We start from the raw sequence: 144,179 nt of genomic DNA, 5'->3' as shown, positions 1-144,179 counted from the left end.
GGGTCACATATTCAAACCACCTTTAAAAATGAGAAAACTCTTTTCAGAGAGTTTTTGAGGCTTTTAAATGAGAATACTGTTCAGTGCTTTAGAAAAGCTTAGAGGAGCGCAGAAACGCTTTTAATGTGCCTAGAAGCACCAAAGCAACACATCCACTAATAACTAAATCCTCTTGGAAAGTAGGTGGATGAAATATAATGTATACTGAGTTTATTTGTTTAAAACACATTTTGAAAGAAGATAAATCATTTCCTGCAGTGATGGACCCTATTACCTTACAAAACAATTACATGCAGGAATATTAAGCAGTAAAGGAGTTGGTTCACGTTACCGTGTAACGAAACACGATGTACGGGAAGCTTAACTCGCTAAGAAAACAAATGATTAGTATACTTCACATATTTCATCCTAATTAAAATAGTAATTTCTGAGAGTAGATGAGGTTTTCATCCTACAATACGATTCAATGCAGGACAACGGTGTAGTAAGACGAGAACTTGAGTAGAAACGCTGTTTTTGTTTGCAAGAAGCACAAAAACTCATACCTAATCCATTCTGGACAAAATGTATATAAAGAAACATTTTAGTGTGGGTCACATATTCAAACCACCTTTAAAAATGAGAAAACTCTTCTCAGAGAGTTTTTGAGGCCTTTAAATAAGAATACTGTTCAGTGCTTTAGAAAAGCTTAGAGGAGCGCAGAAACGCTTTTAATGTGCCTAGAAGCACCAAAGCAACACATCCACTAATAACTAAATCCTCTTGGAAAGTAGGTGGATGAAATATAATGTATACTGAGTTTATTTGTTTAAAACACATTTTGAAAGAAGATAAATCATTTCCTGCAGTGATGGATCCTATTGCCTTACAAAACAATTACAAGCAGGAATATTTAGCAGTAAAGGAGTTGGTTCACGTTACCGTGTAACGAAACACGATGTACGGGAAGCTTAACTCGCTAAGAAAACAAATGATTTGTATACTTCACATATTTCATCCTAATTAAAATAGTTATTCCTGAGAGTAGATGAGGTTTTCATCCTACAATACGATTCAATGCAGGACAACGGTGTAGTAAGACGAGAACTTGAGTAGAAACGCTGTTTTTGTTTGCAAGAAGCACAAAAACTAATACCTAATCCATTCTGGACAAAATGTATATAAAGAAACATTTTAGTGTGGGTCACATATTCAAACCACCTTTAAAAATGAGAAAACTCTTTTCAGAGAGTTTTTGAGGCTTTTAAATGAGAATACTGTTCAGTGCTTTAGAAAAGCTTAGAGGAGCGCAGAAACGCTTTTAATGTGCCTAGAAGCACCAAAGCAACACATCCACTAATAACTAAATCCTCTTGGAAAGTAGGTGGATGAAATATAATGTATACTGAGTTTATTTGTTTAAAACACATTTTGAAAGAAGATAAATCATTTCCTGCAGTGATGGACCCTATTTCCTTACAAAACAATTACATGCAGGAATATTAAGCAGTAAAGGAATTGGTTCACGTTACCGTGTAAAGAAACACGATGTAGGGGAAGCTTAACTCGCTAAGAAAACAAATGATTTGTATACTTCACATATTTCATCCTAATTAAAATAGTTATTTCTGAGAGTAGATGAGGTTTTCATCCTACAATACGATTCAATGCAGGACAACGGTGTAGTAAGACGAGAACTTGAGTAGAAACGCTGTTTTTGTTTGCAAGAAGCACAAAATCTAATACCTAATCCATTCTGGACAAAATGTATATAAAGAAACATTTTAGTGTGGGTCACATATTCAAACCACCTTTAAAAATGAGAAAACTCTTTTCAGAGAGTTTTTGAGGCCTTTAAATGAGAATACTGTTCAGTGCTTTAGAAAAGCTTAGAGGCGCTCAGAAACGCTTACAATGTGCCTAGAAGCAACAAAAAAACACATCCACTAATAACTAAATCCTCTTGGAAAGTAGGTGGATGAAATATAATGTATACTGAGTTTATTTGTTTAAAACACATTTTGAAAGAAGATAAATCATTTCCTGCAGTGATGGACCCTATTGCCTTACAAAACAATTACATGCAAGAATATTTAGCAGTAAAGGAGTTGGTTCACGTTACCGTGTAACGAAACACGATGTACGGGAAGTTTAACTCGCTAAGAAAACAAATGATTTGTATACTTCACATATTTCATCCTAATTAAAATAGTTATTTCTGAGAGTAGATGAGGTTTTCATCCTACAATACGATTCAATGCAGGACAACGGTGTAGTAAGACGAGAACTTGAGTAGAAACGCTGTTTTTGTTTGCAAGAAGCACAAAAACTAATACCTAATCCATTCTGGACAAAATGCATATAAAGAAACATTTTAGTGTGGGTCACATATTCAAACCACCTTTAAAAATGAGAAAACTCTTTTCAGAGAATTTTTGAGGCCTTTAAATGAGAATACTGTTCAGTGCTTTAGAAAAGCTTAGAGGCGCGCAGAAACGCTTATAATGTGCCTAGAAGCACCAAAGCAACACATCCACTAATAACTAAATCCTCTTGGAAAGATGGTGGATGAAATATAATGTATACTGAGTTTATTTGTTTAAAACACATTTTGAAAGAAGATAAATCATTTCCCGCAGTGATGGACCCTATTGCCTTACAAAACAATTACATGCAGGAATATTTAGCAGTAAAGGAGTTGGTTCACGTTACTGTGTAACGAAACACGATGTACGGGAAGCTTAACTCGCTAAGAAAACAAATGATTTGTATACTTCACATATTTCATCCTAATTAAAATAGTTATTTCTGAGAGTAGATGAGGTTTTCATCCTACAATACGATTCAATGCAGAACAACGGTGTAGTAAGACGAGATCTTGAGTAGAAACGCTGTTTTTGTTTGTAAGAAGCACAAAAACTAATACCTAACCCATTCTGGACAAAATGTATATAAAGAAACATTTTAGTGTGTGTCACATATTCAAACCACCTTTAAAAATGAAAAAAAATCTTTTCAGAGAGTTTTGAGGCCTTTAAATGAGAATACTGTTCAGTGCTTTAGAAAAGCTTAGAGGCGCGCAGAAACGTTTATAATGTGCCTAGAAGCACCAAAGCAACACATCCACTAATAACTAAATCCTCTTGGAAAGTAGGTGGAAGAAATATAATGTATACTGAGTTTATTTGTTTAAAACACATTTTGAAAGAAGATAAATCATTTCCTGCAGTGATGGAGCCTATTTCCTTACAAAACAATTACATGCAGGAATATTAAGCAGTAAAGGAGTTGGTTCACGTTACCGTGTAACGAAACACGATGTACGGGAAGCTTAACTCGCTAAGAAAACAAATGATTTGTATACTTCACATATTTCATCCTAATTAAAATAGTTATTTCTGAGAGTAGATGAGGTTTTCATCCTACAATACGATTCAAAGCAGGACAAAGGTGTAGTAAGACGAGAACTTGAGTAGAAACGCTGTTTTTGTTTGTAAGAAGCACAAAAACTAATACCTAATCCATTCTGAACAAAATGTATATAAAGAAACATTTTAGTGTGGGTCACATATTCAAACCACCTTTAAAAATGAAAAAAAAATCTTTTCAGAGAGTTTTGAGGCCTTTAAATGAGAATACTGTTCAGTGCTTTAGAAAAGCTTAGCGGCGCGCAGAAACGTTTATAATGTGCCTAGAAGCACCAAAGCAACACATCCACTAATAACTAAATCCTCTTGGAAAGTAGGTGGAAGAAATATAATGTATACTGAGTTTATTTGTTTAAAACACATTTTGAAAGAAGATAAATCATTTCCTGCAGTGATGGAGCCTATTTCCTTACAAAACAATTACATGCAGGAATATTAAGCAGTAAAGGAGTTGTTTCACGTTACCGTGTAAGGAAACACGATGTACGGGAAGTTTAACTCGCTAAGAAAACAAATGATTTGTATACTTCACATATTTCATCCTAATTAAAATAGTTATTTCTGAGAGTAGATGAGGTTTTCATCCTACAATACGATTCAATGCAGGACAACGGTGTAGTAAGACGAGAACTTGAGTAGAAACGCTATTTTGTTTGCAAGAAGCACAAAAACTAATACCTAATCCATTCTGGACAAAATGTATATAAAGAAACATTTTAGTGTGGGTCACATATTCAAACCACCTTTAAAAATGAGAAAACTCTTTTTAGAGAGTTTTGAGGCCTTTAAATGAGAATACTGTTCAGTGCTTTAGAAAAGCTTAGAGGCGCGCAGAAACACTTATAATGTGCCTAGAAGCACCAAAGCAACACATCCACTAATAACTAAATCCTCTTGGAAAGATGGTTGATGAAATATAATGTATACTGAGTTTATTTGTTTAAAACACATTTTGAAAGAAGATAAATCATTTCCTGCAGTGATGGACCCTATTTCCTTACAAAACAATTACATGCAGGAATATTAAGCAGTAAAGGAGTTGGTTCACGTTACCGTGTAACGAAACACGATGTACGGGAAGCTTAACTCGCTAAGAAAACAAATGATTTGTATACTTCACATATTTCATCCTAATTAAAATAGTTATTTCTGAGAGTAGATGAGGTTTTCATCCTACAATACGATTCAATGCAGGACAACGGTGTAGTAAGACGAGAACTTGAGTAGAAACGCTGTTTTTGTTTGCAAGAAGCACAAAAACTAATACCTAATCCATTCTGGACAAAATGTATATAAAGAAACATTTTAGTGTGGGTCACATATTCAAACCACCTTTAAAAATGAGAAAACTCTTTTCAGAGAGTTTTTGAGGCTTTTAAATGAGAATACTGTTCAGTGCTTTAGAAAAGCTTAGAGGAGCGCAGAAACGCTTTTAATGTGCCTAGAAGCACCAAAGCAACACATCCACTAATAACTAAATCCTCTTGGAAAGTAGGTGGATGAAATATAATGTATACTGAGTTTATTTGTTTAAAACACATTTTGAAAGAAGATAAATCATTTCCTGCAGTGATGGACCCTATTTCCTTACAAAACAATTACATGCAGGAATATTAAGCAGTAAAGAAGTTGGTTCACGTTACCGTGTAACGAAACACGATGTACGGGAAGCTTAACTCGCTAAGAAAACAAATGATTTGTATACTTCACATATTTCATCCTAATTAAAATAGTTATTTCTGAGAGTAGATGAGGTTTTCATCCTACAATACGATTCAATGCAGGACAACGGTGTAGTAAGACGAGAACTTGAGTAGAAACGCTGTTTTTGTTTGCAAGAAGCACAAAAACTAATACCTAATCCATTCTGGACAAAATGTATATAAAGAAACATTTTAGTGTGGGTCACATATTCAAACCACCTTTAAAAATGAGAAAACTCTTTTCAGATTTTTTTTGAGGCTTTTAAATGAGAATACTGTTCAGTGCTTTAGAAAAGCTTAGAGGAGCGCAGAAACGCTTTTAATGTGCCTAGAAGCACCAAAGCAACACATCCACTAATAACTAAATCCTCTTGGAAAGTAGGTGGATGAAATATAATGTATACTGAGTTTATTTGTTTAAAACACATTTTGAAAGAAGATAAATCATTTCCTGCAGTGATGGACCCTATTACCTTACAAAACAATTACATGCAGGAATATTAAGCAGTAAAGGAGTTGGTTCACGTTACCGTGTAACGAAACACGATGTACGGGAAGCTTAACTCGCTAAGAAAACAAATGATTTGTATACTTCACATATTTCATCCTAATTAAAATAGTTATTTCTGAGAGTAGATGAGGTTTTCATCCTACAATACGATTCAATGCAGGACAACGGTGTAGTAAGACGAGAACTTGAGTAGAAACGCTGTTTTTGTCTGCAAGAAGCACAAAAACTAATACCTAATCCATTCTGGACAAAATGTATATAAAGAAACATTTTAGAGTGGGTCACATATTCAAACCACCTTTAAAAATGAGAAAACTATTTTCAGAGAGTTTTTGAGGCCTTTAAATGAGAATACTGTTCAGTGCTTTAGAAAAGCTTAGAGGCGCTCAGAAACGCTTATAATGTGCCTAGAAGCACCAACGCAACACATCCACTAATAACTAAATCCTCTTGGAAAGTAGGTGGATGAAATATAATGTATACTGAGTTTATTTGTTTAAAACACATTTTGGAAGAAGATAAATCATTTCCTGCAGTGATGGACCCTATTGCCTTACAAAACAATTACATGCAGGAATATTTAGCAGTAAAGGAGTTGGTTCACGTTACCGTGTAACGAAACACGATGTACGGGAAGCTTAACTCGCTAAGAAAACAAATGATTTGTATACTTCACATATTTCATCCTAATTAAAATAGTTATTTCTGAGAGTAGATGAGGTTTTCATCCTACAATACGATTCAAAGCAGGACAAAGGTGTAGTAAGACGAGAACTTGAGTAGAAACGCTGTTTTTGTTTGTAAGAAGCACAAAAACTAATACCTAATCCATTCTGGACAAAATGTATATAAAGAAACATTTTAGTGTGGGTCACATATTCAAACCACCTTTAAAAATGAAAAAAAATCTTTTCAGAGAGTTTTGAGGCCTTTAAATGAGAATACTGTTCAGTGCTTTAGAAAAGCTTAGAGGCGCGCAGAAACGTTTATAATGTGCCTAGAAGCACCAAAGCAACACATCCACTAATAACTAAATCCTCTTGGAAAGTAGGTGGAAGAAATATAATGTATACTGAGTTTATTTGTTTAAAACACATTTTGAAAGAAGATAAATCATTTCCTGCAGTGATGGAGCCTATTTCCTTACAAAACAATTACATGCAGGAATATTAAGCAGTAAAGGAGTTGTTTCACGTTACCGTGTAACGAAACACGATGTACGGGAAGTTTAACTCGCTAAGAAAACAAATGATTTGTATACTTCACATATTTCATCCTAATTAAAATAGTTATTTCTGAGAGTAGATGAGGTTTTCATCCTACAATACGATTCAATGCAGGACAACGGTGTAGTAAGACGAGAACTTGAGTAGAAACGCTGTTTTTGTTTGCAAGAAGCACAAAAACTAATACCTAATCCATTCTGGACAAAATGCATATAAAGAAACATTTTAGTGTGGGTCACATATTCAAACCACCTTTAAAAATGAGAAACCTCTTTTCAGAGAATTTTTGAGGCCTTTAAATGAGAATACTGTTCAGTGCTTTAGAAAAGCTTAGAGGCGCGCAGAAACACTTATAATGTGCCTAGAAGCACCAAAGCAACACATCCACTAATAACTAAATCCTCTTGGAAAGATGGTTGATGAAATATAATGTATACTGAGTTTATTTGTTTAAAACACATTTTGAAAGAAGATAAATCATTTCCTGCAGTGATGGACCCTATTTCCTTACAAAACAATTACATGCAGGAATATTAAGCAGTAAAGGAGTTGGTTCACGTTACCGTGTAACGAAACACGATGTACGGGAAGCTTAACTCGCTAAGAAAACAAATGATTTGTATACTTCACATATTTCATCCTAATTAAAATAGTTATTTCTGAGAGTAGATGAGGTTTTCATCCTACAATACGATTCAATGCAGGACAACGGTGTAGTAAGACGAGAACTTGAGTAGAAACGCTGTTTTTGTTTGCAAGAAGCACAAAAACTAATACCTAATCCATTCTGGACAAAATGTATATAAAGAAACATTTTAGTGTGGGTCACATATTCAAACCACCTTTAAAAATGAGAAAACTCTTTTCAGAGAGTTTTTGAGGCTTTTAAATGAGAATACTGTTCAGTGCTTTAGAAAAGCTTAGAGGAGCGCAGAAACGCTTTTAATGTGCCTGGAAGCACCAAAGCAACACATCCGCTAATAACTAAATCCTCTTGGAAAGTAGATGGATGAAATATAATGTATACTGAGTTTATTTGTTTAAAACTCATTTTGAAAGAAGATAAATCATTTCCTGCAGTGATGGACCCTATTGCCTTACAAAACAATTACATGCAGGAATATTAAGCAGTAAAGGAGTTGTTTCACGTTACCGTGTAACGAAACACGATGTACGGGAAGTTTAACTCGCTAAGAAAACAAATGATTTGTATACTTCACATATTTCATCCTAATTAAAATAGTTATTTCTGAGAGTAGATGAGGTTTTCATCCTACAATACGATTCAATGCAGGACAACGGTGTAGTAAGACGAGAACTTGAGTAGAAACGCTGTTTTTGTTTGCAAGAAGCACAAAAACTAATACCTAATCCATTCTGGACAAAATGCATATAAAGAAACATTTTAGTGTGGGTCACATATTCAAACCACCTTTAAAAATGAGAAAACTCTTTTCAGAGAATTTTTGAGGCCTTTAAATGAGAATACTGTTCAGTGCTTTAGAAAAGCTTAGAGGCGCGCAGAAACGCTTATAATGTGCCTAGAAGCACCAAAGCAACACATCCACTAATAACTAAATCCTCTTGGAAAGATGGTGGATGAAATATAATGTATACTGAGTTTATTTGTTTAAAACACATTTTGAAAGAAGATAAATCATTTCCTGCAGTGATGGACCCTATTGCCTTACAAAACAATTACATGCAGTAATATTTAGCAGTAAAGTAGTTGGTTCACGTTACCGTGTAAGGAAACACGATGTACGGGAAGCTTAACTCGCTAAGAAAACAAATGATTTGTATACTTCACATATTTCATCCTAATTAAAATACTTATTTCAGAGAGTAGATGAGGTTTTCATCCTACAATACGATTCAATGTAGGACAACGGTGTAGTAAGACGAGAACTTGAGTAGAAACGCTGTTTTTGTTTGCAAGAAGCACAAAAACTAATACCTAATCCATTCTGGACAAAATGTATATAAAGAAACATTTTAGTGTTGGTCACATATTCAAACCACCTTTAAAAATGAGAAAACTCTTTTCAGAGAGTTTTTGAGGCCCTTAAATAAGAATACTGTTCAGTGCTTTAGAAAAGCTTAGAGGAGCGCAGAAACGCTTTTAATGTGCCTTGAAGCACCAAAGCAACACATCCACTAATAACTAAAATCCTCTTGAAAAGTAGGTGGATGAAATATAATGTTTACTGAGTTTATTTGTTTAAAACACATTGTGAAAGAAGATAAATCATTTCCTGCAGTGATGGATCCTATTGCCTTACAAAACAATTACATGCAGGAATATTAAGCAGTAAAGGAGTTGGTTCACGTTACCGTGTAACGAAACACGATGTACGGGAAGCTTAACTCGCTAAGAAAACAAATGATTTGTATACTTCACATATTTCATCCTAATTAAAATAGTTATTCCTGAGAGTAGATGAGGTTTTCATCCTACAATACGATTCAATGCAGGACAACGGTGTAGTAAGACGAGAACTTGAGTAGAAACGCTGTTTTTGTTTGCAAGAAGCACAAAAACTAATACCTAATCCATTCTGGACAAAATGTATATAAAGAAACATTTTAGTGTGGGCCACATATTCAAACCACCTTTAAAAATGAGAAACCTCTTTTCAGAGAGTTTTTGAGGCCTTTAAATGAGAATACTGTTCAGTGCTTTAGAAAAGCTTAGAGGCGCGCAGAAACACTTATAATGTGCCTAGAAGCACCAAAGCAACACATCCACTAATAACTATATCCTCTTGGAAAGATGGTTGATGAAATATAATGTATACTGAGTTTATTTGTTTAAAACACATTTTGAAAGAAGATAAATCATTTCCTGCAGTGATGGACCCTATTTCCTTACAAAACAATTACATGCAGGAATATTAAGCAGTAAAGGAGTTGGTTCACGTTACCGTGTAACGAAACACGATGTACGGGAAGCTTAACTCGCTAAGAAAACAAATGATTTGTATACTTCACATATTTCATCCTAATTAAAATAGTTATTTCTGAGAGTAGATGAGGTTTTCATCCTACAATACGATTCAATGCAGGACAACGGTGTAGTAAGACGAGAACTTGAGTAGAAACGCTGTTTTTGTTTGCAAGAAGCACAAAAACTAATACCTAATCCATTCTGGACAAAATGTATATAAAGAAACATTTTAGTGTGGGTCACATATTCAAACCACCTTTAAAAATGAGAAAACTCTTTTCAGAGAGTTTTTGAGGCTTTTAAATGAGAATACTGTTCAGTGCTTTAGAAAAGCTTAGAGGAGCGCAGAAACGCTTTTAATGTGCCTGGAAGCACCAAAGCAACACATCCGCTAATAACTAAATCCTCTTGGAAAGTAGGTGGATGAAATATAATGTATACTGAGTTTATTTGTTTAAAACACATTTTGAAAGAAGATAAATCATTTCCTGCAGTGATGGACCCTATTGCCTTACAAAACAATTACATGCAGGAATATTTAGCAGTAAAGGAGTTGGTTCACGTTACCGTGTAACGAAACACGATGTACGGGAAGCTTAACTCGCTAAGAAAACAAATGATTAGTATACTTCACATATTTCATCCTAATTAAAATAGTAATTTCTGAGAGTAGATGAGGTTTTCATCCTACAATACGATTCAATGCAGGACAACGGTGTAGTAAGACGAGAACTTGAGTAGAAACGCTGTTTTTGTTTGCAAGAAGCACAAAAACTCATACCTAATCCATTCTGGACAAAATGTATATAAAGAAACATTTTAGTGTGGGTCACATATTCAAACCACCTTTAAAAATGAGAAAACTCTTCTCAGAGAGTTTTTGAGGCCTTTAAATAAGAATACTGTTCAGTGCTTTAGAAAAGCTTAGAGGAGCGCAGAAACGCTTTTAATGTGCCTAGAAGCACCAAAGCAACACATCCACTAATAACTAAATCCTCTTGGAAAGTAGGTGGATGAAATATAATGTATACTGAGTTTATTTGTTTAAAACACATTTTGAAAGAAGATAAATCATTTCCTGCAGTGATGGATCCTATTGCCTTACAAAACAATTACAAGCAGGAATATTTAGCAGTAAAGGAGTTGGTTCACGTTACCGTGTAACGAAACACGATGTACGGGAAGCTTAATTCGCTAAGAAAACAAATGATTTGTATACTTCACATATTTCATCCTAATTAAAATAGTTATTTCTGAGAGTAGATGAGGTTTTCATCCTACAATACGATTCAATGCAGGACAACGGTGTAGTAAGACGAGAACTTGAGTAGAAACGCTGATTTTGTTTGCAAGAAGCACAAAAACTAATACCTAATCCATTCTGGACAAAATGCATATAAAGAAACATTTTAGTGTGGGTCACATATTCAAACCACCTTTAAAAATGAGAAAACTCTTTTCAGAGAATTTTTGAGGCCTTTAAATGAGAATACTGTTCAGTGCTTTAGAAAAGCTTAGAGGCGCGCAGAAATGCTTATAATGTGCCTAGAAGCACCAAAGCAACACATCCACTAATAACTAAATCCTCTTGGAAAGTAGGTGGATGAAATATAATGTATACTGAGTTTATTTGTTTAAAACACATTTTGAAAGAAGATAAATCATTTCCTGCAGTGATGGACCCTATTTCCTTACAAAACAATTACATGCAGGAATATTAAGCAGTAAAGGAATTGGTTCACGTTACCGTGTAAAGAAACACGATGTAGGGGAAGCTTAACTCGCTAAGAAAACAAATGATTTGTATACTTCACATATTTCATCCTAATTAAAATAGTTATTTCTGAGAGTAGATGAGGTTTTCATCCTACAATACGATTCAATGCAGGACAACGGTGTAGTAAGACGAGAACTTGAGTAGAAACGCTGTTTTTGTTTGCAAGAAGCACAAAATCTAATACCTAATCCATTCTTGACAAAATGTATATAAAGAAACATTTTAGTGTGGGTCACATATTCAAACCACCTTTAAAAATGAGAAAACTCTTTTCAGAGAGTTTTTGAGGCTTTTAAATGAGAATACTGTTCAGTGCTTTAGAAAAGCTTAGAGGAGCGCAGAAACGCTTTTAATGTGCCTAGAAGCACCAAAGCAACACATCCACTAATAACTAAATCCTCTTGGAAAGTAGGTGGATGAAATATAATGTATACTGAGTTTATTTGTTTAAAACACATTTTGAAAGAAGATAAATCATTTCCTGCAGTGATGGATCCTATTGCCTTACAAAACAATTACAAGCAGGAATATTTAGCAGTAAAGGAGTTGGTTCACGTTACCGTGTAACGAAACACGATGTACGGGAAGCTTAACTCGCTAAGAAAACAAATGATTAGTATACTTCACATATTTCATCCTAATTAAAATAGTTATTTCTGAGAGTAGATGAGGTTTTCATCCTACAATACGATTCAATGCAGGACAACGGTGTAGTAAGACGAGAACTTGAGTAGAAACGCTGTTTTTGTTTGCAAGAAGCACAAAAACTCATACCTAATCAATTCTGGACAAAATGTATATAAAGAAACATTTTAGTGTGGGTCACATATTCAAACCACCTTTAAAAATGAGAAAACTCTTTTCAGAGAGTTTTTGAGGCCTTTAAATAAGAATACTGTTCAGTGCTTTAGAAAAGCTTAGAGGAGCGCAGAAACGCTTTTAATGTGCCTAGAAGCACCAAAGCAACACATCCACTAATAACTAAATCCTCTTGGAAAGTAGGTGGATGAAATATAATGTATACTGAGTTTATTTGTTTAAAACACATTTTGAAAGAAGATAAATCATTTCCTGCAGTGATGGATCCTATTGCCTTACAAAACAATTACAAGCAGGAATATTTAGCAGTAAAGGAGTTGGTTCACGTTACCGTGTAACGAAACACGATGTACGGGAAGCTTAACTCGCTAAGAAAACAAATGATTTGTATACTTCACATATTTCATCCTAAATAAAATAGTTATTTCTGAGAGTAGATGAGGTTTTCATCCTACAATATGATTCAATGCAGGACAACGGTGTAGTAAGAGGAGAACTTGAGTAGAAACGCTGTTTTTGTTTACAAGAAGCACAAAAACTAATACCTAATCCATTCTGGACAAAATGTATATAAAGAAACATTTTAGTGTGGGTCACATATTCAAACCACCTTTAAAAATGAGAAAACTCTTTTCAGAGAGTTTTTGAGGCTTTTAAATGAGAATACTGTTCAGTGCTTTAGAAAAGCTTAGAGGAGCGCAGAAACGCTTTTAATGTGCCTAGAAGCACCAAAGCAACACATCCACTAATAACTAAATCCTCTTGGAAAGTAGGTGGATGAAATATAATGTATACTGAGTTTATTTGTTTAAAACACATTTTGAAAGAAGATAAATCATTTCCTGCAGTGATGGACCCTATTACCTTACAAAACAATTACATGCAGGAATATTAAGCAGTAAAGGAGTTGGTTCACGTTACCGTGTAACGAAACACGATGTACGGGAAGCTTAACTCGCTAAGAAAACAAATGATTAGTATACTTCACATATTTCATCCTAATTAAAATAGTAATTTCTGAGAGTAGATGAGGTTTTCATCCTACAATACGATTCAATGCAGGACAACGGTGTAGTAAGACGAGAACTTGAGTAGAAACGCTGTTTTTGTTTGCAAGAAGCACAAAAACTCATACCTAATCCATTCTGGACAAAATGTATATAAAGAAACATTTTAGTGTGGGTCACATATTCAAACCACCTTTAAAAATGAGAAAACTCTTCTCAGAGAGTTTTTGAGGCCTTTAAATAAGAATACTGTTCAGTGCTTTAGAAAAGCTTAGAGGAGCGCAGAAACGCTTTTAATGTGCCTAGAAGCACCAAAGCAACACATCCACTAATAACTAAATCCTCTTGGAAAGTAGGTGGATGAAATATAATGTATACTGAGTTTATTTGTTTAAAACACATTTTGAAAGAAGATAAATCATTTCCTGCAGTGATGGATCCTATTGCCTTACAAAACAATTACAAGCAGGAATATTTAGCAGTAAAGGAGTTGGTTCACGTTACCGTGTAACGAAACACGATGTACGGGAAGCTTAATTCGCTAAGAAAACAAATGATTTGTATACTTCACATATTTCATCCTAATTAAAATAGTTATTTCTGAGAGTAGATGAGGTTTTCATCCTACAATACGATTCAATGCAGGACAACGGTGTAGTAAGACGAGAACTTGAGTAGAAACGCTGTTTTTGTTTGCAAGAAGCACAAAAACTAATACCTAATCCATTCTGGACAAAATGCATATAAAGAAACATTTTAGTGTGGGTCACATATTCAAACCACCTTTAAAAATGAGAAAACTCTTTTCAGAGAATTTTTGAGGCCTTTAAATGAGAATACTGTTCAGTGCTTTAGAAAAGCTTAGAGGCGCGCAGAAACGCTTATAATGTGCCTAGAAGCACCAAAGCAACACATCCACTAATAACTAAATCCTCTTGGAAAGTAGGTGGATGAAATATAATGTATACTGAGTTTATTTGTTTAAAACACATTTTGAAAGAAGATAAATCATTTCCTGCAGTGATGGACCCTATTACCTTACAAAACAATGACATGCATGAATATTTAGCAGTAAAGGGGTTGGTTCACGTTACCGTGTAAGGAAACACGATGTACGGGAAGCTTAACTCGCTAAGAAAACAAATGATTTGTATACTTCACATATTTCATCGTAATTAAAATAGTTATTTCTGAGAGTAGATGAGGTTTTCATCCTACAATACGATTCAATGCAGGACAACGGTGTATTAAGACGAGAACTTGAGTAGAAACGCTGTTTTTGTCTGCAAGAAGCACAAAAACTAATACCTAATCCATTCTGGACAAAATGTATATAAAGAAACATTTTAGTGTGGGTCACATATTCAAACCACCTTTTAAAATGAGAAAACTCTTTTCAGAGAGTTTTTGAGGCCTTTAAATGAGAATACTGTTCAGTGCTTTAGAAAAGCTTAAAGGCGCTCAGAAACGCTTATAATGTGCCTAGAAGCACCAAAGCAACACATCCACTAATAACTAAATCCTCTTGGAAAGTAGGTGGATGAAATATAATGTATACTGAGTTTATTTGTTTAAAACACATTTTGGAAGAAGATAAATCATTTCCTGCAGTGATGGACCCTATTGCCTTACAAAACAATTACATGCAGGAATATTTAGCAGTAAAGGAGTTGGTTCACGTTACCGTGTAACGAAACACGATGTACGGGAAGCTTAACTCGCTAAGAAAACAAATGATTAGTATACTTCACATATTTCATCCTAATTAAAATAGTTATTTCTGAGAGTAGATGAGGTTTTCATCCTACAATACGATTCAATGCAGGACAACGGTGTAGTAAGACGAGAACTTGAGTAGAAACGCTGTTTTTGTTTGCAAGAAGCACAAAAACTCATACCTAATCCATTCTGGACAAAATGTATATAAAGAAACATTTTAGTGTGGGTCACATATTCAAACCACCTTTAAAAATGAGAAAACTCTTCTCAGAGAGTTTTTGAGGCCTTTAAATAAGAATACTGTTCAGTGCTTTAGAAAAGCTTAGAGGAGCGCAGAAACGCTTTTAATGTGCCTAGAAGCACCAAAGCAACACATCCACTAATAACTAAATCCTCTTGGAAAGGAGGTGGATGAAATATAATGTATACTGAGTTTATTTGTTTAAAACACATTTTGAAAGAAGATAAATCATTTCCTGCAGTGATGGATCCTATTGCCTTACAAAACAATTACAAGCAGGAATATTTAGCAGTAAAGGAGTTGGTTCACGTTACCGTGTAACGAAACACGATGTACGGGAAGCTTAACTCGCTAAGAAAACAAATGATTTGTATACTTCACATATTTCATCCTAATTAAAATAGTTATTTCTGAGAGTAGATGAGGTTTTCATCCTACAATACGATTCAATGCAGGACAACGGTGTAGTAAGACGAGAACTTGAGTAGAAACGCTGTTTTTGTTTGCAAGAAGCACAAAAACTAATACCTAATCCATTCTGGACAAAATGCATATAAAGAAACATTTTAGTGTGGGTCACATATTCAAACCACCTTTAAAAATGAGAAAACTCTTTTCAGAGAATTTTTGAGGCCTTTAAATGAGAATACTGTTCAGTGCTTTAGAAAAGCTTAGAGGCGCGCAGAAACGCTTATAATGTGCCTAGAAGCACCAAAGCAACACATCCACTAATAACTAAATCCTCTTGGAAAGTAGGTGGATGAAATATAATGTATACTGAGTTTATTTGTTTAAAACACATTTTGAAAGAAGATAAATCATTTCCTGCAGTGATGGACCCTATTTCCTTACAAAACAATTACATGCAGGAATATTAAGCAGTAAAGGAATTGGTTCACGTTACCGTGTAAAGAAACACGATGTAGGGGAAGCTTAACTCGCTAAGAAAACAAATGATTTGTATACTTCACATATTTCATCCTAATTAAAATAGTTATTTCTGAGAGTAGATGAGGTTTTCATCCTACAATACGATTCAATGCAGGACAACGGTGTAGTAAGACGAGAACTTGAGTAGAAACGCTGTTTTTGTTTGCAAGAAGCACAAAATCTAATACCTAATCCATTCTGGACAAAATGTATATAAAGAAACATTTTAGTGTGGGTCACATATTCAAACCACCTTTAAAAATGAGAAAACTCTTTTCAGAGAGTTTTTGAGGCCTTTAAATGAGAATACTGTTCAGTGCTTTAGAAAAGCTTAGAGGCGCGCAGAAACGCTTATAATGTGCCTAGAAGCACCAAAGCAACACATCCACTAATAACTAAATCCTCTTGGAAAGTAGGTGGATGAAATATAATGTATACTGAGTTTATTTGTTTAAAACACATTTTGAAAGAAGATAAATCATTTCCTGCAGTGATGGACCCTATTACCTTACAAAACAATTACATGCATGAATATTTAGCAGTAAAGGGGTTGGTTCACGTTACCGTGTAAGGAAACACGATGTACGGGAAGCTTAACTCGCTAAGAAAACAAATGATTTGTATACTTCACATATTTCATCCTAATTAAAATAGTTATTTCTAAGAGTAGATGAGGTTTTCATCCTACAATACGATTCAATGCAGGACAACGGTGTAGTAAGACGAGAACTTGAGTAGAAACGCTGTTTTTGTTTGCAAGAAGCACAAAAACTAATACCTAATCCATTCTGGACAAAATGCATATAAAGAAACATTTTAGTGTGGGTCACATATTCAAACCACCTTTAAAAATGAGAAAACTCTTTTCAGATAATTTTTGAGGCCTTTAAATGAGAATACTGTTCAGTGCTTTAGGAAAGCTTAGAGGCGCGCAGAAACGCTTATAATGTGCCTAGAAGCACCAAAGCAACACATCCACTAATAACTAAATCCTCTTGGAAAGTAGGTGGATGAAATATAATGTATACTGAGTTTATTTGTTTAAAACACATTTTGAAAGAAGATAAATCATTTCCTGCAGTGATGGACCCTATTACCTTACAAAACAATTACATGCATGAATATTTAGCAGTAAAGGGGTTGGTTCACGTTACCGTGTAAGGAAACACGATGTACGGGAAGCTTAACTCGCTAAGAAAACAAATGATTTGTATACTTCACATATTTCATCCTAATTAAAATAGTTATTTCTGAGAGTAGATGAGGTTTTCATCCTACAATACGATTCAATGCAGGACAACGGTGTAGTAAGACGAGAACTTGAGTAGAAACGCTGTTTTTGTTTGCAAGAAGCACAAAAACTAATACCTAATCCATTCTGGACAAAATGCATATAAAGAAACATTTTAGTGTGGGTCACATATTCAAACCACCTTTAAAAATGAGAAAACTCTTTTCAGATAATTTTTGAGGCCTTTAAATGAGAATACTGTTCAGTGCTTTAGAAAAGCTTAGAGGCGCGTAGAAACGCTTATAATGTGCCTAGAAGCACCAAAGCAACACATCCACTAATAACTAAATCCTCTTGGAAAGTAGGTGGATGAAATATAATGTATACTGAGTTTATTTGTTTAAAACACATTTTGAAAGAAGATAAATCATTTCCTGCAGTGATGGACCCTATTGCCTTACAAAACAATTACATGCAGGAATATTTAGCAGTAAAGGAGTTGGTTCACGTTACCGTGTAACGAAACACGATGTACGGGAAGCTTAACTCGCTAAGAAAACAATTGATTTGTATACTTCACATATTTCATCCTAATTAAAATAGTTATTTCTGAGAGTAGATGAGGTTTTCATCCTACAATACGATTCAATGCAGGACAACGGTGTAGTAAGAGGAGAACTTGAGTAGAAACGCTGTTTTTGTTTGCAAGAAACACAAAAACTAATACCTAATCCATTCTGGACAAAATGTATATAAAGAAACATTTTAGTGTGGGTCACATATTCAAACCACCTTTAAAAATGAGAAAACTCTTTTCAGAGAGTTTTTGAGGCTTTTAAATGAGAATACTGTTCAGTGCTTTAGAAAAGCTTAGAGGAGCGCAGAAACGCTTTTAATGTGCCTAGAAGCACCAAAGCAACACATCCACTAATAACTAAATCCTCTTGGAAAGTAGGTGGATGAAATATAATGTATACTGAGTTTATTTGTTTAAAACACATTTTGAAAGAAGATAAATCATTTCCTGCAGTGATGGACCCTATTTCCTTACAAAACAATTACATGCAGGAATATTAAGCAGTAAAGGAATTGGTTCACGTTACCGTGTAAAGAAACACGATGTAGGGGAAGCTTAACTCGCTAAGAAAACAAATGATTTGTATACTTCACATATTTCATCCTAATTAAAATAGTTATTTCTGAGAGTAGATGAGGTTTTCATCCTACAATACGATTCAATGCAGGACAACGGTGTAGTAAGACGAGAACTTGAGTAGAAACGCTGTTTTTGTTTGCAAGAAGCACAAAATCTAATACCTAATCCATTCTGGACAAAATGTATATAAAGAAACATTTTAGTGTGGGTCACATATTCAAACCACCTTTAAAAATGAGAAAACTCTTTTCAGAGAGTTTTTGAGGCCTTTAAATGAGAATACTGTTCAGTGCTTTAGAAAAGCTTAGAGGCGCGCAGAAACGCTTATAATGTGCCTAGAAGCACCAAAGCAACACATCCACTAATAACTAAATCCTCTTGGAAAGTAGGTGGATGAAATATAATGTATACTGAGTTTATTTGTTTAAAACACATTTTGAAAGAAGATAAATCATTTCCTGCAGTGATGGACCCTATTACCTTACAAAACAATTACATGCATGAATATTTAGCAGTAAAGGGGTTGGTTCACGTTACCGTGTAAGGAAACACGATGTACGGGAAGCTTAACTCGCTAAGAAAACAAATGATTTGTATACTTCACATATTTCATCCTAATTAAAATAGTTATTTCTAAGAGTAGATGAGGTTTTCATCCTACAATACGATTCAATGCAGGACAACGGTGTAGTAAGACGAGAACTTGAGTAGAAACGCTGTTTTTGTTTGCAAGAAGCACAAAAACTAATACCTAATCCATTCTGGACAAAATGCATATAAAGAAACATTTTAGTGTGGGTCACATATTCAAACCACCTTTAAAAATGAGAAAACTCTTTTCAGATAATTTTTGAGGCCTTTAAATGAGAATACTGTTCAGTGCTTTAGGAAAGCTTAGAGGCGCGCAGAAACGCTTATAATGTGCCTAGAAGCACCAAAGCAACACATCCACTAATAACTAAATCCTCTTGGAAAGTAGGTGGATGAAATATAATGTATACTGAGTTTATTTGTTTAAAACACATTTTGAAAGAAGATAAATCATTTCCTGCAGTGATGGACCCTATTACCTTACAAAACAATTACATGCATGAATATTTAGCAGTAAAGGGGTTGGTTCACGTTACCGTGTAAGGAAACACGATGTACGGGAAGCTTAACTCGCTAAGAAAACAAATGATTTGTATACTTCACATATTTCATCCTAATTAAAATAGTTATTTCTGAGAGTAGATGAGGTTTTCATCCTACAATACGATTCAATGCAGGACAACGGTGTAGTAAGACGAGAACTTGAGTAGAAACGCTGTTTTTGTTTGCAAGAAGCACAAAAACTAATACCTAATCCATTCTGGACAAAATGCATATAAAGAAACATTTTAGTGTGGGTCACATATTCAAACCACCTTTAAAAATGAGAAAACTCTTTTCAGATAATTTTTGAGGCCTTTAAATGAGAATACTGTTCAGTGCTTTAGAAAAGCTTAGAGGCGCGTAGAAACGCTTATAATGTGCCTAGAAGCACCAAAGCAACACATCCACTAATAACTAAATCCTCTTGGAAAGTAGGTGGATGAAATATAATGTATACTGAGTTTATTTGTTTAAAACACATTTTGAAAGAAGATAAATCATTTCCTGCAGTGATGGACCCTATTGCCTTACAAAACAATTACATGCAGGAATATTTAGCAGTAAAGGAGTTGGTTCACGTTACCGTGTAACGAAACACGATGTACGGGAAGCTTAACTCGCTAAGAAAACAATTGATTTGTATACTTCACATATTTCATCCTAATTAAAATAGTTATTTCTGAGAGTAGATGAGGTTTTCATCCTACAATACGATTCAATGCAGGACAACGGTGTAGTAAGAGGAGAACTTGAGTAGAAACGCTGTTTTTGTTTGCAAGAAGCACAAAAACTAATACCTAATCCATTCTGGACAAAATGTATATAAAGAAACATTTTAGTGTGGGTCACATATTCAAACCACCTTTAAAAATGAGAAAACTCTTTTCAGAGAGTTTTTGAGGCTTTTAAATGAGAATACTGTTCAGTGCTTTAGAAAAGCTTAGAGGAGCGCAGAAACGCTTTTAATGTGCCTAGAAGCACCAAAGCAACACATCCACTAATAACTAAATCCTCTTGGAAAGTAGGTGGATGAAATATAATGTATACTGAGTTTATTTGTTTAAAACACATTTTGAAAGAAGATAAATCATTTCCTGCAGTGATGGACCCTATTACCTTACAAAACAATTACATGCAGGAATATTAAGCAGTAAAGGAGTTGGTTCACGTTACCGTGTAACGAAACACGATGTACGGGAAGCTTAACTCGCTAAGAAAACAAATGATTTGTATACTTCACATATTTCATCCTAATTAAAATAGTTATTTCTGAGAGTAGATGAGGTTTTCATCCTACAATACGATTCAATGCAGGACAACGGTGTATTAAGACGAGAACTTGAGTAGAAACGCTGTTTTTGTCTGCAAGAAGCACAAAAACTAATACCTAATCCATTCTGGACAAAATGTATATAAAGAAACATTTTAGTGTGGGTCACATATTCAAACCACCTTTTAAAATGAGAAAACTCTTTTCAGAGAGTTTTTGAGGCCTTTAAATGAGAATACTGTTCAGTGCTTTAGAAAAGCTTAAAGGCGCTCAGAAACGCTTATAATGTGCCTAGAAGCACCAAAGCAACACATCCACTAATAACTAAATCCTCTTGGAAAGTAGGTGGATGAAATATAATGTATACTGAGTTTATTTGTTTAAAACACATTTTGGAAGAAGATAAATCATTTCCTGCAGTGATGGACCCTATTGCCTTACAAAACAATTACATGCAGGAATATTTAGCAGTAAAGGAGTTGGTTCACGTTACCGTGTAACGAAACACGATGTACGGGAAGCTTAACTCGCTAAGAAAACAAATGATTAGTATACTTCACATATTTCATCCTAATTAAAATAGTTATTTCTGAGAGTAGATGAGGTTTTCATCCTACAATACGATTCAATGCAGGACAACGGTGTAGTAAGACGAGAACTTGAGTAGAAACGCTGTTTTTGTTTGCAAGAAGCACAAAAACTCATACCTAATCCATTCTGGACAAAATGTATATAAAGAAACATTTTAGTGTGGGTCACATATTCAAACCACCTTTAAAAATGAGAAAACTCTTCTCAGAGAGTTTTTGAGGCCTTTAAATAAGAATACTGTTCAGTGCTTTAGAAAAGCTTAGAGGAGCGCAGAAACGCTTATAATGTGCCTAGAAGCACCAAAGCAACACATCCACTAATAACTAAATCCTCTTGGAAAGTAGGTGGATGAAATATAATGTATACTGAGTTTATTTGTTTAAAACACATTTTGAAAGAAGATAAATCATTTCCTGCAGTGATGGATCCTATTGCCTTACAAAACAATTACAAGCAGGAATATTTAGCAGTAAAGGAGTTGGTTCACGTTACCGTGTAACGAAACACGATGTACGGGAAGCTTAACTCGCTAAGAAAACAAATGATTAGTATACTTCACATATTTCATCCTAATTAAAATAGTTATTTCTGAGAGTAGATGAGGTTTTCATCCTACAATACGATTCAATGCAGGACAACGGTGTAGTAAGACGAGAACTTGAGTAGAAACGCTGTTTTTGTTTGCAAGAAGCACAAAAACTCATACCTAATCAATTCTGCACAAAATGTATATAAAGAAACATTTTAGTGTGGGTCACATATTCAAACCACCTTTAAAAATGAGAAAACTCTTTTCAGAGAGTTTTTGAGGCCTTTAAATAAGAATACTGTTCAGTGCTTTAGAAAAGCTTAGAGGAGCGCAGAAACGCTTTTAATGTGCCTAGAAGCACCAAAGCAACACATCCACTAATAACTAAATCCTCTTGGAAAGTAGGTGGATGAAATATAATGTATACTGAGTTTATTTGTTTAAAACACATTTTGGAAGAAGATAAATCATTTCCTGCAGTGATGGACCCTATTGCCTTACAAAACAATTACATGCAGGAATATTTAGCAGTAAAGGAGTTGGTTCACGTTACCGTGTAACGAAACACGATGTACGGGAAGCTTAACTCGCTAAGAAAACAAATGATTAGTATACTTCACATATTTCATCCTAATTAAAATAGTTATTTCTGAGAGTAGATGAGGTTTTCATCCTACAATACGATTCAATGCAGGACAACGGTGTAGTAAGACGAGAACTTGAGTAGAAACGCTGTTTTTGTTTGCAAGAAGCACAAAAACTCATACCTAATCCATTCTGCACAAAATGTATATAAAGAAACATTTTAGTGTGGGTCACATATTCAAACCACCTTTAAAAATGAGAAAACTCTTCTCAGAGAGTTTTTGAGGCCTTTAAATAAGAATACTGTTCAGTGCTATAGAAAAGCTTAGAGGAGCGCAGAAACGCTTTTAATGTGCCTAGAAGCACCAAAGCAACACATCCACTAATAACTAAATCCTCTTGGAAAGTAGGTGGATGAAATATAATGTATACTGAGTTTATTTGTTTAAAACACATTTTGAAAGAAGATAAATCATTTCCTGCAGTGATGGATCCTATTGCCTTACAAAACAATTACAAGCAGGAATATTTAGCAGTAAAGGAGTTGGTTCACGTTACCGTGTAACGAAACACGATGTACGGGAAGCTTAACTCGCTAAGAAAACAAATGATTTGTATACTTCACATATTTCATCCTAATTAAAATAGTTATTTCTGAGAGTAGATGAGGTTTTCATCCTACAATACGATTCAATGCAGGACAACGGTGTAGTAAGACGAGAACTTGAGTAGAAACGCTGTTTTTGTTTGCAAGAAGCACAAAAATTAATACCTAATCCATTCTGGACAAAATGTATATAAAGAAACATTTTAGTGTGGGTCACATATTCAAACCACCTTTAAAAATGAGAAAACTCTTTTCAGAGAGTTTTTGAGGCCTTTAAATGAGAATACTGTTCAGTGCTTTAGAAAAGCATAGAGGCGCGCAGAAACGCTTATAATGTGCCTAGAAGCACCAAAGCAACACATCCACTAATAACTAAATCCTCTTGGAAAGTAGGTGGATGAAATATAATGTATACTGAGTTTTTTTGTTTAAAACACATTTTGAAAGAAGATAAATCATTTCCTGCAGTGATGGACCCTATTGCCTTACAAAACAATTACATGCAGTAATATTTAGCAGTAAAGGAGTTGGTTCACGTTACCGTGTAACGAAACACGATGTACGGGAAGCTTAACTCGCTAAGAAAACAAATGATTTGTATACTTCACATATTTCATCCTAATTAAAATAGTTATTTCAGAGAGTAGATGAGGTTTTCATCCTACAATACGATTCAATGTAGGACAACGGTGTAGTAAGACGAGAACTTGAGTAGAAACGCTGTTTTTGTTTGCAAGAAGCACAAAAACTAATACCTAATCCATTCTGGACAAAATGTATATAAAGAAACATTTTAGTGTGGGTCACATATTCAAACCACCTTTAAAAATGAGAAAACTCTTTTCAGAGAGTTTTTGAGGCCTTTAAATGAGAATACTGTTCAGTGCTTTAGAAAAGCTTAGAGGCGCTCAGAAACGCTTATAATGTGCCTAGAAGCACCAAAGCAACACATCCACTAATAACTAAATCCTCTTGGAAAGTAGATGGATGAAATATAATGTATACTGAGTTTATTTGTTTAAAATTCATTTTGAAAGAAGATAAATCATTTCCTGCAGTGATGGACCCTATTGCCTTACAAAACAATTACATGCAGGAATATTTAGCAGTAAAGGAGTTGGTTCACGTTACCGTGTAACGAAACACGATGTACGGGAAGCTTAACTCGCTAAGAAAACAAATGATTTGTATACTTCACATATTTCATCCTAATTAAAATAGTTATTTCTGAGAGTAGATGAGGTTTTCATCCTACAATACGATTCAAAGCAGGACAAAGGTGTAGTAAGACGAGAACTTGAGTAGAAACGCTGTTTTTGTTTGTAAGAAGCACAAAAACTAATACCTAACCCATTCTGGACAAAATGTATATAAAGAAACATTTTAGTGTGGGTCACATATTCAAACCACCTTTAAAAATGAGAAAACTCTTTTCAGAGAGTTTTTGAGGCCTTTAAATGAGAATACTGTTCAGTGCTTTAGAAAAGCTTAGAGGCGCTCAGAAACGCTTATAATGTGCCTAGAAGCACCAAAGCAACACATCCACTAATAACTAAATCCTCTTGGAAAGTAGATGGATGAAATATAATGTATACTGAGTTTATTTGTTTAAAACTCATTTTGAAAGAAGATAAATCATTTCCTGCAGTGATGGACCCTATTGCCTTACAAAACAATTACATGCAGGAATATTTAGCAGTAAAGGAGTTGGTTCACGTTACCGTGTAACGAAACACGATGTAGGGGAAGCTTAACTCGCTAAGAAAACAAATGATTTGTATACTTCACATATTTCATCCTAATTAAAATAGTTATTTCTGAGAGTAGATGAGGTTTTCATCCTACAATACGATTCAAAGCAGGACAAAGGTGTAGTAAGACGAGAACTTGAGTAGAAACGCTGTTTTTGTTTGTAAGAAGCACAAAAACTAATACCTAATCCATTCTGAACAAAATGTATATAAATAAAACATTTTAGTGTGGGTCACATATTCAAACCACCTTTAAAAATGAAAAAAAATCTTTTCAGAGAGTTTTGAGGCCTTTAAATGAGAATACTGTTCAGTGCTTTAGAAAAGCTTAGAGGCGCGCAGAAACGTTTATAATGTGCCTAGAAGCACTAAAGCAACACATCCACTAATAACTAAATCCTCTTGGAAAGTAGGTGGAAGAAATATAATGTATACTGAGTTTATTTGTTTAAAACACATTTTGAAAGAAGATAAATCATTTCCTGCAGTGATGGAGCCTATTTCCTTACAAAACAATTACATGCAGGAATATTAAGCAGTAAAGGAGTTGTTTCACGTTACCGTGTAACGAAACACGATGTACGGGAAGTTTAACTCGCTAAGAAAACAAATGATTTGTATACTTCACATATTTCATCCTAATTAAAATAGTTATTTCTGAGAGTAGATGAGGTTTTCATCCTACAATACGATTCAATGCAGGACAACGGTGTAGTAAGACGAGAACTTGAGTAGAAACGCTGTTTTTGTTTGCAAGAAGCACAAAAACTAATACCTAATCCATTCTGGACAAAATGCATATAAAGAAACATTTTAGTGTGGGTCACATATTCAAACCACCTTTAAAAATGAGAAAACTCTTTTCAGAGAATTTTTGAGGCCTTTAAATGAGAATACTGTTCAGTGCTTTAGAAAAGCTTAGAGGCGCGCAGAAACGCTTATAATGTGCCTAGAAGCACCAAAGCAACACATCCACTAATAACTAAATCCTCTTGGAAAGATGGTGGATGAAATATAATGTATACTGAGTTTATTTGTTTAAAACACATTTTGAAAGAAGATAAATCATTTCCTGCAGTGATGGACCCTATTGCCTTACAAAACAATTACATGCAGGAATATTAAGCAGTAAAGGAGTTGGTTCACGTTACCGTGTAACGAAACACAATTTACGGGAAGCTTAACTCGCTAAGAAAACAAATGATTTGTATACTTCATATATTTCATCCTAATTACAATAGTTATTTCTGAGAGTAGATGAGGTTTTCATCCTACAATACGATTCAATGCAGGACAACGGTGTAGTAAGACGAGAACTTGAGTAGAAACGCTGTTTTTGTTTGCAAGAAGCACAAAAATTAATACCTAATCCATTCTGGACAAAATGTATATAAAGAAACATTTTAGTGTGGGTCACATATTCAAACCACCTTTAAAAATGAGAAAACTCTTTTCAGAGAGTTTTTGAGGCCTTTAAATGAGAATACTGTTCAGTGCTTTAGAAAAGCATAGAGGCGCGCAGAAACGCTTATAATGTGCCTAGAAGCACCAAAGCAACACATCCACTAATAACTAAATCCTCTTGGAAAGTAGGTGGATGAAATATAATGTATACTGAGTTTTTTTGTTTAAAACACATTTTGAAAGAAGATAAATCATTTCCTGCAGTGATGGACCCTATTGCCTTACAAAACAATTACATGCAGTAATATTTAGCAGTAAAGGAGTTGGTTCACGTTACCGTGTAACGAAACACGATGTACGGGAAGCTTAACTCGCTAAGAAAACAAATGATTTGTATACTTCACATATTTCATCCTAATTAAAATAGTTATTTCAGAGAGTAGATGAGGTTTTCATCCTACAATACGATTCAATGTAGGACAACGGTGTAGTAAGACGAGAACTTGAGTAGAAACGCTGTTTTTGTTTGCAAGAAGCACAAAAACTAATACCTAATCCATTCTGGACAAAATGTATATAAAGAAACATTTTAGTGTGGGTCACATATTCAAACCACCTTTAAAAATGAGAAAACTCTTTTCAGAGAGTTTTTGAGGCCTTTAAATGAGAATACTGTTCAGTGCTTTAGAAAAGCTTAGAGGCGCTCAGAAACGCTTATAATGTGCCTAGAAGCACCAAAGCAACACATCCACTAATAACTAAATCCTCTTGGAAAGTAGATGGATGAAATATAATGTATACTGAGTTTATTTGTTTAAAACTCATTTTGAAAGAAGATAAATCATTTCCTGCAGTGATGGACCCTATTGCCTTACAAAACAATTACATGCAGGAATATTTAGCAGTAAAGGAGTTGGTTCACGTTACCGTGTAACGAAACACGATGTACGGGAAGCTTAACTCGCTAAGAAAACAAATGATTTGTATACTTCACATATTTCATCCTAATTAAAATAGTTATTTCTGAGAGTAGATGAGGTTTTCATCCTACAATACGATTCAAAGCAGGACAAAGGTGTAGTAAGACGAGAACTTGAGTAGAAACGCTGTTTTTGTTTGTAAGAAGCACAAAAACTAATACCTAATCCATTCTGGACAAAATGCATATAAAGAAACATTTTAGTGTGGGTCACATATTCAAACCACCTTTAAAAATGAGAAAACTCTTTTCAGAGAATTTTTGAGGCCTTTAAATGAGAATACTGTTCAGTGTTTTAGAAAAGCTTAGAGGCGCTCAGAAACGCTTATAATGTGCCTAGAAGCACCAAAGCAACACATCCACTAATAACTAAATCCTCTTGGAAAGATGGTGGATGAAATATAATGTATACTGAGTTTATTTGTTTAAAACACATTTTGAAAGAAGATAAATCATTTCCTGCAGTGATGGACCCTATTTCCTTACAAAACAATTACATGCAGGAATACTAAGCAGTAAAGGAGTTGGTTCACGTTACCGTGTAACGAAACACGATGTACGGGAAGCTTAACTCGCTAAGAAAACAAATGATTTGTATACTTCACATATTTCATCCTAATTAAAATAGTTATTTCTGAGAGTAGATGAGGTTTTCATCCTACAATACGATTCAATGCAGGACAACGGTGTAGTAAGACGAGAACTTGAGTAGAAACGCTGTTTTTGTTTGCAAGAAGCACAAAAACTAATACCTAATCCATTCTGGACAAAATGTATATAAAGAAACATTTTAGTGTGGGTCACATATTCAAACCACCTTTAAAAATGAGAAAACTCTTTTCAGAGAGTTTTTGAGGCCTTTAAATAAGAATACTGTTCAGTGCTTTAGAAAAGCTTAGAGGAGCGCAGAAACGCTTTTAATGTGCCTAGAAGCACCAAAGCAACACATCCACTAATAACTAAATCCTCTTGGAAAGTAGGTGGATGAAATATAATGTAAACTGAGTTTATTTGTTTAAAACACATTGTGAAAGAAGATAAATCATTTCCTGCAGTGATGGATCCTATTGCCTTACAAAACAATTACATGCAGGAATATTAAGCAGTAAAGGAGTTGGTTCACGTTACCGTGTAACGAAACACGATGTACGGGAAGCTTAACTCGCTAAGAAAACAAATGATTTGTATACTTCACATATTTCATCCTAATTAAAATAGTTATTCCTGAGAGTAGATGAGGTTTTCATCCTACAATACGATTCAATGCAGGACAACGGTGTAGTAAGACGAGAACTTGAGTAGAAACGCTGTTTTTGTTTGCAAGAAGCACAAAAACTAATACCTAATCCATTCTGGACAAAATGTATATAAAGAAACATTTTAGTGTGGGTCACATATTCAAACCACCTTTAAAAATGAGAAAACTCTTTTCAGAGAGTTTTTGAGGCCTTTAAATGAGAATACTGTTCAGTGCTTTAGAAAAGCATAGAGGTGCGCAGAAACGCTTATAATGTGCCTAGAAGCACCAAAGCAACACATCCACTAATGACTAAATCCTCTTGGAAAGTAGGTGGATGAAATATAATGTATACTGAGTTTATTTGTTTAAAACACATTTTGAAAGAAGATAAATCATTTCCTGCAGTGTTGGACCCTATTACCTTACAAAACAATTACATGCATGAATATTTAGCAGTAAAGGAGATGGTTCACCTTACCGTGTAAGGAAACACGATGTACGGGAAGCTTAACTCGCTAAGAAAACAAATGATTTGTATACTTCACATATTTCATCCTAATTACAATAGTTATTTCTGAGAGTAGATGAGGTTTTCATCCTACAATACGATTCAATGCAGGACAACGGTGTAGTAAGACGAGAACTTGAGTAGAAACGCTATTTTGTTTGCAAGAAGCACAAAAACTAATACCTAATCCATTCTGGACAAAATGTATATAAAGAAACATTTTAGTGTGGGTCACATATTCAAACCACCTTTAAAAATGAGAAAACTCTTTTCAGAGAGTTTTTGAGGCCTTTAAATGAGAATACTGTTCAGTGCTTTAGAAAAGCATAGAGGCGCGCAGAAACGCTTATAATGTGCCTAGAAGCACCAAAGCAACACATCCACTAATAACTAAATCCTCTTGGAAAGTAGGTGGATGAAATATAATGTATACTGAGTTTTTTTGTTTAAAACACATTTTGAAAGAAGATAAATCATTTCCTGCAGTGATGGACCCTATTGCCTTACAAAACAATTACATGCAGTAATATTTAGCAGTAAAGGAGTTGGTTCACGTTACCGTGTAACGAAACACGATGTACGGGAAGCTTAACTCGCTAAGAAAACAAATGATTTGTATACTTCACATATTTCATCCTAATTAAAATAGTTATTTCAGAGAGTAGATGAGGTTTTCATCCTACAATACGATTCAATGTAGGACAACGGTGTAGTAAGACGAGAACTTGAGTAGAAACGCTGTTTTTGTTTGCAAGAAGCACAAAAACTAATACCTAATCCATTCTGGACAAAATGTATATAAAGAAACATTTTAGTGTGGGTCACATATTCAAACCACCTTTAAAAATGAGAAAACTCTTTTCAGAGAGTTTTTGAGGCCTTTAAATGAGAATACTGTTCAGTGCTTTAGAAAAGCTTAGAGGCGCTCAGAAACGCTTATAATGTGCCTAGAAGCACCAAAGCAACACAGCCACTAATAACTAAATCCTCTTGGAAAGTAGATGGATGAAATATAATGTATACTGAGTTTATTTGTTTAAAACTCATTTTGAAAGAAGATAAATCATTTCCTGCAGTGATGGACCCTATTGCCTTACAAAACAATTACATGCAGGAATATTTAGCAGTAAAGGAGTTGGTTCACGTTACCGTGTAACGAAACACGATGTACGGGAAGCTTAACTCGCTAAGAAAACAAATGATTTGTATACTTCACATATTTCATCCTAATTAAAATAGTTATTTCTGAGAGTAGATGAGGTTTTCATCCTACAATACGATTCAAAGCAGGACAAAGGTGTAGTAAGACGAGAACTTGAGTAGAAACGCTGTTTTTGTTTGTAAGAAGCACAAAAACTAATACCTAATCCATTCTGAACAAAATGTATATAAAGAAACATTTTAGTGTGGGTCACATATTCAAACCACCTTTAAAAATGAAAAAAAATCTTTTCAGAGAGTTTTGAGGCCTTTAAATGAGAATACTGTTCAGTGCTTTAGAAAAGCTTAGAGGCGCGCAGAAACGTTTATAATGTGCCTAGAAGCACCAAAGCAACACATCCACTAATAACTAAATCCTCTTGGAAAGTAGGTGGAAGAAATATAATGTATACTGAGTTTATTTGTTTAAAACACATTTTGAAAGAAGATAAATCATTTCCTGCAGTGATGGAGCCTATTGCCTTACAAAACAATTACATGCAGGAATATTAAGCAGTAAAGGAGTTGTTTCACGTTACCGTGTAACGAAACACAATTTACGGGAAGCTTAACTCGCTAAGAAAACAAATGATTTGTATACTTCACATATTTCATCCTAATTACAATAGTTATTTCTGAGAGTAGATGAGGTTTTCATCCTACAATACGATTCAATGCAGGACAACGGTGTAGTAAGACGAGAACTTGAGTAGAAACGCTGTTTTTGTTTGCAAGAAGCACAAAAATTAATACCTAATCCATTCTGGACAAAATGTATATAAAGAAACATTTTAGTGTGGGTCACATATTCAAACCACCTTTAAAAATGAGAAAACTCTTTTCAGAGAGTTTTTGAGGCCTTTAAATGAGAATACTGTTCAGTGCTTTAGAAAAGCATAGAGGTGCGCAGAAACGCTTATGATGTGCCTAGAAGCACCAAAGCAACACATCCACTAATAACTAAATCCTCTTGGAAAGTAGGTGGATGAAATATAATGTATACTGAGTTTACTTGTTTAAAACACATTTTGAAAGAAGATAAATCATTTCCTGCAGTGATGGACCCTATTTCCTTACAAAACAATTACATGCAGGAATACTAAGCAGTAAAGGAGTTGGTTCACGTTACCATGTAACGAAACACGATGTACGGGAAGCTTAACTCGCTAAGAAAACAAATGATTTGTATACTTCACATATTTCATCCTAATTAAAATAGTTATTTCTGAGAGTAGATGAGGTTTTCATCCTACAATACGATTCAATGCAGGACAACGGTGTAGTAAGACGAGAACTTGAGTAGAAACGCTGTTTTTGTTTGCAAGAAGCACAAAAACTAATACCTAATCCATTCTGGACAAAATGTATATAAAGAAACATTTTAGTGTGGGTCACATATTCAAACCACCTTTAAAAATGAGAAAACTCTTTTCAGAGAGTTTTTGAGGCCGTTAAATGAGAATACTGTTCAGTGCTTTAGAAAAGCATAGAGGAGCGCAGAAACGCTTATAATGTGCCTAGAAGCACCAAAGCAACACATCCACTAATAACTAAATCCTCTTGGAAAGTAGGTGGATGAAATATAATGTATACTGAGTTTTTTTGTTTAAAACACATTTTGAAAGAAGATAAATCATTTCCTGCAGTGATGGATCCTATTGCCTTACAAAACAATTACAAGCAGGAATATTTAGCAGTAAAGGAGTTGGTTCACGTTACCGTGTAACGAAACACGATGTACGGGAAGCTTAACTCGCTAAGAAAACAAATGATTAGTATACTTCACATATTTCATCCTAATTAAAATAGTTATTTCTGAGAGTAGATGAGGTTTTCATCCTACAATACGATTCAATGCAGGACAACGGTGTAGTAAGACGAGAACTTGAGTAGAAACGCTGTTTTTGTTTGCAAGAAGCACAAAAACTCATACCTAATCAATTCTGAACAAAATGTATATAAAGAAACATTTTAGTGTGGGTCACATATTCAAACCACCTTTAAAAATGAGAAAACTCTTTTCAGAGAGTTTTTGAGGCCTTTAAATAAGAATACTGTTCAGTGCTTTAGAAAAGCTTAGAGGAGCGCAGAAACGCTTTTAATGTGCCTAGAAGCACCAAAGCAACACATCCACTAATAACTAAATCCTCTTGGAAAGTAGGTGGATGAAATATAATGTATACTGAGTTTTTTTGTTTAAAACACATTTTGAAAGAAGATAAATCATTTCCTGCAGTGATGGATCCTATTGCCTTACAAAACAATTACAAGCAGGAATATTTAGCAGTAAAGGAGTTGGTTCACGTTACCGTGTAACGAAACACGATGTACGGGAAGCTTAACTCGCTAAGAAAACAAATGATTAGTATACTTCACATATTTCATCCTAATTAAAATAGTTATTTCTGAGAGTAGATGAGGTTTTCATCCTACAATACGATTCAATGCAGGACAACGGTGTAGTAAGACGAGAACTTGAGTAGAAACGCTGTTTTTGTTTGCAAGAAGCACAAAAACTCATACCTAATCAATTCTGAACAAAATGTATATAAAGAAACATTTTAGTGTGGGTCACATATTCAAACCACCTTTAAAAATGAGAAAACTCTTTTCAGAGAGTTTTTGAGGCCTTTAAATAAGAATACTGTTCAGTGCTTTAGAAAAGCTTAGAGGAGCGCAGAAACGCTTTTAATGTGCCTAGAAGCACCAAAGCAACACATCCACTAATAACTAAATCCTCTTGGAAAGTAGGTGGATGAAATATAATGTATACTGAGTTTATTTGTTTAAAACACATTTTGGAAGAAGATAAATCATTTCCTGCAGTGATGGACCCTATTGCCTTACAAAACAATTACATGCAGGAATATTTAGCAGTAAAGGAGTTGGTTCACGTTACCGTGTAACGAAACACGATGTACGGGAAGCTTAACTCGCTAAGAAAACAAATGATTAGTATACTTCACATATTTCATCCTAATTAAAATAGTTATTTCTGAGAGTAGATGAGGTTTTCATCCTACAATACGATTCAATGCAGGACAACGGTGTAGTAAGACGAGAACTTGAGTAGAAACGCTGTTTTTGTTTGCAAGAAGCACAAAAACTCATACCTAATCCATTCTGGACAAAATGTATATAAAGAAACATTTTAGTGTGGGTCACATATTCAAACCACCTTTAAAAATGAGAAAACTCTTCTCAGAGAGTTTTTGAGGCCTTTAAATAAGAATACTGTTCAGTGCTTTAGAAAAGCTTAGAGGAGCGCAGAAACGCTTTTAATGTGCCTAGAAGCACCAAAGCAACACATCCACTAATAACTAAATCCTCTTGGAAAGTAGGTGGATGAAATATAATGTATACTGAGTTTATTTGTTTAAAACACATTTTGAAAGAAGATAAATCATTTCCTGCAGTGATGGATCCTATTGCCTTACAAAACAATTACAAGCAGGAATATTTAGCAGTAAAGGAGTTGGTTCACGTTACCGTGTAACGAAACACGATGTACGGGAAGCTTAACTCGCTAAGAAAACAAATGATTTGTATACTTCACATATTTCATCCTAATTAAAATAGTTATTTCTGAGAGTAGATGAGGTTTTCATCCTACAATACGATTCAATGCAGGACAACGGTGTAGTAAGACGAGAACTTGAGTAGAAACGCTGTTTTTGTTTGCAAGAAGCACAAAAACTAATACCTAATCCATTCTGGACAAAATGCATATAAAGAAACATTTTAGTGTGGGTCACATATTCAAACCACCTTTAAAAATGAGAAAACTCTTTTCAGATAATTTTTGAGGCCTTTAAATGAGAATACTGTTCAGTGCTTTAGAAAAGCTTAGAGGCGCGTAGAAACGCTTATAATGTGCCTAGAAGCACCAAAGCAACACATCCACTAATAACTAAATCCTCTTGGAAAGTAGGTGGATGAAATATAATGTATACTGAGTTTATTTGTTTAAAACACATTTTGAAAGAAGATAAATCATTTCCTGCAGTGATGGACCCTATTGCCTTACAAAACAATTACATGCAGGAATATTTAGCAGTAAAGGAGTTGGTTCACGTTACCGTGTAACGAAACACGATGTACGGGAAGCTTAACTCGCTAAGAAAACAATTGATTTGTATACTTCACATATTTCATCCTAATTAAAATAGTTATTTCTGAGAGTAGATGAGGTTTTCATCCTACAATACGATTCAATGCAGGACAACGGTGTAGTAAGAGGAGAACTTGAGTAGAAACGCTGTTTTTGTTTGCAAGAAGCACAAAAACTAATACCTAATCCATTCTGGACAAAATGTATATAAAGAAACATTTTAGTGTGGGTCACATATTCAAACCACCTTTAAAAATGAGAAAACTCTTTTCAGAGAGTTTTTGAGGCTTTTAAATGAGAATACTGTTCAGTGCTTTAGAAAAGCTTAGAGGAGCGCAGAAACGCTTTTAATGTGCCTAGAAGCACCAAAGCAACACATCCACTAATAACTAAATCCTCTTGGAAAGTAGGTGGATGAAATATAATGTATACTGAGTTTATTTGTTTAAAACACATTTTGAAAGAAGATAAATCATTTCCTGCAGTGATGGACCCTATTACCTTACAAAACAATTACATGCAGGAATATTAAGCAGTAAAGGAGTTGGTTCACGTTACCGTGTAACGAAACACGATGTACGGGAAGCTTAACTCGCTAAGAAAACAAATGATTTGTATACTTCACATATTTCATCCTAATTAAAATAGTTATTTCTGAGAGTAGATGAGGTTTTCATCCTACAATACGATTCAATGCAGGACAACGGTGTATTAAGACGAGAACTTGAGTAGAAACGCTGTTTTTGTCTGCAAGAAGCACAAAAACTAATACCTAATCCATTCTGGACAAAATGTATATAAAGAAACATTTTAGTGTGGGTCACATATTCAAACCACCTTTTAAAATGAGAAAACTCTTTTCAGAGAGTTTTTGAGGCCTTTAAATGAGAATACTGTTCAGTGCTTTAGAAAAGCTTAAAGGCGCTCAGAAACGCTTATAATGTGCCTAGAAGCACCAAAGCAACACATCCACTAATAACTAAATCCTCTTGGAAAGTAGGTGGATGAAATATAATGTATACTGAGTTTATTTGTTTAAAACACATTTTGGAAGAAGATAAATCATTTCCTGCAGTGATGGACCCTATTGCCTTACAAAACAATTACATGCAGGAATATTTAGCAGTAAAGGAGTTGGTTCACGTTACCGTGTAACGAAACACGATGTACGGGAAGCTTAACTCGCTAAGAAAACAAATGATTAGTATACTTCACATATTTCATCCTAATTAAAATAGTTATTTCTGAGAGTAGATGAGGTTTTCATCCTACAATACGATTCAATGCAGGACAACGGTGTAGTAAGACGAGAACTTGAGTAGAAACGCTGTTTTTGTTTGCAAGAAGCACAAAAACTCATACCTAATCCATTCTGGACAAAATGTATATAAAGAAACATTTTAGTGTGGGTCACATATTCAAACCACCTTTAAAAATGAGAAAACTCTTCTCAGAGAGTTTTTGAGGCCTTTAAATAAGAATACTGTTCAGTGCTTTAGAAAAGCTTAGAGGAGCGCAGAAACGCTTATAATGTGCCTAGAAGCACCAAAGCAACACATCCACTAATAACTAAATCCTCTTGGAAAGTAGGTGGATGAAATATAATGTATACTGAGTTTATTTGTTTAAAACACATTTTGAAAGAAGATAAATCATTTCCTGCAGTGATGGATCCTATTGCCTTACAAAACAATTACAAGCAGGAATATTTAGCAGTAAAGGAGTTGGTTCACGTTACCGTGTAACGAAACACGATGTACGGGAAGCTTAACTCGCTAAGAAAACAAATGATTAGTATACTTCACATATTTCATCCTAATTAAAATAGTTATTTCTGAGAGTAGATGAGGTTTTCATCCTACAATACGATTCAATGCAGGACAACGGTGTAGTAAGACGAGAACTTGAGTAGAAACGCTGTTTTTGTTTGCAAGAAGCACAAAAACTCATACCTAATCAATTCTGAACAAAATGTATATAAAGAAACATTTTAGTGTGGGTCACATATTCAAACCACCTTTAAAAATGAGAAAACTCTTTTCAGAGAGTTTTTGAGGCCTTTAAATAAGAATACTGTTCAGTGCTTTAGAAAAGCTTAGAGGAGCGCAGAAACGCTTTTAATGTGCCTAGAAGCACCAAAGCAACACATCCACTAATAACTAAATCCTCTTGGAAAGTAGGTGGATGAAATATAATGTATACTGAGTTTATTTGTTTAAAACACATTTTGGAAGAAGATAAATCATTTCCTGCAGTGATGGACCCTATTGCCTTACAAAACAATTACATGCAGGAATATTTAGCAGTAAAGGAGTTGGTTCACGTTACCGTGTAACGAAACACGATGTACGGGAAGCTTAACTCGCTAAGAAAACAAATGATTAGTATACTTCACATATTTCATCCTAATTAAAATAGTTATTTCTGAGAGTAGATGAGGTTTTCATCCTACAATACGATTCAATGCAGGACAACGGTGTAGTAAGACGAGAACTTGAGTAGAAACGCTGTTTTTGTTTGCAAGAAGCACAAAAACTCATACCTAATCCATTCTGGACAAAATGTATATAAAGAAACATTTTAGTGTGGGTCACATATTCAAACCACCTTTAAAAATGAGAAAACTCTTCTCAGAGAGTTTTTGAGGCCTTTAAATAAGAATACTGTTCAGTGCTTTAGAAAAGCTTAGAGGAGCGCAGAAACGCTTTTAATGTGCCTAGAAGCACCAAAGCAACACATCCACTAATAACTAAATCCTCTTGGAAAGTAGGTGGATGAAATATAATGTATACTGAGTTTATTTGTTTAAAACACATTTTGAAAGAAGATAAATCATTTCCTGCAGTGATGGATCCTATTGCCTTACAAAACAATTACAAGCAGGAATATTTAGCAGTAAAGGAGTTGGTTCACGTTACCGTGTAACGAAACACGATGTACGGGAAGCTTAACTCGCTAAGAAAACAAATGATTTGTATACTTCACATATTTCATCCTAATTAAAATAGTTATTTCTGAGAGTAGATGAGGTTTTCATCCTACAATACGATTCAATGCAGGACAACGGTGTAGTAAGACGAGAACTTGAGTAGAAACGCTGTTTTTGTTTGTAAGAAGCACAAAAACTAATACCTAATCCATTCTGAACAAAATGTATATAAATAAAACATTTTAGTGTGGGTCACATATTCAAACCACCTTTAAAAATGAAAAAAAATCTTTTCAGAGAGTTTTGAGGCCTTTAAATGAGAATACTGTTCAGTGCTTTAGAAAAGCTTAGAGGCGCGCAGAAACGTTTATAATGTGCCTAGAAGCACTAAAGCAACACATCCACTAATAACTAAATCCTCTTGGAAAGTAGGTGGAAGAAATATAATGTATACTGAGTTTATTTGTTTAAAACACATTTTGAAAGAAGATAAATCATTTCCTGCAGTGATGGAGCCTATTTCCTTACAAAACAATTACATGCAGGAATATTAAGCAGTAAAGGAGTTGTTTCACGTTACCGTGTAACGAAACACGATGTACGGGAAGTTTAACTCGCTAAGAAAACAAATGATTTGTATACTTCACATATTTCATCCTAATTAAAATAGTTATTTCTGAGAGTAGATGAGGTTTTCATCCTACAATACGATTCAATGCAGGACAACGGTGTAGTAAGACGAGAACTTGAGTAGAAACGCTGTTTTTGTTTGCAAGAAGCACAAAAACTAATACCTAATCCATTCTGGACAAAATGCATATAAAGAAACATTTTAGTGTGGGTCACATATTCAAACCACCTTTAAAAATGAGAAAACTCTTTTCAGAGAATTTTTGAGGCCTTTAAATGAGAATACTGTTCAGTGCTTTAGAAAAGCTTAGAGGCGCGCAGAAACGCTTATAATGTGCCTAGAAGCACCAAAGCAACACATCCACTAATAACTAAATCCTCTTGGAAAGATGGTGGATGAAATATAATGTATACTGAGTTTATTTGTTTAAAACACATTTTGAAAGAAGATAAATCATTTCCTGCAGTGATGGACCCTATTGCCTTACAAAACAATTACATGCAGGAATATTAAGCAGTAAAGGAGTTGGTTCACGTTACCGTGTAACGAAACACAATTTACGGGAAGCTTAACTCGCTAAGAAAACAAATGATTTGTATACTTCATATATTTCATCCTAATTACAATAGTTATTTCTGAGAGTAGATGAGGTTTTCATCCTACAATACGATTCAATGCAGGACAACGGTGTAGTAAGACGAGAACTTGAGTAGAAACGCTGTTTTTGTTTGCAAGAAGCACAAAAATTAATACCTAATCCATTCTGGACAAAATGTATATAAAGAAACATTTTAGTGTGGGTCACATATTCAAACCACCTTTAAAAATGAGAAAACTCTTTTCAGAGAGTTTTTGAGGCCTTTAAATGAGAATACTGTTCAGTGCTTTAGAAAAGCATAGAGGCGCGCAGAAACGCTTATAATGTGCCTAGAAGCACCAAAGCAACACATCCACTAATAACTAAATCCTCTTGGAAAGTAGGTGGATGAAATATAATGTATACTGAGTTTTTTTGTTTAAAACACATTTTGAAAGAAGATAAATCATTTCCTGCAGTGATGGACCCTATTGCCTTACAAAACAATTACATGCAGTAATATTTAGCAGTAAAGGAGTTGGTTCACGTTACCGTGTAACGAAACACGATGTACGGGAAGCTTAACTCGCTAAGAAAACAAATGATTTGTATACTTCACATATTTCATCCTAATTAAAATAGTTATTTCAGAGAGTAGATGAGGTTTTCATCCTACAATACGATTCAATGTAGGACAACGGTGTAGTAAGACGAGAACTTGAGTAGAAACGCTGTTTTTGTTTGCAAGAAGCACAAAAACTAATACCTAATCCATTCTGGACAAAATGTATATAAAGAAACATTTTAGTGTGGGTCACATATTCAAACCACCTTTAAAAATGAGAAAACTCTTTTCAGAGAGTTTTTGAGGCCTTTAAATGAGAATACTGTTCAGTGCTTTAGAAAAGCTTAGAGGCGCTCAGAAACGCTTATAATGTGCCTAGAAGCACCAAAGCAACACATCCACTAATAACTAAATCCTCTTGGAAAGTAGATGGATGAAATATAATGTATACTGAGTTTATTTGTTTAAAACTCATTTTGAAAGAAGATAAATCATTTCCTGCAGTGATGGACCCTATTGCCTTACAAAACAATTACATGCAGGAATATTTAGCAGTAAAGGAGTTGGTTCACGTTACCGTGTAACGAAACACGATGTACGGGAAGCTTAACTCGCTAAGAAAACAAATGATTTGTATACTTCACATATTTCATCCTAATTAAAATAGTTATTTCTGAGAGTAGATGAGGTTTTCATCCTACAATACGATTCAAAGCAGGACAAAGGTGTAGTAAGACGAGAACTTGAGTAGAAACGCTGTTTTTGTTTGTAAGAAGCACAAAAACTAATACCTAATCCATTCTGGACAAAATGCATATAAAGAAACATTTTAGTGTGGGTCACATATTCAAACCACCTTTAAAAATGAGAAAACTCTTTTCAGAGAATTTTTGAGGCCTTTAAATGAGAATACTGTTCAGTGCTTTAGAAAAGCTTAGAGGCGCTCAGAAACGCTTATAATGTGCCTAGAAGCACCAAAGCAACACATCCACTAATAACTAAATCCTCTTGGAAAGATGGTGGATGAAATATAATGTATACTGAGTTTATTTGTTTAAAACACATTTTGAAAGAAGATAAATCATTTCCTGCAGTGATGGACCCTATTTCCTTACAAAACAATTACATGCAGGAATACTAAGCAGTAAAGGAGTTGGTTCACGTTACCGTGTAACGAAACACGATGTACGGGAAGCTTAACTCGCTAAGAAAACAAATGATTTGTATACTTCACATATTTCATCCTAATTAAAATAGTTATTTCTGAGAGTAGATGAGGTTTTCATCCTACAATACGATTCAATGCAGGACAACGGTGTAGTAAGACGAGAACTTGAGTAGAAACGCTGTTTTTGTTTGCAAGAAGCACAAAAACTAATACCTAATCCATTCTGGACAAAATGTATATAAAGAAACATTTTAGTGTGGGTCACATATTCAAACCACCTTTAAAAATGAGAAAACTCTTTTCAGAGAGTTTTTGAGGCCTTTAAATAAGAATACTGTTCAGTGCTTTAGAAAAGCTTAGAGGAGCGCAGAAACGCTTATAATGTGCCTAGAAGCACCAAAGCAACACATCCACTAATAACTAAATCCTCTTGGAAAGTAGGTGGATGAAATATAATGTAAACTGAGTTTATTTGTTTAAAACACATTGTGAAAGAAGATAAATCATTTCCTGCAGTGATGGATCCTATTGCCTTACAAAACAATTACATGCAGGAATATTAAGCAGTAAAGGAGTTGGTTCACGTTACCGTGTAACGAAACACGATGTACGGGAAGCTTAACTCGCTAAGAAAACAAATGATTTGTATACTTCACATATTTCATCCTAATTAAAATAGTTATTCCTGAGAGTAGATGAGGTTTTCATCCTACAATACGATTCAATGCAGGACAACGGTGTAGTAAGACGAGAACTTGAGTAGAAACGCTGTTTTTGTTTGCAAGAAGCACAAAAACTAATACCTAATCCATTCTGGACAAAATGTATATAAAGAAACATTTTAGTGTGGGTCACATATTCAAACCACCTTTAAAAATGAGAAAACTCTTTTCAGAGAGTTTTTGAGGCCTTTAAATGAGAATACTGTTCAGTGCTTTAGAAAAGCATAGAGGTGCGCAGAAACGCTTATAATGTGCCTAGAAGCACCAAAGCAACACATCCACTAATGACTAAATCCTCTTGGAAAGTAGGTGGATGAAATATAATGTATACTGAGTTTATTTGTTTAAAACACATTTTGAAAGAAGATAAATCATTTCCTGCAGTGTTGGACCCTATTACCTTACAAAACAATTACATGCATGAATATTTAGCAGTAAAGGAGATGGTTCACCTTACCGTGTAAGGAAACACGATGTACGGGAAGCTTAACTCGCTAAGAAAACAAATGATTTGTATACTTCACATATTTCATCCTAATTACAATAGTTATTTCTGAGAGTAGATGAGGTTTTCATCCTACAATACGATTCAATGCAGGACAACGGTGTAGTAAGACGAGAACTTGAGTAGAAACGCTATTTTGTTTGCAAGAAGCACAAAAACTAATACCTAATCCATTCTGGACAAAATGTATATAAAGAAACATTTTAGTGTGGGTCACATATTCAAACCACCTTTAAAAATGAGAAAACTCTTTTCAGAGAGTTTTTGAGGCCTTTAAATGAGAATACTGTTCAGTGCTTTAGAAAAGCATAGAGGCGCGCAGAAACGCTTATAATGTGCCTAGAAGCACCAAAGCAACACATCCACTAATAACTAAATCCTCTTGGAAACTAGGTGGATGAAATATAATGTATACTGAGTTTTTTTGTTTAAAACACATTTTGAAAGAAGATAAATCATTTCCTGCAGTGATGGACCCTATTGCCTTACAAAACAATTACATGCAGTAATATTTAGCAGTAAAGGAGTTGGTTCACGTTACCGTGTAACGAAACACGATGTACGGGAAGCTTAACTCGCTAAGAAAACAAATGATTTGTATACTTCACATATTTCATCCTAATTAAAATAGTTATTTCAGAGAGTAGATGAGGTTTTCATCCTACAATACGATTCAATGTAGGACAACGGTGTAGTAAGACGAGAACTTGAGTAGAAACGCTGTTTTTGTTTGCAAGAAGCACAAAAACTAATACCTAATCCATTCTGGACAAAATGTATATAAAGAAACATTTTAGTGTGGGTCACATATTCAAACCACCTTTAAAAATGAGAAAACTCTTTTCAGAGAGTTTTTGAGGCCTTTAAATGAGAATACTGTTCAGTGCTTTAGAAAAGCTTAGAGGCGCTCAGAAACGCTTATAATGTGCCTAGAAGCACCAAAGCAACACAGCCACTAATAACTAAATCCTCTTGGAAAGTAGATGGATGAAATATAATGTATACTGAGTTTATTTGTTTAAAACTCATTTTGAAAGAAGATAAATCATTTCCTGCAGTGATGGACCCTATTGCCTTACAAAACAATTACATGCAGGAATACTAAGCAGTAAAGGAGTTGGTTCACGTTACCGTGTAACGAAACACGATGTACGGGAAGCTTAACTCGCTAAGAAAACAAATGATTTGTATACTTCACATATTTCATCCTAATTAAAATAGTTATTTCTGAGAGTAGATGAGGTTTTCATCCTACAATACGATTCAATGCAGGACAACGGTGTAGTAAGACGAGAACTTGAGTAGAAACGCTGTTTTTGTTTGCAAGAAGCACAAAAACTAATACCTAATCCATTCTGGACAAAATGTATATAAAGAAACATTTTAGTGTGGGTCACATATTCAAACCACCTTTAAAAATGAGAAAACTCTTTTCAGAGAGTTTTTGAGGCCTTTAAATAAGAATACTGTTCAGTGCTTTAGAAAAGCTTAGAGGAGCGCAGAAACGCTTATAATGTGCCTAGAAGCACCAAAGCAACACATCCACTAATAACTAAATCCTCTTGGAAAGTAGGTGGATGAAATATAATGTAAACTGAGTTTATTTGTTTAAAACACATTGTGAAAGAAGATAAATCATTTCCTGCAGTGATGGATCCTATTGCCTTACAAAACAATTACATGCAGGAATATTAAGCAGTAAAGGAGTTGGTTCACGTTACCGTGTAACGAAACACGATGTACGGGAAGCTTAACTCGCTAAGAAAACAAATGATTTGTATACTTCACATATTTCATCCTAATTAAAATAGTTATTCCTGAGAGTAGATGAGGTTTTCATCCTACAATACGATTCAATGCAGGACAACGGTGTAGTAAGACGAGAACTTGAGTAGAAACGCTGTTTTTGTTTGCAAGAAGCACAAAAACTCATACCTAATCCATTCTGGACAAAATGTATATAAAGAAACATTTTAGTGTGGGTCACATATTCAAACCACCTTTAAAAATGAGAAAACTCTTCTCAGAGAGTTTTTGAGGCCTTTAAATAAGAATACTGTTCAGTGCTTTAGAAAAGCTTAGAGGAGCGCAGAAACGCTTTTAATGTGCCTAGAAGCACCAAAGCAACACATCCACTAATAACTAAATCCTCTTGGAAAGTAGGTGGATGAAATATAATGTATACTGAGTTTATTTGTTTAAAACACATTTTGAAAGAAGATAAATCATTTCCTGCAGTGATGGATCCTATTGCCTTACAAAACAATTACAAGCAGGAATATTTAGCAGTAAAGGAGTTGGTTCACGTTACCGTGTAACGAAACACGATGTACGGGAAGCTTAACTCGCTAAGAAAACAAATGATTTGTATACTTCACATATTTCATCCTAATTAAAATAGTTATTTCTGAGAGTAGATGAGGTTTTCATCCTACAATACGATTCAATGCAGGACAACGGTGTAGTAAGACGAGAACTTGAGTAGAAACGCTGTTTTTGTTTGTAAGAAGCACAAAAACTAATACCTAATCCATTCTGAACAAAATGTATATAAATAAAACATTTTAGTGTGGGTCACATATTCAAACCACCTTTAAAAATGAAAAAAAATCTTTTCAGAGAGTTTTGAGGCCTTTAAATGAGAATACTGTTCAGTGCTTTAGAAAAGCTTAGAGGCGCGCAGAAACGTTTATAATGTGCCTAGAAGCACTAAAGCAACACATCCACTAATAACTAAATCCTCTTGGAAAGTAGGTGGAAGAAATATAATGTATACTGAGTTTATTTGTTTAAAACACATTTTGAAAGAAGATAAATCATTTCCTGCAGTGATGGAGCCTATTTCCTTACAAAACAATTACATGCAGGAATATTAAGCAGTAAAGGAGTTGTTTCACGTTACCGTGTAACGAAACACGATGTACGGGAAGTTTAACTCGCTAAGAAAACAAATGATTTGTATACTTCACATATTTCATCCTAATTAAAATAGTTATTTCTGAGAGTAGATGAGGTTTTCATCCTACAATACGATTCAATGCAGGACAACGGTGTAGTAAGACGAGAACTTGAGTAGAAACGCTGTTTTTGTTTGCAAGAAGCACAAAAACTAATACCTAATCCATTCTGGACAAAATGCATATAAAGAAACATTTTAGTGTGGGTCACATATTCAAACCACCTTTAAAAATGAGAAAACTCTTTTCAGAGAATTTTTGAGGCCTTTAAATGAGAATACTGTTCAGTGCTTTAGAAAAGCTTAGAGGCGCGCAGAAACGCTTATAATGTGCCTAGAAGCACCAAAGCAACACATCCACTAATAACTAAATCCTCTTGGAAAGATGGTGGATGAAATATAATGTATACTGAGTTTATTTGTTTAAAACACATTTTGAAAGAAGATAAATCATTTCCTGCAGTGATGGACCCTATTGCCTTACAAAACAATTACATGCAGGAATATTAAGCAGTAAAGGAGTTGGTTCACGTTACCGTGTAACGAAACACAATTTACGGGAAGCTTAACTCGCTAAGAAAACAAATGATTTGTATACTTCATATATTTCATCCTAATTACAATAGTTATTTCTGAGAGTAGATGAGGTTTTCATCCTACAATACGATTCAATGCAGGACAACGGTGTAGTAAGACGAGAACTTGAGTAGAAACGCTGTTTTTGTTTGCAAGAAGCACAAAAACTAATACCTAATCCATTCTGGACAAAATGCATATAAAGAAACATTTTAGTGTGGGTCACATATTCAAACCACCTTTAAAAATGAGAAAACTCTTTTCAGAGAATTTTTGAGGCCTTTAAATGAGAATACTGTTCAGTGCTTTAGAAAAGCTTAGAGGCGCGCAGAAACGCTTATAATGTGCCTAGAAGCACCAAAGCAACACATCCACTAATAACTAAATCCTCTTGGAAAGATGGTGGATGAAATATAATGTATACTGAGTTTATTTGTTTAAAACACATTTTGAAAGAAGATAAATCATTTCCTGCAGTGATGGACCCTATTGCCTTACAAAACAATTACATGCAGGAATATTAAGCAGTAAAGGAGTTGGTTCACGTTACCGTGTAACGAAACACAATTTACGGGAAGCTTAACTCGCTAAGAAAACAAATGATTTGTATACTTCATATATTTCATCCTAATTACAATAGTTATTTCTGAGAGTAGATGAGGTTTTCATCCTACAATACGATTCAATGCAGGACAACGGTGTAGTAAGACGAGAACTTGAGTAGAAACGCTGTTTTTGTTTGCAAGAAGCACAAAAATTAATACCTAATCCATTCTGGACAAAATGTATATAAAGAAACATTTTAGTGTGGGTCACATATTCAAACCACCTTTAAAAATGAGAAAACTCTTTTCAGAGAGTTTTTGAGGCCTTTAAATGAGAATACTGTTCAGTGCTTTAGAAAAGCATAGAGGCGCGCAGAAACGCTTATAATGTGCCTAGAAGCACCAAAGCAACACATCCACTAATAACTAAATCCTCTTGGAAAGTAGGTGGATGAAATATAATGTATACTGAGTTTTTTTGTTTAAAACACATTTTGAAAGAAGATAAATCATTTCCTGCAGTGATGGACCCTATTGCCTTACAAAACAATTACATGCAGTAATATTTAGCAGTAAAGGAGTTGGTTCACGTTACCGTGTAACGAAACACGATGTACGGGAAGCTTAACTCGCTAAGAAAACAAATGATTTGTATACTTCACATATTTCATCCTAATTAAAATAGTTATTTCAGAGAGTAGATGAGGTTTTCATCCTACAATACGATTCAATGTAGGACAACGGTGTAGTAAGACGAGAACTTGAGTAGAAACGCTGTTTTTGTTTGCAAGAAGCACAAAAACTAATACCTAATCCATTCTGGACAAAATGTATATAAAGAAACATTTTAGTGTGGGTCACATATTCAAACCACCTTTAAAAATGAGAAAACTCTTTTCAGAGAGTTTTTGAGGCCTTTAAATGAGAATACTGTTCAGTGCTTTAGAAAAGCTTAGAGGCGCTCAGAAACGCTTATAATGTGCCTAGAAGCACCAAAGCAACACATCCACTAATAACTAAATCCTCTTGGAAAGTAGATGGATGAAATATAATGTATACTGAGTTTATTTGTTTAAAACTCATTTTGAAAGAAGATAAATCATTTCCTGCAGTGATGGACCCTATTGCCTTACAAAACAATTACATGCAGGAATATTTAGCAGTAAAGGAGTTGGTTCACGTTACCGTGTAACGAAACACGATGTACGGGAAGCTTAACTCGCTAAGAAAACAAATGATTTGTATACTTCACATATTTCATCCTAATTAAAATAGTTATTTCTGAGAGTAGATGAGGTTTTCATCCTACAATACGATTCAAAGCAGGACAAAGGTGTAGTAAGACGAGAACTTGAGTAGAAACGCTGTTTTTGTTTGTAAGAAGCACAAAAACTAATACCTAATCCATTCTGGACAAAATGCATATAAAGAAACATTTTAGTGTGGGTCACATATTCAAACCACCTTTAAAAATGAGAAAACTCTTTTCAGAGAATTTTTGAGGCCTTTAAATGAGAATACTGTTCAGTGCTTTAGAAAAGCTTAGAGGCGCTCAGAAACGCTTATAATGTGCCTAGAAGCACCAAAGCAACACATCCACTAATAACTAAATCCTCTTGGAAAGATGGTGGATGAAATATAATGTATACTGAGTTTATTTGTTTAAAACACATTTTGAAAGAAGATAAATCATTTCCTGCAGTGATGGACCCTATTTCCTTACAAAACAATTACATGCAGGAATACTAAGCAGTAAAGGAGTTGGTTCACGTTACCGTGTAACGAAACACGATGTACGGGAAGCTTAACTCGCTAAGAAAACAAATGATTTGTATACTTCACATATTTCATCCTAATTAAAATAGTTATTTCTGAGAGTAGATGAGGTTTTCATCCTACAATACGATTCAATGCAGGACAACGGTGTAGTAAGACGAGAACTTGAGTAGAAACGCTGTTTTTGTTTGCAAGAAGCACAAAAACTAATACCTAATCCATTCTGGACAAAATGTATATAAAGAAACATTTTAGTGTGGGTCACATATTCAAACCACCTTTAAAAATGAGAAAACTCTTTTCAGAGAGTTTTTGAGGCCTTTAAATAAGAATACTGTTCAGTGCTTTAGAAAAGCTTAGAGGAGCGCAGAAACGCTTATAATGTGCCTAGAAGCACCAAAGCAACACATCCACTAATAACTAAATCCTCTTGGAAAGTAGGTGGATGAAATATAATGTAAACTGAGTTTATTTGTTTAAAACACATTGTGAAAGAAGATAAATCATTTCCTGCAGTGATGGATCCTATTGCCTTACAAAACAATTACATGCAGGAATATTAAGCAGTAAAGGAGTTGGTTCACGTTACCGTGTAACGAAACACGATGTACGGGAAGCTTAACTCGCTAAGAAAACAAATGATTTGTATACTTCACATATTTCATCCTAATTAAAATAGTTATTCCTGAGAGTAGATGAGGTTTTCATCCTACAATACGATTCAATGCAGGACAACGGTGTAGTAAGACGAGAACTTGAGTAGAAACGCTGTTTTTGTTTGCAAGAAGCACAAAAACTAATACCTAATCCATTCTGGACAAAATGTATATAAAGAAACATTTTAGTGTGGGTCACATATTCAAACCACCTTTAAAAATGAGAAAACTCTTTTCAGAGAGTTTTTGAGGCCTTTAAATGAGAATACTGTTCAGTGCTTTAGAAAAGCATAGAGGTGCGCAGAAACGCTTATAATGTGCCTAGAAGCACCAAAGCAACACATCCACTAATGACTAAATCCTCTTGGAAAGTAGGTGGATGAAATATAATGTATACTGAGTTTATTTGTTTAAAACACATTTTGAAAGAAGATAAATCATTTCCTGCAGTGTTGGACCCTATTACCTTACAAAACAATTACATGCATGAATATTTAGCAGTAAAGGAGATGGTTCACCTTACCGTGTAAGGAAACACGATGTACGGGAAGCTTAACTCGCTAAGAAAACAAATGATTTGTATACTTCACATATTTCATCCTAATTACAATAGTTATTTCTGAGAGTAGATGAGGTTTTCATCCTACAATACGATTCAATGCAGGACAACGGTGTAGTAAGACGAGAACTTGAGTAGAAACGCTATTTTGTTTGCAAGAAGCACAAAAACTAATACCTAATCCATTCTGGACAAAATGTATATAAAGAAACATTTTAGTGTGGGTCACATATTCAAACCACCTTTAAAAATGAGAAAACTCTTTTCAGAGAGTTTTTGAGGCCTTTAAATGAGAATACTGTTCAGTGCTTTAGAAAAGCATAGAGGCGCGCAGAAACGCTTATAATGTGCCTAGAAGCACCAAAGCAACACATCCACTAATAACTAAATCCTCTTGGAAACTAGGTGGATGAAATATAATGTATACTGAGTTTTTTTGTTTAAAACACATTTTGAAAGAAGATAAATCATTTCCTGCAGTGATGGACCCTATTGCCTTACAAAACAATTACATGCAGTAATATTTAGCAGTAAAGGAGTTGGTTCACGTTACCGTGTAACGAAACACGATGTACGGGAAGCTTAACTCGCTAAGAAAACAAATGATTTGTATACTTCACATATTTCATCCTAATTAAAATAGTTATTTCAGAGAGTAGATGAGGTTTTCATCCTACAATACGATTCAATGTAGGACAACGGTGTAGTAAGACGAGAACTTGAGTAGAAACGCTGTTTTTGTTTGCAAGAAGCACAAAAACTAATACCTAATCCATTCTGGACAAAATGTATATAAAGAAACATTTTAGTGTGGGTCACATATTCAAACCACCTTTAAAAATGAGAAAACTCTTTTCAGAGAGTTTTTGAGGCCTTTAAATGAGAATACTGTTCAGTGCTTTAGAAAAGCTTAGAGGCGCTCAGAAACGCTTATAATGTGCCTAGAAGCACCAAAGCAACACAGCCACTAATAACTAAATCCTCTTGGAAAGTAGATGGATGAAATATAATGTATACTGAGTTTATTTGTTTAAAACTCATTTTGAAAGAAGATAAATCATTTCCTGCAGTGATGGACCCTATTGCCTTACAAAACAATTACATGCAGGAATACTAAGCAGTAAAGGAGTTGGTTCACGTTACCGTGTAACGAAACACGATGTACGGGAAGCTTAACTCGCTAAGAAAACAAATGATTTGTATACTTCACATATTTCATCCTAATTAAAATAGTTATTTCTGAGAGTAGATGAGGTTTTCATCCTACAATACGATTCAATGCAGGACAACGGTGTAGTAAGACGAGAACTTGAGTAGAAACGCTGTTTTTGTTTGCAAGAAGCACAAAAACTAATACCTAATCCATTCTGGACAAAATGTATATAAAGAAACATTTTAGTGTGGGTCACATATTCAAACCACCTTTAAAAATGAGAAAACTCTTTTCAGAGAGTTTTTGAGGCCTTTAAATAAGAATACTGTTCAGTGCTTTAGAAAAGCTTAGAGGAGCGCAGAAACGCTTATAATGTGCCTAGAAGCACCAAAGCAACACATCCACTAATAACTAAATCCTCTTGGAAAGTAGGTGGATGAAATATAATGTAAACTGAGTTTATTTGTTTAAAACACATTGTGAAAGAAGATAAATCATTTCCTGCAGTGATGGATCCTATTGCCTTACAAAACAATTACATGCAGGAATATTAAGCAGTAAAGGAGTTGGTTCACGTTACCGTGTAACGAAACACGATGTACGGGAAGCTTAACTCGCTAAGAAAACAAATGATTTGTATACTTCACATATTTCATCCTAATTAAAATAGTTATTCCTGAGAGTAGATGAGGTTTTCATCCTACAATACGATTCAATGCAGGACAACGGTGTAGTAAGACGAGAACTTGAGTAGAAACGCTGTTTTTGTTTGCAAGAAGCACAAAAACTAATACCTAATCCATTCTGGACAAAATGTATATAAAGAAACATTTTAGTGTGGGTCACATATTCAAACCACCTTTAAAAATGAGAAAACTCTTTTCAGAGAGTTTTTGAGGCCTTTAAATGAGAATACTGTTCAGTGCTTTAGAAAAGCATAGAGGTGCGCAGAAACGCTTATAATGTGCCTAGAAGCACCAAAGCAACACATCCACTAATGACTAAATCCTCTTGGAAAGTAGGTGGATGAAATATAATGTATACTGAGTTTATTTGTTTAAAACACATTTTGAAAGAAGATAAATCATTTCCTGCAGTGTTGGACCCTATTACCTTACAAAACAATTACATGCATGAATATTTAGCAGTAAAGGAGATGGTTCACCTTACCGTGTAAGGAAACACGATGTACGGGAAGCTTAACTCGCTAAGAAAACAAATGATTTGTATACTTCACATATTTCATCCTAATTACAATAGTTATTTCTGAGAGTAGATGAGGTTTTCATCCTACAATACGATTCAATGCAGGACAACGGTGTAGTAAGACGAGAACTTGAGTAGAAACGCTATTTTGTTTGCAAGAAGCACAAAAACTAATACCTAATCCATTCTGGACAAAATGTATATAAAGAAACATTTTAGTGTGGGTCACATATTCAAACCACCTTTAAAAATGAGAAAACTCTTTTCAGAGAGTTTTTGAGGCCTTTAAATGAGAATACTGTTCAGTGCTTTAGAAAAGCATAGAGGCGCGCAGAAACGCTTATAATGTGCCTAGAAGCACCAAAGCAACACATCCACTAATAACTAAATCCTCTTGGAAACTAGGTGGATGAAATATAATGTATACTGAGTTTTTTTGTTTAAAACACATTTTGAAAGAAGATAAATCATTTCCTGCAGTGATGGACCCTATTGCCTTACAAAACAATTACATGCAGTAATATTTAGCAGTAAAGGAGTTGGTTCACGTTACCGTGTAACGAAACACGATGTACGGGAAGCTTAACTCGCTAAGAAAACAAATGATTTGTATACTTCACATATTTCATCCTAATTAAAATAGTTATTTCAGAGAGTAGATGAGGTTTTCATCCTACAATACGATTCAATGTAGGACAACGGTGTAGTAAGACGAGAACTTGAGTAGAAACGCTGTTTTTGTTTGCAAGAAGCACAAAAACTAATACCTAATCCATTCTGGACAAAATGTATATAAAGAAACATTTTAGTGTGGGTCACATATTCAAACCACCTTTAAAAATGAGAAAACTCTTTTCAGAGAGTTTTTGAGGCCTTTAAATGAGAATACTGTTCAGTGCTTTAGAAAAGCTTAGAGGCGCTCAGAAACGCTTATAATGTGCCTAGAAGCACCAAAGCAACACAGCCACTAATAACTAAATCCTCTTGGAAAGTAGATGGATGAAATATAATGTATACTGAGTTTATTTGTTTAAAACTCATTTTGAAAGAAGATAAATCATTTCCTGCAGTGATGGACCCTATTGCCTTACAAAACAATTACATGCAGGAATATTTAGCAGTAAAGGAGTTGGTTCACGTTACCGTGTAACGAAACACGATGTACGGGAAGCTTAACTCGCTAAGAAAACAAATGATTTGTATACTTCACATATTTCATCCTAATTAAAATAGTTATTTCTGAGAGTAGATGAGGTTTTCATCCTACAATACGATTCAAAGCAGGACAAAGGTGTAGTAAGACGAGAACTTGAGTAGAAACGCTGTTTTTGTTTGTAAGAAGCACAAAAACTAATACCTAATCCATTCTGAACAAAATGTATATAAAGAAACATTTTAGTGTGGGTCACATATTCAAACCACCTTTAAAAATGAAAAAAAATCTTTTCAGAGAGTTTTGAGGCCTTTAAATGAGAATACTGTTCAGTGCTTTAGAAAAGCTTAGAGGCGCGCAGAAACGTTTATAATGTGCCTAGAAGCACTAAAGCAACACATCCACTAATAACTAAATCCTCTTGGAAAGTAGGTGGAAGAAATATAATGTATACTGAGTTTATTTGTTTAAAACACATTTTGAAAGAAGATAAATCATTTCCTGCAGTGATGGAGCCTATTTCCTTACAAAACAATTACATGCAGGAATATTAAGCAGTAAAGGAGTTGTTTCACGTTACCGTGTAACGAAACACGATGTACGGGAAGTTTAACTCGCTAAGAAAACAAATGATTTGTATACTTCACATATTTCATCCTAATTAAAATAGTTATTTCTGAGAGTAGATGAGGTTTTCATCCTACAATACGATTCAATGCAGGACAACGGTGTAGTAAGACGAGAACTTGAGTAGAAACGCTGTTTTTGTTTGCAAGAAGCACAAAAACTAATACCTAATCCATTCTGGACAAAATGCATATAAAGAAACATTTTAGTGTGGGTCACATATTCAAACCACCTTTAAAAATGAGAAAACTCTTTTCAGAGAATTTTTGAGGCCTTTAAATGAGAATACTGTTCAGTGCTTTAGAAAAGCTTAGAGGCGCGCAGAAACGCTTATAATGTGCCTAGAAGCACCAAAGCAACACATCCACTAATAACTAAATCCTCTTGGAAAGATGGTGGATGAAATATAATGTATACTGAGTTTATTTGTTTAAAACACATTTTGAAAGAAGATAAATCATTTCCTGCAGTGATGGACCCTATTGCCTTACAAAACAATTACATGCAGGAATATTAAGCAGTAAAGGAGTTGGTTCACGTTACCGTGTAACGAAACACAATTTACGGGAAGCTTAACTCGCTAAGAAAACAAATGATTTGTATACTTCATATATTTCATCCTAATTACAATAGTTATTTCTGAGAGTAGATGAGGTTTTCATCCTACAATACGATTCAATGCAGGACAACGGTGTAGTAAGACGAGAACTTGAGTAGAAACGCTGTTTTTGTTTGCAAGAAGCACAAAAATTAATACCTAATCCATTCTGGACAAAATGTATATAAAGAAACATTTTAGTGTGGGTCACATATTCAAACCACCTTTAAAAATGAGAAAACTCTTTTCAGAGAGTTTTTGAGGCCTTTAAATGAGAATACTGTTCAGTGCTTTAGAAAAGCATAGAGGCGCGCAGAAACGCTTATAATGTGCCTAGAAGCACCAAAGCAACACATCCACTAATAACTAAATCCTCTTGGAAAGTAGGTGGATGAAATATAATGTATACTGAGTTTTTTTGTTTAAAACACATTTTGAAAGAAGATAAATCATTTCCTGCAGTGATGGACCCTATTGCCTTACAAAACAATTACATGCAGTAATATTTAGCAGTAAAGGAGTTGGTTCACGTTACCGTGTAACGAAACACGATGTACGGGAAGCTTAACTCGCTAAGAAAACAAATGATTTGTATACTTCACATATTTCATCCTAATTAAAATAGTTATTTCAGAGAGTAGATGAGGTTTTCATCCTACAATACGATTCAATGTAGGACAACGGTGTAGTAAGACGAGAACTTGAGTAGAAACGCTGTTTTTGTTTGCAAGAAGCACAAAAACTAATACCTAATCCATTCTGGACAAAATGTATATAAAGAAACATTTTAGTGTGGGTCACATATTCAAACCACCTTTAAAAATGAGAAAACTCTTTTCAGAGAGTTTTTGAGGCCTTTAAATGAGAATACTGTTCAGTGCTTTAGAAAAGCTTAGAGGCGCTCAGAAACGCTTATAATGTGCCTAGAAGCACCAAAGCAACACATCCACTAATAACTAAATCCTCTTGGAAAGTAGATGGATGAAATATAATGTATACTGAGTTTATTTGTTTAAAACTCATTTTGAAAGAAGATAAATCATTTCCTGCAGTGATGGACCCTATTGCCTTACAAAACAATTACATGCAGGAATATTTAGCAGTAAAGGAGTTGGTTCACGTTACCGTGTAACGAAACACGATGTACGGGAAGCTTAACTCGCTAAGAAAACAAATGATTTGTATACTTCACATATTTCATCCTAATTAAAATAGTTATTTCTGAGAGTAGATGAGGTTTTCATCCTACAATACGATTCAAAGCAGGACAAAGGTGTAGTAAGACGAGAACTTGAGTAGAAACGCTGTTTTTGTTTGTAAGAAGCACAAAAACTAATACCTAATCCATTCTGGACAAAATGCATATAAAGAAACATTTTAGTGTGGGTCACATATTCAAACCACCTTTAAAAATGAGAAAACTCTTTTCAGAGAATTTTTGAGGCCTTTAAATGAGAATACTGTTCAGTGCTTTAGAAAAGCTTAGAGGCGCTCAGAAACGCTTATAATGTGCCTAGAAGCACCAAAGCAACACATCCACTAATAACTAAATCCTCTTGGAAAGATGGTGGATGAAATATAATGTATACTGAGTTTATTTGTTTAAAACACATTTTGAAAGAAGATAAATCATTTCCTGCAGTGATGGACCCTATTTCCTTACAAAACAATTACATGCAGGAATACTAAGCAGTAAAGGAGTTGGTTCACGTTACCGTGTAACGAAACACGATGTACGGGAAGCTTAACTCGCTAAGAAAACAAATGATTTGTATACTTCACATATTTCATCCTAATTAAAATAGTTATTTCTGAGAGTAGATGAGGTTTTCATCCTACAATACGATTCAATGCAGGACAACGGTGTAGTAAGACGAGAACTTGAGTAGAAACGCTGTTTTTGTTTGCAAGAAGCACAAAAACTAATACCTAATCCATTCTGGACAAAATGTATATAAAGAAACATTTTAGTGTGGGTCACATATTCAAACCACCTTTAAAAATGAGAAAACTCTTTTCAGAGAGTTTTTGAGGCCTTTAAATAAGAATACTGTTCAGTGCTTTAGAAAAGCTTAGAGGAGCGCAGAAACGCTTATAATGTGCCTAGAAGCACCAAAGCAACACATCCACTAATAACTAAATCCTCTTGGAAAGTAGGTGGATGAAATATAATGTAAACTGAGTTTATTTGTTTAAAACACATTGTGAAAGAAGATAAATCATTTCCTGCAGTGATGGATCCTATTGCCTTACAAAACAATTACATGCAGGAATATTAAGCAGTAAAGGAGTTGGTTCACGTTACCGTGTAACGAAACACGATGTACGGGAAGCTTAACTCGCTAAGAAAACAAATGATTTGTATACTTCACATATTTCATCCTAATTAAAATAGTTATTCCTGAGAGTAGATGAGGTTTTCATCCTACAATACGATTCAATGCAGGACAACGGTGTAGTAAGACGAGAACTTGAGTAGAAACGCTGTTTTTGTTTGCAAGAAGCACAAAAACTAATACCTAATCCATTCTGGACAAAATGTATATAAAGAAACATTTTAGTGTGGGTCACATATTCAAACCACCTTTAAAAATGAGAAAACTCTTTTCAGAGAGTTTTTGAGGCCTTTAAATGAGAATACTGTTCAGTGCTTTAGAAAAGCATAGAGGTGCGCAGAAACGCTTATAATGTGCCTAGAAGCACCAAAGCAACACATCCACTAATGACTAAATCCTCTTGGAAAGTAGGTGGATGAAATATAATGTATACTGAGTTTATTTGTTTAAAACACATTTTGAAAGAAGATAAATCATTTCCTGCAGTGTTGGACCCTATTACCTTACAAAACAATTACATGCATGAATATTTAGCAGTAAAGGAGATGGTTCACCTTACCGTGTAAGGAAACACGATGTACGGGAAGCTTAACTCGCTAAGAAAACAAATGATTTGTATACTTCACATATTTCATCCTAATTACAATAGTTATTTCTGAGAGTAGATGAGGTTTTCATCCTACAATACGATTCAATGCAGGACAACGGTGTAGTAAGACGAGAACTTGAGTAGAAACGCTATTTTGTTTGCAAGAAGCACAAAAACTAATACCTAATCCATTCTGGACAAAATGTATATAAAGAAACATTTTAGTGTGGGTCACATATTCAAACCACCTTTAAAAATGAGAAAACTCTTTTCAGAGAGTTTTTGAGGCCTTTAAATGAGAATACTGTTCAGTGCTTTAGAAAAGCATAGAGGCGCGCAGAAACGCTTATAATGTGCCTAGAAGCACCAAAGCAACACATCCACTAATAACTAAATCCTCTTGGAAACTAGGTGGATGAAATATAATGTATACTGAGTTTTTTTGTTTAAAACACATTTTGAAAGAAGATAAATCATTTCCTGCAGTGATGGACCCTATTGCCTTACAAAACAATTACATGCAGTAATATTTAGCAGTAAAGGAGTTGGTTCACGTTACCGTGTAACGAAACACGATGTACGGGAAGCTTAACTCGCTAAGAAAACAAATGATTTGTATACTTCACATATTTCATCCTAATTAAAATAGTTATTTCAGAGAGTAGATGAGGTTTTCATCCTACAATACGATTCAATGTAGGACAACGGTGTAGTAAGACGAGAACTTGAGTAGAAACGCTGTTTTTGTTTGCAAGAAGCACAAAAACTAATACCTAATCCATTCTGGACAAAATGTATATAAAGAAACATTTTAGTGTGGGTCACATATTCAAACCACCTTTAAAAATGAGAAAACTCTTTTCAGAGAGTTTTTGAGGCCTTTAAATGAGAATACTGTTCAGTGCTTTAGAAAAGCTTAGAGGCGCTCAGAAACGCTTATAATGTGCCTAGAAGCACCAAAGCAACACAGCCACTAATAACTAAATCCTCTTGGAAAGTAGATGGATGAAATATAATGTATACTGAGTTTATTTGTTTAAAACTCATTTTGAAAGAAGATAAATCATTTCCTGCAGTGATGGACCCTATTGCCTTACAAAACAATTACATGCAGGAATACTAAGCAGTAAAGGAGTTGGTTCACGTTACCGTGTAACGAAACACGATGTACGGGAAGCTTAACTCGCTAAGAAAACAAATGATTTGTATACTTCACATATTTCATCCTAATTAAAATAGTTATTTCTGAGAGTAGATGAGGTTTTCATCCTACAATACGATTCAATGCAGGACAACGGTGTAGTAAGACGAGAACTTGAGTAGAAACGCTGTTTTTGTTTGCAAGAAGCACAAAAACTAATACCTAATCCATTCTGGACAAAATGTATATAAAGAAACATTTTAGTGTGGGTCACATATTCAAACCACCTTTAAAAATGAGAAAACTCTTTTCAGAGAGTTTTTGAGGCCTTTAAATAAGAATACTGTTCAGTGCTTTAGAAAAGCTTAGAGGAGCGCAGAAACGCTTATAATGTGCCTAGAAGCACCAAAGCAACACATCCACTAATAACTAAATCCTCTTGGAAAGTAGGTGGATGAAATATAATGTAAACTGAGTTTATTTGTTTAAAACACATTGTGAAAGAAGATAAATCATTTCCTGCAGTGATGGATCCTATTGCCTTACAAAACAATTACATGCAGGAATATTAAGCAGTAAAGGAGTTGGTTCACGTTACCGTGTAACGAAACACGATGTACGGGAAGCTTAACTCGCTAAGAAAACAAATGATTTGTATACTTCACATATTTCATCCTAATTAAAATAGTTATTCCTGAGAGTAGATGAGGTTTTCATCCTACAATACGATTCAATGCAGGACAACGGTGTAGTAAGACGAGAACTTGAGTAGAAACGCTGTTTTTGTTTGCAAGAAGCACAAAAACTAATACCTAATCCATTCTGGACAAAATGTATATAAAGAAACATTTTAGTGTGGGTCACATATTCAAACCACCTTTAAAAATGAGAAAACTCTTTTCAGAGAGTTTTTGAGGCCTTTAAATGAGAATACTGTTCAGTGCTTTAGAAAAGCATAGAGGTGCGCAGAAACGCTTATAATGTGCCTAGAAGCACCAAAGCAACACATCCACTAATGACTAAATCCTCTTGGAAAGTAGGTGGATGAAATATAATGTATACTGAGTTTATTTGTTTAAAACACATTTTGAAAGAAGATAAATCATTTCCTGCAGTGTTGGACCCTATTACCTTACAAAACAATTACATGCATGAATATTTAGCAGTAAAGGAGATGGTTCACCTTACCGTGTAAGGAAACACGATGTACGGGAAGCTTAACTCGCTAAGAAAACAAATGATTTGTATACTTCACATATTTCATCCTAATTACAATAGTTATTTCTGAGAGTAGATGAGGTTTTCATCCTACAATACGATTCAATGCAGGACAACGGTGTAGTAAGACGAGAACTTGAGTAGAAACGCTATTTTGTTTGCAAGAAGCACAAAAACTAATACCTAATCCATTCTGGACAAAATGTATATAAAGAAACATTTTAGTGTGGGTCACATATTCAAACCACCTTTAAAAATGAGAAAACTCTTTTCAGAGAGTTTTTGAGGCCTTTAAATGAGAATACTGTTCAGTGCTTTAGAAAAGCATAGAGGCGCGCAGAAACGCTTATAATGTGCCTAGAAGCACCAAAGCAACACATCCACTAATAACTAAATCCTCTTGGAAACTAGGTGGATGAAATATAATGTATACTGAGTTTTTTTGTTTAAAACACATTTTGAAAGAAGATAAATCATTTCCTGCAGTGATGGACCCTATTGCCTTACAAAACAATTACATGCAGTAATATTTAGCAGTAAAGGAGTTGGTTCACGTTACCGTGTAACGAAACACGATGTACGGGAAGCTTAACTCGCTAAGAAAACAAATGATTTGTATACTTCACATATTTCATCCTAATTAAAATAGTTATTTCAGAGAGTAGATGAGGTTTTCATCCTACAATACGATTCAATGTAGGACAACGGTGTAGTAAGACGAGAACTTGAGTAGAAACGCTGTTTTTGTTTGCAAGAAGCACAAAAACTAATACCTAATCCATTCTGGACAAAATGTATATAAAGAAACATTTTAGTGTGGGTCACATATTCAAACCACCTTTAAAAATGAGAAAACTCTTTTCAGAGAGTTTTTGAGGCCTTTAAATGAGAATACTGTTCAGTGCTTTAGAAAAGCTTAGAGGCGCTCAGAAACGCTTATAATGTGCCTAGAAGCACCAAAGCAACACAGCCACTAATAACTAAATCCTCTTGGAAAGTAGATGGATGAAATATAATGTATACTGAGTTTATTTGTTTAAAACTCATTTTGAAAGAAGATAAATCATTTCCTGCAGTGATGGACCCTATTGCCTTACAAAACAATTACATGCAGGAATATTTAGCAGTAAAGGAGTTGGTTCACGTTACCGTGTAACGAAACACGATGTACGGGAAGCTTAACTCGCTAAGAAAACAAATGATTTGTATACTTCACATATTTCATCCTAATTAAAATAGTTATTTCTGAGAGTAGATGAGGTTTTCATCCTACAATACGATTCAAAGCAGGACAAAGGTGTAGTAAGACGAGAACTTGAGTAGAAACGCTGTTTTTGTTTGTAAGAAGCACAAAAACTAATACCTAATCCATTCTGAACAAAATGTATATAAAGAAACATTTTAGTGTGGGTCACATATTCAAACCACCTTTAAAAATGAAAAAAAATCTTTTCAGAGAGTTTTGAGGCCTTTAAATGAGAATACTGTTCAGTGCTTTAGAAAAGCTTAGAGGCGCGCAGAAACGTTTATAATGTGCCTAGAAGCACCAAAGCAACACATCCACTAATAACTAAATCCTCTTGGAAAGTAGGTGGAAGAAATATAATGTATACTGAGTTTATTTGTTTAAAACACATTTTGAAAGAAGATAAATCATTTCCTGCAGTGATGGAGCCTATTGCCTTACAAAACAATTACATGCAGGAATATTAAGCAGTAAAGGAGTTGTTTCACGTTACCGTGTAACGAAACACAATTTACGGGAAGCTTAACTCGCTAAGAAAACAAATGATTTGTATACTTCACATATTTCATCCTAATTACAATAGTTATTTCTGAGAGTAGATGAGGTTTTCATCCTACAATACGATTCAATGCAGGACAACGGTGTAGTAAGACGAGAACTTGAGTAGAAACGCTGTTTTTGTTTGCAAGAAGCACAAAAATTAATACCTAATCCATTCTGGACAAAATGTATATAAAGAAACATTTTAGTGTGGGTCACATATTCAAACCACCTTTAAAAATGAGAAAACTCTTTTCAGAGAGTTTTTGAGGCCTTTAAATGAGAATACTGTTCAGTGCTTTAGAAAAGCATAGAGGTGCGCAGAAACGCTTATGATGTGCCTAGAAGCACCAAAGCAACACATCCACTAATAACTAAATCCTCTTGGAAAGTAGGTGGATGAAATATAATGTATACTGAGTTTACTTGTTTAAAACACATTTTGAAAGAAGATAAATCATTTCCTGCAGTGATGGACCCTATTTCCTTACAAAACAATTACATGCAGGAATACTAAGCAGTAAAGGAGTTGGTTCACGTTACCATGTAACGAAACACGATGTACGGGAAGCTTAACTCGCTAAGAAAACAAATGATTTGTATACTTCACATATTTCATCCTAATTAAAATAGTTATTTCTGAGAGTAGATGAGGTTTTCATCCTACAATACGATTCAATGCAGGACAACGGTGTAGTAAGACGAGAACTTGAGTAGAAACGCTGTTTTTGTTTGCAAGAAGCACAAAAACTAATACCTAATCCATTCTGGACAAAATGTATATAAAGAAACATTTTAGTGTGGGTCACATATTCAAACCACCTTTAAAAATGAGAAAACTCTTTTCAGAGAGTTTTTGAGGCCGTTAAATGAGAATACTGTTCAGTGCTTTAGAAAAGCATAGAGGCGCGCAGAAACGCTTATAATGTGCCTAGAAGCACCAAAGCAACACATCCACTAATAACTAAATCCTCTTGGAAAGTAGGTGGATGAAATATAATGTATACTGAGTTTTTTTGTTTAAAACACATTTTGAAAGAAGATAAATCATTTCCTGCAGTGATGGATCCTATTGCCTTACAAAACAATTACAAGCAGGAATATTTAGCAGTAAAGGAGTTGGTTCACGTTACCGTGTAACGAAACACGATGTACGGGAAGCTTAACTCGCTAAGAAAACAAATGATTAGTATACTTCACATATTTCATCCTAATTAAAATAGTTATTTCTGAGAGTAGATGAGGTTTTCATCCTACAATACGATTCAATGCAGGACAACGGTGTAGTAAGACGAGAACTTGAGTAGAAACGCTGTTTTTGTTTGCAAGAAGCACAAAAACTCATACCTAATCAATTCTGAACAAAATGTATATAAAGAAACATTTTAGTGTGGGTCACATATTCAAACCACCTTTAAAAATGAGAAAACTCTTTTCAGAGAGTTTTTGAGGCCTTTAAATAAGAATACTGTTCAGTGCTTTAGAAAAGCTTAGAGGAGCGCAGAAACGCTTTTAATGTGCCTAGAAGCACCAAAGCAACACATCCACTAATAACTAAATCCTCTTGGAAAGTAGGTGGATGAAATATAATGTATACTGAGTTTTTTTGTTTAAAACACATTTTGAAAGAAGATAAATCATTTCCTGCAGTGATGGATCCTATTGCCTTACAAAACAATTACAAGCAGGAATATTTAGCAGTAAAGGAGTTGGTTCACGTTACCGTGTAACGAAACACGATGTACGGGAAGCTTAACTCGCTAAGAAAACAAATGATTAGTATACTTCACATATTTCATCCTAATTAAAATAGTTATTTCTGAGAGTAGATGAGGTTTTCATCCTACAATACGATTCAATGCAGGACAACGGTGTAGTAAGACGAGAACTTGAGTAGAAACGCTGTTTTTGTTTGCAAGAAGCACAAAAACTCATACCTAATCAATTCTGAACAAAATGTATATAAAGAAACATTTTAGTGTGGGTCACATATTCAAACCACCTTTAAAAATGAGAAAACTCTTTTCAGAGAGTTTTTGAGGCCTTTAAATAAGAATACTGTTCAGTGCTTTAGAAAAGCTTAGAGGAGCGCAGAAACGCTTTTAATGTGCCTAGAAGCACCAAAGCAACACATCCACTAATAACTAAATCCTCTTGGAAAGTAGGTGGATGAAATATAATGTATACTGAGTTTATTTGTTTAAAACACATTTTGGAAGAAGATAAATCATTTCCTGCAGTGATGGACCCTATTGCCTTACAAAACAATTACATGCAGGAATATTTAGCAGTAAAGGAGTTGGTTCACGTTACCGTGTAACGAAACACGATGTACGGGAAGCTTAACTCGCTAAGAAAACAAATGATTAGTATACTTCACATATTTCATCCTAATTAAAATAGTTATTTCTGAGAGTAGATGAGGTTTTCATCCTACAATACGATTCAATGCAGGACAACGGTGTAGTAAGACGAGAACTTGAGTAGAAACGCTGTTTTTGTTTGCAAGAAGCACAAAAACTCATACCTAATCCATTCTGGACAAAATGTATATAAAGAAACATTTTAGTGTGGGTCACATATTCAAACCACCTTTAAAAATGAGAAAACTCTTCTCAGAGAGTTTTTGAGGCCTTTAAATAAGAATACTGTTCAGTGCTTTAGAAAAGCTTAGAGGAGCGCAGAAACGCTTTTAATGTGCCTAGAAGCACCAAAGCAACACATCCACTAATAACTAAATCCTCTTGGAAAGTAGGTGGATGAAATATAATGTATACTGAGTTTATTTGTTTAAAACACATTTTGAAAGAAGATAAATCATTTCCTGCAGTGATGGATCCTATTGCCTTACAAAACAATTACAAGCAGGAATATTTAGCAGTAAAGGAGTTGGTTCACGTTACCGTGTAACGAAACACGATGTACGGGAAGCTTAACTCGCTAAGAAAACAAATGATTTGTATACTTCACATATTTCATCCTAATTAAAATAGTTATTTCTGAGAGTAGATGAGGTTTTCATCCTACAATACGATTCAATGCAGGACAACGGTGTAGTAAGACGAGAACTTGAGTAGAAACGCTGTTTTTGTTTGCAAGAAGCACAAAAATTAATACCTAATCCATTCTGGACAAAATGTATATAAAGAAACATTTTAGTGTGGGTCACATATTCAAACCACCTTTAAAAATGAGAAAACTCTTTTCAGAGAGTTTTTGAGGCCTTTAAATGAGAATACTGTTCAGTGCTTTAGAAAAGCATAGAGGCGCGCAGAAACGCTTATAATGTGCCTAGAAGCACCAAAGCAACACATCCACTAATAACTAAATCCTCTTGGAAAGTAGGTGGATGAAATATAATGTATACTGAGTTTTTTTGTTTAAAACACATTTTGAAAGAAGATAAATCATTTCCTGCAGTGATGGACCCTATTGCCTTACAAAACAATTACATGCAGTAATATTTAGCAGTAAAGGAGTTGGTTCACGTTACCGTGTAACGAAACACGATGTACGGGAAGCTTAACTCGCTAAGAAAACAAATGATTTGTATACTTCACATATTTCATCCTAATTAAAATAGTTATTTCAGAGAGTAGATGAGGTTTTCATCCTACAATACGATTCAATGTAGGACAACGGTGTAGTAAGACGAGAACTTGAGTAGAAACGCTGTTTTTGTTTGCAAGAAGCACAAAAACTAATACCTAATCCATTCTGGACAAAATGTATATAAAGAAACATTTTAGTGTGGGTCACATATTCAAACCACCTTTAAAAATGAGAAAACTCTTTTCAGAGAGTTTTTGAGGCCTTTAAATGAGAATACTGTTCAGTGCTTTAGAAAAGCTTAGAGGCGCTCAGAAACGCTTATAATGTGCCTAGAAGCACCAAAGCAACACATCCACTAATAACTAAATCCTCTTGGAAAGTAGATGGATGAAATATAATGTATACTGAGTTTATTTGTTTAAAATTCATTTTGAAAGAAGATAAATCATTTCCTGCAGTGATGGACCCTATTGCCTTACAAAACAATTACATGCAGGAATATTTAGCAGTAAAGGAGTTGGTTCACGTTACCGTGTAACGAAACACGATGTACGGGAAGCTTAACTCGCTAAGAAAACAAATGATTTGTATACTTCACATATTTCATCCTAATTAAAATAGTTATTTCTGAGAGTAGATGAGGTTTTCATCCTACAATACGATTCAAAGCAGGACAAAGGTGTAGTAAGACGAGAACTTGAGTAGAAACGCTGTTTTTGTTTGTAAGAAGCACAAAAACTAATACCTAACCCATTCTGGACAAAATGTATATAAAGAAACATTTTAGTGTGGGTCACATATTCAAACCACCTTTAAAAATGAGAAAACTCTTTTCAGAGAGTTTTTGAGGCCTTTAAATGAGAATACTGTTCAGTGCTTTAGAAAAGCTTAGAGGCGCTCAGAAACGCTTATAATGTGCCTAGAAGCACCAAAGCAACACATCCACTAATAACTAAATCCTCTTGGAAAGTAGATGGATGAAATATAATGTATACTGAGTTTATTTGTTTAAAACTCATTTTGAAAGAAGATAAATCATTTCCTGCAGTGATGGACCCTATTGCCTTACAAAACAATTACATGCAGGAATATTTAGCAGTAAAGGAGTTGGTTCACGTTACCGTGTAACGAAACACGATGTACGGGAAGCTTAACTCGCTAAGAAAACAAATGATTTGTATACTTCACATATTTCATCCTAATTAAAATAGTTATTTCTGAGAGTAGATGAGGTTTTCATCCTACAATACGATTCAAAGCAGGACAAAGGTGTAGTAAGACGAGAACTTGAGTAGAAACGCTGTTTTTGTTTGTAAGAAGCACAAAAACTAATACCTAATCCATTCTGAACAAAATGTATATAAATAAAACATTTTAGTGTGGGTCACATATTCAAACCACCTTTAAAAATGAAAAAAAATCTTTTCAGAGAGTTTTGAGGCCTTTAAATGAGAATACTGTTCAGTGCTTTAGAAAAGCTTAGAGGCGCGCAGAAACGTTTATAATGTGCCTAGAAGCACTAAAGCAACACATCCACTAATAACTAAATCCTCTTGGAAAGTAGGTGGAAGAAATATAATGTATACTGAGTTTATTTGTTTAAAACACATTTTGAAAGAAGATAAATCATTTCCTGCAGTGATGGAGCCTATTTCCTTACAAAACAATTACATGCAGGAATATTAAGCAGTAAAGGAGTTGTTTCACGTTACCGTGTAACGAAACACGATGTACGGGAAGTTTAACTCGCTAAGAAAACAAATGATTTGTATACTTCACATATTTTATCCTAATTAAAATAGTTATTTCTGAGAGTAGATGAGGTTTTCATCCTACAATACGATTCAATGCAGGACAACGGTGTAGTAAGACGAGAACTTGAGTAGAAACGCTGTTTTTGTTTGCAAGAAGCACAAAAACTAATACCTAATCCATTCTGGACAAAATGCATATAAAGAAACATTTTAGTGTGGGTCACATATTCAAACCACCTTTAAAAATGAGAAAACTCTTTTCAGAGAATTTTTGAGGCCTTTAAATGAGAATACTGTTCAGTGCTTTAGAAAAGCTTAGAGGCGCGCAGAAACGCTTATAATGTGCCTAGAAGCACCAAAGCAACACATCCACTAATAACTAAATCCTCTTGGAAAGATGGTGGATGAAATATAATGTATACTGAGTTTATTTGTTTAAAACACATTTTGAAAGAAGATAAATCATTTCCTGCAGTGATGGACCCTATTGCCTTACAAAACAATTACATGCAGGAATATTAAGCAGTAAAGGAGTTGGTTCACGTTACCGTGTAACGAAACACAATTTACGGGAAGCTTAACTCGCTAAGAAAACAAATGATTTGTATACTTCATATATTTCATCCTAATTACAATAGTTATTTCTGAGAGTAGATGAGGTTTTCATCCTACAATACGATTCAATGCAGGACAACGGTGTAGTAAGACGAGAACTTGAGTAGAAACGCTGTTTTTGTTTGCAAGAAGCACAAAAATTAATACCTAATCCATTCTGGACAAAATGTATATAAAGAAACATTTTAGTGTGGGTCACATATTCAAACCACCTTTAAAAATGAGAAAACTCTTTTCAGAGAGTTTTTGAGGCCTTTAAATGAGAATACTGTTCAGTGCTTTAGAAAAGCATAGAGGCGCGCAGAAACGCTTATAATGTGCCTAGAAGCACCAAAGCAACACATCCACTAATAACTAAATCCTCTTGGAAAGTAGGTGGATGAAATATAATGTATACTGAGTTTTTTTGTTTAAAACACATTTTGAAAGAAGATAAATCATTTCCTGCAGTGATGGACCCTATTGCCTTACAAAACAATTACATGCAGTAATATTTAGCAGTAAAGGAGTTGGTTCACGTTACCGTGTAACGAAACACGATGTACGGGAAGCTTAACTCGCTAAGAAAACAAATGATTTGTATACTTCACATATTTCATCCTAATTAAAATAGTTATTTCAGAGAGTAGATGAGGTTTTCATCCTACAATACGATTCAATGTAGGACAACGGTGTAGTAAGACGAGAACTTGAGTAGAAACGCTGTTTTTGTTTGCAAGAAGCACAAAAATTAATACCTAATCCATTCTGGACAAAATGTATATAAAGAAACATTTTAGTGTGGGTCACATATTCAAACCACCTTTAAAAATGAGAAAACTCTTTTCAGAGAGTTTTTGAGGCCTTTAAATGAGAATACTGTTCAGTGCTTTAGAAAAGCTTAGAGGCGCTCAGAAACGCTTATAATGTGCCTAGAAGCACCAAAGCAACACATCCACTAATAACTAAATCCTCTTGGAAAGTAGATGGATGAAATATAATGTATACTGAGTTTATTTGTTTAAAACTCATTTTGAAAGAAGATAAATCATTTCCTGCAGTGATGGACCCTATTGCCTTACAAAACAATTACATGCAGGAATATTTAGCAGTAAAGGAGTTGGTTCACGTTACCGTGTAACGAAACACGATGTACGGGAAGCTTAACTCGCTAAGAAAACAAATGATTTGTATACTTCACATATTTCATCCTAATTAAAATAGTTATTTCTGAGAGTAGATGAGGTTTTCATCCTACAATACGATTCAAAGCAGGACAAAGGTGTAGTAAGACGAGAACTTGAGTAGAAACGCTGTTTTTGTTTGTAAGAAGCACAAAAACTAATACCTAATCCATTCTGGACAAAATGCATATAAAGAAACATTTTAGTGTGGGTCACATATTCAAACCACCTTTAAAAATGAGAAAACTCTTTTCAGAGAATTTTTGAGGCCTTTAAATGAGAATACTGTTCAGTGCTTTAGAAAAGCTTAGAGGCGCGCAGAAACGCTTATAATGTGCCTAGAAGCACCAAAGCAACACATCCACTAATAACTAAATCCTCTTGGAAAGATGGTGGATGAAATATAATGTATACTGAGTTTATTTGTTTAAAACACATTTTGAAAGAAGATAAATCATTTCCTGCAGTGATGGACCCTATTGCCTTACAAAACAATTACATGCAGGAATATTAAGCAGTAAAGGAGTTGGTTCACGTTACCGTGTAACGAAACACAATTTACGGGAAGCTTAACTCGCTAAGAAAACAAATGATTTGTATACTTCACATATTTCATCCTAATTAAAATAGTTATTTCAGAGAGTAGATGAGGTTTTCATCCTACAATACGATTCAATGTAGGACAACGGTGTAGTAAGACGAGAACTTGAGTAGAAACGCTGTTTTTGTTTGCAAGAAGCACAAAAACTAATACCTAATCCATTCTGGACAAAATGTATATAAAGAAACATTTTAGTGTGGGTCACATATTCAAACCACCTTTAAAAATGAGAAAACTCTTTTCAGAGAGTTTTTGAGGCCTTTAAATGAGAATACTGTTCAGTGCTTTAGAAAAGCTTAGAGGCGCTCAGAAACGCTTATAATGTGCCTAGAAGCACCAAAGCAACACATCCACTAATAACTAAATCCTCTTGGAAAGTAGATGGATGAAATATAATGTATACTGAGTTTATTTGTTTAAAACTCATTTTGAAAGAAGATAAATCATTTCCTGCAGTGATGGACCCTATTGCCTTACAAAACAATTACATGCAGGAATATTTAGCAGTAAAGGAGTTGGTTCACGTTACCGTGTAACGAAACACGATGTACGGGAAGCTTAACTCGCTAAGAAAACAAATGATTTGTATACTTCACATATTTCATCCTAATTAAAATAGTTATTTCTGAGAGTAGATGAGGTTTTCATCCTACAATACGATTCAAAGCAGGACAAAGGTGTAGTAAGACGAGAACTTGAGTAGAAACGCTGTTTTTGTTTGTAAGAAGCACAAAAACTAATACCTAATCCATTCTGGACAAAATGCATATAAAGAAACATTTTAGTGTGGGTCACATATTCAAACCACCTTTAAAAATGAGAAAACTCTTTTCAGAGAATTTTTGAGGCCTTTAAATGAGAATACTGTTCAGTGCTTTAGAAAAGCTTAGAGGCGCTCAGAAACGCTTATAATGTGCCTAGAAGCACCAAAGCAACACATCCACTAATAACTAAATCCTCTTGGAAAGATGGTGGATGAAATATAATGTATACTGAGTTTATTTGTTTAAAACACATTTTGAAAGAAGATAAATCATTTCCTGCAGTGATGGACCCTATTTCCTTACAAAACAATTACATGCAGGAATACTAAGCAGTAAAGGAGTTGGTTCACGTTACCGTGTAACGAAACACGATGTACGGGAAGCTTAACTCGCTAAGAAAACAAATGATTTGTATACTTCACATATTTCATCCTAATTAAAATAGTTATTTCTGAGAGTAGATGAGGTTTTCATCCTACAATACGATTCAATGCAGGACAACGGTGTAGTAAGACGAGAACTTGAGTAGAAACGCTGTTTTTGTTTGCAAGAAGCACAAAAACTAATACCTAATCCATTCTGGACAAAATGTATATAAAGAAACATTTTAGTGTGGGTCACATATTCAAACCACCTTTAAAAATGAGAAAACTCTTTTCAGAGAGTTTTTGAGGCCTTTAAATAAGAATACTGTTCAGTGCTTTAGAAAAGCTTAGAGGAGCGCAGAAACGCTTTTAATGTGCCTAGAAGCACCAAAGCAACACATCCACTAATAACTAAATCCTCTTGGAAAGTAGGTGGATGAAATATAATGTAAACTGAGTTTATTTGTTTAAAACACATTGTGAAAGAAGATAAATCATTTCCTGCAGTGATGGATCCTATTGCCTTACAAAACAATTACATGCAGGAATATTAAGCAGTAAAGGAGTTGGTTCACGTTACCGTGTAACGAAACACGATGTACGGGAAGCTTAACTCGCTAAGAAAACAAATGATTTGTATACTTCACATATTTCATCCTAATTAAAATAGTTATTCCTGAGAGTAGATGAGGTTTTCATCCTACAATACGATTCAATGCAGGACAACGGTGTAGTAAGACGAGAACTTGAGTAGAAACGCTGTTTTTGTTTGCAAGAAGCACAAAAACTAATACCTAATCCATTCTGGACAAAATGTATATAAAGAAACATTTTAGTGTGGGTCACATATTCAAACCACCTTTAAAAATGAGAAAACTCTTTTCAGAGAGTTTTTGAGGCCTTTAAATGAGAATACTGTTCAGTGCTTTAGAAAAGCATAGAGGTGCGCAGAAACGCTTATAATGTGCCTAGAAGCACCAAAGCAACACATCCACTAATGACTAAATCCTCTTGGAAAGTAGGTGGATGAAATATAATGTATACTGAGTTTATTTGTTTAAAACACATTTTGAAAGAAGATAAATCATTTCCTGCAGTGTTGGACCCTATTACCTTACAAAACAATTACATGCATGAATATTTAGCAGTAAAGGAGATGGTTCACCTTACCGTGTAAGGAAACACGATGTACGGGAAGCTTAACTCGCTAAGAAAACAAATGATTTGTATACTTCACATATTTCATCCTAATTACAATAGTTATTTCTGAGAGTAGATGAGGTTTTCATCCTACAATACGATTCAATGCAGGACAACGGTGTAGTAAGACGAGAACTTGAGTAGAAACGCTATTTTGTTTGCAAGAAGCACAAAAACTAATACCTAATCCATTCTGGACAAAATGTATATAAAGAAACATTTTAGTGTGGGTCACATATTCAAACCACCTTTAAAAATGAGAAAACTCTTTTCAGAGAGTTTTTGAGGCCTTTAAATGAGAATACTGTTCAGTGCTTTAGAAAAGCATAGAGGCGCGCAGAAACGCTTATAATGTGCCTAGAAGCACCAAAGCAACACATCCACTAATAACTAAATCCTCTTGGAAAGTAGGTGGATGAAATATAATGTATACTGAGTTTATTTGTTTAAAATTCATTTTGAAAGAAGATAAATCATTTCCTGCAGTGATGGACCCTATTGCCTTACAAAACAATTACATGCAGGAATATTTAGCAGTAAAGGAGTTGGTTCACGTTACCGTGTAACGAAACACGATGTACGGGAAGCTTAACTCGCTAAGAAAACAAATGATTTGTATACTTCACATATTTCATCCTAATTAAAATAGTTATTTCTGAGAGTAGATGAGGTTTTCATCCTACAATACGATTCAAAGCAGGACAAAGGTGTAGTAAGACGAGAACTTGAGTAGAAACGCTGTTTTTGTTTGTAAGAAGCACAAAAACTAATACCTAATCCATTCTGGACAAAATGCATATAAAGAAACATTTTAGTGTGGGTCACATATTCAAACCACCTTTAAAAATGAGAAAACTCTTTTCAGAGAATTTTTGAGGCCTTTAAATGAGAATACTGTTCAGTGCTTTAGAAAAGCTTAGAGGCGCGCAGAAACGCTTATAATGTGCCTAGAAGCACCAAAGCAACACATCCACTAATAACTAAATCCTCTTGGAAAGTAGATGGATGAAATATAATGTATACTGAGTTTATTTGTTTAAAACTCATTTTGAAAGAAGATAAATCATTTCCTGCAGTGATGGACCCTATTGCCTTACAAAACAATTACATGCAGGAATATTTAGCAGTAAAGGAGTTGGTTCACGTTACCGTGTAACGAAACACGATGTACGGGAAGCTTAACTCGCTAAGAAAACAAATGATTTGTATACTTCACATATTTCATCCTAATTAAAATAGTTATTTCTGAGAGTAGATGAGGTTTTCATCCTACAATACGATTCAAAGCAGGACAAAGGTGTAGTAAGACGAGAACTTGAGTAGAAACGCTGTTTTTGTTTGTAAGAAGCACAAAAACTAATACCTAATCCATTCTGGACAAAATGCATATAAAGAAACATTTTAGTGTGGGTCACATATTCAAACCACCTTTAAAAATGAGAAAACTCTTTTCAGAGAGTTTTTGAGGCCTTTAAATGAGAATACTGTTCAGTGCTTTAGAAAAGCTTAGAGGCGCTCAGAAACGCTTATAATGTGCCTAGAAGCACCAAAGCAACACATCCACTAATAACTAAATCCTCTTGGAAAGTAGATGGATGAAATATAATGTATACTGAGTTTATTTGTTTAAAACTCATTTTGAAAGAAGATAAATCATTTCCTGCAGTGATGGACCCTATTGCCTTACAAAACAATTACATGCAGGAATATTTAGCAGTAAAGGAGTTGGTTCACGTTACCGTGTAACGAAACACGATGTACGGGAAGCTTAACTCGCTAAGAAAACAAATGATTTGTATACTTCACATATTTCATCCTAATTAAAATAGTTATTTCTGAGAGTAGATGAGGTTTTCATCCTACAATACGATTCAAAGCAGGACAAAGGTGTAGTAAGACGAGAACTTGAGTAGAAACGCTGTTTTTGTTTGTAAGAAGCACAAAAACTAATACCTAATCCATTCTGAACAAAATGTATATAAATAAAACATTTTAGTGTGGGTCACATATTCAAACCACCTTTAAAAATGAAAAAAAATCTTTTCAGAGAGTTTTGAGGCCTTTAAATGAGAATACTGTTCAGTGCTTTAGAAAAGCTTAGAGGCGCGCAGAAACGTTTATAATGTGCCTAGAAGCACTAAAGCAACACATCCACTAATAACTAAATCCTCTTGGAAAGTAGGTGGAAGAAATATAATGTATACTGAGTTTATTTGTTTAAAACACATTTTGAAAGAAGATAAATCATTTCCTGCAGTGATGGAGCCTATTTCCTTACAAAACAATTACATGCAGGAATATTAAGCAGTAAAGGAGTTGTTTCACGTTACCGTGTAACGAAACACGATGTACGGGAAGTTTAACTCGCTAAGAAAACAAATGATTTGTATACTTCACATATTTTATCCTAATTAAAATAGTTATTTCTGAGAGTAGATGAGGTTTTCATCCTACAATACGATTCAATGCAGGACAACGGTGTAGTAAGACGAGAACTTGAGTAGAAACGCTGTTTTTGTTTGCAAGAAGCACAAAAACTAATACCTAATCCATTCTGGACAAAATGCATATAAAGAAACATTTTAGTGTGGGTCACATATTCAAACCACCTTTAAAAATGAGAAAACTCTTTTCAGAGAATTTTTGAGGCCTTTAAATGAGAATACTGTTCAGTGCTTTAGAAAAGCTTAGAGGCGCGCAGAAACGCTTATAATGTGCCTAGAAGCACCAAAGCAACACATCCACTAATAACTAAATCCTCTTGGAAAGATGGTGGATGAAATATAATGTATACTGAGTTTATTTGTTTAAAACACATTTTGAAAGAAGATAAATCATTTCCTGCAGTGATGGACCCTATTGCCTTACAAAACAATTACATGCAGGAATATTAAGCAGTAAAGGAGTTGGTTCACGTTACCGTGTAACGAAACACAATTTACGGGAAGCTTAACTCGCTAAGAAAACAAATGATTTGTATACTTCATATATTTCATCCTAATTACAATAGTTATTTCTGAGAGTAGATGAGGTTTTCATCCTACAATACGATTCAATGCAGGACAACGGTGTAGTAAGACGAGAACTTGAGTAGAAACGCTGTTTTTGTTTGCAAGAAGCACAAAAATTAATACCTAATCCATTCTGGACAAAATGTATATAAAGAAACATTTTAGTGTGGGTCACATATTCAAACCACCTTTAAAAATGAGAAAACTCTTTTCAGAGAGTTTTTGAGGCCTTTAAATGAGAATACTGTTCAGTGCTTTAGAAAAGCATAGAGGCGCGCAGAAACGCTTATAATGTGCCTAGAAGCACCAAAGCAACACATCCACTAATAACTAAATCCTCTTGGAAAGTAGGTGGATGAAATATAATGTATACTGAGTTTTTTTGTTTAAAACACATTTTGAAAGAAGATAAATCATTTCCTGCAGTGATGGACCCTATTGCCTTACAAAACAATTACATGCAGTAATATTTAGCAGTAAAGGAGTTGGTTCACGTTACCGTGTAACGAAACACGATGTACGGGAAGCTTAACTCGCTAAGAAAACAAATGATTTGTATACTTCACATATTTCATCCTAATTAAAATAGTTATTTCAGAGAGTAGATGAGGTTTTCATCCTACAATACGATTCAATGTAGGACAACGGTGTAGTAAGACGAGAACTTGAGTAGAAACGCTGTTTTTGTTTGCAAGAAGCACAAAAATTAATACCTAATCCATTCTGGACAAAATGTATATAAAGAAACATTTTAGTGTGGGTCACATATTCAAACCACCTTTAAAAATGAGAAAACTCTTTTCAGAGAGTTTTTGAGGCCTTTAAATGAGAATACTGTTCAGTGCTTTAGAAAAGCTTAGAGGCGCTCAGAAACGCTTATAATGTGCCTAGAAGCACCAAAGCAACACATCCACTAATAACTAAATCCTCTTGGAAAGTAGATGGATGAAATATAATGTATACTGAGTTTATTTGTTTAAAACTCATTTTGAAAGAAGATAAATCATTTCCTGCAGTGATGGACCCTATTGCCTTACAAAACAATTACATGCAGGAATATTTAGCAGTAAAGGAGTTGGTTCACGTTACCGTGTAACGAAACACGATGTACGGGAAGCTTAACTCGCTAAGAAAACAAATGATTTGTATACTTCACATATTTCATCCTAATTAAAATAGTTATTTCTGAGAGTAGATGAGGTTTTCATCCTACAATACGATTCAAAGCAGGACAAAGGTGTAGTAAGACGAGAACTTGAGTAGAAACGCTGTTTTTGTTTGTAAGAAGCACAAAAACTAATACCTAATCCATTCTGGACAAAATGCATATAAAGAAACATTTTAGTGTGGGTCACATATTCAAACCACCTTTAAAAATGAGAAAACTCTTTTCAGAGAATTTTTGAGGCCTTTAAATGAGAATACTGTTCAGTGCTTTAGAAAAGCTTAGAGGCGCGCAGAAACGCTTATAATGTGCCTAGAAGCACCAAAGCAACACATCCACTAATAACTAAATCCTCTTGGAAAGATGGTGGATGAAATATAATGTATACTGAGTTTATTTGTTTAAAACACATTTTGAAAGAAGATAAATCATTTCCTGCAGTGATGGACCCTATTGCCTTACAAAACAATTACATGCAGGAATATTAAGCAGTAAAGGAGTTGGTTCACGTTACCGTGTAACGAAACACAATTTACGGGAAGCTTAACTCGCTAAGAAAACAAATGATTTGTATACTTCACATATTTCATCCTAATTAAAATAGTTATTTCAGAGAGTAGATGAGGTTTTCATCCTACAATACGATTCAATGTAGGACAACGGTGTAGTAAGACGAGAACTTGAGTAGAAACGCTGTTTTTGTTTGCAAGAAGCACAAAAACTAATACCTAATCCATTCTGGACAAAATGTATATAAAGAAACATTTTAGTGTGGGTCACATATTCAAACCACCTTTAAAAATGAGAAAACTCTTTTCAGAGAGTTTTTGAGGCCTTTAAATGAGAATACTGTTCAGTGCTTTAGAAAAGCTTAGAGGCGCTCAGAAACGCTTATAATGTGCCTAGAAGCACCAAAGCAACACATCCACTAATAACTAAATCCTCTTGGAAAGTAGATGGATGAAATATAATGTATACTGAGTTTATTTGTTTAAAACTCATTTTGAAAGAAGATAAATCATTTCCTGCAGTGATGGACCCTATTGCCTTACAAAACAATTACATGCAGGAATATTTAGCAGTAAAGGAGTTGGTTCACGTTACCGTGTAACGAAACACGATGTACGGGAAGCTTAACTCGCTAAGAAAACAAATGATTTGTATACTTCACATATTTCATCCTAATTAAAATAGTTATTTCTGAGAGTAGATGAGGTTTTCATCCTACAATACGATTCAAAGCAGGACAAAGGTGTAGTAAGACGAGAACTTGAGTAGAAACGCTGTTTTTGTTTGTAAGAAGCACAAAAACTAATACCTAATCCATTCTGGACAAAATGCATATAAAGAAACATTTTAGTGTGGGTCACATATTCAAACCACCTTTAAAAATGAGAAAACTCTTTTCAGAGAATTTTTGAGGCCTTTAAATGAGAATACTGTTCAGTGCTTTAGAAAAGCTTAGAGGCGCTCAGAAACGCTTATAATGTGCCTAGAAGCACCAAAGCAACACATCCACTAATAACTAAATCCTCTTGGAAAGATGGTGGATGAAATATAATGTATACTGAGTTTATTTGTTTAAAACACATTTTGAAAGAAGATAAATCATTTCCTGCAGTGATGGACCCTATTTCCTTACAAAACAATTACATGCAGGAATACTAAGCAGTAAAGGAGTTGGTTCACGTTACCGTGTAACGAAACACGATGTACGGGAAGCTTAACTCGCTAAGAAAACAAATGATTTGTATACTTCACATATTTCATCCTAATTAAAATAGTTATTTCTGAGAGTAGATGAGGTTTTCATCCTACAATACGATTCAATGCAGGACAACGGTGTAGTAAGACGAGAACTTGAGTAGAAACGCTGTTTTTGTTTGCAAGAAGCACAAAAACTAATACCTAATCCATTCTGGACAAAATGTATATAAAGAAACATTTTAGTGTGGGTCACATATTCAAACCACCTTTAAAAATGAGAAAACTCTTTTCAGAGAGTTTTTGAGGCCTTTAAATAAGAATACTGTTCAGTGCTTTAGAAAAGCTTAGAGGAGCGCAGAAACGCTTTTAATGTGCCTAGAAGCACCAAAGCAACACATCCACTAATAACTAAATCCTCTTGGAAAGTAGGTGGATGAAATATAATGTAAACTGAGTTTATTTGTTTAAAACACATTGTGAAAGAAGATAAATCATTTCCTGCAGTGATGGATCCTATTGCCTTACAAAACAATTACATGCAGGAATATTAAGCAGTAAAGGAGTTGGTTCACGTTACCGTGTAACGAAACACGATGTACGGGAAGCTTAACTCGCTAAGAAAACAAATGATTTGTATACTTCACATATTTCATCCTAATTAAAATAGTTATTCCTGAGAGTAGATGAGGTTTTCATCCTACAATACGATTCAATGCAGGACAACGGTGTAGTAAGACGAGAACTTGAGTAGAAACGCTGTTTTTGTTTGCAAGAAGCACAAAAACTAATACCTAATCCATTCTGGACAAAATGTATATAAAGAAACATTTTAGTGTGGGTCACATATTCAAACCACCTTTAAAAATGAGAAAACTCTTTTCAGAGAGTTTTTGAGGCCTTTAAATGAGAATACTGTTCAGTGCTTTAGAAAAGCATAGAGGTGCGCAGAAACGCTTATAATGTGCCTAGAAGCACCAAAGCAACACATCCACTAATGACTAAATCCTCTTGGAAAGTAGGTGGATGAAATATAATGTATACTGAGTTTATTTGTTTAAAACACATTTTGAAAGAAGATAAATCATTTCCTGCAGTGTTGGACCCTATTACCTTACAAAACAATTACATGCATGAATATTTAGCAGTAAAGGAGATGGTTCACCTTACCGTGTAAGGAAACACGATGTACGGGAAGCTTAACTCGCTAAGAAAACAAATGATTTGTATACTTCACATATTTCATCCTAATTACAATAGTTATTTCTGAGAGTAGATGAGGTTTTCATCCTACAATACGATTCAATGCAGGACAACGGTGTAGTAAGACGAGAACTTGAGTAGAAACGCTATTTTGTTTGCAAGAAGCACAAAAACTAATACCTAATCCATTCTGGACAAAATGTATATAAAGAAACATTTTAGTGTGGGTCACATATTCAAACCACCTTTAAAAATGAGAAAACTCTTTTCAGAGAGTTTTTGAGGCCTTTAAATGAGAATACTGTTCAGTGCTTTAGAAAAGCATAGAGGCGCGCAGAAACGCTTATAATGTGCCTAGAAGCACCAAAGCAACACATCCACTAATAACTAAATCCTCTTGGAAAGTAGGTGGATGAAATATAATGTATACTGAGTTTATTTGTTTAAAATTCATTTTGAAAGAAGATAAATCATTTCCTGCAGTGATGGACCCTATTGCCTTACAAAACAATTACATGCAGGAATATTTAGCAGTAAAGGAGTTGGTTCACGTTACCGTGTAACGAAACACGATGTACGGGAAGCTTAACTCGCTAAGAAAACAAATGATTTGTATACTTCACATATTTCATCCTAATTAAAATAGTTATTTCTGAGAGTAGATGAGGTTTTCATCCTACAATACGATTCAAAGCAGGACAAAGGTGTAGTAAGACGAGAACTTGAGTAGAAACGCTGTTTTTGTTTGTAAGAAGCACAAAAACTAATACCTAATCCATTCTGGACAAAATGCATATAAAGAAACATTTTAGTGTGGGTCACATATTCAAACCACCTTTAAAAATGAGAAAACTCTTTTCAGAGAATTTTTGAGGCCTTTAAATGAGAATACTGTTCAGTGCTTTAGAAAAGCTTAGAGGCGCGCAGAAACGCTTATAATGTGCCTAGAAGCACCAAAGCAACACATCCACTAATAACTAAATCCTCTTGGAAAGTAGATGGATGAAATATAATGTATACTGAGTTTATTTGTTTAAAACTCATTTTGAAAGAAGATAAATCATTTCCTGCAGTGATGGACCCTATTGCCTTACAAAACAATTACATGCAGGAATATTTAGCAGTAAAGGAGTTGGTTCACGTTACCGTGTAACGAAACACGATGTACGGGAAGCTTAACTCGCTAAGAAAACAAATGATTTGTATACTTCACATATTTCATCCTAATTAAAATAGTTATTTCTGAGAGTAGATGAGGTTTTCATCCTACAATACGATTCAAAGCAGGACAAAGGTGTAGTAAGACGAGAACTTGAGTAGAAACGCTGTTTTTGTTTGTAAGAAGCACAAAAACTAATACCTAATCCATTCTGGACAAAATGCATATAAAGAAACATTTTAGTGTGGGTCACATATTCAAACCACCTTTAAAAATGAGAAAACTCTTTTCAGAGAATTTTTGAGGCCTTTAAATGAGAATACTGTTCAGTGCTTTAGAAAAGCTTAGAGGCGCTCAGAAACGCTTATAATGTGCCTAGAAGCACCAAAGCAACACATCCACTAATAACTAAATCCTCTTGGAAAGATGGTGGATGAAATATAATGTATACTGAGTTTATTTGTTTAAAACACATTTTGAAAGAAGATAAATCATTTCCTGCAGTGATGGACCCTATTTCCTTACAAAACAATTACATGCAGGAATACTAAGCAGTAAAGGAGTTGGTTCACGTTACCGTGTAACGAAACACGATGTACGGGAAGCTTAACTCGCTAAGAAAACAAATGATTTGTATACTTCACATATTTCATCCTAATTAAAATAGTTATTTCTGAGAGTAGATGAGGTTTTCATCCTACAATACGATTCAATGCAGGACAACGGTGTAGTAAGACGAGAACTTGAGTAGAAACGCTGTTTTTGTTTGCAAGAAGCACAAAAACTAATACCTAATCCATTCTGGACAAAATGTATATAAAGAAACATTTTAGTGTGGGTCACATATTCAAACCACCTTTAAAAATGAGAAAACTCTTTTCAGAGAGTTTTTGAGGCCTTTAAATAAGAATACTGTTCAGTGCTTTAGAAAAGCTTAGAGGAGCGCAGAAACGCTTTTAATGTGCCTAGAAGCACCAAAGCAACACATCCACTAATAACTAAATCCTCTTGGAAAGTAGGTGGATGAAATATAATGTAAACTGAGTTTATTTGTTTAAAACACATTGTGAAAGAAGATAAATCATTTCCTGCAGTGATGGATCCTATTGCCTTACAAAACAATTACATGCAGGAATATTAAGCAGTAAAGGAGTTGGTTCACGTTACCGTGTAACGAAACACGATGTACGGGAAGCTTAACTCGCTAAGAAAACAAATGATTTGTATACTTCACATATTTCATCCTAATTAAAATAGTTATTCCTGAGAGTAGATGAGGTTTTCATCCTACAATACGATTCAATGCAGGACAACGGTGTAGTAAGACGAGAACTTGAGTAGAAACGCTGTTTTTGTTTGCAAGAAGCACAAAAACTAATACCTAATCCATTCTGGACAAAATGTATATAAAGAAACATTTTAGTGTGGGTCACATATTCAAACCACCTTTAAAAATGAGAAAACTCTTTTCAGAGAGTTTTTGAGGCCTTTAAATGAGAATACTGTTCAGTGCTTTAGAAAAGCTTAGAGGCGCTCAGAAACGCTTATAATGTGCCTAGAAGCACCAAAGCAACACATCCACTAATAACTAAATCCTCTTGGAAAGTAGATGGATGAAATATAATGTATACTGAGTTTATTTGTTTAAAACTCATTTTGAAAGAAGATAAATCATTTCCTGCAGTGATGGACCCTATTGCCTTACAAAACAATTACATGCAGGAATATTTAGCAGTAAAGGAGTTGGTTCACGTTACCGTGTAACGAAACACGATGTACGGGAAGCTTAACTCGCTAAGAAAACAAATGATTTGTATACTTCACATATTTCATCCTAATTAAAATAGTTATTTCTGAGAGTAGATGAGGTTTTCATCCTACAATACGATTCAAAGCAGGACAAAGGTGTAGTAAGACGAGAACTTGAGTAGAAACGCTGTTTTTGTTTGTAAGAAGCACAAAAACTAATACCTAATCCATTCTGGACAAAATGCATATAAAGAAACATTTTAGTGTGGGTCACATATTCAAACCACCTTTAAAAATGAGAAAACTCTTTTCAGAGAATTTTTGAGGCCTTTAAATGAGAATACTGTTCAGTGCTTTAGAAAAGCTTAGAGGCGCTCAGAAACGCTTATAATGTGCCTAGAAGCACCAAAGCAACACATCCACTAATAACTAAATCCTCTTGGAAAGATGGTGGATGAAATATAATGTATACTGAGTTTATTTGTTTAAAACACATTTTGAAAGAAGATAAATCATTTCCTGCAGTGATGGACCCTATTTCCTTACAAAACAATTACATGCAGGAATACTAAGCAGTAAAGGAGTTGGTTCACGTTACCGTGTAACGAAACACGATGTACGGGAAGCTTAACTCGCTAAGAAAACAAATGATTTGTATACTTCACATATTTCATCCTAATTAAAATAGTTATTTCTGAGAGTAGATGAGGTTTTCATCCTACAATACGATTCAATGCAGGACAACGGTGTAGTAAGACGAGAACTTGAGTAGAAACGCTGTTTTTGTTTGCAAGAAGCACAAAAACTAATACCTAATCCATTCTGGACAAAATGTATATAAAGAAACATTTTAGTGTGGGTCACATATTCAAACCACCTTTAAAAATGAGAAAACTCTTTTCAGAGAGTTTTTGAGGCCTTTAAATAAGAATACTGTTCAGTGCTTTAGAAAAGCTTAGAGGAGCGCAGAAACGCTTTTAATGTGCCTAGAAGCACCAAAGCAACACATCCACTAATAACTAAATCCTCTTGGAAAGTAGGTGGATGAAATATAATGTAAACTGAGTTTATTTGTTTAAAACACATTGTGAAAGAAGATAAATCATTTCCTGCAGTGATGGATCCTATTGCCTTACAAAACAATTACATGCAGGAATATTAAGCAGTAAAGGAGTTGGTTCACGTTACCGTGTAACGAAACACGATGTACGGGAAGCTTAACTCGCTAAGAAAACAAATGATTTGTATACTTCACATATTTCATCCTAATTAAAATAGTTATTCCTGAGAGTAGATGAGGTTTTCATCCTACAATACGATTCAATGCAGGACAACGGTGTAGTAAGACGAGAACTTGAGTAGAAACGCTGTTTTTGTTTGCAAGAAGCACAAAAACTAATACCTAATCCATTCTGGACAAAATGTATATAAAGAAACATTTTAGTGTGGGTCACATATTCAAACCACCTTTAAAAATGAGAAAACTCTTTTCAGAGAGTTTTTGAGGCCTTTAAATGAGAATACTGTTCAGTGCTTTAGAAAAGCATAGAGGTGCGCAGAAACGCTTATAATGTGCCTAGAAGCACCAAAGCAACACATCCACTAATGACTAAATCCTCTTGGAAAGTAGGTGGATGAAATATAATGTATACTGAGTTTATTTGTTTAAAACACATTTTGAAAGAAGATAAATCATTTCCTGCAGTGTTGGACCCTATTACCTTACAAAACAATTACATGCATGAATATTTAGCAGTAAAGGAGATGGTTCACCTTACCGTGTAAGGAAACACGATGTACGGGAAGCTTAACTCGCTAAGAAAACAAATGATTTGTATACTTCACATATTTCATCCTAATTACAATAGTTATTTCTGAGAGTAGATGAGGTTTTCATCCTACAATACGATTCAATGCAGGACAACGGTGTAGTAAGACGAGAACTTGAGTAGAAACGCTATTTTGTTTGCAAGAAGCACAAAAACTAATACCTAATCCATTCTGGACAAAATGTATATAAAGAAACATTTTAGTGTGGGTCACATATTCAAACCACCTTTAAAAATGAGAAAACTCTTTTCAGAGAGTTTTTGAGGCCTTTAAATGAGAATACTGTTCAGTGCTTTAGAAAAGCATAGAGGCGCGCAGAAACGCTTATAATGTGCCTAGAAGCACCAAAGCAACACATCCACTAATAACTAAATCCTCTTGGAAAGTAGGTGGATGAAATATAATGTATACTGAGTTTTTTTGTTTAAAACACATTTTGAAAGAAGATAAATCATTTCCTGCAGTGATGGACCCTATTGCCTTACAAAACAATTACATGCAGTAATATTTAGCAGTAAAGGAGTTGGTTCACGTTACCGTGTAACGAAACACGATGTACGGGAAGCTTAACTCGCTAAGAAAACAAATGATTTGTATACTTCACATATTTCATCCTAATTAAAATAGTTATTTCAGAGAGTAGATGAGGTTTTCATCCTACAATACGATTCAATGTAGGACAACGGTGTAGTAAGACGAGAACTTGAGTAGAAACGCTGTTTTTGTTTGCAAGAAGCACAAAAACTAATACCTAATCCATTCTGGACAAAATGTATATAAAGAAACATTTTAGTGTGGGTCACATATTCAAACCACCTTTAAAAATGAGAAACCTCTTTTCAGAGAGTTTTTGAGGCCTTTAAATGAGAATACTGTTCAGTGCTTTAGAAAAGCATAGAGGCGCGCAGAAACGTTTATAATGTGCCTAGAAGCACCAAAGCAACACATCCACTAATAACTAAATCCTCTTGGAAAGTAGGTGGAAGAAATATAATGTATACTGAGTTTATTTGTTTAAAACACATTTTGAAAGAAGATAAATCATTTCCTGCAGTGATGGACCGGACCCTATTGCCTTACAAAACAATTACATGCAGTAATATTTAGCAGTAAAGGAGTTGGTTCACGTTACCGTGTAACGAAACACGATGTACGGGAAGCTTAACTCGCTAAGAAAACAAATGATTTGTATACTTCACATATTTCATCCTAATTAAAATAGTTATTTCAGAGAGTAGATGAGGTTTTCATCCTACAATACGATTCAATGTAGGACAACGGTGTAGTAAGACGAGAACTTGAGTAGAAACGCTGTTTTTGTTTGCAAGAAGCACAAAAACTAATACCTAATCCATTCTGGACAAAATGTATATAAAGAAACATTTTAGTGTGGGTCACATATTCAAACCACCTTTAAAAATGAGAAAACTCTTTTCAGAGAGTTTTTGAGGCCTTTAAATGAGAATACTGTTCAGTGCTTAGAAAAGCATAGAGGCGCGCAGAAACGCTTATAATGTGCCTAGAAGCACCAAAGCAACACATCCACTAATAACTAAATCCTCTTGGAAAGTAGGTGGATGAAATATAATGTATACTGAGTTTTTTTGTTTAAAACACATTTTGAAAGAAGATAAATCATTTCCTGCAGTGATGGACCCTATTGCCTTACAAAACAATTACATGCAGTAATATTTAGCAGTAAAGGAGTTGGTTCACGTTACCGTGTAACGAAACACGATGTACGGGAAGCTTAACTCGCTAAGAAAACAAATGATTTGTATACTTCACATATTTCATCCTAATTAAAATAGTTATTTCAGAGAGTAGATGAGGTTTTCATCCTACAATACGATTCAATGCAGGACAACGGTGTAGTAAGACGAGAACTTGAGTAGAAACGCTGTTTTTGTTTGCAAGAAGCACAAAAACTAATACCTAATCCATTCTGGACAAAATGTATATAAAGAAACATTTTAGTGTGGGTCACATATTCAAACCACCTTTAAAAATGAGAAAACTCTTTTCAGAGAGTTTTTGAGGCCTTTAAATGAGAATACTTTACAGTGCTTTAGAAAAGCATAGAGGAGCGCAGAAACGCTTTTAATGTGCCTAGAAGCACCAAAGCAACACATCCACTAATAACTAAATCCTCTTGGAAAGTAGGTGGATGAAATATAATGTATACTGAGTTTACTTGTTTAAAACACATTTTGAAAGAAGATAAATAATTTCCTGCAGTGATGGACCCTATTTCCTTACAAAACAATTACATGCAGGAATACTAAGCAGTAAAGGAGTTGGTTCACGTTACCATGTAACGAAACACGATGTACGGGAAGCTTAACTCGCTAAGAAAACAAATGATTTGTATACTTCACATATTTCATCCTAATTAAAATAGTTATTTCAGAGAGTAGATGAGGTTTTCATCCTACAATACGATTCAATGTAGGACAACGGTGTAGTAAGACGAGAACTTGAGTAGAAACGCTGTTTTTGTTTGCAAGAAGCACAAAAACTAATACCTAATCCATTCTGGACAAAATGTATATAAAGAAACATTTTAGTGTGGGTCACATATTCAAACCACCTTTAAAAATGAGAAAACTCTTTTCAGAGAGTTTTTGAGGCCTTTAAATGAGAATACTGTTCAGTGCTTTAGAAAAGCTTAGAGGCGCTCAGAAACGCTTATAATGTGCCTAGAAGCACCAAAGCAACACAGCCACTAATAACTAAATCCTCTTGGAAAGTAGATGGATGAAATATAATGTATACTGAGTTTATTTGTTTAAAACTCATTTTGAAAGAAGATAAATCATTTCCTGCAGTGATGGACCCTATTGCCTTACAAAACAATTACATGCAGGAATATTTAGCAGTAAAGGAGTTGGTTCACGTTACCGTGTAACGAAACACGATGTACGGGAAGCTTAACTCGCTAAGAAAACAAATGATTTGTATACTTCACATATTTCATCCTAATTAAAATAGTTATTTCTGAGAGTAGATGAGGTTTTCATCCTACAATACGATTCAAAGCAGGACAAAGGTGTAGTAAGACGAGAACTTGAGTAGAAACGCTGTTTTTGTTTGTAAGAAGCACAAAAACTAATACCTAATCCATTCTGAACAAAATGTATATAAAGAAACATTTTAGTGTGGGTCACATATTCAAACCACCTTTAAAAATGAAAAAAAATCTTTTCAGAGAGTTTTGAGGCCTTTAAATGAGAATACTGTTCAGTGCTTTAGAAAAGCTTAGAGGCGCTCAGAAACGCTTATAATGTGCCTAGAAGCACCAAAGCAACACATCCACTAATAACTAAATCCTCTTGGAAAGATGGTGGATGAAATATAATGTATACTGAGTTTATTTGTTTAAAACACATTTTGAAAGAAGATAAATCATTTCCTGCAGTGATGGACCCTATTTCCTTACAAAACAATTACATGCAGGAATACTAAGCAGTAAAGGAGTTGGTTCACGTTACCGTGTAACGAAACACGATGTACGGGAAGCTTAACTCGCTAAGAAAACAAATGATTTGTATACTTCACATATTTCATCCTAATTAAAATAGTTATTTCTGAGAGTAGATGAGGTTTTCATCCTACAATACGATTCAATGCAGGACAACGGTGTAGTAAGACGAGAACTTGAGTAGAAACGCTGTTTTTGTTTGCAAGAAGCACAAAAACTAATACCTAATCCATTCTGGACAAAATGTATATAAAGAAACATTTTAGTGTGGGTCACATATTCAAACCACCTTTAAAAATGAGAAAACTCTTTTCAGAGAGTTTTTGAGGCCTTTAAATAAGAATACTGTTCAGTGCTTTAGAAAAGCTTAGAGGAGCGCAGAAACGCTTTTAATGTGCCTAGAAGCACCAAAGCAACACATCCACTAATAACTAAATCCTCTTGGAAAGTAGGTGGATGAAATATAATGTAAACTGAGTTTATTTGTTTAAAACACATTGTGAAAGAAGATAAATCATTTCCTGCAGTGATGGATCCTATTGCCTTACAAAACAATTACATGCAGGAATATTAAGCAGTAAAGGAGTTGGTTCACGTTACCGTGTAACGAAACACGATGTACGGGAAGCTTAACTCGCTAAGAAAACAAATGATTTGTATACTTCACATATTTCATCCTAATTAAAATAGTTATTCCTGAGAGTAGATGAGGTTTTCATCCTACAATACGATTCAATGCAGGACAACGGTGTAGTAAGACGAGAACTTGAGTAGAAACGCTGTTTTTGTTTGCAAGAAGCACAAAAACTAATACCTAATCCATTCTGGACAAAATGTATATAAAGAAACATTTTAGTGTGGGTCACATATTCAAACCACCTTTAAAAATGAGAAAACTCTTTTCAGAGAGTTTTTGAGGCCTTTAAATGAGAATACTGTTCAGTGCTTTAGAAAAGCATAGAGGTGCGCAGAAACGCTTATAATGTGCCTAGAAGCACCAAAGCAACACATCCACTAATGACTAAATCCTCTTGGAAAGTAGGTGGATGAAATATAATGTATACTGAGTTTATTTGTTTAAAACACATTTTGAAAGAAGATAAATCATTTCCTGCAGTGTTGGACCCTATTACCTTACAAAACAATTACATGCATGAATATTTAGCAGTAAAGGAGATGGTTCACCTTACCGTGTAAGGAAACACGATGTACGGGAAGCTTAACTCGCTAAGAAAACAAATGATTTGTATACTTCACATATTTCATCCTAATTACAATAGTTATTTCTGAGAGTAGATGAGGTTTTCATCCTACAATACGATTCAATGCAGGACAACGGTGTAGTAAGACGAGAACTTGAGTAGAAACGCTATTTTGTTTGCAAGAAGCACAAAAACTAATACCTAATCCATTCTGGACAAAATGTATATAAAGAAACATTTTAGTGTGGGTCACATATTCAAACCACCTTTAAAAATGAGAAAACTCTTTTCAGAGAGTTTTTGAGGCCTTTAAATGAGAATACTGTTCAGTGCTTTAGAAAAGCATAGAGGCGCGCAGAAACGCTTATAATGTGCCTAGAAGCACCAAAGCAACACATCCACTAATAACTAAATCCTCTTGGAAAGTAGGTGGATGAAATATAATGTATACTGAGTTTTTTTGTTTAAAACACATTTTGAAAGAAGATAAATCATTTCCTGCAGTGATGGACCCTATTGCCTTACAAAACAATTACATGCAGTAATATTTAGCAGTAAAGGAGTTGGTTCACGTTACCGTGTAACGAAACACGATGTACGGGAAGCTTAACTCGCTAAGAAAACAAATGATTTGTATACTTCACATATTTCATCCTAATTAAAATAGTTATTTCAGAGAGTAGATGAGGTTTTCATCCTACAATACGATTCAATGTAGGACAACGGTGTAGTAAGACGAGAACTTGAGTAGAAACGCTGTTTTTGTTTGCAAGAAGCACAAAAACTAATACCTAATCCATTCTGGACAAAATGTATATAAAGAAACATTTTAGTGTGGGTCACATATTCAAACCACCTTTAAAAATGAGAAACCTCTTTTCAGAGAGTTTTTGAGGCCTTTAAATGAGAATACTGTTCAGTGCTTTAGAAAAGCATAGAGGCGCGCAGAAACGTTTATAATGTGCCTAGAAGCACCAAAGCAACACATCCACTAATAACTAAATCCTCTTGGAAAGTAGGTGGAAGAAATATAATGTATACTGAGTTTATTTGTTTAAAACACATTTTGAAAGAAGATAAATCATTTCCTGCAGTGATGGACCGGACCCTATTGCCTTACAAAACAATTACATGCAGTAATATTTAGCAGTAAAGGAGTTGGTTCACGTTACCGTGTAACGAAACACGATGTACGGGAAGCTTAACTCGCTAAGAAAACAAATGATTTGTATACTTCACATATTTCATCCTAATTAAAATAGTTATTTCAGAGAGTAGATGAGGTTTTCATCCTACAATACGATTCAATGTAGGACAACGGTGTAGTAAGACGAGAACTTGAGTAGAAACGCTGTTTTTGTTTGCAAGAAGCACAAAAACTAATACCTAATCCATTCTGGACAAAATGTATATAAAGAAACATTTTAGTGTGGGTCACATATTCAAACCACCTTTAAAAATGAGAAAACTCTTTTCAGAGAGTTTTTGAGGCCTTTAAATGAGAATACTGTTCAGTGCTTAGAAAAGCATAGAGGCGCGCAGAAACGCTTATAATGTGCCTAGAAGCACCAAAGCAACACATCCACTAATAACTAAATCCTCTTGGAAAGTAGGTGGATGAAATATAATGTATACTGAGTTTTTTTGTTTAAAACACATTTTGAAAGAAGATAAATCATTTCCTGCAGTGATGGACCCTATTGCCTTACAAAACAATTACATGCAGTAATATTTAGCAGTAAAGGAGTTGGTTCACGTTACCGTGTAACGAAACACGATGTACGGGAAGCTTAACTCGCTAAGAAAACAAATGATTTGTATACTTCACATATTTCATCCTAATTAAAATAGTTATTTCAGAGAGTAGATGAGGTTTTCATCCTACAATACGATTCAATGCAGGACAACGGTGTAGTAAGACGAGAACTTGAGTAGAAACGCTGTTTTTGTTTGCAAGAAGCACAAAAACTAATACCTAATCCATTCTGGACAAAATGTATATAAAGAAACATTTTAGTGTGGGTCACATATTCAAACCACCTTTAAAAATGAGAAAACTCTTTTCAGAGAGTTTTTGAGGCCTTTAAATGAGAATACTTTACAGTGCTTTAGAAAAGCATAGAGGAGCGCAGAAACGCTTTTAATGTGCCTAGAAGCACCAAAGCAACACATCCACTAATAACTAAATCCTCTTGGAAAGTAGGTGGATGAAATATAATGTATACTGAGTTTACTTGTTTAAAACACATTTTGAAAGAAGATAAATAATTTCCTGCAGTGATGGACCCTATTTCCTTACAAAACAATTACATGCAGGAATACTAAGCAGTAAAGGAGTTGGTTCACGTTACCATGTAACGAAACACGATGTACGGGAAGCTTAACTCGCTAAGAAAACAAATGATTTGTATACTTCACATATTTCATCCTAATTAAAATAGTTATTTCAGAGAGTAGATGAGGTTTTCATCCTACAATACGATTCAATGTAGGACAACGGTGTAGTAAGACGAGAACTTGAGTAGAAACGCTGTTTTTGTTTGCAAGAAGCACAAAAACTAATACCTAATCCATTCTGGACAAAATGTATATAAAGAAACATTTTAGTGTGGGTCACATATTCAAACCACCTTTAAAAATGAGAAAACTCTTTTCAGAGAGTTTTTGAGGCCTTTAAATGAGAATACTGTTCAGTGCTTTAGAAAAGCTTAGAGGCGCTCAGAAACGCTTATAATGTGCCTAGAAGCACCAAAGCAACACAGCCACTAATAACTAAATCCTCTTGGAAAGTAGATGGATGAAATATAATGTATACTGAGTTTATTTGTTTAAAACTCATTTTGAAAGAAGATAAATCATTTCCTGCAGTGATGGACCCTATTGCCTTACAAAACAATTACATGCAGGAATATTTAGCAGTAAAGGAGTTGGTTCACGTTACCGTGTAACGAAACACGATGTACGGGAAGCTTAACTCGCTAAGAAAACAAATGATTTGTATACTTCACATATTTCATCCTAATTAAAATAGTTATTTCTGAGAGTAGATGAGGTTTTCATCCTACAATACGATTCAAAGCAGGACAAAGGTGTAGTAAGACGAGAACTTGAGTAGAAACGCTGTTTTTGTTTGTAAGAAGCACAAAAACTAATACCTAATCCATTCTGAACAAAATGTATATAAAGAAACATTTTAGTGTGGGTCACATATTCAAACCACCTTTAAAAATGAAAAAAAATCTTTTCAGAGAGTTTTGAGGCCTTTAAATGAGAATACTGTTCAGTGCTTTAGAAAAGCTTAGAGGCGCGCAGAAACGTTTATAATGTGCCTAGAAGCACCAAAGCAACACATCCACTAATAACTAAATCCTCTTGGAAAGTAGGTGGAAGAAATATAATGTATACTGAGTTTATTTGTTTAAAACACATTTTGAAAGAAGATAAATCATTTCCTGCAGTGATGGAGCCTATTGCCTTACAAAACAATTACATGCAGGAATATTAAGCAGTAAAGGAGTTGGTTCACGTTACCGTGTAACGAAACACAATTTACGGGAAGCTTAACTCGCTAAGAAAACAAATGATTTGTATACTTCACATATTTCATCCTAATTACAATAGTTATTTCTGAGAGTAGATGAGGTTTTCATCCTACAATACGATTCAATGCAGGACAACGGTGTAGTAAGACGAGAACTTGAGTAGAAACGCTGTTTTTGTTTGCAAGAAGCACAAAAATTAATACCTAATCCATTCTGGACAAAATGTATATAAAGAAACATTTTAGTGTGGGTCACATATTCAAACCACCTTTAAAAATGAGAAAACTCTTTTCAGAGAGTTTTTGAGGCCTTTAAATGAGAATACTGTTCAGTGCTTTAGAAAAGCATAGAGGTGCGCAGAAACGCTTATGATGTGCCTAGAAGCACCAAAGCAACACATCCACTAATAACTAAATCCTCTTGGAAAGTAGGTGGATGAAATATAATGTATACTGAGTTTACTTGTTTAAAACACATTTTGAAAGAAGATAAATCATTTCCTGCAGTGATGGACCCTATTTCCTTACAAAACAATTACATGCAGGAATACTAAGCAGTAAAGGAGTTGGTTCACGTTACCATGTAACGAAACACGATGTACGGGAAGCTTAACTCGCTAAGAAAACAAATGATTTGTATACTTCACATATTTCATCCTAATTAAAATAGTTATTTCTGAGAGTAGATGAGGTTTTCATCCTACAATACGATTCAAAGCAGGACAAAGGTGTAGTAAGACGAGAACTTGAGTAGAAACGCTGTTTTTGTTTGTAAGAAGCACAAAAACTAATACCTAATCCATTCTGAACAAAATGTATATAAAGAAACATTTTAGTGTGGGTCACATATTCAAACCACCTTTAAAAATGAAAAAAAATCTTTTCAGAGAGTTTTGAGGCCTTTAAATGAGAATACTGTTCAGTGCTTTAGAAAAGCTTAGAGGCGCGCAGAAACGTTTATAATGTGCCTAGAAGCACCAAAGCAACACATCCACTAATGACTAAATCCTCTTGGAAAGTAGGTGGATGAAATATAATGTATACTGAGTTTATTTGTTTAAAACACATTTTGAAAGAAGATAAATCATTTCCTGCAGTGTTGGACCCTATTACCTTACAAAACAATTACATGCATGAATATTTAGCAGTAAAGGAGATGGTTCACCTTACCGTGTAAGGAAACACGATGTACGGGAAGCTTAACTCGCTAAGAAAACAAATGATTTGTATACTTCACATATTTCATCCTAATTACAATAGTTATTTCTGAGAGTAGATGAGGTTTTCATCCTACAATACGATTCAATGCAGGACAACGGTGTAGTAAGACGAGAACTTGAGTAGAAACGCTATTTTGTTTGCAAGAAGCACAAAAACTAATACCTAATCCATTCTGGACAAAATGTATATAAAGAAACATTTTAGTGTGGGTCACATATTCAAACCACCTTTAAAAATGAGAAAACTCTTTTCAGAGAGTTTTTGAGGCCTTTAAATGAGAATACTGTTCAGTGCTTTAGAAAAGCATAGAGGCGCGCAGAAACGCTTATAATGTGCCTAGAAGCACCAAAGCAACACATCCACTAATAACTAAATCCTCTTGGAAAGTAGGTGGATGAAATATAATGTATACTGAGTTTTTTTGTTTAAAACACATTTTGAAAGAAGATAAATCATTTCCTGCAGTGATGGACCCTATTGCCTTACAAAACAATTACATGCAGTAATATTTAGCAGTAAAGGAGTTGGTTCACGTTACCGTGTAACGAAACACGATGTACGGGAAGCTTAACTCGCTAAGAAAACAAATGATTTGTATACTTCACATATTTCATCCTAATTAAAATAGTTATTTCAGAGAGTAGATGAGGTTTTCATCCTACAATACGATTCAATGTAGGACAACGGTGTAGTAAGACGAGAACTTGAGTAGAAACGCTGTTTTTGTTTGCAAGAAGCACAAAAACTAATACCTAATCCATTCTGGACAAAATGTATATAAAGAAACATTTTAGTGTGGGTCACATATTCAAACCACCTTTAAAAATGAGAAAACTCTTTTCAGAGAGTTTTTGAGGCCTTTAAATGAGAATATTGTTCAGTGCTTTAGAAAAGCTTAGAGGCGCTCAGAAACGCTTATAATGTGCCTAGAAGCACCAAAGCAACACAGCCACTAATAACTAAATCCTCTTGGAAAGTAGATGGATGAAATATAATGTATACTGAGTTTATTTGTTTAAAACTCATTTTGAAAGAAGATAAATCATTTCCTGCAGTGATGGACCCTATTGCCTTACAAAACAATTACATGCAGGAATATTTAGCAGTAAAGGAGTTGGTTCACGTTACCGTGTAACGAAACACGATGTACGGGAAGCTTAACTCGCTAAGAAAACAAATGATTTGTATACTTCACATATTTCATCCTAATTAAAATAGTTATTTCTGAGAGTAGATGAGGTTTTCATCCTACAATACGATTCAAAGCAGGACAAAGGTGTAGTAAGACGAGAACTTGAGTAGAAACGCTGTTTTTGTTTGTAAGAAGCACAAAAACTAATACCTAATCCATTCTGAACAAAATGTATATAAAGAAACATTTTAGTGTGGGTCACATATTCAAACCACCTTTAAAAATGAAAAAAAATCTTTTCAGAGAGTTTTGAGGCCTTTAAATGAGAATACTGTTCAGTGCTTTAGAAAAGCTTAGAGGCGCGCAGAAACGTTTATAATGTGCCTAGAAGCACCAAAGCAACACATCCACTAATAACTAAATCCTCTTGGAAAGTAGGTGGAAGAAATATAATGTATACTGAGTTTATTTGTTTAAAACACATTTTGAAAGAAGATAAATCATTTCCTGCAGTGATGGAGCCTATTGCCTTACAAAACAATTACATGCAGGAATATTAAGCAGTAAAGGAGTTGGTTCACGTTACCGTGTAACGAAACACAATTTACGGGAAGCTTAACTCGCTAAGAAAACAAATGATTTGTATACTTCACATATTTCATCCTAATTACAATAGTTATTTCTGAGAGTAGATGAGGTTTTCATCCTACAATACGATTCAATGCAGGACAACGGTGTAGTAAGACGAGAACTTGAGTAGAAACGCTGTTTTTGTTTGCAAGAAGCACAAAAATTAATACCTAATCCATTCTGGACAAAATGTATATAAAGAAACATTTTAGTGTGGGTCACATATTCAAACCACCTTTAAAAATGAGAAAACTCTTTTCAGAGAGTTTTTGAGGCCTTTAAATGAGAATACTGTTCAGTGCTTTAGAAAAGCATAGAGGTGCGCAGAAACGCTTATGATGTGCCTAGAAGCACCAAAGCAACACATCCACTAATAACTAAATCCTCTTGGAAAGTAGGTGGATGAAATATAATGTATACTGAGTTTACTTGTTTAAAACACATTTTGAAAGAAGATAAATCATTTCCTGCAGTGATGGACCCTATTTCCTTACAAAACAATTACATGCAGGAATACTAAGCAGTAAAGGAGTTGGTTCACGTTACCATGTAACGAAACACGATGTACGGGAAGCTTAACTCGCTAAGAAAACAAATGATTTGTATACTTCACATATTTCATCCTAATTAAAATAGTTATTTCTGAGAGTAGATGAGGTTTTCATCCTACAATACGATTCAATGCAGGACAACGGTGTAGTAAGACGAGAACTTGAGTAGAAACGCTGTTTTTGTTTGCAAGAAGCACAAAAACTAATACCTAATCCATTCTGGACAAAATGTATATAAAGAAACATTTTAGTGTGGGTCACATATTCAAACCACCTTTAAAAATGAGAAAACTCTTTTCAGAGAGTTTTTGAGGCCGTTAAATGAGAATACTGTTCAGTGCTTTAGAAAAGCATAGAGGCGCGCAGAAACGCTTATAATGTGCCTAGAAGCACCAAAGCAACACATCCACTAATAACTAAATCCTCTTGGAAAGTAGGTGGATGAAATATAATGTATACTGAGTTTTTTTGTTTAAAACACATTTTGAAAGAAGATAAATCATTTCCTGCAGTGATGGACCCTATTGCCTTACAAAACAATTACATGCAGTAATATTTAGCAGTAAAGGAGTTGGTTCACGTTACCGTGTAACGAAACACGATGTACGGGAAGCTTAACTCGCTAAGAAAACAAATGATTTGTATACTTCACATATTTCATCCTAATTAAAATAGTTATTTCAGAGAGTAGATGAGGTTTTCATCCTACAATACGATTCAATGTAGGACAACGGTGTAGTAAGACGAGAACTTGAGTAGAAACGCTGTTTTTGTTTGCAAGAAGCACAAAAACTAATACCTAATCCATTCTGGACAAAATGTATATAAAGAAACATTTTAGTGTGGGTCACATATTCAAACCACCTTTAAAAATGAGAAAACTCTTTTCAGAGAGTTTTTGAGGCCTTTAAATGAGAATACTGTTCAGTGCTTTAGAAAAGCATAGAGGCGCGCAGAAACGCTTATAATGTGCCTAGAAGCACCAAAGCAACACATCCACTAATAACTAAATCCTCTTGGAAAGTAGGTGGATGAAATATAATGTATACTGAGTTTTTTTGTTTAAAACACATTTTGAAAGAAGATAAATCATTTCCTGCAGTGATGGATCCTATTGCCTTACAAAACAATTACAAGCAGGAATATTTAGCAGTAAAGGAGTTGGTTCACGTTACCGTGTAACGAAACACGATGTACGGGAAGCTTAACTCGCTAAGAAAACAAATGATTAGTATACTTCACATATTTCATCCTAATTAAAATAGTTATTTCTGAGAGTAGATGAGGTTTTCATCCTACAATACGATTCAATGCAGGACAACGGTGTAGTAAGACGAGAACTTGAGTAGAAACGCTGTTTTTGTTTGCAAGAAGCACAAAAACTCATACCTAATCAATTCTGAACAAAATGTATATAAAGAAACATTTTAGTGTGGGTCACATATTCAAACCACCTTTAAAAATGAGAAAACTCTTTTCAGAGAGTTTTTGAGGCCGTTAAATGAGAATACTGTTCAGTGCTTTAGAAAAGCATAGAGGCGCGCAGAAACGCTTATAATGTGCCTAGAAGCACCAAAGCAACACATCCACTAATAACTAAATCCTCTTGGAAAGTAGGTGGATGAAATATAATGTATACTGAGTTTTTTTGTTTAAAACACATTTTGAAAGAAGATAAATCATTTCCTGCAGTGATGGACCCTATTGCCTTACAAAACAATTACATGCAGTAATATTTAGCAGTAAAGGAGTTGGTTCACGTTACCGTGTAACGAAACACGATGTACGGGAAGCTTAACTCGCTAAGAAAACAAATGATTTGTATACTTCACATATTTCATCCTAATTAAAATAGTTATTTCAGAGAGTAGATGAGGTTTTCATCCTACAATACGATTCAATGTAGGACAACGGTGTAGTAAGACGAGAACTTGAGTAGAAACGCTGTTTTTGTTTGCAAGAAGCACAAAAACTAATACCTAATCCATTCTGGACAAAATGTATATAAAGAAACATTTTAGTGTGGGTCACATATTCAAACCACCTTTAAAAATGAGAAAACTCTTTTCAGAGAGTTTTTGAGGCCTTTAAATGAGAATACTGTTCAGTGCTTTAGAAAAGCATAGAGGCGCGCAGAAACGCTTATAATGTGCCTAGAAGCACCAAAGCAACACATCCACTAATAACTAAATCCTCTTGGAAAGTAGGTGGATGAAATATAATGTATACTGAGTTTTTTTGTTTAAAACACATTTTGAAAGAAGATAAATCATTTCCTGCAGTGATGGATCCTATTGCCTTACAAAACAATTACAAGCAGGAATATTTAGCAGTAAAGGAGTTGGTTCACGTTACCGTGTAACGAAACACGATGTACGGGAAGCTTAACTCGCTAAGAAAACAAATGATTAGTATACTTCACATATTTCATCCTAATTAAAATAGTTATTTCTGAGAGTAGATGAGGTTTTCATCCTACAATACGATTCAATGCAGGACAACGGTGTAGTAAGACGAGAACTTGAGTAGAAACGCTGTTTTTGTTTGCAAGAAGCACAAAAACTCATACCTAATCAATTCTGAACAAAATGTATATAAAGAAACATTTTAGTGTGGGTCACATATTCAAACCACCTTTAAAAATGAGAAAACTCTTTTCAGAGAGTTTTTGAGGCCTTTAAATAAGAATACTGTTCAGTGCTTTAGAAAAGCTTAGAGGAGCGCAGAAACGCTTTTAATGTGCCTAGAAGCACCAAAGCAACACATCCACTAATAACTAAATCCTCTTGGAAAGTAGGTGGATGAAATATAATGTATACTGAGTTTATTTGTTTAAAACACATTTTGGAAGAAGATAAATCATTTCCTGCAGTGATGGACCCTATTGCCTTACAAAACAATTACATGCAGGAATATTTAGCAGTAAAGGAGTTGGTTCACGTTACCGTGTAACGAAACACGATGTACGGGAAGCTTAACTCGCTAAGAAAACAAATGATTAGTATACTTCACATATTTCATCCTAATTAAAATAGTTATTTCTGAGAGTAGATGAGGTTTTCATCCTACAATACGATTCAATGCAGGACAACGGTGTAGTAAGACGAGAACTTGAGTAGAAACGCTGTTTTTGTTTGCAAGAAGCACAAAAACTCATACCTAATCAATTCTGAACAAAATGTATATAAAGAAACATTTTAGTGTGGGTCACATATTCAAACCACCTTTAAAAATGAGAAAACTCTTTTCAGAGAGTTTTTGAGGCCTTTAAATAAGAATACTGTTCAGTGCTTTAGAAAAGCTTAGAGGAGCGCAGAAACGCTTTTAATGTGCCTAGAAGCACCAAAGCAACACATCCACTAATAACTAAATCCTCTTGGAAAGTAGGTGGATGAAATATAATGTATACTGAGTTTATTTGTTTAAAACACATTTTGGAAGAAGATAAATCATTTCCTGCAGTGATGGACCCTATTGCCTTACAAAACAATTACATGCAGGAATATTTAGCAGTAAAGGAGTTGGTTCACGTTACCGTGTAACGAAACACGATGTACGGGAAGCTTAACTCGCTAAGAAAACAAATGATTAGTATACTTCACATATTTCATCCTAATTAAAATAGTTATTTCTGAGAGTAGATGAGGTTTTCATCCTACAATACGATTCAATGCAGGACAACGGTGTAGTAAGACGAGAACTTGAGTAGAAACGCTGTTTTTGTTTGCAAGAAGCACAAAAACTCATACCTAATCCATTCTGGACAAAATGTATATAAAGAAACATTTTAGTGTGGGTCACATATTCAAACCACCTTTAAAAATGAGAAAACTCTTCTCAGAGAGTTTTTGAGGCCTTTAAATAAGAATACTGTTCAGTGCTTTAGAAAAGCTTAGAGGAGCGCAGAAACGCTTTTAATGTGCCTAGAAGCACCAAAGCAACACATCCACTAATAACTAAATCCTCTTGGAAAGTAGGTGGATGAAATATAATGTATACTGAGTTTATTTGTTTAAAACACATTTTGAAAGAAGATAAATCATTTCCTGCAGTGATGGATCCTATTGCCTTACAAAACAATTACAAGCAGGAATATTTAGCAGTAAAGGAGTTGGTTCACGTTACCGTGTAACGAAACACGATGTACGGGAAGCTTAACTCGCTAAGAAAACAAATGATTTGTATACTTCACATATTTCATCCTAATTAAAATAGTTATTTCTGAGAGTAGATGAGGTTTTCATCCTACAATACGATTCAATGCAGGACAACGGTGTAGTAAGACGAGAACTTGAGTAGAAACGCTGTTTTTGTTTGCAAGAAGCACAAAAATTAATACCTAATCCATTCTGGACAAAATGTATATAAAGAAACATTTTAGTGTGGGTCACATATTCAAACCACCTTTAAAAATGAGAAAACTCTTTTCAGAGAGTTTTTGAGGCCTTTAAATGAGAATACTGTTCAGTGCTTTAGAAAAGCATAGAGGCGCGCAGAAACGCTTATAATGTGCCTAGAAGCACCAAAGCAACACATCCACTAATAACTAAATCCTCTTGGAAAGTAGGTGGATGAAATATAATGTATACTGAGTTTTTTTGTTTAAAACACATTTTGAAAGAAGATAAATCATTTCCTGCAGTGATGGACCCTATTGCCTTACAAAACAATTACATGCAGTAATATTTAGCAGTAAAGGAGTTGGTTCACGTTACCGTGTAACGAAACACGATGTACGGGAAGCTTAACTCGCTAAGAAAACAAATGATTTGTATACTTCACATATTTCATCCTAATTAAAATAGTTATTTCAGAGAGTAGATGAGGTTTTCATCCTACAATACGATTCAATGTAGGACAACGGTGTAGTAAGACGAGAACTTGAGTAGAAACGCTGTTTTTGTTTGCAAGAAGCACAAAAACTAATACCTAATCCATTCTGGACAAAATGTATATAAAGAAACATTTTAGTGTGGGTCACATATTCAAACCACCTTTAAAAATGAGAAAACTCTTTTCAGAGAGTTTTTGAGGCCTTTAAATGAGAATACTGTTCAGTGCTTTAGAAAAGCTTAGAGGCGCTCAGAAACGCTTATAATGTGCCTAGAAGCACCAAAGCAACACATCCACTAATAACTAAATCCTCTTGGAAAGTAGATGGATGAAATATAATGTATACTGAGTTTATTTGTTTAAAATTCATTTTGAAAGAAGATAAATCATTTCCTGCAGTGATGGACCCTATTGCCTTACAAAACAATTACATGCAGGAATATTTAGCAGTAAAGGAGTTGGTTCACGTTACCGTGTAACGAAACACGATGTACGGGAAGCTTAACTCGCTAAGAAAACAAATGATTTGTATACTTCACATATTTCATCCTAATTAAAATAGTTATTTCTGAGAGTAGATGAGGTTTTCATCCTACAATACGATTCAAAGCAGGACAAAGGTGTAGTAAGACGAGAACTTGAGTAGAAACGCTGTTTTTGTTTGTAAGAAGCACAAAAACTAATACCTAACCCATTCTGGACAAAATGTATATAAAGAAACATTTTAGTGTGGGTCACATATTCAAACCACCTTTAAAAATGAGAAAACTCTTTTCAGAGAGTTTTTGAGGCCTTTAAATGAGAATACTGTTCAGTGCTTTAGAAAAGCTTAGAGGCGCTCAGAAACGCTTATAATGTGCCTAGAAGCACCAAAGCAACACATCCACTAATAACTAAATCCTCTTGGAAAGTAGATGGATGAAATATAATGTATACTGAGTTTATTTGTTTAAAACTCATTTTGAAAGAAGATAAATCATTTCCTGCAGTGATGGACCCTATTGCCTTACAAAACAATTACATGCAGGAATATTTAGCAGTAAAGGAGTTGGTTCACGTTACCGTGTAACGAAACACGATGTACGGGAAGCTTAACTCGCTAAGAAAACAAATGATTTGTATACTTCACATATTTCATCCTAATTAAAATAGTTATTTCTGAGAGTAGATGAGGTTTTCATCCTACAATACGATTCAAAGCAGGACAAAGGTGTAGTAAGACGAGAACTTGAGTAGAAACGCTGTTTTTGTTTGTAAGAAGCACAAAAACTAATACCTAATCCATTCTGAACAAAATGTATATAAATAAAACATTTTAGTGTGGGTCACATATTCAAACCACCTTTAAAAATGAAAAAAAATCTTTTCAGAGAGTTTTGAGGCCTTTAAATGAGAATACTGTTCAGTGCTTTAGAAAAGCTTAGAGGCGCGCAGAAACGTTTATAATGTGCCTAGAAGCACTAAAGCAACACATCCACTAATAACTAAATCCTCTTGGAAAGTAGGTGGAAGAAATATAATGTATACTGAGTTTATTTGTTTAAAACACATTTTGAAAGAAGATAAATCATTTCCTGCAGTGATGGAGCCTATTTCCTTACAAAACAATTACATGCAGGAATATTAAGCAGTAAAGGAGTTGTTTCACGTTACCGTGTAACGAAACACGATGTACGGGAAGTTTAACTCGCTAAGAAAACAAATGATTTGTATACTTCACATATTTCATCCTAATTAAAATAGTTATTTCTGAGAGTAGATGAGGTTTTCATCCTACAATACGATTCAATGCAGGACAACGGTGTAGTAAGACGAGAACTTGAGTAGAAACGCTGTTTTTGTTTGCAAGAAGCACAAAAACTAATACCTAATCCATTCTGGACAAAATGCATATAAAGAAACATTTTAGTGTGGGTCACATATTCAAACCACCTTTAAAAATGAGAAAACTCTTTTCAGAGAATTTTTGAGGCCTTTAAATGAGAATACTGTTCAGTGCTTTAGAAAAGCTTAGAGGCGCGCAGAAACGCTTATAATGTGCCTAGAAGCACCAAAGCAACACATCCACTAATAACTAAATCCTCTTGGAAAGATGGTGGATGAAATATAATGTATACTGAGTTTATTTGTTTAAAACACATTTTGAAAGAAGATAAATCATTTCCTGCAGTGATGGACCCTATTGCCTTACAAAACAATTACATGCAGGAATATTAAGCAGTAAAGGAGTTGGTTCACGTTACCGTGTAACGAAACACAATTTACGGGAAGCTTAACTCGCTAAGAAAACAAATGATTTGTATACTTCATATATTTCATCCTAATTACAATAGTTATTTCTGAGAGTAGATGAGGTTTTCATCCTACAATACGATTCAATGCAGGACAACGGTGTAGTAAGACGAGAACTTGAGTAGAAACGCTGTTTTTGTTTGCAAGAAGCACAAAAATTAATACCTAATCCATTCTGGACAAAATGTATATAAAGAAACATTTTAGTGTGGGTCACATATTCAAACCACCTTTAAAAATGAGAAAACTCTTTTCAGAGAGTTTTTGAGGCCTTTAAATGAGAATACTGTTCAGTGCTTTAGAAAAGCATAGAGGCGCGCAGAAACGCTTATAATGTGCCTAGAAGCACCAAAGCAACACATCCACTAATAACTAAATCCTCTTGGAAAGTAGGTGGATGAAATATAATGTATACTGAGTTTTTTTGTTTAAAACACATTTTGAAAGAAGATAAATCATTTCCTGCAGTGATGGACCCTATTGCCTTACAAAACAATTACATGCAGTAATATTTAGCAGTAAAGGAGTTGGTTCACGTTACCGTGTAACGAAACACGATGTACGGGAAGCTTAACTCGCTAAGAAAACAAATGATTTGTATACTTCACATATTTCATCCTAATTAAAATAGTTATTTCAGAGAGTAGATGAGGTTTTCATCCTACAATACGATTCAATGTAGGACAACGGTGTAGTAAGACGAGAACTTGAGTAGAAACGCTGTTTTTGTTTGCAAGAAGCACAAAAACTAATACCTAATCCATTCTGGACAAAATGTATATAAAGAAACATTTTAGTGTGGGTCACATATTCAAACCACCTTTAAAAATGAGAAAACTCTTTTCAGAGAGTTTTTGAGGCCTTTAAATGAGAATACTGTTCAGTGCTTTAGAAAAGCTTAGAGGCGCTCAGAAACGCTTATAATGTGCCTAGAAGCACCAAAGCAACACATCCACTAATAACTAAATCCTCTTGGAAAGTAGATGGATGAAATATAATGTATACTGAGTTTATTTGTTTAAAACTCATTTTGAAAGAAGATAAATCATTTCCTGCAGTGATGGACCCTATTGCCTTACAAAACAATTACATGCAGGAATATTTAGCAGTAAAGGAGTTGGTTCACGTTACCGTGTAACGAAACACGATGTACGGGAAGCTTAACTCGCTAAGAAAACAAATGATTTGTATACTTCACATATTTCATCCTAATTAAAATAGTTATTTCTGAGAGTAGATGAGGTTTTCATCCTACAATACGATTCAAAGCAGGACAACGGTGTAGTAAGACGAGAACTTGAGTAGAAACGCTGTTTTTGTTTGCAAGAAGCACAAAAATTAATACCTAATCCATTCTGGACAAAATGCATATAAAGAAACATTTTAGTGTGGGTCACATATTCAAACCACCTTTAAAAATGAGAAAACTCTTTTCAGAGAATTTTTGAGGCCTTTAAATGAGAATACTGTTCAGTGCTTTAGAAAAGCTTAGAGGCGCGCAGAAACGCTTATAATGTGCCTAGAAGCACCAAAGCAACACATCCACTAATAACTAAATCCTCTTGGAAAGATGGTGGATGAAATATAATGTATACTGAGTTTATTTGTTTAAAACACATTTTGAAAGAAGATAAATCATTTCCTGCAGTGATGGACCCTATTGCCTTACAAAACAATTACATGCAGGAATATTAAGCAGTAAAGGAGTTGGTTCACGTTACCGTGTAACGAAACACAATTTACGGGAAGCTTAACTCGCTAAGAAAACAAATGATTTGTATACTTCATATATTTCATCCTAATTACAATAGTTATTTCTGAGAGTAGATGAGGTTTTCATCCTACAATACGATTCAATGCAGGACAACGGTGTAGTAAGACGAGAACTTGAGTAGAAACGCTGTTTTTGTTTGCAAGAAGCACAAAAATTAATACCTAATCCATTCTGGACAAAATGTATATAAAGAAACATTTTAGTGTGGGTCACATATTCAAACCACCTTTAAAAATGAGAAAACTCTTTTCAGAGAGTTTTTGAGGCCTTTAAATGAGAATACTGTTCAGTGCTTTAGAAAAGCATAGAGGCGCGCAGAAACGCTTATAATGTGCCTAGAAGCACCAAAGCAACACATCCACTAATAACTAAATCCTCTTGGAAAGTAGGTGGATGAAATATAATGTATACTGAGTTTTTTTGTTTAAAACACATTTTGAAAGAAGATAAATCATTTCCTGCAGTGATGGACCCTATTGCCTTACAAAACAATTACATGCAGTAATATTTAGCAGTAAAGGAGTTGGTTCACGTTACCGTGTAACGAAACACGATGTACGGGAAGCTTAACTCGCTAAGAAAACAAATGATTTGTATACTTCACATATTTCATCCTAATTAAAATAGTTATTTCAGAGAGTAGATGAGGTTTTCATCCTACAATACGATTCAATGTAGGACAACGGTGTAGTAAGACGAGAACTTGAGTAGAAACGCTGTTTTTGTTTGCAAGAAGCACAAAAACTAATACCTAATCCATTCTGGACAAAATGTATATAAAGAAACATTTTAGTGTGGGTCACATATTCAAACCACCTTTAAAAATGAGAAAACTCTTTTCAGAGAGTTTTTGAGGCCTTTAAATGAGAATACTGTTCAGTGCTTTAGAAAAGCTTAGAGGCGCTCAGAAACGCTTATAATGTGCCTAGAAGCACCAAAGCAACACATCCACTAATAACTAAATCCTCTTGGAAAGTAGATGGATGAAATATAATGTATACTGAGTTTATTTGTTTAAAACTCATTTTGAAAGAAGATAAATCATTTCCTGCAGTGATGGACCCTATTGCCTTACAAAACAATTACATGCAGGAATATTTAGCAGTAAAGGAGTTGGTTCACGTTACCGTGTAACGAAACACGATGTACGGGAAGCTTAACTCGCTAAGAAAACAAATGATTTGTATACTTCACATATTTCATCCTAATTAAAATAGTTATTTCTGAGAGTAGATGAGGTTTTCATCCTACAATACGATTCAAAGCAGGACAAAGGTGTAGTAAGACGAGAACTTGAGTAGAAACGCTGTTTTTGTTTGTAAGAAGCACAAAAACTAATACCTAATCCATTCTGGACAAAATGCATATAAAGAAACATTTTAGTGTGGGTCACATATTCAAACCACCTTTAAAAATGAGAAAACTCTTTTCAGAGAATTTTTGAGGCCTTTAAATGAGAATACTGTTCAGTGCTTTAGAAAAGCTTAGAGGCGCGCAGAAACGCTTATAATGTGCCTAGAAGCACCAAAGCAACACATCCACTAATAACTAAATCCTCTTGGAAAGATGGTGGATGAAATATAATGTATACTGAGTTTATTTGTTTAAAACACATTTTGAAAGAAGATAAATCATTTCCTGCAGTGATGGACCCTATTGCCTTACAAAACAATTACATGCAGGAATATTAAGCAGTAAAGGAGTTGGTTCACGTTACCGTGTAACGAAACACAATTTACGGGAAGCTTAACTCGCTAAGAAAACAAATGATTTGTATACTTCACATATTTCATCCTAATTAAAATAGTTATTTCAGAGAGTAGATGAGGTTTTCATCCTACAATACGATTCAATGTAGGACAACGGTGTAGTAAGACGAGAACTTGAGTAGAAACGCTGTTTTTGTTTGCAAGAAGCACAAAAACTAATACCTAATCCATTCTGGACAAAATGTATATAAAGAAACATTTTAGTGTGGGTCACATATTCAAACCACCTTTAAAAATGAGAAAACTCTTTTCAGAGAGTTTTTGAGGCCTTTAAATGAGAATACTGTTCAGTGCTTTAGAAAAGCTTAGAGGCGCTCAGAAACGCTTATAATGTGCCTAGAAGCACCAAAGCAACACATCCACTAATAACTAAATCCTCTTGGAAAGTAGATGGATGAAATATAATGTATACTGAGTTTATTTGTTTAAAACTCATTTTGAAAGAAGATAAATCATTTCCTGCAGTGATGGACCCTATTGCCTTACAAAACAATTACATGCAGGAATATTTAGCAGTAAAGGAGTTGGTTCACGTTACCGTGTAACGAAACACGATGTACGGGAAGCTTAACTCGCTAAGAAAACAAATGATTTGTATACTTCACATATTTCATCCTAATTAAAATAGTTATTTCTGAGAGTAGATGAGGTTTTCATCCTACAATACGATTCAAAGCAGGACAAAGGTGTAGTAAGACGAGAACTTGAGTAGAAACGCTGTTTTTGTTTGTAAGAAGCACAAAAACTAATACCTAATCCATTCTGGACAAAATGCATATAAAGAAACATTTTAGTGTGGGTCACATATTCAAACCACCTTTAAAAATGAGAAAACTCTTTTCAGAGAATTTTTGAGGCCTTTAAATGAGAATACTGTTCAGTGCTTTAGAAAAGCTTAGAGGCGCTCAGAAACGCTTATAATGTGCCTAGAAGCACCAAAGCAACACATCCACTAATAACTAAATCCTCTTGGAAAGATGGTGGATGAAATATAATGTATACTGAGTTTATTTGTTTAAAACACATTTTGAAAGAAGATAAATCATTTCCTGCAGTGATGGACCCTATTTCCTTACAAAACAATTACATGCAGGAATACTAAGCAGTAAAGGAGTTGGTTCACGTTACCGTGTAACGAAACACGATGTACGGGAAGCTTAACTCGCTAAGAAAACAAATGATTTGTATACTTCACATATTTCATCCTAATTAAAATAGTTATTTCTGAGAGTAGATGAGGTTTTCATCCTACAATACGATTCAATGCAGGACAACGGTGTAGTAAGACGAGAACTTGAGTAGAAACGCTGTTTTTGTTTGCAAGAAGCACAAAAACTAATACCTAATCCATTCTGGACAAAATGTATATAAAGAAACATTTTAGTGTGGGTCACATATTCAAACCACCTTTAAAAATGAGAAAACTCTTTTCAGAGAGTTTTTGAGGCCTTTAAATAAGAATACTGTTCAGTGCTTTAGAAAAGCTTAGAGGAGCGCAGAAACGCTTTTAATGTGCCTAGAAGCACCAAAGCAACACATCCACTAATAACTAAATCCTCTTGGAAAGTAGGTGGATGAAATATAATGTAAACTGAGTTTATTTGTTTAAAACACATTGTGAAAGAAGATAAATCATTTCCTGCAGTGATGGATCCTATTGCCTTACAAAACAATTACATGCAGGAATATTAAGCAGTAAAGGAGTTGGTTCACGTTACCGTGTAACGAAACACGATGTACGGGAAGCTTAACTCGCTAAGAAAACAAATGATTTGTATACTTCACATATTTCATCCTAATTAAAATAGTTATTCCTGAGAGTAGATGAGGTTTTCATCCTACAATACGATTCAATGCAGGACAACGGTGTAGTAAGACGAGAACTTGAGTAGAAACGCTGTTTTTGTTTGCAAGAAGCACAAAAACTAATACCTAATCCATTCTGGACAAAATGTATATAAAGAAACATTTTAGTGTGGGTCACATATTCAAACCACCTTTAAAAATGAGAAAACTCTTTTCAGAGAGTTTTTGAGGCCTTTAAATGAGAATACTGTTCAGTGCTTTAGAAAAGCATAGAGGTGCGCAGAAACGCTTATAATGTGCCTAGAAGCACCAAAGCAACACATCCACTAATAACTAAATCCTCTTGGAAAGTAGGTGGATGAAATATAATGTATACTGAGTTTTTTTGTTTAAAACACATTTTGAAAGAAGATAAATCATTTCCTGCAGTGATGGACCCTATTGCCTTACAAAACAATTACATGCAGTAATATTTAGCAGTAAAGGAGTTGGTTCACGTTACCGTGTAACGAAACACGATGTACGGGAAGCTTAACTCGCTAAGAAAACAAATGATTTGTATACTTCACATATTTCATCCTAATTAAAATAGTTATTTCAGAGAGTAGATGAGGTTTTCATCCTACAATACGATTCAATGTAGGACAACGGTGTAGTAAGACGAGAACTTGAGTAGAAACGCTGTTTTTGTTTGCAAGAAGCACAAAAACTAATACCTAATCCATTCTGGACAAAATGTATATAAAGAAACATTTTAGTGTGGGTCACATATTCAAACCACCTTTAAAAATGAGAAAACTCTTTTCAGAGAGTTTTTGAGGCCTTTAAATGAGAATACTGTTCAGTGCTTTAGAAAAGCTTAGAGGCGCTCAGAAACGCTTATAATGTGCCTAGAAGCACCAAAGCAACACATCCACTAATAACTAAATCCTCTTGGAAAGTAGATGGATGAAATATAATGTATACTGAGTTTATTTGTTTAAAACTCATTTTGAAAGAAGATAAATCATTTCCTGCAGTGATGGACCCTATTGCCTTACAAAACAATTACATGCAGGAATATTTAGCAGTAAAGGAGTTGGTTCACGTTACCGTGTAACGAAACACGATGTACGGGAAGCTTAACTCGCTAAGAAAACAAATGATTTGTATACTTCACATATTTCATCCTAATTAAAATAGTTATTTCTGAGAGTAGATGAGGTTTTCATCCTACAATACGATTCAAAGCAGGACAAAGGTGTAGTAAGACGAGAACTTGAGTAGAAACGCTGTTTTTGTTTGTAAGAAGCACAAAAACTAATACCTAATCCATTCTGGACAAAATGCATATAAAGAAACATTTTAGTGTGGGTCACATATTCAAACCACCTTTAAAAATGAGAAAACTCTTTTCAGAGAATTTTTGAGGCCTTTAAATGAGAATACTGTTCAGTGCTTTAGAAAAGCTTAGAGGCGCGCAGAAACGCTTATAATGTGCCTAGAAGCACCAAAGCAACACATCCACTAATAACTAAATCCTCTTGGAAAGATGGTGGATGAAATATAATGTATACTGAGTTTATTTGTTTAAAACACATTTTGAAAGAAGATAAATCATTTCCTGCAGTGATGGACCCTATTGCCTTACAAAACAATTACATGCAGGAATATTAAGCAGTAAAGGAGTTGGTTCACGTTACCGTGTAACGAAACACAATTTACGGGAAGCTTAACTCGCTAAGAAAACAAATGATTTGTATACTTCACATATTTCATCCTAATTAAAATAGTTATTTCAGAGAGTAGATGAGGTTTTCATCCTACAATACGATTCAATGTAGGACAACGGTGTAGTAAGACGAGAACTTGAGTAGAAACGCTGTTTTTGTTTGCAAGAAGCACAAAAACTAATACCTAATCCATTCTGGACAAAATGTATATAAAGAAACATTTTAGTGTGGGTCACATATTCAAACCACCTTTAAAAATGAGAAAACTCTTTTCAGAGAGTTTTTGAGGCCTTTAAATGAGAATACTGTTCAGTGCTTTAGAAAAGCTTAGAGGCGCTCAGAAACGCTTATAATGTGCCTAGAAGCACCAAAGCAACACATCCACTAATAACTAAATCCTCTTGGAAAGTAGATGGATGAAATATAATGTATACTGAGTTTATTTGTTTAAAACTCATTTTGAAAGAAGATAAATCATTTCCTGCAGTGATGGACCCTATTGCCTTACAAAACAATTACATGCAGGAATATTTAGCAGTAAAGGAGTTGGTTCACGTTACCGTGTAACGAAACACGATGTACGGGAAGCTTAACTCGCTAAGAAAACAAATGATTTGTATACTTCACATATTTCATCCTAATTAAAATAGTTATTTCTGAGAGTAGATGAGGTTTTCATCCTACAATACGATTCAAAGCAGGACAAAGGTGTAGTAAGACGAGAACTTGAGTAGAAACGCTGTTTTTGTTTGTAAGAAGCACAAAAACTAATACCTAATCCATTCTGGACAAAATGCATATAAAGAAACATTTTAGTGTGGGTCACATATTCAAACCACCTTTAAAAATGAGAAAACTCTTTTCAGAGAATTTTTGAGGCCTTTAAATGAGAATACTGTTCAGTGCTTTAGAAAAGCTTAGAGGCGCTCAGAAACGCTTATAATGTGCCTAGAAGCACCAAAGCAACACATCCACTAATAACTAAATCCTCTTGGAAAGATGGTGGATGAAATATAATGTATACTGAGTTTATTTGTTTAAAACACATTTTGAAAGAAGATAAATCATTTCCTGCAGTGATGGACCCTATTTCCTTACAAAACAATTACATGCAGGAATACTAAGCAGTAAAGGAGTTGGTTCACGTTACCGTGTAACGAAACACGATGTACGGGAAGCTTAACTCGCTAAGAAAACAAATGATTTGTATACTTCACATATTTCATCCTAATTAAAATAGTTATTTCTGAGAGTAGATGAGGTTTTCATCCTACAATACGATTCAATGCAGGACAACGGTGTAGTAAGACGAGAACTTGAGTAGAAACGCTGTTTTTGTTTGCAAGAAGCACAAAAACTAATACCTAATCCATTCTGGACAAAATGTATATAAAGAAACATTTTAGTGTGGGTCACATATTCAAACCACCTTTAAAAATGAGAAAACTCTTTTCAGAGAGTTTTTGAGGCCTTTAAATAAGAATACTGTTCAGTGCTTTAGAAAAGCTTAGAGGAGCGCAGAAACGCTTTTAATGTGCCTAGAAGCACCAAAGCAACACATCCACTAATAACTAAATCCTCTTGGAAAGTAGGTGGATGAAATATAATGTAAACTGAGTTTATTTGTTTAAAACACATTGTGAAAGAAGATAAATCATTTCCTGCAGTGATGGATCCTATTGCCTTACAAAACAATTACATGCAGGAATATTAAGCAGTAAAGGAGTTGGTTCACGTTACCGTGTAACGAAACACGATGTACGGGAAGCTTAACTCGCTAAGAAAACAAATGATTTGTATACTTCACATATTTCATCCTAATTAAAATAGTTATTCCTGAGAGTAGATGAGGTTTTCATCCTACAATACGATTCAATGCAGGACAACGGTGTAGTAAGACGAGAACTTGAGTAGAAACGCTGTTTTTGTTTGCAAGAAGCACAAAAACTAATACCTAATCCATTCTGGACAAAATGTATATAAAGAAACATTTTAGTGTGGGTCACATATTCAAACCACCTTTAAAAATGAGAAAACTCTTTTCAGAGAGTTTTTGAGGCCTTTAAATGAGAATACTGTTCAGTGCTTTAGAAAAGCATAGAGGTGCGCAGAAACGCTTATAATGTGCCTAGAAGCACCAAAGCAACACATCCACTAATGACTAAATCCTCTTGGAAAGTAGGTGGATGAAATATAATGTATACTGAGTTTATTTGTTTAAAACACATTTTGAAAGAAGATAAATCATTTCCTGCAGTGTTGGACCCTATTACCTTACAAAACAATTACATGCATGAATATTTAGCAGTAAAGGAGATGGTTCACCTTACCGTGTAAGGAAACACGATGTACGGGAAGCTTAACTCGCTAAGAAAACAAATGATTTGTATACTTCACATATTTCATCCTAATTACAATAGTTATTTCTGAGAGTAGATGAGGTTTTCATCCTACAATACGATTCAATGCAGGACAACGGTGTAGTAAGACGAGAACTTGAGTAGAAACGCTGTTTTTGTTTGTAAGAAGCACAAAAACTAATACCTAATCCATTCTGGACAAAATGCATATAAAGAAACATTTTAGTGTGGGTCACATATTCAAACCACCTTTAAAAATGAGAAAACTCTTTTCAGAGAATTTTTGAGGCCTTTAAATGAGAATACTGTTCAGTGCTTTAGAAAAGCTTAGAGGCGCGCAGAAACGCTTATAATGTGCCTAGAAGCACCAAAGCAACACATCCACTAATAACTAAATCCTCTTGGAAAGATGGTGGATGAAATATAATGTATACTGAGTTTATTTGTTTAAAACACATTTTGAAAGAAGATAAATCATTTCCTGCAGTGATGGACCCTATTGCCTTACAAAACAATTACATGCAGGAATATTAAGCAGTAAAGGAGTTGGTTCACGTTACCGTGTAACGAAACACAATTTACGGGAAGCTTAACTCGCTAAGAAAACAAATGATTTGTATACTTCACATATTTCATCCTAATTAAAATAGTTATTTCAGAGAGTAGATGAGGTTTTCATCCTACAATACGATTCAATGTAGGACAACGGTGTAGTAAGACGAGAACTTGAGTAGAAACGCTGTTTTTGTTTGCAAGAAGCACAAAAACTAATACCTAATCCATTCTGGACAAAATGTATATAAAGAAACATTTTAGTGTGGGTCACATATTCAAACCACCTTTAAAAATGAGAAAACTCTTTTCAGAGAGTTTTTGAGGCCTTTAAATGAGAATACTGTTCAGTGCTTTAGAAAAGCTTAGAGGCGCTCAGAAACGCTTATAATGTGCCTAGAAGCACCAAAGCAACACATCCACTAATAACTAAATCCTCTTGGAAAGTAGATGGATGAAATATAATGTATACTGAGTTTATTTGTTTAAAACTCATTTTGAAAGAAGATAAATCATTTCCTGCAGTGATGGACCCTATTGCCTTACAAAACAATTACATGCAGGAATATTTAGCAGTAAAGGAGTTGGTTCACGTTACCGTGTAACGAAACACGATGTACGGGAAGCTTAACTCGCTAAGAAAACAAATGATTTGTATACTTCACATATTTCATCCTAATTAAAATAGTTATTTCTGAGAGTAGATGAGGTTTTCATCCTACAATACGATTCAAAGCAGGACAAAGGTGTAGTAAGACGAGAACTTGAGTAGAAACGCTGTTTTTGTTTGTAAGAAGCACAAAAACTAATACCTAATCCATTCTGGACAAAATGCATATAAAGAAACATTTTAGTGTGGGTCACATATTCAAACCACCTTTAAAAATGAGAAAACTCTTTTCAGAGAATTTTTGAGGCCTTTAAATGAGAATACTGTTCAGTGCTTTAGAAAAGCTTAGAGGCGCTCAGAAACGCTTATAATGTGCCTAGAAGCACCAAAGCAACACATCCACTAATAACTAAATCCTCTTGGAAAGATGGTGGATGAAATATAATGTATACTGAGTTTATTTGTTTAAAACACATTTTGAAAGAAGATAAATCATTTCCTGCAGTGATGGACCCTATTTCCTTACAAAACAATTACATGCAGGAATACTAAGCAGTAAAGGAGTTGGTTCACGTTACCGTGTAACGAAACACGATGTACGGGAAGCTTAACTCGCTAAGAAAACAAATGATTTGTATACTTCACATATTTCATCCTAATTAAAATAGTTATTTCTGAGAGTAGATGAGGTTTTCATCCTACAATACGATTCAATGCAGGACAACGGTGTAGTAAGACGAGAACTTGAGTAGAAACGCTGTTTTTGTTTGCAAGAAGCACAAAAACTAATACCTAATCCATTCTGGACAAAATGTATATAAAGAAACATTTTAGTGTGGGTCACATATTCAAACCACCTTTAAAAATGAGAAAACTCTTTTCAGAGAGTTTTTGAGGCCTTTAAATAAGAATACTGTTCAGTGCTTTAGAAAAGCTTAGAGGTGCGCAGAAACGCTTATAATGTGCCTAGAAGCACCAAAGCAACACATCCACTAATGACTAAATCCTCTTGGAAAGTAGGTGGATGAAATATAATGTATACTGAGTTTATTTGTTTAAAACACATTTTGAAAGAAGATAAATCATTTCCTGCAGTGTTGGACCCTATTACCTTACAAAACAATTACATGCATGAATATTTAGCAGTAAAGGAGATGGTTCACCTTACCGTGTAAGGAAACACGATGTACGGGAAGCTTAACTCGCTAAGAAAACAAATGATTTGTATACTTCACATATTTCATCCTAATTACAATAGTTATTTCTGAGAGTAGATGAGGTTTTCATCCTACAATACGATTCAATGCAGGACAACGGTGTAGTAAGACGAGAACTTGAGTAGAAACGCTATTTTGTTTGCAAGAAGCACAAAAACTAATACCTAATCCATTCTGGACAAAATGTATATAAAGAAACATTTTAGTGTGGGTCACATATTCAAACCACCTTTAAAAATGAGAAAACTCTTTTCAGAGAGTTTTTGAGGCCTTTAAATGAGAATACTGTTCAGTGCTTTAGAAAAGCATAGAGGCGCGCAGAAACGCTTATAATGTGCCTAGAAGCACCAAAGCAACACATCCACTAATAACTAAATCCTCTTGGAAAGTAGGTGGATGAAATATAATGTATACTAAGTTTTTTTGTTTAAAACACATTTTGAAAGAAGATAAATCATTTCCTGCAGTGATGGACCCTATTGCCTTACAAAACAATTACATGCAGTAATATTTAGCAGTAAAGGAGTTGGTTCACGTTACCGTGTAACGAAACACGATGTACGGGAAGCTTAACTCGCTAAGAAAACAAATGATTTGTATACTTCACATATTTCATCCTAATTAAAATAGTTATTTCAGAGAGTAGATGAGGTTTTCATCCTACAATACGATTCAATGTAGGACAACGGTGTAGTAAGACGAGAACTTGAGTAGAAACGCTGTTTTTGTTTGCAAGAAGCACAAAAACTAATACCTAATCCATTCTGGACAAAATGTATATAAAGAAACATTTTAGTGTGGGTCACATATTCAAACCACCTTTAAAAATGAGAAAACTCTTTTCAGAGAGTTTTTGAGGCCTTTAAATGAGAATACTGTTCAGTGCTTTAGAAAAGCTTAGAGGCGCTCAGAAACGCTTATAATGTGCCTAGAAGCACCAAAGCAACACAGCCACTAATAACTAAATCCTCTTGGAAAGTAGATGGATGAAATATAATGTATACTGAGTTTATTTGTTTAAAATTCATTTTGAAAGAAGATAAATCATTTCCTGCAGTGATGGACCCTATTGCCTTACAAAACAATTACATGCAGGAATATTAAGCAGTAAAGGAGTTGGTTCACGTTACCGTGTAACGAAACACGATGTACGGGAAGCTTAACTCGCTAAGAAAACAAATGATTTGTATACTTCACATATTTCATCCTAATTAAAATAGTTATTTCAGAGAGTAGATGAGGTTTTCATCCTACAATACGATTCAATGTAGGACAACGGTGTAGTAAGACGAGAACTTGAGTAGAAACGCTGTTTTTGTTTGCAAGAAGCACAAAAACTAATACCTAATCCATTCTGGACAAAATGTATATAAAGAAACATTTTAGTGTGGGTCACATATTCAAACCACCTTTAAAAATGAGAAAACTCTTTTCAGAGAGTTTTTGAGGCCTTTAAATGAGAATACTGTTCAGTGCTTTAGAAAAGCTTAGAGGCGCTCAGAAACGCTTATAATGTGCCTAGAAGCACCAAAGCAACACATCCACTAATAACTAAATCCTCTTGGAAAGTAGATGGATGAAATATAATGTATACTGAGTTTATTTGTTTAAAACTCATTTTGAAAGAAGATAAATCATTTCCTGCAGTGATGGACCCTATTGCCTTACAAAACAATTACATGCAGGAATATTTAGCAGTAAAGGAGTTGGTTCACGTTACCGTGTAACGAAACACGATGTACGGGAAGCTTAACTCGCTAAGAAAACAAATGATTTGTATACTTCACATATTTCATCCTAATTAAAATAGTTATTTCTGAGAGTAGATGAGGTTTTCATCCTACAATACGATTCAAAGCAGGACAAAGGTGTAGTAAGACGAGAACTTGAGTAGAAACGCTGTTTTTGTTTGTAAGAAGCACAAAAACTAATACCTAATCCATTCTGAACAAAATGTATATAAAGAAACATTTTAGTGTGGGTCACATATTCAAACCACCTTTAAAAATGAAAAAAAATCTTTTCAGAGAGTTTTGAGGCCTTTAAATGAGAATACTGTTCAGTGCTTTAGAAAAGCTTAGAGGCGCGCAGAAACGTTTATAATGTGCCTAGAAGCACCAAAGCAACACATCCACTAATAACTAAATCCTCTTGGAAAGTAGGTGGAAGAAATATAATGTATACTGAGTTTATTTGTTTAAAACACATTTTGAAAGAAGATAAATCATTTCCTGCAGTGATGGAGCCTATTTCCTTACAAAACAATTACATGCAGGAATATTAAGCAGTAAAGGAGTTGTTTCACGTTACCGTGTAACGAAACACGATGTACGGGAAGCTTAACTCGCTAAGAAAACAAATGATTTGTATACTTCACATATTTCATCCTAATTAAAATAGTTATTTCAGAGAGTAGATGAGGTTTTCATCCTACAATACGATTCAATGTAGGACAACGGTGTAGTAAGACGAGAACTTGAGTAGAAACGCTGTTTTTGTTTGCAAGAAGCACAAAAACTAATACCTAATCCATTCTGGACAAAATGTATATAAAGAAACATTTTAGTGTTGGTGACATATTCAAACCACCTTTAAAAATGAGAAACCTCTTTTCAGAGAGTTTTTGAGGCCTTTAAATGAGAATACTGTTCAGTGCTTTAGAAAAGCTTAGAGGCGCGCAGAAACGTTTATAATGTGCCTAGAAGCACCAAAGCAACACATCCACTAATAACTAAATCCTCTTGGAAAGTAGGTGGAAGAAATATAATGTATACTGAGTTTATTTGTTTAAAACACATTTTGAAAGAAGATAAATCATTTCCTGCAGTGATGGAGCCTATTGCCTTACAAAACAATTACATGCAGGAATATTAAGCAGTAAAGGAGTTGGTTCACGTTACCGTGTAACGAAACACAATTTACGGGAAGCTTAACTCGCTAAGAAAACAAATGATTTGTATACTTCACATATTTCATCCTAATTACAATAGTTATTTCTGAGAGTAGATGAGGTTTTCATCCTACAATACGATTCAATGCAGGACAACGGTGTAGTAAGACGAGAACTTGAGTAGAAACGCTGTTTTTGTTTGCAAGAAGCACAAAAATTAATACCTAATCCATTCTGGACAAAATGTATATAAAGAAACATTTTAGTGTGGGTCACATATTCAAACCACCTTTAAAAATGAGAAAACTCTTTTCAGAGAGTTTTTGAGGCCTTTAAATGAGAATACTGTTCAGTGCTTTAGAAAAGCATAGAGGTGCGCAGAAACGCTTATAATGTGCCTAGAAGCACCAAAGCAACACATCCACTAATAACTAAATCCTCTTGGAAAGTAGGTGGATGAAATATAATGTATACTGAGTTTATTTGTTTAAAACACATTTTGAAAGAAGATAAATCATTTCCTGCAGTGATGGACCCTATTTCCTTACAAAACAATTACATGCAGGAATACTAAGCAGTAAAGGAGTTGGTTCACGTTACCGTGTAACGAAACACGATGTACGGGAAGCTTAACTCGCTAAGAAAACAAATGATTTGTATACTTCACATATTTCATCCTAATTAAAATAGTTATTTCTGAGAGTAGATGAGGTTTTCATCCTACAATACGATTCAATGCAGGACAACGGTGTAGTAAGACGAGAACTTGAGTAGAAACGCTGTTTTTGTTTGCAAGAAGCACAAAAACTAATACCTAATCCATTCTGGACAAAATGTATATAAAGAAACATTTTAGTGTGGGTCACATATTCAAACCACCTTTAAAAATGAGAAAACTCCTTTCAGAGAGTTTTTGAGGCCTTTAAATGAGAATACTGTTCAGTGCTTTAGAAAAGCTTAGAGGCGCTCAGAAACGCTTATAATGTGCCTAGAAGCACCAAAGCAACACAGCCACTAATAACTAAATCCTCTTGGAAAGTAGATGGATGAAATATAATGTATACTGAGTTTATTTGTTTAAAATTCATTTTGAAAGAAGATAAATCATTTCCTGCAGTGATGGACCCTATTGCCTTACAAAACAATTACATGCAGGAATATTAAGCAGTAAAGGAGTTGGTTCACGTTACCGTGTAACGAAACACGATGTACGGGAAGCTTAACTCGCTAAGAAAACAAATGATTTGTATACTTCACATATTTCATCCTAATTAAAATAGTTATTTCAGAGAGTAGATGAGGTTTTCATCCTACAATACGATTCAATGTAGGACAACGGTGTAGTAAGACGAGAACTTGAGTAGAAACGCTGTTTTTGTTTGCAAGAAGCACAAAAACTAATACCTAATCCATTCTGGACAAAATGTATATAAAGAAACATTTTAGTGTGGGTCACATATTCAAACCACCTTTAAAAATGAGAAAACTCTTTTCAGAGAGTTTTTGAGGCCTTTAAATGAGAATACTGTTCAGTGCTTTAGAAAAGCTTAGAGGCGCTCAGAAACGCTTATAATGTGCCTAGAAGCACCAAAGCAACACATCCACTAATAACTAAATCCTCTTGGAAAGTAGATGGATGAAATATAATGTATACTGAGTTTATTTGTTTAAAACTCATTTTGAAAGAAGATAAATCATTTCCTGCAGTGATGGACCCTATTGCCTTACAAAACAATTACATGCAGGAATATTTAGCAGTAAAGGAGTTGGTTCACGTTACCGTGTAACGAAACACGATGTACGGGAAGCTTAACTCGCTAAGAAAACAAATGATTTGTATACTTCACATATTTCATCCTAATTAAAATAGTTATTTCTGAGAGTAGATGAGGTTTTCATCCTACAATACGATTCAAAGCAGGACAAAGGTGTAGTAAGACGAGAACTTGAGTAGAAACGCTGTTTTTGTTTGTAAGAAGCACAAAAACTAATACCTAATCCATTCTGAACAAAATGTATATAAAGAAACATTTTAGTGTGGGTCACATATTCAAACCACCTTTAAAAATGAAAAAAAATCTTTTCAGAGAGTTTTGAGGCCTTTAAATGAGAATACTGTTCAGTGCTTTAGAAAAGCTTAGAGGCGCGCAGAAACGTTTATAATGTGCCTAGAAGCACCAAAGCAACACATCCACTAATAACTAAATCCTCTTGGAAAGTAGGTGGAAGAAATATAATGTATACTGAGTTTATTTGTTTAAAACACATTTTGAAAGAAGATAAATCATTTCCTGCAGTGATGGAGCCTATTTCCTTACAAAACAATTACATGCAGGAATATTAAGCAGTAAAGGAGTTGTTTCACGTTACCGTGTAACGAAACACGATGTACGGGAAGCTTAACTCGCTAAGAAAACAAATGATTTGTATACTTCACATATTTCATCCTAATTAAAATAGTTATTTCAGAGAGTAGATGAGGTTTTCATCCTACAATACGATTCAATGTAGGACAACGGTGTAGTAAGACGAGAACTTGAGTAGAAACGCTGTTTTTGTTTGCAAGAAGCACAAAAACTAATACCTAATCCATTCTGGACAAAATGTATATAAAGAAACATTTTAGTGTTGGTGACATATTCAAACCACCTTTAAAAATGAGAAACCTCTTTTCAGAGAGTTTTTGAGGCCTTTAAATGAGAATACTGTTCAGTGCTTTAGAAAAGCTTAGAGGCGCGCAGAAACGTTTATAATGTGCCTAGAAGCACCAAAGCAACACATCCACTAATAACTAAATCCTCTTGGAAAGTAGGTGGAAGAAATATAATGTATACTGAGTTTATTTGTTTAAAACACATTTTGAAAGAAGATAAATCATTTCCTGCAGTGATGGAGCCTATTGCCTTACAAAACAATTACATGCAGGAATATTAAGCAGTAAAGGAGTTGGTTCACGTTACCGTGTAACGAAACACAATTTACGGGAAGCTTAACTCGCTAAGAAAACAAATGATTTGTATACTTCACATATTTCATCCTAATTACAATAGTTATTTCTGAGAGTAGATGAGGTTTTCATCCTACAATACGATTCAATGCAGGACAACGGTGTAGTAAGACGAGAACTTGAGTAGAAACGCTGTTTTTGTTTGCAAGAAGCACAAAAATTAATACCTAATCCATTCTGGACAAAATGTATATAAAGAAACATTTTAGTGTGGGTCACATATTCAAACCACCTTTAAAAATGAGAAAACTCTTTTCAGAGAGTTTTTGAGGCCTTTAAATGAGAATACTGTTCAGTGCTTTAGAAAAGCATAGAGGTGCGCAGAAACGCTTATAATGTGCCTAGAAGCACCAAAGCAACACATCCACTAATAACTAAATCCTCTTGGAAAGTAGGTGGATGAAATATAATGTATACTGAGTTTATTTGTTTAAAACACATTTTGAAAGAAGATAAATCATTTCCTGCAGTGATGGACCCTATTTCCTTACAAAACAATTACATGCAGGAATACTAAGCAGTAAAGGAGTTGGTTCACGTTACCGTGTAACGAAACACGATGTACGGGAAGCTTAACTCGCTAAGAAAACAAATGATTTGTATACTTCACATATTTCATCCTAATTAAAATAGTTATTTCTGAGAGTAGATGAGGTTTTCATCCTACAATACGATTCAATGCAGGACAACGGTGTAGTAAGACGAGAACTTGAGTAGAAACGCTGTTTTTGTTTGCAAGAAGCACAAAAACTAATACCTAATCCATTCTGGACAAAATGTATATAAAGAAACATTTTAGTGTGGGTCACATATTCAAACCACCTTTAAAAATGAGAAAACTCCTTTCAGAGAGTTTTTGAGGCCTTTAAATGAGAATACTGTTCAGTGCTTTAGAAAAGCTTAGAGGCGCTCAGAAACGCTTATAATGTGCCTAGAAGCACCAAAGCAACACAGCCACTAATAACTAAATCCTCTTGGAAAGTAGATGGATGAAATATAATGTATACTGAGTTTATTTGTTTAAAATTCATTTTGAAAGAAGATAAATCATTTCCTGCAGTGATGGACCCTATTGCCTTACAAAACAATTACATGCAGGAATATTAAGCAGTAAAGGAGTTGGTTCACGTTACCGTGTAACGAAACACGATGTACGGGAAGCTTAACTCGCTAAGAAAACAAATGATTTGTATACTTCACATATTTCATCCTAATTAAAATAGTTATTTCAGAGAGTAGATGAGGTTTTCATCCTACAATACGATTCAATGTAGGACAACGGTGTAGTAAGACGAGAACTTGAGTAGAAACGCTGTTTTTGTTTGCAAGAAGCACAAAAACTAATACCTAATCCATTCTGGACAAAATGTATATAAAGAAACATTTTAGTGTGGGTCACATATTCAAACCACCTTTAAAAATGAGAAAACTCTTTTCAGAGAGTTTTTGAGGCCTTTAAATGAGAATACTGTTCAGTGCTTTAGAAAAGCTTAGAGGCGCTCAGAAACGCTTATAATGTGCCTAGAAGCACCAAAGCAACACATCCACTAATAACTAAATCCTCTTGGAAAGTAGATGGATGAAATATAATGTATACTGAGTTTATTTGTTTAAAACTCATTTTGAAAGAAGATAAATCATTTCCTGCAGTGATGGACCCTATTGCCTTACAAAACAATTACATGCAGGAATATTTAGCAGTAAAGGAGTTGGTTCACGTTACCGTGTAACGAAACACGATGTACGGGAAGCTTAACTCGCTAAGAAAACAAATGATTTGTATACTTCACATATTTCATCCTAATTAAAATAGTTATTTCTGAGAGTAGATGAGGTTTTCATCCTACAATACGATTCAAAGCAGGACAAAGGTGTAGTAAGACGAGAACTTGAGTAGAAACGCTGTTTTTGTTTGTAAGAAGCACAAAAACTAATACCTAATCCATTCTGAACAAAATGTATATAAAGAAACATTTTAGTGTGGGTCACATATTCAAACCACCTTTAAAAATGAAAAAAAATCTTTTCAGAGAGTTTTGAGGCCTTTAAATGAGAATACTGTTCAGTGCTTTAGAAAAGCTTAGAGGCGCGCAGAAACGTTTATAATGTGCCTAGAAGCACCAAAGCAACACATCCACTAATAACTAAATCCTCTTGGAAAGTAGGTGGAAGAAATATAATGTATACTGAGTTTATTTGTTTAAAACACATTTTGAAAGAAGATAAATCATTTCCTGCAGTGATGGAGCCTATTTCCTTACAAAACAATTACATGCAGGAATATTAAGCAGTAAAGGAGTTGTTTCACGTTACCGTGTAACGAAACACGATGTACGGGAAGCTTAACTCGCTAAGAAAACAAATGATTTGTATACTTCACATATTTCATCCTAATTAAAATAGTTATTTCAGAGAGTAGATGAGGTTTTCATCCTACAATACGATTCAATGTAGGACAACGGTGTAGTAAGACGAGAACTTGAGTAGAAACGCTGTTTTTGTTTGCAAGAAGCACAAAAACTAATACCTAATCCATTCTGGACAAAATGTATATAAAGAAACATTTTAGTGTTGGTGACATATTCAAACCACCTTTAAAAATGAGAAACCTCTTTTCAGAGAGTTTTTGAGGCCTTTAAATGAGAATACTGTTCAGTGCTTTAGAAAAGCTTAGAGGCGCGCAGAAACGTTTATAATGTGCCTAGAAGCACCAAAGCAACACATCCACTAATAACTAAATCCTCTTGGAAAGTAGGTGGAAGAAATATAATGTATACTGAGTTTATTTGTTTAAAACACATTTTGAAAGAAGATAAATCATTTCCTGCAGTGATGGAGCCTATTGCCTTACAAAACAATTACATGCAGGAATATTAAGCAGTAAAGGAGTTGGTTCACGTTACCGTGTAACGAAACACAATTTACGGGAAGCTTAACTCGCTAAGAAAACAAATGATTTGTATACTTCACATATTTCATCCTAATTACAATAGTTATTTCTGAGAGTAGATGAGGTTTTCATCCTACAATACGATTCAATGCAGGACAACGGTGTAGTAAGACGAGAACTTGAGTAGAAACGCTGTTTTTGTTTGCAAGAAGCACAAAAATTAATACCTAATCCATTCTGGACAAAATGTATATAAAGAAACATTTTAGTGTGGGTCACATATTCAAACCACCTTTAAAAATGAGAAAACTCTTTTCAGAGAGTTTTTGAGGCCTTTAAATGAGAATACTGTTCAGTGCTTTAGAAAAGCATAGAGGTGCGCAGAAACGCTTATAATGTGCCTAGAAGCACCAAAGCAACACATCCACTAATAACTAAATCCTCTTGGAAAGTAGGTGGATGAAATATAATGTATACTGAGTTTATTTGTTTAAAACACATTTTGAAAGAAGATAAATCATTTCCTGCAGTGATGGACCCTATTTCCTTACAAAACAATTACATGCAGGAATACTAAGCAGTAAAGGAGTTGGTTCACGTTACCGTGTAACGAAACACGATGTACGGGAAGCTTAACTCGCTAAGAAAACAAATGATTTGTATACTTCACATATTTCATCCTAATTAAAATAGTTATTTCTGAGAGTAGATGAGGTTTTCATCCTACAATACGATTCAATGCAGGACAACGGTGTAGTAAGACGAGAACTTGAGTAGAAACGCTGTTTTTGTTTGCAAGAAGCACAAAAACTAATACCTAATCCATTCTGGACAAAATGTATATAAAGAAACATTTTAGTGTGGGTCACATATTCAAACCACCTTTAAAAATGAGAAAACTCCTTTCAGAGAGTTTTTGAGGCCTTTAAATGAGAATACTTTACAGTGCTTTAGAAAAGCATAGAGGAGCGCAGAAACGCTTTTAATGTGCCTAGAAGCACCAAAGCAACACATCCACTAATAACTAAATCCTCTTGGAAAGTAGGTGGATGAAATATAATGTATACTGAGTTTATTTGTTTAAAACACATTTTGAAAGAAGATAAATCATTTCCTGCAGTGTTGGACCCTATTACCTTACAAAACAATTACATACATGAATATTTAGCAGTAAAAGAGATGGTTCACCTTACCGTGTAAGGAAACACGATGTACGGGAAGCTTAACTTGCTAAGAAAACAAATGATTTGTATACTTCACATATTTCATCCTAATTAAAATAGTTATTTCTGAGAGTAGATGAGGTTTTCATCCTACAATACGATTCAATGCAGGACAACGGTGTAGTAAGACGAGAACTTGAGTAGAAACGCTATTTTGTTTGCAAGAAGCACAAAAACTAATACCTAATCCATTCTGGACAAAATGTATATAAAGAAACATTTTAGTGTGGGTCACATATTCAAACCACCTTTAAAAATGAGAAAACTCTTTTCAGAGAGTTTTTGAGGCCTTTAAATGAGAATACTGTTCAGTGCTTTAGAAAAGCTTAGAGGCGCTCAGAAACGCTTATAATGTGCCTAGAAGCACCAAAGCAACACATCCACTAATAACTAAATCCTCTTGGAAAGTAGGTGGATGAAATATAATGTATACTGAGTTTTTTTGTTTAAAACACATTTTGAAAGAAGATAAATCATTTCCTGCAGTGATGGACCCTATTGCCTTACAAAACAATTACATGCAGTAATATTTAGCAGTAAAGGAGTTGGTTCACGTTACCGTGTAACGAAACACGATGTACGGGAAGCTTAACTCGCTAAGAAAACAAATGATTTGTATACTTCACATATTTCATCCTAATTAAAATAGTTATTTCAGAGAGTAGATGAGGTTTTCATCCTACAATACGATTCAATGTAGGACAACGGTGTAGTAAGACGAGAACTTGAGTAGAAACGCTGTTTTTGTTTGCAAGAAGCACAAAAACTAATACCTAATCCATTCTGGACAAAATGTATATAAAGAAACATTTTAGTGTGGGTCACATATTCAAACCACCTTTAAAAATGAGAAAACTCTTTTCAGAGAGTTTTTGAGGCCTTTAAATGAGAATACTGTTCAGTGCTTTAGAAAAGCTTAGAGGCGCTCAGAAACGCTTATAATGTGCCTAGAAGCACCAAAGCAACACATCCACTAATAACTAAATCCTCTTGGAAAGTAGATGGATGAAATATAATGTATACTGAGTTTATTTGTTTAAAACTCATTTTGAAAGAAGATAAATCATTTCCTGCAGTGATGGACCCTATTGCCTTACAAAACAATTACATGCAGGAATATTTAGCAGTAAAGGAGTTGGTTCACGTTACCGTGTAACGAAACACGATGTACGGGAAGCTTAACTCGCTAAGAAAACAAATGATTTGTATACTTCACATATTTCATCCTAATTAAAATAGTTATTTCTGAGAGTAGATGAGGTTTTCATCCTACAATACGATTCAAAGCAGGACAAAGGTGTAGTAAGACGAGAACTTGAGTAGAAACGCTGTTTTTGTTTGTAAGAAGCACAAAAACTAATACCTAATCCATTCTGAACAAAATGTATATAAAGAAACATTTTAGTGTGGGTCACATATTCAAACCACCTTTAAAAATGAAAAAAAATCTTTTCAGAGAGTTTTGAGGCCTTTAAATGAGAATACTGTTCAGTGCTTTAGAAAAGCTTAGAGGCGCGCAGAAACGTTTATAATGTGCCTAGAAGCACCAAAGCAACACATCCACTAATAACTAAATCCTCTTGGAAAGTAGGTGGAAGAAATATAATGTATACTGAGTTTATTTGTTTAAAACACATTTTGAAAGAAGATAAATCATTTCCTGCAGTGATGGAGCCTATTTCCTTACAAAACAATTACATGCAGGAATATTAAGCAGTAAAGGAGTTGTTTCACGTTACCGTGTAACGAAACACGATGTACGGGAAGCTTAACTCGCTAAGAAAACAAATGATTTGTATACTTCACATATTTCATCCTAATTAAAATAGTTATTTCAGAGAGTAGATGAGGTTTTCATCCTACAATACGATTCAATGTAGGACAACGGTGTAGTAAGACGAGAACTTGAGTAGAAACGCTGTTTTTGTTTGCAAGAAGCACAAAAACTAATACCTAATCCATTCTGGACAAAATGTATATAAAGAAACATTTTAGTGTTGGTGACATATTCAAACCACCTTTAAAAATGAGAAACCTCTTTTCAGAGAGTTTTTGAGGCCTTTAAATGAGAATACTGTTCAGTGCTTTAGAAAAGCTTAGAGGCGCGCAGAAACGTTTATAATGTGCCTAGAAGCACCAAAGCAACACATCCACTAATAACTAAATCCTCTTGGAAAGTAGGTGGAAGAAATATAATGTATACTGAGTTTATTTGTTTAAAACACATTTTGAAAGAAGATAAATCATTTCCTGCAGTGATGGAGCCTATTGCCTTACAAAACAATTACATGCAGGAATATTAAGCAGTAAAGGAGTTGGTTCACGTTACCGTGTAACGAAACACAATTTACGGGAAGCTTAACTCGCTAAGAAAACAAATGATTTGTATACTTCACATATTTCATCCTAATTACAATAGTTATTTCTGAGAGTAGATGAGGTTTTCATCCTACAATACGATTCAATGCAGGACAACGGTGTAGTAAGACGAGAACTTGAGTAGAAACGCTGTTTTTGTTTGCAAGAAGCACAAAAATTAATACCTAATCCATTCTGGACAAAATGTATATAAAGAAACATTTTAGTGTGGGTCACATATTCAAACCACCTTTAAAAATGAGAAAACTCTTTTCAGAGAGTTTTTGAGGCCTTTAAATGAGAATACTGTTCAGTGCTTTAGAAAAGCATAGAGGTGCGCAGAAACGCTTATAATGTGCCTAGAAGCACCAAAGCAACACATCCACTAATAACTAAATCCTCTTGGAAAGTAGGTGGATGAAATATAATGTATACTGAGTTTATTTGTTTAAAACACATTTTGAAAGAAGATAAATCATTTCCTGCAGTGATGGACCCTATTTCCTTACAAAACAATTACATGCAGGAATACTAAGCAGTAAAGGAGTTGGTTCACGTTACCGTGTAACGAAACACGATGTACGGGAAGCTTAACTCGCTAAGAAAACAAATGATTTGTATACTTCACATATTTCATCCTAATTAAAATAGTTATTTCTGAGAGTAGATGAGGTTTTCATCCTACAATACGATTCAATGCAGGACAACGGTGTAGTAAGACGAGAACTTGAGTAGAAACGCTGTTTTTGTTTGCAAGAAGCACAAAAACTAATACCTAATCCATTCTGGACAAAATGTATATAAAGAAACATTTTAGTGTGGGTCACATATTCAAACCACCTTTAAAAATGAGAAAACTCCTTTCAGAGAGTTTTTGAGGCCTTTAAATGAGAATACTTTACAGTGCTTTAGAAAAGCATAGAGGAGCGCAGAAACGCTTTTAATGTGCCTAGAAGCACCAAAGCAACACATCCACTAATAACTAAATCCTCTTGGAAAGTAGGTGGATGAAATATAATGTATACTGAGTTTATTTGTTTAAAACACATTTTGAAAGAAGATAAATCATTTCCTGCAGTGTTGGACCCTATTACCTTACAAAACAATTACATACATGAATATTTAGCAGTAAAAGAGATGGTTCACCTTACCGTGTAAGGAAACACGATGTACGGGAAGCTTAACTTGCTAAGAAAACAAATGATTTGTATACTTCACATATTTCATCCTAATTAAAATAGTTATTTCTGAGAGTAGATGAGGTTTTCATCCTACAATACGATTCAATGCAGGACAACGGTGTAGTAAGACGAGAACTTGAGTAGAAACGCTATTTTGTTTGCAAGAAGCACAAAAACTAATACCTAATCCATTCTGGACAAAATGTATATAAAGAAACATTTTAGTGTGGGTCACATATTCAAACCACCTTTAAAAATGAGAAAACTCTTTTCAGAGAGTTTTTGAGGCCTTTAAATGAGAATACTGTTCAGTGCTTTAGAAAAGCTTAGAGGCGCTCAGAAACGCTTATAATGTGCCTAGAAGCACCAAAGCAACACATCCACTAATAACTAAATCCTCTTGGAAAGTAGGTGGATGAAATATAATGTATACTGAGTTTTTTTGTTTAAAACACATTTTGAAAGAAGATAAATCATTTCCTGCAGTGATGGACCCTATTGCCTTACAAAACAATTACATGCAGTAATATTTAGCAGTAAAGGAGTTGGTTCACGTTACCGTGTAACGAAACACGATGTACGGGAAGCTTAACTCGCTAAGAAAACAAATGATTTGTATACTTCACATATTTCATCCTAATTAAAATAGTTATTTCAGAGAGTAGATGAGGTTTTCATCCTACAATACGATTCAATGTAGGACAACGGTGTAGTAAGACGAGAACTTGAGTAGAAACGCTGTTTTTGTTTGCAAGAAGCACAAAAACTAATACCTAATCCATTCTGGACAAAATGTATATAAAGAAACATTTTAGTGTGGGTCACATATTCAAACCACCTTTAAAAATGAGAAAACTCTTTTCAGAGAGTTTTTGAGGCCTTTAAATGAGAATACTGTTCAGTGCTTTAGAAAAGCTTAGAGGCGCTCAGAAACGCTTATAATGTGCCTAGAACCACCAAAGCAACACATCCACTAATAACTAAATCCTCTTGGAAAGTAGATGGATGAAATATAATGTATACTGAGTTTATTTGTTTAAAACTCATTTTGAAAGAAGATAAATCATTTCCTGCAGTGATGGACCCTATTGCCTTACAAAACAATTACATGCAGGAATATTTAGCAGTAAAGGAGTTGGTTCACGTTACCGTGTAACGAAACACGATGTACGGGAAGCTTAACTCGCTAAGAAAACAAATGATTTGTATACTTCACATATTTCATCCTAATTAAAATAGTTATTTCTGAGAGTAGATGAGGTTTTCATCCTACAATACGATTCAAAGCAGGACAAAGGTGTAGTAAGACGAGAACTTGAGTAGAAACGCTGTTTTTGTTTGTAAGAAGCACAAAAACTAATACCTAATCCATTCTGAACAAAATGTATATAAAGAAACATTTTAGTGTGGGTCACATATTCAAACCACCTTTAAAAATGAAAAAAAATCTTTTCAGAGAGTTTTGAGGCCTTTAAATGAGAATACTGTTCAGTGCTTTAGAAAAGCTTAGAGGCGCGCAGAAACGTTTATAATGTGCCTAGAAGCACCAAAGCAACACATCCACTAATAACTAAATCCTCTTGGAAAGTAGGTGGAAGAAATATAATGTATACTGAGTTTATTTGTTTAAAACACATTTTGAAAGAAGATAAATCATTTCCTGCAGTGATGGAGCCTATTTCCTTACAAAACAATTACATGCAGGAATATTAAGCAGTAAAGGAGTTGTTTCACGTTACCGTGTAACGAAACACGATGTACGGGAAGCTTAACTCGCTAAGAAAACAAATGATTTGTATACTTCACATATTTCATCCTAATTAAAATAGTTATTTCAGAGAGTAGATGAGGTTTTCATCCTACAATACGATTCAATGTAGGACAACGGTGTAGTAAGACGAGAACTTGAGTAGAAACGCTGTTTTTGTTTGCAAGAAGCACAAAAACTAATACCTAATCCATTCTGGACAAAATGTATATAAAGAAACATTTTAGTGTTGGTGACATATTCAAACCACCTTTAAAAATGAGAAAACTCTTTTCAGAGAGTTTTTGAGGCCCTTAAATAAGAATACTGTTCAGTGCTTTAGAAAAGTTTAGAGGAGCGCAGAAACGCTTTTAATGTGCCTTGAAGCACCAAAGCAACACATCCACTAATAACTAAAATCCTCTTGAAAAGTAGGTGGATGAAATATAATGTTTACTGAGTTTATTTGTTTAAAACACATTGTGAAAGAAGATAAATCATTTCCTGCAGTGATGGATCCTATTGCCTTACAAAACAATTACATGCAGGAATATTAAGCAGTAAAGGAGTTGGTTCACGTTACCGTGTAACGAAACACGATGTACTGGAAGCTTAACTCGCTAAGAAAACAAATGATTTGTATACTTCACATATTTCATCCTAATTAAAATAGTTATTCCTGAGAGTAGATGAGGTTTTCATCCTACAATACGATTCAATGCAGGACAACGGTGTAGTAAGACGAGAACTTGAGTAGAAACGCTGTTTTTGTTTGCAAGAAGCACAAAAACTAATACCTAATCCATTCTGGACAAAATGTATATAAAGAAACATTTTAGTGTGGGTCACATATTCAAACCACCTTTAAAAATGAGAAACCTCTTTTCAGAGAGTTTTTGAGGCCTTTAAATGAGAATACTGTTCAGTGCTTTAGAAAAGCTTAGAGGCGCGCAGAAACGTTTATAATGTGCCTAGAAGCACCAAAGCAACACATCCACTAATAACTAAATCCTCTTGGAAAGTAGGTGGAAGAAATATAATGTATACTGAGTTTATTTGTTTAAAACACATTTTGAAAGAAGATAAATCATTTCCTGCAGTGATGGAGCCTATTGCCTTACAAAACAATTACATGCAGGAATATTTAGCAGTAAAGGAGTTGGTTCACGTTACCGTGTAACGAAACACAATTTACGGGAAGCTTAACTCGCTAAGAAAACAAATGATTTGTATACTTCACATATTTCATCCTAATTACAATAGTTATTTCTGAGAGTAGATGAGGTTTTCATCCTACAATACGATTCAATGCAGGACAACGGTGTAGTAAGACGAGAACTTGAGTAGAAACGCTGTTTTTGTTTGCAAGAAGCACAAAAATTAATACCTAATCCATTCTGGACAAAATGTATATAAAGAAACATTTTAGTGTGGGTCACATATTCAAACCACCTTTAAAAATGAGAAAACTCTTTTCAGAGAGTTTTTGAGGCCTTTAAATGAGAATACTGTTCAGTGCTTTAGAAAAGCATAGAGGTGCGCAGAAACGCTTATAATGTGCCTAGAAGCACCAAAGCAACACATCCACTAATAACTAAATCCTCTTGGAAAGTAGGTGGATGAAATATAATGTATACTGAGTTTATTTGTTTAAAACACATTTTGAAAGAAGATAAATCATTTCCTGCAGTGATGGACCCTATTTCCTTACAAAACAATTACATGCAGGAATACTAAGCAGTAAAGGAGTTGGTTCACGTTACCGTGTAACGAAACACGATGTACGGGAAGCTTAACTCGCTAAGAAAACAAATGATTTGTATACTTCACATATTTCATCCTAATTAAAATAGTTATTTCTGAGAGTAGATGAGGTTTTCATCCTACAATACGATTCAATGCAGGACAACGGTGTAGTAAGACGAGAACTTGAGTAGAAACGCTGTTTTTGTTTGCAAGAAGCACAAAAACTAATACCTAATCCATTCTGGACAAAATGTATATAAAGAAACATTTTAGTGTGGGTCACATATTCAAACCACCTTTAAAAATGAGAAAACTCTTTTCAGAGAGTTTTTGAGGCCTTTAAATGAGAATACTGTTCAGTGCTTTAGAAAAGCATAGAGGCGCGCAGAAACGCTTATAATGTGCCTAGAAGCACCAAAGCAACACATCCACTAATAACTAAATCCTCTTGGAAAGTAGGTGGATGAAATATAATGTATACTGAGTTTTTTTGTTTAAAACACATTTTGAAAGAAGATAAATCATTTCCTGCAGTGATGGACCGGACCCTATTGCCTTACAAAACAATTACATGCAGTAATATTTAGCAGTAAAGGAGTTGGTTCACGTTACCGTGTAACGAAACACGATGTACGGGAAGCTTAACTCGCTAAGAAAACAAATGATTTGTATACTTCACATATTTCATCCTAATTAAAATAGTTATTTCAGAGAGTAGATGAGGTTTTCATCCTACAATACGATTCAATGCAGGACAACGGTGTAGTAAGACGAGAACTTGAGTAGAAACGCTGTTTTTGTTTGCAAGAAGCACAAAAACTAATACCTAATCCATTCTGGACAAAATGTATATAAAGAAACATTTTAGTGTGGGTCACATATTCAAACCACCTTTAAAAATGAGAAAACTCTTTTCAGAGAGTTTTTGAGGCCTTTAAATGAGAATACTGTTCAGTGCTTAGAAAAGCATAGAGGCGCGCAGAAACGCTTATAATGTGCCTAGAAGCACCAAAGCAACACATCGACTAATAACTAAATCCTCTTGGAAAGTAGGTGGATGAAATATAATGTATACTGAGTTTTTTTGTTTAAAACACATTTTGAAAGAAGATAAATCATTTCCTGCAGTGATGGACCCTATTGCCTTACAAAACAATTACATGCAGTAATATTTAGCAGTAAAGGAGTTGGTTCACGTTACCGTGTAACGAAACACGATGTACGGGAAGCTTAACTCGCTAAGAAAACAAATGATTTGTATACTTCACATATTTCATCCTAATTAAAATAGTTATTTCAGAGAGTAGATGAGGTTTTCATCCTACAATACGATTCAATGCAGGACAACGGTGTAGTAAGACGAGAACTTGAGTAGAAACGCTGTTTTTGTTTGCAAGAAGCACAAAAACTAATACCTAATCCATTCTGGACAAAATGTATATAAAGAAACATTTTAGTGTGGGTCACATATTCAAACCACCTTTAAAAATGAGAAAACTCTTTTCAGAGAGTTTTTGAGGCCTTTAAATGAGAATACTTTACAGTGCTTTAGAAAAGCATAGAGGAGCGCAGAAACGCTTTTAATGTGCCTAGAAGCACCAAAGCAACACATCCACTAATAACTAAATCCTCTTGGAAAGTAGGTGGATGAAATATAATGTATACTGAGTTTACTTGTTTAAAACACATTTTGAAAGAAGATAAATAATTTCCTGCAGTGATGGACCCTATTTCCTTACAAAACAATTACATGCAGGAATACTAAGCAGTAAAGGAGTTGGTTCACGTTACCATGTAACGAAACACGATGTACGGGAAGCTTAACTCGCTAAGAAAACAAATGATTTGTATACTTCACATATTTCATCCTAATTAAAATAGTTATTTCTGAGAGTAGATGAGGTTTTCATCCTACAATACGATTCAAAGCAGGACAAAGGTGTAGTAAGACGAGAACTTGAGTAGAAACGCTGTTTTTGTTTGTAAGAAGCACAAAAACTAATACCTAATCCATTCTGAACAAAATGTATATAAAGAAACATTTTAGTGTGGGTCACATATTCAAACCACCTTTAAAAATGAAAAAAAATCTTTTCAGAGAGTTTTGAGGCCTTTAAATGAGAATACTGTTCAGTGCTTTAGAAAAGCTTAGAGGCGCGCAGAAACGTTTATAATGTGCCTAGAAGCACCAAAGCAACACATCCACTAATAACTAAATCCTCTTGGAAAGTAGGTGGAAGAAATATAATGTATACTGAGTTTATTTGTTTAAAACACATTTTGAAAGAAGATAAATCATTTCCTGCAGTGATGGAGCCTATTTCCTTACAAAACAATTACATGCAGGAATATTAAGCAGTAAAGGAGTTGTTTCACGTTACCGTGTAACGAAACACGATGTACGGGAAGTTTAACTCGCTAAGAAAACAAATGATTTGTATACTTCACATATTTCATCCTAATTAAAATAGTTATTTCTGAGAGTAGATGAGGTTTTCATCCTACAATACGATTCAATGCAGGACAACGGTGTAGTAAGACGAGAACTTGAGTAGAAACGCTGTTTTTGTTTGCAAGAAGCACAAAAACTAATACCTAATCCATTCTGGACAAAATGCATATAAAGAAACATTTTAGTGTGGGTCACATATTCAAACCACCTTTAAAAATGAGAAAACTCTTTTCAGAGAATTTTTGAGGCCTTTAAATGAGAATACTGTTCAGTGCTTTAGAAAAGCATAGAGGCGCGCAGAAACGCTTATAATGTGCCTAGAAGCACCAAAGCAACACATCCACTAATAACTAAATCCTCTTGGAAAGATGGTGGATGAAATATAATGTATACTGAGTTTATTTGTTTAAAACACATTTTGAAAGAAGATAAATCATTTCCTGCAGTGATGGACCCTATTGCCTTACAAAACAATTACATGCAGGAATATTAAGCAGTAAAGGAGTTGGTTCACGTTACCGTGTAACGAAACACAATTTACGGGAAGCTTAACTCGCTAAGAAAACAAATGATTTGTATACTTCACATATTTCATCCTAATTACAATAGTTATTTCTGAGAGTAGATGAGGTTTTCATCCTACAATACGATTCAATGCAGGACAACGGTGTAGTAAGACGAGAACTTGAGTAGAAACGCTGTTTTTGTTTGCAAGAAGCACAAAAACTAATACCTAATCCATTCTGGACAAAATGTATATAAAGAAACATTTTAGTGTGGGTCACATATTCAAACCACCTTTAAAAATGAGAAAACTCTTTTCAGAGAGTTTTTGAGGCCTTTAAATGAGAATACTGTTCAGTGCTTTAGAAAAGCATAGAGGCGCGCAGAAACGCTTATAATGTGCCTAGAAGCACCAAAGCAACACATCCACTAATAACTAAATCCTCTTGGAAAGTAGGTGGATGAAATATAATGTATACTGAGTTTATTTGTTTAAAACACATTTTGAAAGAAGATAAATCATTTCCTGCAGTGATGGACCCTATTGCCTTACAAAACAATTACATGCAGTAATATTTAGCAGTAAAGGAGTTGGTTCACGTTACCGTGTAACGAAACACGATGTACGGGAAGCTTAACTCGCTAAGAAAACAAATGATTTGTATACTTCACATATTTCATCCTAATTAAAATAGTTATTTCTGAGAGTAGATGAGGTTTTCATCCTACAATACGATTCAAAGCAGGACAAAGGTGTAGTAAGACGAGAACTTGAGTAGAAACGCTGTTTTTGTTTGTAAGAAGCACAAAAACTAATACCTAACCCATTCTGGACAAAATGTATATAAAGAAACATTTTAGTTTGGGTCACATATTCAAACCACCTTTAAAAATGAGAAAACTCTTTTCAGAGAGTTTTTGAGGCCTTTAAATGAGAATACTGTTCAGTGCTTTAGAAAAGCTTAGAGGCGCTCAGAAACGCTTATAATGTGCCTAGAAGCACCAAAGCAACACATCCACTAATAACTAAATCCTCTTGGAAAGATGGTGGATGAAATATAATGTATACTGAGTTTATTTGTTTAAAACACATTGTGAAAGAAGATAAATCATTTCCTGCAGTGATGGATCCTATTGCCTTACAAAACAATTACATGCAGGAATATTAAGCAGTAAAGGAGTTGGTTCACGTTACCGTGTAACGAAACACGATGTACTGGAAGCTTAACTCGCTAAGAAAACAAATGATTTGTATACTTCACATATTTCATCCTAATTAAAATAGTTATTCCTGAGAGTAGATGAGGTTTTCATCCTACAATACGATTCAATGCAGGACAACGGTGTAGTAAGACGAGAACTTGAGTAGAAACGCTGTTTTTGTTTGCAAGAAGCACAAAAACTAATACCTAATCCATTCTGGACAAAATGTATATAAAGAAACATTTTAGTGTGGGTCACATATTCAAACCACCTTTAAAAATGAGAAAACTCTTTTCAGAGAGTTTTTGAGGCCTTTAAATGAGAATACTGTTCAGTGCTTTAGAAAAGCTTAGAGGCGCTCAGAAACGCTTATAATGTGCCTAGAACCACCAAAGCAACACATCCACTAATAACTAAATCCTCTTGGAAAGTAGATGGATGAAATATAATGTATACTGAGTTTATTTGTTTAAAACTCATTTTGAAAGAAGATAAATCATTTCCTGCAGTGATGGACCCTATTGCCTTACAAAACAATTACATGCAGGAATATTTAGCAGTAAAGGAGTTGGTTCACGTTACCGTGTAACGAAACACGATGTACGGGAAGCTTAACTCGCTAAGAAAACAAATGATTTGTATACTTCACATATTTCATCCTAATTAAAATAGTTATTTCTGAGAGTAGATGAGGTTTTCATCCTACAATACGATTCAAAGCAGGACAAAGGTGTAGTAAGACGAGAACTTGAGTAGAAACGCTGTTTTTGTTTGTAAGAAGCACAAAAACTAATACCTAATCCATTCTGAACAAAATGTATATAAAGAAACATTTTAGTGTGGGTCACATATTCAAACCACCTTTAAAAATGAAAAAAAATCTTTTCAGAGAGTTTTGAGGCCTTTAAATGAGAATACTGTTCAGTGCTTTAGAAAAGCTTAGAGGCGCGCAGAAACGTTTATAATGTGCCTAGAAGCACCAAAGCAACACATCCACTAATAACTAAATCCTCTTGGAAAGTAGGTGGAAGAAATATAATGTATACTGAGTTTATTTGTTTAAAACACATTTTGAAAGAAGATAAATCATTTCCTGCAGTGATGGAGCCTATTTCCTTACAAAACAATTACATGCAGGAATATTAAGCAGTAAAGGAGTTGTTTCACGTTACCGTGTAACGAAACACGATGTACGGGAAGCTTAACTCGCTAAGAAAACAAATGATTTGTATACTTCACATATTTCATCCTAATTAAAATAGTTATTTCAGAGAGTAGATGAGGTTTTCATCCTACAATACGATTCAATGTAGGACAACGGTGTAGTAAGACGAGAACTTGAGTAGAAACGCTGTTTTTGTTTGCAAGAAGCACAAAAACTAATACCTAATCCATTCTGGACAAAATGTATATAAAGAAACATTTTAGTGTTGGTGACATATTCAAACCACCTTTAAAAATGAGAAAACTCTTTTCAGAGAGTTTTTGAGGCCCTTAAATAAGAATACTGTTCAGTGCTTTAGAAAAGTTTAGAGGAGCGCAGAAACGCTTTTAATGTGCCTTGAAGCACCAAAGCAACACATCCACTAATAACTAAAATCCTCTTGAAAAGTAGGTGGATGAAATATAATGTTTACTGAGTTTATTTGTTTAAAACACATTGTGAAAGAAGATAAATCATTTCCTGCAGTGATGGATCCTATTGCCTTACAAAACAATTACATGCAGGAATATTAAGCAGTAAAGGAGTTGGTTCACGTTACCGTGTAACGAAACACGATGTACTGGAAGCTTAACTCGCTAAGAAAACAAATGATTTGTATACTTCACATATTTCATCCTAATTAAAATAGTTATTCCTGAGAGTAGATGAGGTTTTCATCCTACAATACGATTCAATGCAGGACAACGGTGTAGTAAGACGAGAACTTGAGTAGAAACGCTGTTTTTGTTTGCAAGAAGCACAAAAACTAATACCTAATCCATTCTGGACAAAATGTATATAAAGAAACATTTTAGTGTGGGTCACATATTCAAACCACCTTTAAAAATGAGAAACCTCTTTTCAGAGAGTTTTTGAGGCCTTTAAATGAGAATACTGTTCAGTGCTTTAGAAAAGCTTAGAGGCGCGCAGAAACGTTTATAATGTGCCTAGAAGCACCAAAGCAACACATCCACTAATAACTAAATCCTCTTGGAAAGTAGGTGGAAGAAATATAATGTATACTGAGTTTATTTGTTTAAAACACATTTTGAAAGAAGATAAATCATTTCCTGCAGTGATGGAGCCTATTGCCTTACAAAACAATTACATGCAGGAATATTTAGCAGTAAAGGAGTTGGTTCACGTTACCGTGTAACGAAACACAATTTACGGGAAGCTTAACTCGCTAAGAAAACAAATGATTTGTATACTTCACATATTTCATCCTAATTACAATAGTTATTTCTGAGAGTAGATGAGGTTTTCATCCTACAATACGATTCAATGCAGGACAACGGTGTAGTAAGACGAGAACTTGAGTAGAAACGCTGTTTTTGTTTGCAAGAAGCACAAAAATTAATACCTAATCCATTCTGGACAAAATGTATATAAAGAAACATTTTAGTGTGGGTCACATATTCAAACCACCTTTAAAAATGAGAAAACTCTTTTCAGAGAGTTTTTGAGGCCTTTAAATGAGAATACTGTTCAGTGCTTTAGAAAAGCATAGAGGTGCGCAGAAACGCTTATAATGTGCCTAGAAGCACCAAAGCAACACATCCACTAATAACTAAATCCTCTTGGAAAGTAGGTGGATGAAATATAATGTATACTGAGTTTATTTGTTTAAAACACATTTTGAAAGAAGATAAATCATTTCCTGCAGTGATGGACCCTATTTCCTTACAAAACAATTACATGCAGGAATACTAAGCAGTAAAGGAGTTGGTTCACGTTACCGTGTAACGAAACACGATGTACGGGAAGCTTAACTCGCTAAGAAAACAAATGATTTGTATACTTCACATATTTCATCCTAATTAAAATAGTTATTTCTGAGAGTAGATGAGGTTTTCATCCTACAATACGATTCAATGCAGGACAACGGTGTAGTAAGACGAGAACTTGAGTAGAAACGCTGTTTTTGTTTGCAAGAAGCACAAAAACTAATACCTAATCCATTCTGGACAAAATGTATATAAAGAAACATTTTAGTGTGGGTCACATATTCAAACCACCTTTAAAAATGAGAAAACTCTTTTCAGAGAGTTTTTGAGGCCTTTAAATGAGAATACTGTTCAGTGCTTTAGAAAAGCATAGAGGCGCGCAGAAACGCTTATAATGTGCCTAGAAGCACCAAAGCAACACATCCACTAATAACTAAATCCTCTTGGAAAGTAGGTGGATGAAATATAATGTATACTGAGTTTTTTTGTTTAAAACACATTTTGAAAGAAGATAAATCATTTCCTGCAGTGATGGACCGGACCCTATTGCCTTACAAAACAATTACATGCAGTAATATTTAGCAGTAAAGGAGTTGGTTCACGTTACCGTGTAACGAAACACGATGTACGGGAAGCTTAACTCGCTAAGAAAACAAATGATTTGTATACTTCACATATTTCATCCTAATTAAAATAGTTATTTCAGAGAGTAGATGAGGTTTTCATCCTACAATACGATTCAATGCAGGACAACGGTGTAGTAAGACGAGAACTTGAGTAGAAACGCTGTTTTTGTTTGCAAGAAGCACAAAAACTAATACCTAATCCATTCTGGACAAAATGTATATAAAGAAACATTTTAGTGTGGGTCACATATTCAAACCACCTTTAAAAATGAGAAAACTCTTTTCAGAGAGTTTTTGAGGCCTTTAAATGAGAATACTGTTCAGTGCTTAGAAAAGCATAGAGGCGCGCAGAAACGCTTATAATGTGCCTAGAAGCACCAAAGCAACACATCGACTAATAACTAAATCCTCTTGGAAAGTAGGTGGATGAAATATAATGTATACTGAGTTTTTTTGTTTAAAACACATTTTGAAAGAAGATAAATCATTTCCTGCAGTGATGGACCCTATTGCCTTACAAAACAATTACATGCAGTAATATTTAGCAGTAAAGGAGTTGGTTCACGTTACCGTGTAACGAAACACGATGTACGGGAAGCTTAACTCGCTAAGAAAACAAATGATTTGTATACTTCACATATTTCATCCTAATTAAAATAGTTATTTCAGAGAGTAGATGAGGTTTTCATCCTACAATACGATTCAATGCAGGACAACGGTGTAGTAAGACGAGAACTTGAGTAGAAACGCTGTTTTTGTTTGCAAGAAGCACAAAAACTAATACCTAATCCATTCTGGACAAAATGTATATAAAGAAACATTTTAGTGTGGGTCACATATTCAAACCACCTTTAAAAATGAGAAAACTCTTTTCAGAGAGTTTTTGAGGCCTTTAAATGAGAATACTTTACAGTGCTTTAGAAAAGCATAGAGGAGCGCAGAAACGCTTTTAATGTGCCTAGAAGCACCAAAGCAACACATCCACTAATAACTAAATCCTCTTGGAAAGTAGGTGGATGAAATATAATGTATACTGAGTTTACTTGTTTAAAACACATTTTGAAAGAAGATAAATAATTTCCTGCAGTGATGGACCCTATTTCCTTACAAAACAATTACATGCAGGAATACTAAGCAGTAAAGGAGTTGGTTCACGTTACCATGTAACGAAACACGATGTACGGGAAGCTTAACTCGCTAAGAAAACAAATGATTTGTATACTTCACATATTTCATCCTAATTAAAATAGTTATTTCTGAGAGTAGATGAGGTTTTCATCCTACAATACGATTCAAAGCAGGACAAAGGTGTAGTAAGACGAGAACTTGAGTAGAAACGCTGTTTTTGTTTGTAAGAAGCACAAAAACTAATACCTAATCCATTCTGAACAAAATGTATATAAAGAAACATTTTAGTGTGGGTCACATATTCAAACCACCTTTAAAAATGAAAAAAAATCTTTTCAGAGAGTTTTGAGGCCTTTAAATGAGAATACTGTTCAGTGCTTTAGAAAAGCTTAGAGGCGCGCAGAAACGTTTATAATGTGCCTAGAAGCACCAAAGCAACACATCCACTAATAACTAAATCCTCTTGGAAAGTAGGTGGAAGAAATATAATGTATACTGAGTTTATTTGTTTAAAACACATTTTGAAAGAAGATAAATCATTTCCTGCAGTGATGGAGCCTATTTCCTTACAAAACAATTACATGCAGGAATATTAAGCAGTAAAGGAGTTGTTTCACGTTACCGTGTAACGAAACACGATGTACGGGAAGTTTAACTCGCTAAGAAAACAAATGATTTGTATACTTCACATATTTCATCCTAATTAAAATAGTTATTTCTGAGAGTAGATGAGGTTTTCATCCTACAATACGATTCAATGCAGGACAACGGTGTAGTAAGACGAGAACTTGAGTAGAAACGCTGTTTTTGTTTGCAAGAAGCACAAAAACTAATACCTAATCCATTCTGGACAAAATGCATATAAAGAAACATTTTAGTGTGGGTCACATATTCAAACCACCTTTAAAAATGAGAAAACTCTTTTCAGAGAATTTTTGAGGCCTTTAAATGAGAATACTGTTCAGTGCTTTAGAAAAGCATAGAGGCGCGCAGAAACGCTTATAATGTGCCTAGAAGCACCAAAGCAACACATCCACTAATAACTAAATCCTCTTGGAAAGATGGTGGATGAAATATAATGTATACTGAGTTTATTTGTTTAAAACACATTTTGAAAGAAGATAAATCATTTCCTGCAGTGATGGACCCTATTGCCTTACAAAACAATTACATGCAGGAATATTAAGCAGTAAAGGAGTTGGTTCACGTTACCGTGTAACGAAACACAATTTACGGGAAGCTTAACTCGCTAAGAAAACAAATGATTTGTATACTTCACATATTTCATCCTAATTACAATAGTTATTTCTGAGAGTAGATGAGGTTTTCATCCTACAATACGATTCAATGCAGGACAACGGTGTAGTAAGACGAGAACTTGAGTAGAAACGCTGTTTTTGTTTGCAAGAAGCACAAAAACTAATACCTAATCCATTCTGGACAAAATGTATATAAAGAAACATTTTAGTGTGGGTCACATATTCAAACCACCTTTAAAAATGAGAAAACTCTTTTCAGAGAGTTTTTGAGGCCTTTAAATGAGAATACTGTTCAGTGCTTTAGAAAAGCATAGAGGCGCGCAGAAACGCTTATAATGTGCCTAGAAGCACCAAAGCAACACATCCACTAATAACTAAATCCTCTTGGAAAGTAGGTGGATGAAATATAATGTATACTGAGTTTATTTGTTTAAAACACATTTTGAAAGAAGATAAATCATTTCCTGCAGTGATGGACCCTATTGCCTTACAAAACAATTACATGCAGTAATATTTAGCAGTAAAGGAGTTGGTTCACGTTACCGTGTAACGAAACACGATGTACGGGAAGCTTAACTCGCTAAGAAAACAAATGATTTGTATACTTCACATATTTCATCCTAATTAAAATAGTTATTTCTGAGAGTAGATGAGGTTTTCATCCTACAATACGATTCAAAGCAGGACAAAGGTGTAGTAAGACGAGAACTTGAGTAGAAACGCTGTTTTTGTTTGTAAGAAGCACAAAAACTAATACCTAACCCATTCTGGACAAAATGTATATAAAGAAACATTTTAGTTTGGGTCACATATTCAAACCACCTTTAAAAATGAGAAAACTCTTTTCAGAGAGTTTTTGAGGCCTTTAAATGAGAATACTGTTCAGTGCTTTAGAAAAGCTTAGAGGCGCTCAGAAACGCTTATAATGTGCCTAGAAGCACCAAAGCAACACATCCACTAATAACTAAATCCTCTTGGAAAGATGGTGGATGAAATATAATGTATACTGAGTTTATTTGTTTAAAACACATTGTGAAAGAAGATAAATCATTTCCTGCAGTGATGGATCCTATTGCCTTACAAAACAATTACATGCAGGAATATTAAGCAGTAAAGGAGTTGGTTCACGTTACCGTGTAACGAAACACGATGTACTGGAAGCTTAACTCGCTAAGAAAACAAATGATTTGTATACTTCACATATTTCATCCTAATTAAAATAGTTATTCCTGAGAGTAGATGAGGTTTTCATCCTACAATACGATTCAATGCAGGACAACGGTGTAGTAAGACGAGAACTTGAGTAGAAACGCTGTTTTTGTTTGCAAGAAGCACAAAAACTAATACCTAATCCATTCTGGACAAAATGTATATAAAGAAACATTTTAGTGTGGGTCACATATTCAAACCACCTTTAAAAATGAAAAAAAATCTTTTCAGAGAGTTTTGAGGCCTTTAAATGAGAATACTGTTCAGTGCTTTAGAAAAGCTTAGAGGCGCGCAGAAACGTTTATAATGTGCCTAGAAGCACTAAAGCAACACATCCACTAATAACTAAATCCTCTTGGAAAGTAGGTGGAAGAAATATAATGTATACTGAGTTTATTTGTTTAAAACACATTTTGAAAGAAGATAAATCATTTCCTGCAGTGATGGAGCCTATTTCCTTACAAAACAATTACATGCAGGAATATTAAGCAGTAAAGGAGTTGTTTCACGTTACCGTGTAACGAAACACGATGTACGGGAAGTTTAACTCGCTAAGAAAACAAATGATTTGTATACTTCACATATTTCATCCTAATTAAAATAGTTATTTCTGAGAGTAGATGAGGTTTTCATCCTACAATACGATTCAATGCAGGACAACGGTGTAGTAAGACGAGAACTTGAGTAGAAACGCTGTTTTTGTTTGCAAGAAGCACAAAAACTAATACCTAATCCATTCTGGACAAAATGCATATAAAGAAACATTTTAGTGTGGGTCACATATTCAAACCACCTTTAAAAATGAGAAAACTCTTTTCAGAGAATTTTTGAGGCCTTTAAATGAGAATACTGTTCAGTGCTTTAGAAAAGCTTAGAGGCGCGCAGAAACGCTTATAATGTGCCTAGAAGCACCAAAGCAACACATCCACTAATAACTAAATCCTCTTGGAAAGATGGTGGATGAAATATAATGTATACTGAGTTTATTTGTTTAAAACACATTTTGAAAGAAGATAAATCATTTCCTGCAGTGATGGACCCTATTGCCTTACAAAACAATTACATGCAGGAATATTAAGCAGTAAAGGAGTTGGTTCACGTTACCGTGTAACGAAACACAATTTACGGGAAGCTTAACTCGCTAAGAAAACAAATGATTTGTATACTTCACATATTTCATCCTAATTACAATAGTTATTTCTGAGAGTAGATGAGGTTTTCATCCTACAATACGATTCAATGCAGGACAACGGTGTAGTAAGACGAGAACTTGAGTAGAAACGCTGTTTTTGTTTGCAAGAAGCACAAAAATTAATACCTAATCCATTCTGGACAAAATGTATATAAAGAAACATTTTAGTGTGGGTCACATATTCAAACCACCTTTAAAAATGAGAAAACTCTTTTCAGAGAGTTTTTGAGGCCTTTAAATGAGAATACTGTTCAGTGCTTTAGAAAAGCATAGAGGTGCGCAGAAACGCTTATAATGTGCCTAGAAGCACCAAAGCAACACATCCACTAATAACTAAATCCTCTTGGAAAGTAGGTGGATGAAATATAATGTATACTGAGTTTATTTGTTTAAAACACATTTTGAAAGAAGATAAATCATTTCCTGCAGTGATGGACCCTATTTCCTTACAAAACAATTACATGCAGGAATACTAAGCAGTAAAGGAGTTGGTTCACGTTACCGTGTAACGAAACACGATGTACGGGAAGCTTAACTCGCTAAGAAAACAAATGATTTGTATACTTCACATATTTCATCCTAATTAAAATAGTTATTTCTGAGAGTAGATGAGGTTTTCATCCTACAATACGATTCAAAGCAGGACAAAGGTGTAGTAAGACGAGAACTTGAGTAGAAACGCTGTTTTTGTTTGTAAGAAGCACAAAAACTAATACCTAATCCATTCTGGACAAAATGCATATAAAGAAACATTTTAGTGTGGGTCACATATTCAAACCACCTTTAAAAATGAGAAAACTCTTTTCAGAGAATTTTTGAGGCCTTTAAATGAGAATACTGTTCAGTGCTTTAGAAAAGCTTAGAGGCGCTCAGAAACGCTTATAATGTGCCTAGAAGCACCAAAGCAACACATCCACTAATAACTAAATCCTCTTGGAAAGATGGTGGATGAAATATAATGTATACTGAGTTTATTTGTTTAAAACACATTTTGAAAGAAGATAAATCATTTCCTGCAGTGATGGACCCTATTTCCTTACAAAACAATTACATGCAGGAATACTAAGCAGTAAAGGAGTTGGTTCACGTTACCGTGTAACGAAACACGATGTACGGGAAGCTTAACTCGCTAAGAAAACAAATGATTTGTATACTTCACATATTTCATCCTAATTAAAATAGTTATTTCTGAGAGTAGATGAGGTTTTCATCCTACAATACGATTCAATGCAGGACAACGGTGTAGTAAGACGAGAACTTGAGTAGAAACGCTGTTTTTGTTTGCAAGAAGCACAAAAACTAATACCTAATCCATTCTGGACAAAATGTATATAAAGAAACATTTTAGTGTGGGTCACATATTCAAACCACCTTTAAAAATGAGAAAACTCTTTTCAGAGAGTTTTTGAGGCCTTTAAATAAGAATACTGTTCAGTGCTTTAGAAAAGCTTAGAGGAGCGCAGAAACGCTTTTAATGTGCCTAGAAGCACCAAAGCAACACATCCACTAATAACTAAATCCTCTTGGAAAGTAGGTGGATGAAATATAATGTAAACTGAG

Source organism: Salminus brasiliensis, chromosome 21 (assembly GCF_030463535.1).
Source record: "Salminus brasiliensis chromosome 21, fSalBra1.hap2, whole genome shotgun sequence".
In the NCBI taxonomy this organism is placed as follows: Eukaryota; Metazoa; Chordata; class Actinopteri; order Characiformes; family Bryconidae; genus Salminus; species Salminus brasiliensis.
Note: the sequence above shows the minus strand (reverse complement) of the source record.